Source organism: Lissotriton helveticus, chromosome 12 (genome assembly GCF_964261635.1).
Source record: "Lissotriton helveticus chromosome 12, aLisHel1.1, whole genome shotgun sequence".
In the NCBI taxonomy this organism is placed as follows: Eukaryota; Metazoa; Chordata; class Amphibia; order Caudata; family Salamandridae; genus Lissotriton; species Lissotriton helveticus.
The window spans coordinates 319,932,466-320,076,644 of record NC_136073.1 but is presented as its reverse complement, the minus strand read 5'-3'; positions in this window follow the sequence as shown (position 1 = coordinate 320,076,644).

The window sequence follows — 144,179 nt, the reverse complement described above, 5'->3', positions numbered from 1 at the left end:
CAGGTCGTTTGGGAGCTTATCGGGCCCTGGGGCTCTTGCTGGCAAGCAGGATTTAATAGCTACAAAGGTTTCATGGTTCTCACTTCAGGGGAATCATCATCTGTGTTCTCCACTACCTCCTTAACCATAGTTAAGACTCCCTCAAGCACATCCAGATTCCTAATGACTCAATCCCACCTGATGGTTAGATTCTCCAACTCTGCTTGAACTATACTCGGAGGTTGAGCACCCTACTACCCTCCAGTGTTAGGGGTAGTGCATTAAGTTCCGTGTCTTTCCTCTCCAAGACTTCCATATCCTTTAAAAACGACCAGAGTCTCACGTTATTTAAGAAATACTCAATTCTGCTAGCAGCATGTACTACTTTATTGTAAGAAAACTGCCTCACACAATGCAGAAATGAAAAGAAGCAGGCCCAACTTTGCAAAGACTTTGTGTTTGGTTTGCATTACTCTCTTACGCAGACCTGATGCAATGTCTACTGGTGGTATTTACAGTCCAACACAAAGTGTGATCTGTGATGGATTGTAACCCAAAGTAACACAACACAGTGCAATCCAGTGCCTTGTGTCTCTTTGCGTCAAAATTGTGTTCCATGGGTGGTGCATGGGCATTCCCATGAGACCACCCATGGAGTTTGATGCAAATTCTGATCTACAAAGATTTGTGTATAGGCGATTTGAGCCAAAATCATGGACCTCCCTGAGGCATGTGTAACAAGGAGAAATGTTTTAATTTCTCCTCATTTGTTTCTCTTTGCATGTATGCTACAGTTTACAGCACACATACAAACAGGAAAATGCCCAAAAAGTTTTTGTTCAGGAAAAGACCCCTTCCTGCGGACCACAATGCAGACACCCTTGCGCCATGGCACAAGGGTGCCTGCATTGGCTCATGGCTGCCAAAAGTGCACCAGTACAGGGACAGAGCAGAACTATGCCACATCTTAGGGGATACTCTACCTGCTGTGCTGCGTTGTGTGAACTCTTTGTAAATTTGGTCCTAAATACTTATGGAGCAAGTAGAGCCAACAGACAACAAATAATCTACCATCACAATTTGAAGCAGATAGCTTTTAATTAAGTAAACATCCATGCCGCTACGGGGAAACGTCACAGCAAGTCGTAAAGGCTCAAGCTGACTGAACCTTTATATATGGTCAGGAAGAGGAAGTGACACGACTTCCCTGGCAAAAAAAACATTACAACATCGGAATCGTCAGATACAAGTGGGGGAGGTTACACTGCCCCCCACACCAGACTTATTGAGGAGTTACTTTACCTAATGAAAAGAAACGCTAGCTCTGAACCAACATTTGAAGGACCCTAACTACGTTTCCGGTGTATTTAATTTATTCGCCCTGAAGAAACTCCTTGGAAGGGAGTGAAACGAGTTGGCTGATCTTTTTTACAAAGTGCTTGGTGATCTGTATTTTAAAAAGGATGGATAAAATAAATAAAGAACTTTTCTATATACACAAGCAACTATCTCATTGGACTTCTTTTTGGTGCGCCCCCATAAAAAATCGAGTAAAGTATCATTTATTTAATTGTTCATTAAAATTGAATATTAGTTTTCTAGAGCTTATGAATCTGATGGACACCCCTCAGCAAAAGCAAGAGATCCAAACTGTACAGGTTTAAATAACTACAGTGTTTCAATGCATTAGCTTTCTTAGCTACAGCTTCCCTGAGTGGTATGTTATATTCAGTTAGAACAATAAGAGCTGTGAAAACCTGAAGTGTTAGTGTTTTTAGACTGAACTACCCTATAAATTACCGTTTCTTGCTTACAAATTGATGGGGACAGCAGCAGAGCCCAACACTGGGCTGGCCATTAGGGCATTCTAGTAGTTCCCCCTGTGGGCTGCTTGATAGGTGACTGCCTTAAGGTATAGGTGGGCTGCCATGATCCAGACCTGGAAATTCTGCCTTAATATATCTGGAAAACTATGCTTTGGTTAAATCGCTTAGACCCATTTTTTCTAAAAACAATATTTGTGTGAGAACATGCCCTACACACTCGACCCAAAAAGTCCAGCTTACACGCAATGCTCACTCACATGATGCAACATGGGGTTGGATTAAACACATTTGCAAGGGCTGTTTTTGGTTCATAGTCAGCCAAATGCTTGTAGCAGATACTCTAAAAGGAATTTTCGAAGTATAAACAAGGGTCTATACTCTTCGGAGCATGTATATGACATTGACCTTGGAGAAAAGTTGTTCTTGTTGACCGCTGCACAATTATCTTACTTTCAAGAACATGGGTGTGTGGATTCAAGGCTTAGCCAAGGCACAGACTTGCTCTGGCTAGACTTCAAAGCTCGGAAATACACAGCCCACCCATTCCAGACCTGCTATCACATCTACTGTCACTTCGGGCACCAGAGGCACAGACGTTTTTCTTTAAGTGTTAATCCCTATATCTACTATTCAAATATATCTTCTTTTTTACCACCACTTTTCTTATTTTTCATATCAATCTTTGTGAAAACACAAATTTGTCTGCTCTATAGGTTTAGAATATATTCAAAATTCAAATTCGTATCAGAAGCTCATCCAAAAATATAACTTTCTCCCTCCATCTGTCACTCTCAATGTAAAGCTTGATGAAACTTAGAGCCATTCTGTCACCTTAAAGACCAAGCAGTTACAATGGTGATGAACTAGAAGTGAGGAATGTTGTGAAAAGCAGTGAAGCAAAATGCATTGATTCAGGCTGCAGAGATATCTGCGCGTTGTGTCCTGTTCACCATTAGGAAAGCATGATATGTTTACGGTTTAAAATGTTATGTTATAGGGTTTTTGCATAGTGTAGTCTTTATCATTTTCATATCTCTGACTCTTTTTAGTGTCCTGGCTTGGAAGGCTGGCTGATACATTTCCCAAGGTAGTTGGTTCTAGGAGGATAGCCAGCTGTAGTTACTTTGCATAAAACAGTATGCATGGTCAATAGATCTTGTGTCTCAGTTTCTGCATGTGTATCAGGATCTCCCAATCCACATACGTATGTAGGTCAAATCTTCCTCTGCTCCAGTGGCAATGAGTTCAACTTCTCATGTTGGTGATTCCAACTGCCCTTGTCTGTGTGTTTTATTCCCATGTGTTAGTATATTCTATTTCTCTTAGTCAGTTTGCAACAATGTTTTGCAGTACTCATTTTCCCACACAGAGTGCCTCATTCAGAGGTATTTTATTTATTTATTTATAAAGTTTTATATAGCGCAAACATGATCCTGAAGGATAGCAGAGCGCTTATCAATTTGAGGGAGAGGAAGGAAAAAGTTGCTGTACAATCATCAAAGGGATAACAACCCAAAATAAATCAAATATGCACAACAAACATGAAGGTTACAATCGAAGCGACAACAAGGGTAAGATAATGATTGGAACATAGTGAACTGGGAGGGGAGCAAGTGAATAGTAGAGCAGAATATTATCAAACTTAGGGTGAAGGTCCAAAGCATTGGAGCAGATGATCTAAAAACTTTTAAGGTAGGTACTTGTTCATGAGGAATCTTTTGGCTTTCAATTTGAAGTTAGTCTTGGAGGAGATTCTGCATATTTCCGGTGGTAGAGAGTTCCAGATCTTCGGTGCAGAGCCAGAGAAGGCTCGGTGACACGTTCTCTTTTTGCGAAAGATCTGTGGTTTCAGGATGAGAGAGTTAGCACTCCGAGAAGGTCGAACCCCTCCAGCCTTTGCTCTAGATTACTGGGGGTTTTGAAAGGGAGGGCTTTGTGAGACATACACATTTAGCTGAATTCTTGCTTCATAGGGCAGCCAAAATAGGGGTTTTAAGACTGGGGAGATGTGCTCTTTTCTTTTGGTACCTGTAACCAATCTAGCCGCCGCATTCAGTGGTGCCCTTAGTGGGGCCAAGGTATATTTGGGGACGGCACAGAGCATAGCACTGCCACAGTCTATCCTTGGTAGAACAAGCGCTTGGACCACTTGCTTCAAGTCAGCTTGTTGGAGGAAAGGTTTGAGATTCCAGAGTATCCTCATTAGGCAATTAGCGCCCTTGCACACATTGCTGATATGATTGTTCATGTTCAGATGCTTGTCTAGGGTGATTCCGAGAGATTTGGCTGAGTCAACAATGAGGGGGGACCAGTTGAAGGCAGTGGGGTGGTTCATCCAAAGGTCAAACTTGGGGATGTGATTTGGGGGAAATAAGAGCAGGAATTCTGTTTAGGAAGTGTTGAGCAGGAGGTGGTTCTCAGTTAACCAGCTTTGAGTATTTATTATGGTAGAGTTGAGTGAAATGAAGTTATTTGGAGAGGAGATTTTTAGATAGAGTTGCGTATCATCTGCATACATATGAAAGAGAAAAACAGGGGAATTTAGTTCATTAGCTAAAGGTTCCAAGAACAGATTGAAGAGTATGAGGGCTAGCGCGACCCTTGGGGACTGCCATGGATACTGGTGAAGGTTGGGTGAGAGAGTAGTTCCCCTTAACTCTTTGGGATCTGTGGTATGTGTTTATGGGTCATTGCCAAAATTTGGCATATGCTTTGTCCATTCACCTTACAGTTCACACGCCTCTTTTAGAGGTAGGGAACCATTTTTTTCCGATAGGGAGTGGCCACCAGCTTTGGTGTAAAAGAGCATTAGAGGAGGAGCAGTTGCCACAGAACAGTTAAGCCAAAAGCACTTCAAGGGATGACTTATTTAGAGAGTGGCTTTCAACAGGTTTTTTTCAGTTTGGGGCCACCAGATGCAGCGTGGTGGTTCCCACTTAGAAAAAGCATAAATGGCTCTCAGGCACTGGGAGAGACCCTAAGTTTGTCAAGAATGTTGATTTTCTTGTTTTCTAAAAAATACCCTAATTTGCTAGATTGTGCTTGAACTCCACAAACGTGCTGTTCGGACTGCCATGCCACCATGACTTGGCAGGCCAGACACCAGTGAGCATTTTTACCAAAGTGCTCTACTATGTTGCTAAAGCGCTTTAACAGAAAATTCCCTAAAGGCACTGTGGGACTGATTTACAAATGTTTGGCGCAACACAAATGCTTGCTGTGCAATGTCAAATTGAGAGACCAGGAATGCTCCATAGCTACTAAGATATGGTGCATTCCTGCTCTCCCTCTGTGCTGGCACACTTGTGGCTGCAACACCCCAACACTGGCACCCTTGCACTGTTGTGCAAGGGTCCCTGCATTACAGACAGGATTATTTTTGTGCACGAAAACCTCATGCACAATAACAATCCTTTGAGGCATTTCCTCTTTTTATGGCTGCTGCAGCACACTTAGAAAGAAGAGCTATATTCATATTTCTCCTAGTTACGCCCCTGCCCTTGGGAAGGAATACAATGTTGATGCATTCCCAGGTTTACTGGTGTTAATAAATCTCGGAATGTGGCAAAAAGCACTTCCTAGGGCAGAGTAAAGCAAGACAGCTATTAGCGCTGCCTTGCGTTTCTCCATATTTACTATGCCATGTAGAACCACACAAGGTGGCAACTGCATGCCATGGCAAATCAAACTTAAGGGTTTCCGTTGCCTTTGTGTCACCTTGTGTGACACAAGGACAATGCAAGCCCTTGATAAATTTAGTCTTGTGGATGTGTAGTCCCTTTGCTGTGTATGAATCTCCTCTGCTCTTGTGTGTCTCCCTGTCCCAATGTCCATATATCTTTGTGCCTAGTGCAAAGATGTCTACATTTAAGTACATTTATTTGTTAATATGCCGAGTGCAAAGATGTCTACATTTAAGTACATTGATTTGTTAATAGTGTCCAATAGTCATATCCCTCTGTATTCCCTGTCATGTTGTGTGCTGTTGTGAGTGTGGCTGGGTCTGTGGATGCTTTCTTGAGCTTGGGAATGTGGCCTAGCTGATGGAGGCAATGTGGATGGGTGTTAATGCTTCACAAATCATTATGAGTTCTTTGGTGAAGCTGTAGTTGGAGCAAGGGTAAGATGGGGCCCCCAAGTGGATAGCCTTCATGGTAATGGTGGTTTTGATGGTGGTGACAGCAGGCCACAAGGTCATGGTTCATTCTTTGGCCACGATCGATCGCAAGTTGAGTTGTGACTATGATGGGGTTTAGTTGAGGGTGAAAGTTGTTGTATATGGAGGTAACTTTGTTGCAGAATGTAGGAAGCTGGCTCTGTATATAATATACCAAAATGAGGTATAGTGTGCACAGAGTCCAGTGGAACCCCAAAGGTAGGCAGAGGTAAAAGTAGATAGCACCTCACTCTCTATTTGTGGTAGTATGGGCTAGCAGTAAGGCGTTATCAGAGGGTAGTGTTAAGCATTTGTTGTACACACTCAGGTAGCAAATGATGTCACACACTCAGAGGCTGAAGTCAGACAATTTGTTTTGTATAAAACATATTTAGTTATATTTATTTTCTAGAACCAAGCAAGTCTGGCACAGGTAAGTGTCAATGGTACTTTTCAAGGCAAGTTGAACAGTACAAGCAAGCTGAATGAAAATGTATTTGTTACAGGGCTGTAAATCTTTTCAATATAGTGGAAAATACTGTTATATTACTTTTGATTATTTACAGATTACTTTATGGATTACTTTTTCTAATCAGTGTGATATGCCTAGATATCACACTTGGACATTTCCTAGAGAAAAGGTAAGTATTGCAGTTTTTAGTTATTTACAGTTTTTCAAGTTCTCATACAAAACCAACTCCACACAACAATTTTCAAGGACAAAGAGTCAGTGTATTCCTATGGAGAAAATGTGGTTATCGGTTAACAGGTAAGTACTTGGTTGTGAGAGTTGATAATCTGGGATTAGAACCAGGGTTCCCCCGCGGGTCAAGGATGCACTCTTGAAACACCCTCAGCGGCACTAGGGTGGCTGGGTGCAGAGTGCTGAGGCCTCAGGTTCTCTTCTCCAAGGCACAGGATGGCAGGCTGCAGGGGTGTCTTTTGAGGTTGGATTTCACCAATCGTGCCACTTGAGGTTAGGGGGGTATCACTGCAGATGCTGCAGGTGACGTCGGGGAGTCCTGGAAGGGTCAACCCATGGTGGACTCAGACTCTGGAGCACTGGGAGACCTCGATGGGACCTGTGGGCCAATAGGACAAGGGCCGTACGTGATGGGTGCAGTGGTGGTTCCAGGCATCGCGTTTCCTTGTCCTCAGCAGGATCTGAGTCTTTCTTGGCTGTTTCTTTTTAACAGATCTGCTGTTCACAGGAGATCCGCTCTTTGCGGAAGGCAGTCAGTCCTCCCAGGGGTTCTGGAGGTTGCTGGCTGCAGGACAAGGCGACTTTGGGTGCAGGATCTCTGGATACTGCAGATGGGTCGGGAGGGCTGGGCCAAGTCAGTTCTCCTCTGCAGTCTCCTCTGCTGGACATCTTCTTTTGTCCTTCTCCTTCGTAGATTGCGGGAATCTGTCTTCTTGGCTCCAGGCTGCCCCCTAATTACTGTATTTAGGGGCATTTTAGGGGTCTTGCGGTCAGTAGCCAATGAGGTACTGACCTTAGGGTGTCTACACTCTTGGTGTGCTCACCCACATGGGGGACTGAGTGCAATCCCTAATCCTGATTGGAGAGTGCCTGCTATCTTTAAGATAGCGGGCACTGAAGAATGGGCTTAACCTCGCCTCCCCCAACTGAGGGGTGGGGTTGGCAGAGATGGGCACACCTTCAGGGCTGTGCTAATTTTTCCCACCTGTCTTCCTGCCAAAAAGGAGGGGAGACTGGAAGGGGGGCTGCTCCTGATAGCAGAAGAGGCTGGGGGTCACATTACAAAGGTGGCAAGGCCTTTGAAGCTCCCCTGACACAGCCGGCTCTTTCTGGCCTGGGGGATGTGTGACCACTTCCACCCAGGAAATGCTCTGTTTCTGGGCTCAGGGAGCAAAGTCTTCCACCCCAGGGGTCCAGAAACATGTTTTGCGGTGGCAGGTTCGTGTGCACCAGTCAGGAAACCCACCAGGAGCTGGTCATTTGTCAGGGGGCATCTTTAAGATGCCCTCTGCGTGCATTTGTTATTGAATCCCACACTGGCATCAGTGTGGGTTTAATGTGCTCAGAGGTTTGATACCAAACTTCCCAGTTTTTAGTAAAGCCATTATTGTGTTGTGGAGTTCATAATGACAAACTCCCAGCACCTTATACTCTTACTGGCATTACTGCACTTACAATGTTCAAGAATTGGTCTAGGAACTGTAGGGATGCAGCGTTCCTGCACCTGTACCCTCACCACTAATATAGTGCACCCAACTAGAGGGGTGGCTGACCTATGCCATGGCTGTGGGTTGTAGGTATGACACACAGGGATGTGTGCCATGTTGACTCTTCACTTTGTTCTGCAGCAAAACATGCAGCCTGCAATGGCAGTGGGTGTGTGTAAAGGTGCAGGGTGTCTAAAGGTGGCACAATAAGTGCAGCAGCCCTTGAAGGCCTTCTCTGGCCCCAGTGCCCTTAGTTCCCATGGTACCTTTTACAAGGAACTGACATGTGGCCAGAGAGGTGCCAATTGGGGGTGCAAGGTAACGTTTGGGGAAAGAACACAGGCCCTGGGAACCTGATTGGTAGGGACCCATGGCACATCAAGTCAAAGTGCATCAGTAGTCTGGCAAAAAGTAGGGGGGGTTACTGCAACAGAAACCCAGCTTCCTACACAGAAGCATTCTGAGAGCTGTAAGAGGGTGCTATTGTTAAAAGTGGCAGGAGACTCAGTGAAATCTTAGACGATGGAGAAGATTTTGTGGCTGCTGTTGGTGCCACCATATGGTCCTCAAAATCTGTGCGCCTGGTATTCCGGACCTGCTGGTGGTAGCACATTAGGGTGGATTTAAAGCTGTTTTGAGGAAAAAATCAGGTGCAGTAGGTGGTCAGAGGTGTGGGTGGGTTCAGTAATGTGCAGGGTGTGGGTTCTGAGGTTTTCTAGATAGGGTGTAGCATTAACGTTTGGATCTGTGCCATCTTCTAGGTGAAATTTATAGAAAGGTGCTGATACTGATGATGAAGGGTGCAAACAAGTTTGTGATGTGGCCTCCAAAACTGGTGCGGGGTGTTGGTGCACTGTACATGAGTGTTTCCCCAAGGGAGAAGTTAGCTGTGATGCGCATCTTGAATGTGAGGTGTTTCAAGTAGCTGGTGGAGGTGGAGGTGGTGCAGCTAAAGGTGCCTTTGAATATGATGGCAACTCAGCCTCCGGGCTTGTGCTAATGATCTTGTCAGGTGATCATATAGCTGGCAGGGATGGCTGCAGCAATGTCTGGTGCTGAGGCTGGGTTTAGCTACGTTTCCATGGGGAAAAGTAGTGTTGTAGTGCATTAGCTCCTTGTTGGACTTGGCCTTTTTGGCTTAAGTTCACTTAAAGTTTTTGCTTTTCCCCTAGACCGTTTTCCTAGCAGAGAGCTGTGAAGTTAGATGCTGTAGGTACTTGCCACTGCTAATCAGTGTGAAAGTACAGATGTTCCCTGTATAACTTGTAGTGGTGTTTGGTTGTCTCTGATTGGTATATTTGCCTTAGTAGCAAGATCCCTAAGTGATGTGCAGTGTGTGTGCCAGAACTAGTACTAAAGAAATGTGCAGAGAGGGAACTCAGGTCTTCAGTGTAGAGCCTGTGCGCATTATGCAAAATTAGCGTGTTGTCCTGACAAGTGCTACCACTTGTCAGACCTTACTTTACCTTTTGCATATACATGGGGCACCCCTGTAGGACGTCCCGGGTAACCCCTAGGCAGTGTAGGTAAAAAGGCAGGACCGGGCTGGCAGTGGAAAACACTCCATTTCATTTTCCCTGGGAAAGACCATCCTGCCCATAGGACAGAATGGGGGAGGCTGGGTGTAGTATTGTTAGCATAGTTTCCCAAGAATTGGAAATGGAACAGTAAAGTTTGATATGTCTCAACTCACAGCACCATAACGCATCTTTTTGGGTAGATGGTTTTGTCGCTGTGTGTCCAGAAACCGCTATTTGAGAAAATGGCTGAGTTTGTGCTTTAGACCTTTTTGTGTGTCTCAGCAGAATGTGAATTGCCTGCCTTGATCTGGGAGAGGTGGGAAAGGCTGAGCGAGGTCATGCCCCAGGGGAGGGGTGGAGACGGCGCCATGTTTCCCTGCACCAGGAGCGGGGAGAAGGAGAGGCTTTGTGTGGTGAAGAGGCCTGGTTCAGAGCCATAAAACAATAGGCCCATCTCCGTCTGGGTGATTAAAGATCCAGTCCCCCAGTATCAAAGAGAGGACGGTGACACTGGGGGGGAAGATACGCAAGACTGATTTAAGGGGGGTCAGGAACCCCTTAGCACAAGGAAACGTCAAAGGCAATGAGGGATATAACTGGAAGAGCTCTAACCCCATGACTTTGGTTATGTTGATGATGTCATCAAGAATGATCTCGGTATCGTTCAGAGAAGTGCTGGGAGCGCTTTTAAGACACCGTAGACTGGTCAAGTCTCTGCCGGCTTTGACCTGTCTGCGATCGGGAAGAGAACCTTTGCCTCAGGAAGAGTTGCTGAATAGGCTGCGGGAGACACTTGACCCTTGCTTCGTGATCTGGGGCTTGTGGGCAGTTTGTAGCTCTTGACCGAGGAGAGACTGAAGGGACGCTGCAGTGGGTCGTGTCCCCCCTACTTCCTGAGCAGGACTTTGCTATGTGTTGCGTCCTGTACCCCAAGGGCCCGAGGTATGCTGGCTCCCTGTTTGGAAACACCAGAACATTACATTTTCCAGGAAGTCTTAAGTGGAGCGCTGGTGGGACCATGTCGTGACAGCCTGAGACCTCTGACGGGGTGCCTAAGGTAATTATGAGCACACAAAGCGAATCAAGATTCTGATGCGCAGAGTGCGTGTCTTGGTGCGGCTACAGGTGTTGGAGATTCTGTGGATTGTGGGCATCATGGAAGAGAGCAGAGATTTGGGATGCGCAGGGGGTGCGTGTCGCAGTGCAGTCCAGGCACTAGTGAAGAGTGCCGGGACATCGTGGGCACTAAGAAGGAGTGAGTCTCCGACATGCGGGTCGGCGTGTGGTGGTGCAGCCAGGGCGTTAGTGGAGAGCACCTGGTACTTTTTGTGCACCAGGAGGAGAGGTGAGACTCAGACGCGCAGTGTGAGTGTCGTGGTGCGTTAGTGGAGAGCACCTGAAGACCCTGGGCACCAGGAGACGGAGTGAGTCTCAGATGAGTTGGGGTGCGTGTCAAAGGTGCTACCGGATGTGCTGGTGAGGAGTACCGGGGAGCAGTGAGCACAAGGGAGCGAAGAAGTCCTAACAGCCCTGGAGAGGAGGGTCAAGTGATCCGGCCCTCAAAGGCAACGTGAGGTAGCACCAGCGTTGTGTGGAAGGCTTTGTGGAAGGAGTTTGTGCTGAACGTTGTCGGCCTGGACCAGCAGGCCCACAGGAGCTGAACTACAGGCCCAAGCGCGCTTTGCCAGTGGTAACAAGGTTCTGGAGTGAGGCCAAGGCGCTGCGGCAGGGGAGGAGAGTGGGGTTATGCCCCACCAGGTAAAGTGGATCGTCGCCTGGGTCTGGGTGTGGGTCCGGAGGGACACTGTCTTGGCCTCTCACTGCTGGCAGCGGTGTGCGCCTGATGCTTTGGGCCAGATCTCGGTCCGTGCAGGTCTCGTACAGGGCAGTACAGGGGCCAGGGCCCGGAGTGGAACTTGGGTGTCATTGTTGATCTGTGTTGGGAGCAACCGGTCGCACAACTTCTAAAAACAGTTGCACAACACTTTGCATATTTGCTGCTAAAAAACTATCAAACTATTGGACAAAGTCTGACACTAGAGGTGCTTAACGAACTCAGGGGTTAGTGCGCTATACACTACGTTATGTTTCTCTTGCAGGATACAGGATCATAGCGTAGTGCACTGCATTGGTTGTTTACTGCACTTTACTGAATTGCACTGTGAAGCATTACCTTATTCCGTTCTTGCACAGGGCATGCTGGTGGTGATACGCATTGCATTGTTTTTCTATTGCACTGTACGTAATTGCAGCGTGACGCATTGCTGTATTCCTTCCTTGAACAGGGCATGCTCGTAGCGAACCAAGTTGCATTATCTTGCATTGGTCAGTACATGATCTTGATGCTGCGCATTGCATTGTTTCACTGTGGCACTGTACAGGAACCCATGGTTAAGTAGTGCAGTATTCCTTGTATTTTGCAACGTGTGTGAATCTAAAAATACGACGTACCTAACCTGTTGAGAACGGTTAAAAATCAGCGTAACTGTTGGTTAGAAGTGGTGGTTTGGGGATTAGGACCGCCCAACCCACAGCAAATAATAATACCCAATGTATATATGTGGGAGTTGTATCGTGTTGTAATTTTGTATATCTTTTTATATAAAGTATAGTCGTTTTGTACAAACTCGTGTGGAGTCCATTTGTGGTGACATCATTGGAATTGCTGTGGGCGTGGTTGCACATACTGAACACTCGTGCGTTAGAGATAAGCCTGGCTGCTCGTGTCAAGCGTCAAAAGAAAGGAGAGGGACCCCTTAATTTAATCAAGGGAATTAGAGTACTACTACCCAAGCAAGAAATGATTCCCTTGATCTAAGTTCAGTAACACCACAATTATTATTACAAACAATTGTTAGAAGCCGGCGTTCCCCCGCGCACCGTTGTTGTCAAGTGCTCGAGCCGGAACCCGCGCTCACACGTTAGGCCTAGAAAGGACAATGTCCGAGACAGCCCTGCTCACCCCCTTAGTAGCTTGACACGAGCAAAAGCAAGAAATGATTCCCTTGATCTAAGTTCAGAAACACCACAATTATTATTACAAACAAATAAAAAACTTCTATTAGATAAATGATCGTTCGTTTATTAAAAACCTCAATAACGTTCATTTCATAATAAAAAACATAATTTAAAAACAAGTGGAACACTTGTTACCCTATACAAATACAATATCTCCTAAAAGATATATTGCCTTTTCTATAAAACACAATTAGTGTATTCCAACAAAAAACCTATTTATGACCAGCATAAAAAGGAGAGACAAAACAAAAGTTAAGACATAACCCCTTGTCTAATAACCATACATATCCAAAGGAATTAAAGGACACACAGTTGATGTCTTGAGCCAATCGACAATTAGCTATTTGGTGTCCTTCCTTAGATTATGTTCTTAATTGCGTCGACGCGTTTCGATGGTTTTCTGAATTATAATACCATCTTTGTCAAGACACCCAATGTATTGTCTCCTATTCTCATGTTCCAACTGCTTAAACGTTATTCCTACACAAAAAAAAACATACAATCAATATTTGCATTGCTCTGTGTACTATTTAACTATTTTCAAAGACATATTATCTCATTAATTCTACATAAAATGGACACTTTTGATAGATAGCCCCATTGCTCTATGTGCTTCTTTCAATAACATGCTCTAAACACATAAGACTTCTGAATTTCATTAGGTACTACCAATATGTTTATCTTCACCAGGTCATAAAACATTCCATGATTTTTTTTAAACTAAAACTAGCAAACAAGATTGAATCATTTCTTGCACCTTTTACACACTTTGTGTCTCACTTAGATGCTATCCCCCCACCCCATCTGTAGCTTTACATGCACCAACTGGGCGGTAGAGGGGCAGTGTATAATCATTGTTCACACTCTTCAATTACCCATTACCTTGTGCTGTTCATACATAAGGCAGGCGCCTGTCACCCCTATTGACACTACATATTGTAATGGAAGCCACGCTCTCTACGATTTATTCTCGCTGAAATGATTTTTTGTGTGTGAGAGACTCCTCAGGCTGGTTTTCTTAGTTCAAATTAAAACTTTTCACGCCAGCCTCCTCGCTATTCTGGGCATGCCCCTTCACCTTCATTCAAAGAATGTTTTCTCCTTTCATATCATTATAAATGTATCCTGTTCTCACCTTTAATATACGTCTATTTACGGAGAGACACAAGGAAGGGTAATGTTTATCAGGACTGCATCAATAATTGCTTCCTTTTGCACTTTTCTTGGATAAATGCATACACAAAACCTTTCATTAAACTGTTCATTTGGGATAATACACACCAAAAGTAACTAATAACCTTACTCTATTACCTTCTTTGGTTGTACGTGTCCTTTAAAATATTCTTGTGATGCCCGTAATTTTCGTGGTGGAATGTTCCTATTGTGCGGACATATTCATCTTTCAACTGATTGCAAAGGAAAGACGAAATTAAACATTATCCGGATATTAGAACCCATCTGAAAGGCCTCATGAGAATTCTCCCCTCGTTATCATTCTAATGTAATTACCTTTTACTAATAACGTGGGCTTTATTTCCGTCCGGTCTCCGCCCAAATTCTTATAGTTAAAAACTGTGCAGGCTTAAACTTATGCTCCGTCAACAGATCTACAAACTGAAATGATATAAGAGTCGCTGTAAGGCCAATACGAATACCTCCGTTTCTTTCCGACCAACAAAACTCCCCAGAACTTGTTACGGATGGCGTACCTTAACTGGTGCTCAACTGCGTTCTTCCGGGATTTCGTGAGAACTCTATGGTTAAAAACTGCGCGGGCTTTCACTTGTGCTCCGTCAGCAGATCTACGAGCTAAAGTAATATAAAAAAATTCACTAAGTGGCTAATCCAATTCCCTCCTTTCTTTACAGCAATCAAACTCCACAAGACTTATCGCACATGACGTACTTTAACTGGCGCTCGGCTACGTTCCTCCGGGATTCTTTAAGCGGCAAACGGCATCAACCCGTCCGCATTAAGACTCTCTCTATTTAAGCCGTGACTCGCTCTGCCTCATTGGTTACATAAAACATGTGGCTCCACTAATACAAGTTCGCCCAAGATTACTTTTCTCATTTTTGATCCTTTTTTTTAACTTTAATCCTACTGTGTATTAATGCTACCTAAACACATGTTCGATTCCTGATTATAACGGGGGCTGGACATACTGCTTCAGCTCAAATCTGGTCTATAATTTTACTGAGAGTTAAACGTGTATCTATATTCAACATATGCTCTCTGAACCAGTTATAACCTATAGCTTCATTTGACGGGACGTATTTATCCCGTTCTCAACGTCACTCCGAACTATTGAAAGCTGTGTGATTATCACAATTTTTACGAGACTAACCCCTATAATGACCATCTTCGACTGTTTCATTATATAAATACTCTTGCTACGAGGATATAAATAATTATAATATTATCATGATTTTTCAGATATAATATTCCCTTTTTCATCTTCTAATCTTAACCAAAACATACACGTGACCCCATCCAGTATGTCTGTGGTCTTTGTCTATCCCTTGAGTAAAGGTTGCAAACTTGTCACAAGATCTCCTATTCTCATCTCTTGGGGTAGTTGCAATTAACTCATATTCTTACAGTTAAAGTTACAGTTGGTGGTACCCAGGGTGACCCAATTTTGGTCACCCTGGATATTGAAGCCCTGTACACCAACATCCCCCAGGATGACACTATTGAGGTAAACTCAAAAATATTAGATAGGGAAGATCTTAAAGGAGGCAATAGATTTCATCATGTCCTGTGTCAAAATGGTTTTGAAAAATAACATGTTCCTTTTTAAAGAATAATTATATCTGCAGACGAAGAGGACCAGCATGGGGGCCACTTGAGCCCCCAGTCTGGCCTGTTTATATGTAAGCAAATTTGAAGAACAGCATATATTCAACGAAATTGCTCCATATTTTGAAAATGCCTCCTGCTGGCACAGGTTCATAGACAATATCATCTTTATTTGGACCGGTGCAAACTCAGATTTGGATGAGTTTTTGGAGTGGATTACTTTGGGGGATCCCAACCTTAGATTCACTGCCAATTTTAGCAACACTAGTGTTGAATTTTTAGACATATTAATTAAAAATGTGAAGAGGGAGAGGAGTTGGCCTAACGGCTAGGGTGCTCGATCTCGGACCTGGGGATCTGGGTTCGAGTCTCGGTAACGACGGCAGAAAACCTCCTGTGATTCTGGGCAAATCACTTAATCTCCCCGTGCCTAAAATGAATGTGTGTCCGTCCTCATGTAACGTAACTGGTGCTATGTAAAGCGCTCTGATACCTGATTCGGTTCGGGTCTAGTTCGCGCTATATAAAACTCTGTATAAAAAAATAAAATAATAATCAATTAGGTTGTGGAACTTTATATAAAACCTATGGCCAAGAACACCCTTTTACAATATTGGAGTAATCACCCCCATGCACAAAAAGATAATATTCCTTTTGGGGAATTTTTAAGACTACGCAGAAATTGCACAGCTGTAACTGACTTTTATCATCATGCAGAAGGCCTTAAAAATAGACTAAAATCGAGAGGCTACCCTAACCAACTGATCAAAAACTCACTGAAGAGAGCAAGATTTTATGATAGGGACAGCCTCCTGAATTCAAATAAAGAAAAAAAGAATAATGTTGCAGGCAGAGTAGTTTTTGTTACCCAATACTCACATATAAACAATCAAATCAAGAACATTGTTAACAGGCATTGGAAAATTCTCAATTATGGCAGTGAATCCGTTCTGCAGAAACCTCTCTTCTCTTTCAGGCGGAATAGAACTATCCGTAATGTTTCAGTGAAAACATATAAGAGAACAGAAGAAAAGCAAAATAATATGAGAGGGGAAAAGGCCACAGGGAACAACAAATGTGGATCGTGTTCTATATGTGGACAATGTATAGTAAGCAAAAGTATTACCTTTGCAGGCAAAAAATGGACTACTTCAACCTTCAACAATTGTCGGAGCAAAAATTTGATTTATTTGTTGATTTGCCCCAGCAATTTAGGTTATGTGGGGGAGACTAGCAGAGAACTCAGGGTCTGGCTGTTAGAACATAAATCCTCAATAAGAACGAACAAAGAGAATGCGCCTCTTACAGATCATTTCAGGTCTAAAGGACATGAGTGTAACAAGTTTACATGGTTTATTCTTGAAAATATCATGATAAATAGAAGAGGAGGAGACTTAGAGCAAAGGAGGAAAAAAAGAGAGCAGTGGTTCATGTGCTTTTTAAACACAGTAGAAGAGGGATTAAATTCCAGAGAAGATTGGGCAAAGATATTACTAATGTAGACAGATTCATAGAAGATCAGGGGTACCACCAACTGTTATCCTTTTAAAGACACATAGTAACTTTAACTGTAAGAATATGAGTTACTTGCAACTACCCCAAGAGATGAGAATAGGGGATCTTGTGACAAGTTTGCAACCTTTACTCAAGGGATAGAAAAAGACCACAGACATACAGGATGGGGTCACGTGTATGTTTTGGTTAAGATTAGAAAAGAAGATGAAAGAGAGAATATTATATGTGAAAAATCATGATAATAATATAACTAATTATATCCTCATAGCAAGAGTATTTATATACTGAAACAGTCAAAGATGGTCATTATAGGGGTTAGTCTCGTAAATTGGGATAATCACACAGCTTTCAATAGTTCGGAGTGACGTTGAGAATGGGATAAATACGTCCCGTCAAATGAAGCTATAGGTTATAACTGGTTCAGAGAGCATATATTGAATATAGATACACGTTTAACTCTAAGTAAAATTATAGACCAGATTTGAGCTGAGGCAGTATGCCCAGCCCCCGTTATAATTAGGAATCGAACATGTGCTCAGGTAGCATTAATACACAGTAGGATTAAAGTTAAAAAAAGGGATCAAAAATGATCATCATGAGTCATGTGTAGAAAACAGACGAATGAGAAAAGTCATCTTGGGCGAACTTGTATTAGTGGCCAATGAGGCAGAGCGGGTATCGGCTTAAATAGAGAGAGTCTTAATGCGGACGGGTTGATGCCATTTGCTGCTTAAAGAATCCAGAGGAACGTAGCCGAGCGCAAGTTAAGATACACCATGTGCGATAAGTCTTGTCGATTTTGATTGCTGTAAAGAAAGGAGGGAATTGGATTAGCCACATAGTACATTTTTTTATATTACTTTACCTCGTAGATCTGCTGACGGAGCACAAGTGAGAGCCCGCGCAGTTTTTAACCACAGAGTTCTCACGGAATCCCGGAGGAACGCAGTTAAGCACCAGTTAAGGTACGCCATCCTTAACAAGTTCTGGGGAGTTTTGTTGGTCGGAAAGAAAGGGAGGTATTTGTATTGGCCTTACAGCGAATCTTATATCATTTCAGTTTGTAGATCTGTTGACTGAGCATAAGTTTAAGCCCACACAGTTTTTAACTATAAGAATTTGCACGGAGACCGGACGGAAATCAAGCCTACGTTATTAGTAAAGGTAATTACATTAGAATGATAACAGGGGGAGAATTCTCATGAGGCCTTTCAGATGGGTTCTAATACCCGGATAATGTTTAATTTCGTCTTTCCTTTGCAATCAGTAGAAAGACGAATATGTCTGCACAATAGGAACATTCCACCACGAAAATTCCGGGCATCACAAGAATATTTTAAAGGACACGTACAACCAAAGAAAGTAATAGAGTAAGGTTATTAGTTACTTTTGGTGTGTATTATCCCAAATGAACAATTTAATGAAAAGTTTTGTATATGCATTTCTCCTAGCAAAGTACAAAAGGAAGCAATTATTGATGCAGTCCTGATAAACATTACCCTTCCTTGTGTCTCTCCATAAATAGACGTATATTAAAGGTGAGAACAGGATACATTTATAACGATATGAAAGGAGAAAACATTCTTTGAATGAAGGTGAAGGGGCATGCCCAGAATAGCGAGGAGGCTGGGGTGAAAAGTTTTAATTAGAACTAAGAAAACCAGCCTGAGGAGTCTCTCACACACAAAAAATCATTTCAGCGAGAATAAATTGTAGAGAGCGTGGCTTCCATTACAATATGTAGTGTCAATAGTGGTGACAGGCGCCTGCCTAATGTATGAACAGCACAAGGTAATGGGTAATTGAAGAGTGTGAACAATGATTATACACTGCCCCTCTACTGCCCAGTTGGTGCATGTAAAGCTCCAGATTGGGGGGGATAGCATCTAAGTGAGACACAAAGTGTGTAAACGGTGCAAGAAATGATTCAACCTTGTTTGTTAGTTTTATATTTAGTTTAAAAAAAATCATGGAATGTTTTATGACCTTGTGAAGATAAAAGTATTGGTAGTACCTAATACAATTCAGAAGTCTTATGTGTTTAGAGTATGTTATTGAAAGAAGCACATAGAGCAATGGAGCTATCTCTCAAAAGTGTCCATTTTATGTAGAATTCATGAGATAATATGTTTTTGAAAATAGTTAAATAGTACACAGAGCAATGCAAATATTGATTGTATGTTTTTTGTGTAGGAATAACGTTTAAGCAGTTGGAACACAAGAATAAGAGACAATACATTGGGTGTCTTGACAAAGATGGTATCATAATTCAGAAAACCATCGAAACGTGTCGACGCAATTAAGAACATAATCTAATGAAGGACACCAAATAGCTAATTGTCGATTGGATCAAGACATAAACTGTGTGTCCTTTAATTCCTTTGGATATGTATGGTTATTAGACAAGGGGTTATGTCTTAACTTTTGTTTTGCCTCTCCTTTTTATGCTGGTCATAAATAGGTTTGTTGTTGGAATACACTAATTGTGTTTTATAGAAAAGGCAATATATCTTTTAGGAGATATTGTATTTGTATAGGGTAACAAGTGTTCCACTTGTTTTTTAATTATGTTTTTTATTATGAAATAAACAATGTTATTGATTTTTTAATAAACAGCGAATGATCATTTATCTAATAGAAGTTTTTTATTTGTTTGTAATAATAATTGTGGTGTTACTGAACTTAGATCAAGGGAATCATTTCTTGCTTGTGCTCGTGTCAAGCTACTAAGGGGGTGAGCAGGGCTGTCTCGGACATTGTCCTTTCTAGGCCTAACTTGTGAGCGCGGATTCCGGGTCGAGCACTTGACAACAACGGTGCGCGGGGGAACGCCGGCTGCTAACAATTGGCAGCAGAGCGGCGGAATACGATCCTAACGTTATTAAAACGTGTATGTGCAAAACCACTCACAGTAATTGATGCGCAACGCAAATTGACTGCAGACCATGATACAACCACATATTGTATTTGTTTATCGGTTCTATCTTTGGAGTGACCCTGTTATCCACACATCATGTCTCAGGAGGGGAGTCTGATAGCCAGAGGGGCGATGGATGTAGAATGTGAGTTTGACATTGAGGCTTTGTTATCTTTTAAGTTGAACAATTGAGGAGGTTCTGCAGACGAATGTGAGTTTGACATTGAGGCTTTGTTATTTTATAAGGTTGAACAATTGAGGAGGTTCTGCAGAGCCTTGGGATGTCCCATGAGGGGTAGCACCAAGAAGGAGGAGCTACAGATGGCCTTGAGGGCTTGGTGAGAAGCCCAGGAGACTCCGGGGAAGGGTGATGGTGAGGTGGATGAGGAGGACCCCAGGAATGGATTTGGTCCACAGGATTTGCCAGTTGAGGGGCCTGCCAGTGGGGCTGGCAGTGGCCATTCTAGGAGGAATTTTTTACCAGAGGAGTTGGAGGAAAACCAAAGTGTCAGGCTGCATGAGTTGGAGGTGTTAAAACTGAAGGCTCACACGGAGGAAAGCAAGGGAGCTCTTGCGTTGGAGGAGAAGAAGATTCTCCTCGTTCATGAGATAAGCATGAGGAAACTGGACATGAAGGGTAGACAACTGGAGCCCAGTTCGGATGGTGGCAGTGCACCACCAATGCCAAGTTTGGAGAAGTACAGGAGGGCACTGGAAGATTGTGTGGTGATAAGCATGGTAAATGATATGGAGGGGTTGTCTTATATGTCCCCAGGGGAGCCTCTGCTCAGGCATTATTTTCCAGGTTTATGTTACCCAGGGTTGGGGAGCGGACTCTTTGATTCCCGGGAGCCTGCTCAAGAGCCGGACCCCTGATCACGGGTCCAGGGGCCTGCAAAGGTCCCAGAGAGGGAAGGAGGGACAGGAGATGCAAAAAGACCATAGAGTAGTGAGGAAAAGTGGTATGCAAACCCCTTGTCTCCAAGGAGGGGTAGGAAGACTAAGCAGTATCCCAGGGATCAGTAGTGCCACCCGGCGAACTGGGGGGTGGTGTGGGAAAGCCCCTGTGTGGAGGCCTTGTGCCTGTTTGCTACCAGTGTGGGGGAGAACACCTAGCGTCAAGAGGGCCTAAAGCGTCTGTAATCAGGGCCCCTGCAGTCCTGAAGTTTGTAGGTGCCATTCCTAAGAGGCAGGCCCAGAAAAACAAGTGGAAGGTTAAAAGATGGTGGTGCTCCCCGGAGAGAACACTGGAGGGACAGTGTCCAGCCCCTTGGGCTGGGTCCCATGGAGGTGACCAAGGTAGGCCCCCTTTTAATCTGTCGGGCAGGATTACTTGTAGCAGTGTCCTGTCCGAAGGATCATCCCAGCGTACCGCTCCAGGTGGGGGTGGGCATCAGATCAGCACCCCTGGAGGGGTCCCCCGGCTGGTAGGGATCCATGGAACAGCATAAGCAACTCAGGAGGTAGTGATCACAAGGATCACCTGGGGTCAGGAAGGCGAGGAACAGGAGACTGTACCTGTGGTAGAAGGCCTGCGTCCTTCTTCTATCGCGCTGAGCAGGCGAGTCCATCATGGGAATGATTGGTCTACCCTGGCTTTTGGCTGGGAGGGGGTTGTGTTAGACTTGGCCTTGTAGGCTAAAGTTCACTCCAACTTTTTGCTTTTCCCCTAGACTGTTTTCCTGACAGAGAGCTGTGAAGTTAGGTGCTGTAGGTATTTGCCACTGCTAATCAGTGTGCAAGTACAGATGTTCCCTGTATAAATTGTAGTGGTGTTTGGTTGTCTCTGATGGGTATATTTGCCTTACTAGCAAGATCCCTAAGTTATGTGCACTGTGTGTGCCAGAGCTAGTACTAAAGAAATGGCAGAGAGGGAACACAGGTCTTCAGTGTAGGGCCTGCGCTCATTCTGCTAAATTAGCATGTTGTCCTGACAAGTGCTACCACTTGTCAGGCCTTACTTTCCCTTTTGCATACACATGGGGCACCCCTGTAGGACATCCTGGGTGACCCCTAGGCATGGTGCAGTCTAGATAAAAGGTAGGACCGGTGCCAGTGTGGGTTGCTTGGCCCTGACAGTGGAAAATACTCCATTTCATTTTCCTTGGTGAAAGACCATGTTATATGTAATGTTTTAAGAGCTTGTAGCGCGCACAAATACTCTGGAGTGTCCTGGCATGGGAGTGAGCTGGGGTGGAGCAAGCAAGAGCCATTTAGAAGAGCTGGCTGAACAGATGCATCTTTAAGCGTTTTTTTAAAAGTCGGAATTCTTGAATGTGCTGTAGATCTGAGGGGAGAGTATTCCAGGCCCCTGCTGTTTTTACAGAAAGAGACTGGCCTCCCAAGCGTGATCTGCGGAATCGCGAAATGATCATCCGACGTAGAGAGGCAGACCGCAGAGATCAATTGGGCACATACAGAGCGAAGCGCCTCCTGAGATACACAGGACCTTGGCCATGAAGGGCCCTGTGTGAAAGGATAAGGGCTTTAAATTGCACCCGCTGCGCCACAGGCAGCCAGTGTAGATCCCACAAATGGTGCTGAACACTAGATCTCCTAGAGATGTTGAACAAGAGTCTGGCTACGGCATTCTGAATAGTTAGCAGTTTTTTCAGCAAAAACCCAGGAATACCAATGAACAGAGCATTGGCATAGTCGAGGCGGAAGAGAATCAAGGCACGGGCTACCGTCTCTTTGGCCTCTCTGGGGAACAAAGGAAAGAACCTTCTTAAGGCCTTGAGAGTGCCAAAGCAGACACGGTAAGCTTTTTACCATGATCAGCAAACCGGAGATCCTCGCTGAACCACACCCCTAGATTTTTTGCCGGGCCTCCCTCAGAGTTGGGACAAGGAAAATCTGGAGGCCACAAAGATTGTCTGAAGGCCGGAGGGAATTGGCCATACAAGAGGTCCTCCGACTTGGCCTCATTGCACTTCAGAGAGGCCTGTACAAGCCAGCGAAATACAGACGCTAGGCACGTCTGGGCAAATAGGACAGAATGGGGGAGGGTGGGTGTAGTATTGTTAGCCTAGCTTCCCAAGAATTGGAATTGGAACAGTGAAGTTTGATGTGTCTGAACTCACAGCATCTTAACGCATCTTTTTGGGTAGATGGTTTTGTCGCTGTGTGTCAAGAAACCGCTGTTTGAGAAAATGGCCGAGTTTGTGCTTTAGACCTTTTTGTGTGTCTCAGCAAAATGTGAATCGCCTGCCTGGATCTGGGAGAGGTGAGAAAGACTGAGGGAAGTTGTGTCCCAGGGAAGGGGTGTAGACGGCGCCAGGCTGCTCTGGACCTGGAGCGGGGAGAAGAAAAGGCTTTGTGAGGTGAAGAGGCCTGGTTCAGAGCCATAAAATAATAGACCCATCTCCCTCTGAGTGATGAAAGATCCAGGCCCCCAGTATCAAAGAGAGGACAGTGACACATGGGGGGAGATATGCAAGACTGATTTAGGTAGGGGTCGGCGACCCCTGAGCACAAGGAAACTTCAATGACAATGATGGGTATAACTGGAAGAACTGTAACCCCAAGATTTTGGTTATGTTGATGATGTCGTCAAGAACGGTCTCGGTATCATTCAGAGAAGTGCTGGGAGTGCTTTGAAGACGCTGTGGACTAATCGAGTCTCTGGCGGCTTTGACCTGTCCACGATCGGGAAGAAAACCTCCACCTCAGGAAGAGTTGCTGAATAGCCTGCGGGAGACACTTGACCCTTGCTTCATAATCCGGGGCTTATGAGCAGTGGGTCGTCTCCCTCCTTATTCCTGAGCAGGACTTTGCAGTGTGCTTCGTTCTGTACCCCATGGGCCCGAGGTGAGCTGGCTCCCTGTTCGGAAACACAGGAACATAAAAGTTTCCAGGAAGTCTCAAGTGGCACAGTGGTGGGACCGTGTCGTGGCAGCCTGAGACCTCCGAAGGGGTGCATAAGGTTATCGTGGGCACCCGGAGCGAATCAAGACTCTGACGTGCAGGGTGCGTGTCTTGGTGCGGCTACAGGTGTTGGAGCGCCTGTCTATTGTGGGCATCGTGGAAGAGAGCTGAGTTTCGGGACGCGCAGGGGGTGTGTGTCGCAGTGCAGTCCAGGCACTAGTGAAGAGTGCAGGGACATCGTGGGCACTAAGAAGGAGTGAGTCTCCGACATGCGGGTTGGCGTGTGGTGGTGCAGCCAGGGTGTTAGTGGAGAGGGCCTGGTACTTCGTGTGCATCAGGAGGAGAGGCGAGACTCAGACACGCAGCGTGCGTTTCGTGGTGCGACCCGGACATTAGTGGAGAGCGCCTAGAGAACGTGTGCACCAGGAGATGGAGTGATTCTTGGACGCGCCGGGGGTGCGTGTCAAGGTGCCACCGGAGGTGCTGGTGAGGAGTACTGGGGAGCGCTGAGTACCAGGGAACGAAGAAGTGTTAATGGCGCTGGAGAGAAGGGCCAAGTGATCGGGCCCTCCAAGGCAACGTGAGGTAGCACCAGCGTTGTGTGGAAGGCTTCGTGGAAGGAGTTTGTGCTGAAAGATGGTGGCCCGCCTGGCCGCCCTGCAGGAGCTGAACTACCAGCCTGAGCGCACCTTGCCCATGGTGACAAGGTTCTGGAGTGAGGCCAAGCTGCTGCGGTAGGAGAGGAGAGTGGGGTCGTGCCCCCCCCCCCCAAGGTAAAGTGGATCATCGCCTGGGGCGGGGTGCAGGCCCAGAGGGACACTCTCTCAGCCTCTCGCTGCTGGCAGCTGTGTGCACCTGTTGCTTCGGCCTAGATCTAGGTCCGTGCTGGTGTCGGACAGGGCAGTACAGGGGCCAGGGCCCAGAGTGGAACTTGGGTGTCATCGTTAATCCGTGTTGTGGGCAGCCGGTCGCACAACGTCTAAAAACAGTCGTATAACACTTTGCATATTTGCTGCTAACAAATTATCAAACTATTGGACAATGTCTGACACTAGTGGTGCTTAACGAACTCAGGGATTAGTGCGCTACGCACTTCCTTATGTTTCTCTTGCAGGATGCAGGATCATAGCATAGCGCACTGCATTGGTTGTTTACTGCACTGTACTGAATTGCACTGTGACGCATTACCTTATTCCTTCCTTGCACAGGGCATGCTGGTGGTGATACACAGTGCATTGTTTTGCTATCACATTGGACGAAATTGCAGCGTGACACATTGCTGTATTCCTTCCTTGAACAGGGCATGCAGCTAGCGAACTGAGTTGCATTATCTTGTGTTGACTCAGTACATGATCTTGATGCTACGCATTGCATTGTTTCACTGTGACACTGTACAGGAACCCATTGTTAAGCAGTGCAGTATTCCTTGTATTTTGCAACGTGTGTGAATCTAGTGATACGACGTGCCGAACCTGTTGAGAACGGTTTAAAGTCAGCGTAACTGTTGGTTATAAGCAGTGGTTGGGGATTGGGAATGCCCTACCCACCAGAAACACTATTTCCCAGTGTATATATGTGGGAGTTGTATTGTGTGGTCATTTCGTACATCTTTTAATATAAAGTATACTCATTTTGTACAAACTTGTGTGGAGTCCATTTGTGGTGACACCATTGGGATTGCTGTGGGCGTGGTTGCACATACTGAACACTCGTGCTTTGGAGATAAGCCTGGCTGCTCATGTCAAGCTACTAAGTGGGTGAGCAGGGCTGTTTCGGATGGTGTCCGTTCTTGGCCTAACATGAGTGCGGGGGGCGCCGGCTTGCGCATTTGACAAGAACGGTGCACGCGGGAACACCGGCTTCTAACACTCCTATATCACTGTGTCATGTTGGGTGAGTGAGTGGGTGTTGAGGAGGACGTATCAACTGTGCTGTGTTGCATGGGTGGTGGTTGATCTGCGTGGGTGTGAGCGGGTGGCTGGATTGTGCGGGTGTGAGTGAATGGGAATCTAGGTGGTCTTGGTGCAGGAGTGAGGAGTGCAGGTTGCGGCAAAATGTATAAAAACTTGCAGGAGGTGCATGTGAATGCTCCCTTCTTGTCGTGTGGTATGGCAGCAGTGAAGTAAGCGGTGGTCAGAGTTAGGATCAAGGAGGAGCGCGGCATGGTAGCAGTAGGTAGCAGTAGGAACAGGATTCCTCCTACTGGCCATGGTACGGGCACAGACTGGCACAGACGGGCTTGCCTATGACATTCCTCTCATGTAACAGTGGCACTACTGCACTGAGGCTGCCATTATGTCAGTTCTGGGAAAGAATGAGCACAAGGGGTGGTGAGAAGTGTCCATATTGATGATGGAAATGAAGTCCTCTTGCTAAATGTTATAATTTTAACGAGGCAATGACCTCCATATAACCACTATTTCACAAGGCCCCTTTCTTGTATGATAGCTCTTTTGGTTATTATAACTGCTACATAGAACTGTGTGTAACCTGCAAGCCCCAGGATGTGGTATCGGTAGATGTTCGTGTGGATTATTGACCTGCTACAGATGTTGCTGTGTGATCATTAGGTCAGCCTATTGTGGGACTGAAACTGAAAGTGTTACATTTTTTGTAGCATTCTAGCTGTGCCATCATTGAGTAAATTAAAGCCCATCAGTTCTGAACTGTTATTTAGATATTATTGTGTTCCCAGACTGAAAAATATTGTAACATATGTTAACATTGTGTTTTTGTTAGTAAAGTGTTCATTTTACTGGTCCCAGATAAAAAAAAATTAGTGAAAATAGTTACATTGTTTTCTTTAATGTACATAGACATGTCAATGCCCTCAAGTTTCTGAAAGGTTTAGTAGATTATAACTAGACAAGTCTTAATATGCTCATAACTGCTTGTGCGCTCGTCATTGCATGATTATTAGCTGGGGTGTAACACTTTGCAAATTAGAGTTAATGTCAAGGACAGGTATGTGATTCTGCTTTTGAAGCAGGCCTTCTCATTGACACTGGCACTTTTCACAAATAGGGGTACCAGAGGGGCAGGATCAGTTTAAGCAGCTTTTCCACTGGTGGGCAGCGTGCTTACCTCATTTTAATAGAAACATGTCAAGGTACATTCTGGAAGCTCCAGCAGCCTTCTGCCATCTTAGAAAATACCTTGAACTGCGTGTTTGCTCTTTGTTTAGCCATGTCAGGAAACATGGTTAAAAATTTAAAGAGACCCATTGTTAGAGCTTTCAAATGATAGTTTCAAAGCTACCCCCCTCAACCACTGCTGGGTTATCACTATATTGTTGGGCTCCCACGACCTGGAAATCAGAACTCTGCTCGACTTGGAGAAGACAAGAAGAACGCAGCCGTGGCCCGTGGAGGGACTTCCGGTGGGGCAGAAAGGCGGGGTGGGGGAGGGGCAGGGTGGGGGGTGCTGAAAACCTGAATATGGATAATTGGAGGTAAGTAAACAATTTAATTAATAAAAATGAATTTCGTAACGTGTGCTGCATTGCATTTTGTGATGCACGGCACGCTACGAAATTTGTCCGCCATCCTAATAGAACCCTTAGTGTTAATGTATACATTAGAACACATGCTGTTTTACAATTTGTAATACCTTTGAGAGAAGAAAAGCCTTTAAACAAAAATGTAGCTATATGTTACTGCTGAATTGGTAAATTCAGACTTTTGCGTGACAGAGCGAAATGAGCGAATATATTCTAGCATATTTTGCAAATATATGTATATATTTTTGCATGTTTCTACAGTGTATATTGTAGGCGTATGCACGTTGTATTAACTCTCTATAGCACTCTGCTAATAAAAGGTTGCTGATATATCGCTGAGAGAAATGTGCACAAACAACAACTGGGATCATAAATGCACAACTGAATAAAAAGATGGCAACATGCTCTTAGCATAGTCCATTCATTTTGTTGTTGCATAAACATATTCAAGCCAAAGCCTTCTAGAATGTAACAGTGTTAATTATACCCCACTTGAAAACCCTACTCTATGAACTGGAAGTAAACATGACACAATTAGTCCAAATTTCTATATGTCAGCCTGTTCCACTTATGAGCATGCAGTCATGAGGAGAAAGTCGTGAAATGTTCCAGCACTTCAAGACTTGGCACCCAGAAGTAGTCCTGCAGAAGGCCCCATGGCCAAAATGTCACTCTGATTGAGATTTCTTTTTCTAAGGGATATTTAACTAACATGGTTTCTTTGTTCTTCAGCCTCGGTACATGCTGAGGCAGCACCTGATCTGTGTCTGACATCCATCTCTCTGTCCCTTCCACTGATGTTTGAACTCGTGGCATTCAAGAGGACACACGACAACTGAGAGGTTTGTTGCAGTTGTTAAAAACAGAAAGTCCTCTAGCTGTCTGTGGGAGAAGGGGGCAAGTCAATTGTGATATTACACTGTTCATACTCATCTGCTTCTCCATCCATTGCGGAGTGAAGGGGTACTTACCGAGCTTTAAATGTAATCGCTGCGCAAAGCAGACTTTATTACTGTGAATGTGTATTTCAAATGAACTATGCAGGGTGAAAAGGGCATGTTTACTAAAGTCTATAAAGTGAAAAATTCAGAACGGAAATTTCCAAAAAGCACATTTATTTCTCTAGCAATGTGAGAGCCATAAACATAAGTTTACATTCAAAATTCAATGCAAATTACAGGCTTTGCACAAGTCACTGCTTTTGTAATGTGCACATTTACTTGCAAGGGCGATTTATTTATAGTGAACAACGGATTTACACATTCAGGAACACTTCACAGTCTTGCACCAAAACCTAGCTAGTACAATGTCCGCACGCAGGGGAGTAACACAAAATGATGCGTCCCCTCTGGAGAATGGGATGAGAGGTCCCTTAGGAGCCCTTATCTCACACTATTCAGTGCCCTAGGGCTGAATCGAGTCGCCCTGAAAATGTTGGGGGCCCATTTACTGGTTGCCCCGCCTCCGCGTCGCAGAAGCTGCCATGACCTGTGTTACACCCCTGTACACTCTCCCGCATTGAACACAGGTACATTAGCAGACAGTGGCGACAGCACTGGGACGTTTCTGAACTACAGGCAGAAATGACGGTACTCAAACGAGAGGTGTGAGGCACTTTTAATGTAGCCTCATGTAGAATGAACTAGTACTCCACGAGCACATATTGACATCACTTAACAGTATAAAAATGCTCTGTAAATTTATTGGCTAAACGACACCACACACGATAAATAAATTACGTCATATTGCTTACTTATCAATTGTCAATATCAAAGAAGCCGTACACTTTGGGGCGCAAGGCACTGAATGGACACTGCCATCTCTAGGAAGCTTTATTCCAGTTTATCTTGCTCCCTAGAAGTATGTGCATATACAATAGGCTCAGGCAGGCACTTAAAAAATAAAATAAATCCAAACGTGCCCTGTACAACATTCGCAATCTCGAAGCAATCCAAGACTCCAAGAACGGAAATCTGTTAATCTGTCCACATCAAGAGAGGCGTGGTGGCATCTGCAGTAACTAATGCGGCATTAGGGAGAGGCCGAAATCAAACTCTCCCTAGGCACGTCAGTTTAATATAGAAAGGAGGGCCAGATGCTTTGCTAGCTGCAACTCAGTGACTAACCCCAAAAAGATGAATGCCGCCTGATACCGCTTGTGTTGTCGTCTACAGTGGCCTGATATTTCCGGCTGTACTGCCGCTATAGGAGTACGACCATTGCTGATGGCATGTGGCTTTTCTATTTTCGGACTGACAGCGTGGAGAAAGGAAATGACGAGCTATATATAATGCGTCATGAGTAGTTACCCGTGGCTAAGATTAATTCAAGCATTCCACTCGGTACCTTTTTTTTATATTACTGTGACGGAGTAAATGTAATATGTATATGCTGGAGTGGGTCATCTGCTAGTTGTAACACTGGTTTCAGCACCTCACTGATGAAGCCTTTAGGGTTGAAACAGGTAAGGTTTCTCGTGCTCCCATCCAGAAGGGACCTGGCCTGAAACGTCAGTCTGGACTGTTTCTATTGAAGCGTGACCAAGTCTAATTTGTGTATTCATTGTAACTGTAAATTATATTTATATAGCCCTTACTACCCCTGACGAGGCGTTGAAGCACTTTGTGGCGAGTAGCTCGCTGCTCCAGAATCCAAGATTAGAGGTTAATAGTTAGTAGATTTGCAATAGTTTTTTTTTGTTTTTTTGCATTAGTTGTGTTAGGTTTCTGCTTTTGATTTCGTGTGTGTTTAGTAGACATTAGAAATGGATAGGATGATGGGAATGGATTTCAGAGGGGAAGTAGTAAGTTGTTTTTGTAAGTAGTTCTTGTGTCTGCCTGTTAGTTGGGTGACATGGCTAGAAAATGAGGGTGAAGTTTGAGAAGGATGTTTGGGGGTTCATAGTACCCAGAAAGGTTTGGAATGAGTCAGAGAGGAGAGGTGAAACAAAGGTTTAAAGGATGAGTTTTTTAATAGCAAAACTGAAATTGTGTTATGCTTATATATGTGCAGAACGACACTAGGTAGGTGTTAGTAGCTGAAAAAAAACCCTCTATATAAATACCCATATGTGCATAGAAGCAACAATACTTACATGGCCAGATGTGCACATTATATCCTGTGGTGAAGTATGCATCTTTTTTCATGCCATTTCTTACAGTTTTTGTTAGCAGGCATAAACCACTCTATATATGCACCTATATGTACATCGAAGCAGCAATTATGACATTTACTTACATACACATGTATCTTGTCTTGTTGTGGAGTATATATGTTTCCACTTCTGTAATTGTATCTGCTTATAACAGGAACCATAGTTCAATGTAATACGACATATATATAACAACAACTATATCTATGCCGTGAGAAGCATAGTTTGTAATGTCCGTGAATACTGTTTGATACACTGATGTATTGTGAGTATAGTTGTCATATGAGGAAGAGCCAGTTCTTGGCTAATCTTCAGAAGTTAAGGTGGTTGCCCGTGAATCTTATGTGTGTGCCTAGTGAATTAAATAGTTTGGTTTCTTGAACAGAGAAAGATATTCCATCCAAGGTTGTTTTCTTGTATTTAGGCATGCTGAGGTGGGCAGACATTATTGAGTGTAGATTCCTTTGTTCTATGCTTTTGTTGATTTTCCTCCTGATGAAGAAAGGTCCTGTGTCATGTATTGCTTTGTGTGTGGTACAGAGCAGCTTGAAGGTGGATCATCTGGCAACTGGTCATCAGTCGAGGACCCTCAAGTCAAGGGAGATGTGTACTTGTGGCTTTACATGCAGGAGGAGTCTAGAGGTAGCATTCTGAATTCGCTGTAATCTTCTCGTTAACAAAGGTGAGTCATGATACAGACCATTAGCCTAATCTATTTTAGATAGGACAAGAGAGAAGGTAGCTTGAGCCTTGTGAGGGAATCCTAGGAGCCGGAAGGTGTTTTGCAGTGTTTTCATTGTGAGAAAGCTTGATCTGGTTACCTTATACACTTGATTATTTACTAATATCTTAGCATCCCTGGTAATTCAGAGGTTTCTTACCTCCTTAGTTATTTTTGGCAGTGCTCTTAGACCACCAGGCCAAAGGCAGAGAGGGCCATAGGCTTTCTAGTTGCCCCAGTTGAGTGTTTTGGTTTTGAAGTATTTCCGTTTGAGATGGCTCCATGTCATTCAATGGTCAATAGCCCAGAGGCAACTGAAGATTTTCGATGTTCCAATGATGGATTTTCCAGTCTCAGAAGTATCTGCATGTCATCTGCATATTTATGGCAGTTGAAGCCAAAGCCATTGATCAGACATGGTAATGATTTCATATAGATGTTGAAAAGCATCAGTGACATGATAGAGCCTTTAGGGGCCCCTGTTCACTGCGGTATGGTTAAGAATAGAATAGAGGAGTATTTATAATATTTGTTCTACTTTGTAGGTATGATGTAATCCAAGCGAGAGTTGTGTCCTCTATTCTGGCTTCCTTAAGTCTTTGGATTAGTGTGTCATGAACCACTGTGTCAAATGCTTCCGAAAGGTATGAGAGAAGAAGGGCAGCAACGCCATTCTGGTCTACTGTGATTTTCAGGTCATCCCAGATAGTTGTTATATCTGATTCTGTGCTTCTACCTGCATGGAATCCAGTTTGAAAGCCAGAAAGTATGGAGTTATCGTGAATGAACAGAGGCATCTGGACTATAGTGGTGTATGGCGTTTTAGGAACCGAGTGAAATTTCCCGATTCATGCACTTATATCGGTACAATTCACAGTGCCCTAATATAGGCATAGAAATCATTCCCTTATTTAGACATAGCTCATGCAGACCAAATACAGGCATGGCTACTTCCACCCATATCAAAATGTCACAACGATTACTTGGATAATCGGCTTAAGCAGTCAGGGACCTTCCCTTGCTTGACTATTGATTTGTCCACGTACTCATGTACTTTACAAAGAACTACTATTCTCTTGGGGTTCTTTCCTGACGTTATTATGCCCGACTTTACGTCAAACTAGACACCTTCAAGGTATAAATATACCTTCACTTGCTCTAGCAAGACATGGTGGTGCGGAGCAGTTCGACTATCTACTTGCCCGACGCAGCTCGCTACAGCAAGTGCCGATGGAAGCCGACCCTCCAGCTGACGCACTGATCGAGAGGCTGCATTTCTCTCGGCGAGAATCCAGCTCCGGTGTTTCCAAGCTCCCCTTGCGGGGTGTTGGGAAATCGACTCACGAGACTGAGATACCAGACCTCCTTCATTCTAAAATAAAGGTATGGAGCTGATTAGAACCTAGAGAAATCTTGGATAGATTATTGGCAAAGAAAAACTAAACCTATGCTACACCACACTTACTCCTTCCCGCGTACTCGACTTAGGTTAGGTACATTGGGGTAGGCGTATTTTAGAAGCACCAGTTGAGTACTTTTATCCCTTGTTATTTATGTATGTATTTATATATGGTTTAGAACCATACAATGCTCTTACTGTATTGTTTTATAATATTGTTCCCGCTGTACGCATTATACTTTGCAGTCTGCATTACGATTGTAGCACTTCACTTTACTTGCATAAGAAAGAAGACTGTTCAATAAAACCTTTTTATTGAAAATGCCAGTCTCTCTACTTCTCTGCACCTCTGTAGAAACGAAGCATGCACGAGTGACTGAGTGAAATACTTATCTATCGTTTCCACGACTCTAGAGATACTTTTCTTATTCTTGGGAAACAAAGTTGTCATGTTTATGCGGTTGTCAGAAACTAATCCCTTCTTGTGAATTCAAGAATGTTTCTAGTGACCTCTGAGCTATCTGGCATTCACTATTAAGTTTAATATATTCAATAGAGACCTAGTCGACCTCATTCCTACGTCTAATCTATAGGAAAAATATTCCAATGAGCAGAGCCTATTGGGAATATAGGAACTACACTACATGGTGCCCATTTGGTAAGGCACTATTTTAACTCTAGATACCAAAGTAACTCAGTTGTGCTTTTCTCAGATCCCTTTTTCCCGTAAAATACTTCAATAGACGTATGGAGTGGGTAAAAGGATAACATATCCGTCATAACTGAGTAGGACGAAAATCCAATGTATTCGTTTTTGGTTTGTTCACCACTGAAGGATACAGTGTACCAAAATATTGTGCACCTTATCTTTGTTTCCTTGAAACTTGCTCTGCAACTTTCATTCAACAAAATGCCGGGCGGCGACAACAACGTAACCGGTGGAGCTACAGCAGCTGCAGCCCTACCCGGTTTAGAAGTTACAGGTTTCCAACAAGATGGCTTGGATGCTATAATCATCCCAGAAAATTTAAGGAAAGCCATCACTATAAAACTTATAACAAATGGCCTATCATCAAGAGGTGGTAGGGTAATTTTTGTGATAGAGGCACACAAATATCGGCAAACAGACTTATTCTATTCATGGATTATCTTCCCTGTAGCAAATTCAATAGCACATGTGTTTCACTACTACAAAGTAGGGGAACATCCAACGGAATATGTTCCTTTTGAGGATATTGAAATTATATTAACTTACCAAGAGCATGCGCTCTGGTTTAAAGGCACCCTACAACATCAAAATGACATTAGCATGCTCGGTCCACTAGGTAGACCAGGAGCAACATGGCCGGTACTAGCACAATATCACCACATCCTGACATTGAAGAAATGTCAGGGGAAGACAATTGGTTCAAAATGTCATGCGGACTCTAACAGTCCAACCTCCTAAAAGGATTCCACAACACACCCTTTACCAGGGAAACACAAATAAAATCACACCACAGACTATACAATCAGTCATTGGTAAATTACTTGCAAAACGGTAACAAATTCCATTCTGGATAGCTCAAAAAATCACTCAAATCGAGGCAGTATTTCCTGACACAACCCCTCATGAGAAACACAGGATTTTAACAATTTGTTTACCAATGGGGATTGCACCACACCTGGAAGACTGCAACACTTGGGGTACAGTCTTTGCTGCAATTTACACAAAAACACATGGTGTTCCGTCTATGGCGGTAATACCAGACGTCCTAAAACAGATTCAAAATGAATACGAGGCAGAGCCTGCTTTAAATCTAGGTAGGAAATTACTGAAAGATTTCAAACAGGTGTCAACAATAATATTAACTAATATTAAAGGTGAAGCAGTATCCGTGGTGATCCGCCTAAAGTTAAGATAACTTGATGTTACCGAGCAACCTCAAGAACTAGCCAGAATAGTCAAAAAATCCTATGAAGAACTGGGTAGAGACAGCTTGGGTGGTAAACCAGTAAAACCCCAGTTGACAGAAAGTCCTGAAAAGGTCTTTATTAAAAACACTCTCACTGTTCCTAAAAAGAAGTGGGAGAATACTAAACAAACTTCTAAAGAGATGCGTTCTCAATCCCGATTCAGGTCTCCTCAAAAGGAGCCCTCTGAAAGGAGGCATAACCTCAGGAATAGGGATAATTTGAAAAAACCTGATAGATATCAAGATACCGATACACGTTCTTCTCGTACCTTTCAGACTTCATCACAGAAATCAGAAAGAAGAGGAGGATCAGAACAAAAGGATGAAGGCGTGAAGGCCAAAGACGATCAACACGTTCCAAAAAATAAGAAAACTAAATTCACCAAAAAGAAGGTAGCAGGTCTAAAAATCAGACATGCCGAGGATCTTGAGGACACAACTCAAGAACGGGAAGTGGGCTCAGCCAATGTTAGACAGCACAGCAGAAGTCACCGCAGCTCGCAAGATCTTGAAGGATCATATGGAGACAGTGGACTTGAATGTGTACATCCAAGTTGAAACTGCTGATACCAGGGTTAGTGTCCCGCACAAGTTATATGAAGTAACACTCCGGATGGAGGGGGACATTACTAGAAAAATAAGAGCTTTTGGGAGAAGCTCTCTAAGGGTTATGACATTCTTCTAGCTGAACAAGATTGGCCATCTGCATTTTTCAGGGAGTGCCCTCATGGCGAAGACATCATTATGCCAGCCTTCTCCAACCATATTCCAATTCATAGAAAATACACACATGCCAGGAAATGGGCAGTGGCCCAGGCACCTGCATTATATAAAAATCATGTGGGATGGGACAAGGATTCTCCTCAACATAAAATCCAGAGAAAAACTCAACCAACTGCACAAAGGTAGTACCCAGTTAAAAACAAGTCAGGGAGATCTTAGATCAACTTGAATACCAAGGATTGATTGATATATGCACCTCGTCAATGAACAATCCTTTGTTTCCTGAATCCAAACCAGACAATACATAGCGTCTAGTTTTAGATTACAGACATCTAAACTCTTGTTGCAAAACATTTGCAGTTCAAAATGCACACAGTGCAGCACTATTGAATAACATTGTGCGTAAAAAATATAAAACAACATTAGATATTTCTAACGGTTTCTTCTGCCAAAATATTGCACCAGAAAGCAGGTATTTGACTGCTTTCTCAATCATGGGGACACAGTGTCAGTTCTGTCGTCTCCCCGAGAGATTCAAGAATAGTCCAGGGTAATTTTCAGCCAGAGTAACAGAGCTACTACAAATGTATGATGATGAAGCATTATCGTATGTCCATGACATCTACTTAACAGACGATGACTTGGACAGACACTTGAACAGGGTGAACACCATAATACTTGGCTTTGCCTCTGAAGGGTACAAATTTAATTTTAAAAAATCACGAATTGCCCACCTCAACGTCCTTTTCCTAGGATATGAATTATCAAGTGAAGGCAAAAGCCTGGCAGCAAACTTTCTAGAGAAATGTGAGCTGCTCCAACCTCCAAAAACGCTGAAAAACTTACAGTCAATTCTAGGTTTCCTAAATTTCGGAATAACTTACATTCTAAACTACGCAGAAAGGGTTAAACCTCGCTACAAATTAATCAAACCAGATTTCAAACAAACTAATTGGACTCAAAAACACACAGGAATTTTACGTTCAGTGCAAACAACATGTTAGCAACCACACATTTACAAACACGCGTAAATATACTCAACTTAGTAATCCAAATCATTACGGGAAAATGCGGATTCACGTACTTAACCTTTAGTGAAGAGAAAAAAGTACCAATTGCTTAGAAATCACACATGTACACACACGCAGAAATGAAATTCACTTCTACAGAAAAAAGTCTGACAGCGGTACAAACTGCAGTAGCAAAAAGGAGAGCCCTCGCACAGGGAAAACTCATAATGGTCGTTACTCCTGTACCTGCTTTAGAAGCAGTGACAAAAGCAAGCATTCCAAATGCAAAGTCTTTACATCCATGATGGATACAATGGGTTAATTCTCTTGCTGCAACAGACGTTGAATACGTTTTTGACCCCTATTTGAAAGCACAAGAACTTTTACAATATGAACAAGAATGTCCTCCGCCCACTGAGATTTTGCCTCTAGAACAGTACGGATGTATAATTTATACAGACAGATCATCACAACCTGCAATTAGGGGTAAACAAGCTTATAGTGCTGCGTGTGCGATCGTTAAAGGTCGCAGGCACAATGGTAAAATCTGACCTATGGTCACAAAAACATAATCTCTCGGAGATTGTATAGCTCAGCGAGCTGAACTACAGGCTTTCAAGATGGCTCTCGAAAATACTGATCGTGAATTCCCCACACTCATAGTGTGCGATTCATATTATTGCGTTCAATCTTATAACGAATACTTGCAGAACTGGATTGAAAACTGTTTCAAAGATGCTAAAGGTGGCACAATCAAGCATAAATTGCTTAGGGAACAAGCAGCCGCGGCCCGTGGAGGGAGTTACGGTGGCGCAAGAAGGCGGGGAGGGGGAGGGGCAGGGTTGAGGGTGCTAATAACCGGCATATGGATAATTGCAGGTAAGTAATCAATTTAATTAATAAAACGAATTTCGTAGCGCGCACTGCATTGCATTTTGCGATGCAAGGCGTGCTACGAAATTCGTTTTATTAATTAAATTGTTTACTTACCTGCAATTATCCATATGCCGGTTTTTAGCACCCTCCACCCTGCCCCTCCCCCTCCCCGCCTTCCTGCCCCACCGTAACTCCCACCACGGGCCGCGGCTGGGAACAAGTAGTTCAGTTACGAAAAGAACTACAAAAAGTTCACGTGATCCATACACTGAGTCATCAACGTGATGGCATTCACATTGCAGGGAATTCATTGGCTGATGAAGCTGCGAAGGCATCTGTGCAAACGGCTTCTGTAGCTGCAATCACCCGTTCAAAAACAAAAATAGACAGAGAAATAATGCGAGCTGTCAATGCTTCAAGCAAAGACAGTGGTAAAACATTACCAAAAGGCCTCCCACTCAAATACTTGTATATAACTGATGCAAATAATCTTCCATTTGCTCAAATCCCTGGAGTGGGGGATAGAGTAATTCCAAACATGGAACATAGATTATGACTAATCTTAGCAGCACATGAAGGGCTTGCCTCTGCACACGCGGATGTTTCTGCTACAGTATCATTATTAAAGCAGCGATACTGGTGGCCGCGCATGAGGAAACAGACCAAAAACTATGTTTTGGAATGTGAAATCTGCCAAAAGATGATAGTCTCTACAGTGAAACCCTGGCGCAGATGCCCCTGTTAATTTCAGATAAACCATTAGCTTGCGTTTACTTGGATCACTGCTGTCCCTTACAGAGGGATGGTAACTATACATTTATCATGGTCGTAGTTGATTCATGCTCGAGATTCATTTGGATGTGGCTCCAGCGCTCGGCTGAGGCACGAACTGAAATAAAAGATTTGCGAGTCTTTATCGTCACATACGCACGCTACATTCTGACCAGGGTCCTGCGTTTAGCTCAAAAGCTTACAAGGAGGCCATGGCCAATCTGGGCGTTGCATTGTGGTATTCTAGTCCATTCCATCCTGACGGAAATTCAGTTGTGGAGAGAAAAAAACGGGACATAAAGCAATCTATAACAGCTAGGGTACTAGGCTTTTGTGACGGCTGGGTCAAACATCTAATAAGTGTCCAACGTAGTCTTAACAATCTGCCAAGAAGTTCTCTAGGGGGAATCACTCCATATGAAATCCATTTTGGAACTAGAATGATTGTCCAGGACATTGATCGTCACACTTCAGTGGTAGAACAAAAACCTTTTGATATCAAAGACCGTTTGGTTGTTTTGCAGGACTTAAATGAAACAAGAAAAAGTCAAAGCAACGCATTCCTGAAGCCAACGACCACTGAAGAGAAACCACCCGCCCCAGCACGGCCTACCTGGATTCCAAAGAAGGAATTTGTGCCTTCTTACAGACAACCAGTACCTGTTTTAGAAATTCACTGATCAAGAACAGTACTTCTGCCGCCCCTTGCTGGAAGAAAGGAGAACAGGTTAGTATCCATCGGCCTGGTAAAACCACATCATGTAGTAGGCCAAGTAGACTCCGAAGATGTAGCAGAAGCCCAAATCTGGCTACAATACAAGAGGTTCAGACTGAGAGACTGATAACGTTTGAAGACTCTGCAGCACAGAAGAAAGGACTATGTAACAAAGTCATGGAACCTGTGCCTCTTGAGGCACAAATAACAGTTCGTCAAGAAACACCTGTCTACAATGATATAGCATCCGAGTATACTAATATGACAAGTGATCAAGTGATTCCAGCAATTTCATCGAATCCGGAAGCAGTCCCTACAATTGACAGAGCTGCCTCTGGCTACTTCATTAATTTTGATACGTTTTCCGAGGATCCAAGTGAAAATGAAACGTCGACAGCTGAAAAAACTTTAAAAAAACAAATAACAGATCTCTTGCAACAAGTGGAAAAATATATCTGGTTTTACCATGGGTTGAAGTATGGATTATCTTAGGTGTACTTTTTCTTCTGCTTTGGTTTACTCTGGTATTTACCTTGGGAATGCTGATCAATGGAAAAGATAGTACAAAGGACACAGTAAAAAAGAACATCAACTTACTCCTCAAGCCACACAAATCATTCCATTGTGAACAAAGAGACTTGTCAGCAGTAAACATCACAGCCGTTCCTATACCAGGTGGTATAGCTTGGGACAGAACTGAATATGACAATCTTGGTCCGGCGGAGCTGTTGAAGATTCCACACCAATTTAAGGTTTCCTTGAGTGACCAGCACCTTTTCTGATGATTGGGACTTTGAGACTGTTAATAATATGATGTCAGACTTAGAAATGTCTGCAAAATTAAAAAATCAGGAATACTTAGAAGGTTCATCAGATTATGAACAAATGTACCATTATAATCACTATGGTCATCATTTCTTACATAGATCTGCACACCCTAGAAATGTTTTTACTTATAATCAATGGGAACATTGCCCGATGCCACCAAAAGGTAGCTCAAAAACATTTAATGACAAAATTCCGTACTTTTCAGGCTTTAATATTTCCAATCCAGAATAATTTTACTTTAAAAATTTTATTAGGACAGGAATGAAAAGTATGTTGACAAATACAAAGCAAATTTATTCTGCTGCCTATTATGCTCAGCTGTCTATATTAGGTTTTGACTTTTGGAAAGACACCATTGAGACAAAAACTGTCACAAAAGACTGGCAGGTGCAGGGCTTAAAAGCTTTATTTAGAGCCTGCATTATTCCCGGACAAATAATGTTTTTGAATGACACTGTTCAACAGACATCTTGTCTTGGATTGGCTAAGATAAAAGATTTAAATAAACCGTCAGTACCTACACCTACACCTGAAAGAAGTAACACTTCAGAGGGGGTGGTTCACGTAAAAACTATTTTACTTAACAGCAGAACAGATCCTGATTGGAAAAAATGGTTAATCTGGCCCACAGACACAAACAACTGTCAAGATAGATTCCTGAACAAAACACAAGGGTTCACATTCACTAGGCCAGATCCAAGATATGTCCAGAGACAACATCCAGGGATAGTAACATCATACAGTGTGGGAAAACTGTGCCTTGAGTGGCTACAAAAATCTACACTGAAGGAAGTAAAACAACACTTATCTTTACATAACGATGGCGTTGATTTAAGGCTCTTCTTACGAGGACCTGCGAAACCACATCATAAACGTTTTATATACGCCGGTATCTATGCCATGTATAATGAAGCATGGAAAACAATGCAAGCAGAGAATGCAGAACGGATATAAGAAATTGATCGTATTAATTTAGAGAAATCTCGCTCTTTAGTTGACAATGGGTTAACTACTCTGTCATCCAGAATATATTCTTTGGACATCATAGAATCCTCTGCCATTGACATAATGGAACAGGACTTGGTAATGTTACAGCATGGTCAGTCACAATTGCGCTCTATAATGCTTTTGGGCTGGACGTTGCAAAATCTTCATTCTGGATATGTGCCATGGCGTCTAATCAACACCACCTCATGTTTTTCTGAGTTTAACCTTACAGATAAACAAATCACTTTGGCATAGAGAGGGCAGACTATACTGTGCTGAGCATGTAAAAACTGGAAAGATTACCATTAACTGTTTCTGAGAAACCAGCGACACACTGGATAATACATGGTACAATCACTCTGCATGTGACGATTTTCCATTTTCAGTATTGTTTAAAACATATGCCAGCAGGCGTATATGAAAGGTTGGGTAAAGAATACATCAAGAAATCCTGGGATTTACCTTATACACACAAATGTTGGAGTGGGGGAAAAGAAGTGTTTCTTAGTGGTACGAATTGTGAAAACACACTAAGTGGTTCACTCTTATGTCTGGGTATTAATTTACACGGGGCCTACAATGGTTCCGCAAAAAACTTATCCAGCCACCTGCAAGGTTCTCCAGCTGCAGTGATAGATCCAATTATTAGACAGCTTTCTAATGGAAGTTACATTATGTTGAATGATCACAGCTGTTGTGGCATGTTACCAGGAACCCCCTATCTGGTTACTGTTTCAGCCAGGGTCACTTGCTGTATGCAAGTATTGTTTCCTAAAACTAAGTCAGACGGGGAGTCACCATTATGGCCTTCACTGAACATCTCTTCTGTTCGGATTGATACTTTAAGCAGACTGAAAGCCATTCTTTTATAAAAAACTGTGCCACTGACCTCGGCCAAAGAGACATATGATCTGCAGGTTGCAAGGACTTCGGCAGAGATACATGCCCTTTTATCGACAAACTGCCCTGTACATTTCTCAGAAATGTTAGATCATATCTTAAACATGTCTGATATGAGTGGTATTGTACATGTACTTAAGACAATTTTTTCGGGACTGTTAGCACCCTTTGAAGCAGTCTTAGGCATATTTCCAAACTTCGTGCACTCTGTGTTTGGCGGCCTGCCTCTCGTTTTGGGTCTCGTAGCAGGAATACTATTTTTATTCATTCTGCTCCGGTATGGCAAGCCAAGTCACCATCGATACCCAGATCACCTTGGAGAACTCCCTCCTGACAATGAAGTGTTGTGAGCGCATGATACAAATTCTGAGCTTGGCTTGTTTAAGAGATCTAAATACCATGTGGTTTCTATCATTCTGACCAATCTGGCAAGATTGGATCTAACCTGTTCTGCAATGCCTGCTATGTGGAGAAGAATGCATGGTAGACATCTGTTTGACACTCCCATCAGTCCTGCCAACGGAAGTTTATACTTTGCTTGAACCAGTAACGGCTCATGCACTGTGTTGTCCCCAGCGGCTACCAATCCTGATGACAGCATTCGTTGAGATCTCACAGACACAAACTGCAGACGGTGAGATACACGGAGCAACAGGCACACAGGTACCATCTACTTCGAACATTGCTAATGCGGCTGACACTGACGGTGATGCTTTATCATCTATATGCAATTGATCTGCTTAATGAGGTAGTACAACTTTCACCTACAGTAGTAGACAAATTCTTTACCAGCTTAGAGGATTTGATGTTTTCTCCAAACAATGATACTGACTTTTGAAGTTAGCACACAGTGTTCTCTGAATTCGACCTTCACTTTTCAAAAACAAACTTCTAACTTTGGAACTCTATTTTTCTATGATTTGACTTTTTTTCCAAATTTGAACTTTTTTTGGCACAAAGTAATCTGCTTCAAGTAGAACTATTCCTAGAGAACAAGAAATATTTGAATACTTCTGAGAGACAATATTTGACCTTGTCCACAACCAAACAATTTATATATTCTGTCATGGAATGGTCTCGTCCTTTTCTTCTGCATTTAAGAGCCATTTCATAAATGTATTTTCATGATTCATTTGGATAGCGTTTTTATAAATGTCATCTATATGCTTCGAATGAAACATTGATTTTAAATGCGTACAGCACAAATACTCTTTTTGTGTACAACCATTTTGAATGCATTTTTATGTATTTTGGGTGGGGTTTTTAACACATCATGTTTAGATATGTTTTATGTGTTTTAGAACTTAGTAATGTCGTACATAATACAGGGGAGTGGGTGTTGAATGGGGTTTTAGGATCCAAGTGAATTTTCCCGATTCATGCCCTTATATAGGTACAATTCACACTGCCCTAATATAGGCATAGAAATCATTCCCTTATTTAGACACAGCTCATGCAGACCAAATACAGGCATGGCTACTTCCACCCGTATCAAAACGTCCCAACGATTTCTTGGAAAATCAGCTTAAGCAGTCAGGGACATTCCCTTGCTTGAATATTGATTTGTTGAAGAACTCATGTACTTTACAAAGAACTACTATTCCCTTGGGGATCTTTCCTGACGTTATTATGCCCGACTTTACGTCAAACTAGACACCTTCAAGGTATAAATATGCCTTCACTTGCTCTAGCAAGACACGTACTCCTTCCCGCATACTAGGCTTAGATTAGGTACATTGGGGTAGGCGTATTTTAGAAGTACCAGTGGAGTACTTTTAGCCCTTGTTTGTTATGTATGTATTTATATATGGTTTAGAAACCATACAATGCTCTTACAGTATTATTTTATAATATTGTTCTCGCTTTACGCATTATAATTTGCAGTCTGCATTACGATTGTAGCACTTCACTTTACTTGCATGAGAAAGAAGACTGTTCAATAAAACCTTTTTATTGAAAACGCCCATCTCTCTACTTCTCTGCACCTCTGTAGAAACGAAGCATGCACGAGTGACTGAGTGAAATACTTATCTATTGTTTCCACGACTCAAGAGATACTTTTCTTATTCTTGGGAAACAAAGTTGTCATGTTTATGCGGTTGTCAGAAACTAATCCCTTCTTGTGAATTTGAGAAAGATTCTAGTGACCTCTGAGCTAGCTGGCATTCACTATTATGACACAAACAACCTCAGAGATTCCACCTGAGTAGGTGACGGAGAGGACTGGTACTGAATGTGGGGTAAGAACGAGCAGGGAAACCAAATTAAGTGTGACTAATGAGCGAGCTGCCTGCATGACAGAGGGGTCCCAGATGGTTTTGAGGGGTGAATCAGGTAAAAGCCCCGTAGGGGTTAAGTTGGGGGCCCAAAGTAGATATCCACTGAAAAGTGGAAGTTTGAACCTGTTCACTCTGGACAAAACAGTGATAGTACACGAAAACAAGAGGCTCAAGCAGTGAAAAGGCGTATTAAAATATCACCTCTTCAAAATAAGTCAACTACTGGGGACTGGGTAACGCGTAAAAATAGAAAGTCACATAAGAAAAAAATGTTCTCCCAGAACCAACATAATCCTAAACTTACCCCCTCATTGAGAAGTTACTTTAAAGTTGCTCCCAGCACCTTAACACTAAAACCAACAGGCGCTAAGTCCATTAGCAACACCAGAAAAATACCTGATTTTTCAGAAGATATACGAAGTCCAAACAGGTTCCAACTGCTCGCAGACAAGCCGGGATCACAAAAATGAGGGACGCAAGGGATTTGGTAATGGCCGATGAGGCAGATAAAGTCGCAGAAATGACTGAACAGAGAGACTTGGTTACTCTCGGCGAGTCACTGATGGTTCAGTCGGAGGAAACTGTTTCCCAGGCAGCCGTAGGCAAGAACCAGGTGGGTCAATCTGGGGAAACTTCTTTTGAGTCTGAGACAGCGGCAGCACAAAGAAGGGACACAGTAGATCACTCTCCAACTTGATCAGTTTTTGATTTACTGCAAACGCTGGCAATAGAAGTAAGAGATAGGTTTGTGGTCTCAGAAAGCAATCAAGCCGATATTAAAGTATCATGCAAAAAATTGGAAGTCAAACTGGATTCCTAGCAGCTAGGACCACAGCACTGGAGCTCACTGTAGTGGAGCTAGCTTCCCAGTCGGAGGAAAATGCAGGAAACGTAACGTTATTAAAAGAGAGAGAAATGGGCTTTCCAGGCAAGCTAGAGTCTCTTGGGAATTCCCAGAGGAGGAGCAACATTTGTTTGCTTAAAATACCGGCAGGGCCTGAGGGGAGCAATCTTAAAGAATATGTAGCAAAATTAAATAAACAAGTTACCCACGTTGAATCCTCAGAGGAAGCTCTCATGGCTGACATACAGAGGGTGCATAGGGACCCTTTTAGGCTGAATTCTAACAAAACCAGACCTAGAAAAATCCTAGTCCATTTTTTAACATACAATGTGAAACAGGAAATCCTCAATAAAACCCTTAAGTTGAATTCATTAAATGCAGAAGGTATAGCCTTCTAAATATGATCTGATGTCTCAGCAATTACAGCAACTAGGCAGTGGGAGTTGGGGAAGCTATTTGAACCCCTTAGAAAGCATGCGCAACAGCACATCTTAAATTTCCTGCCATACTTAAAGTTATGCACAACAATAGAATGCATTCATTTAGACGAGCTGAGGTAGCTGAACATTTTTTGCAGTCTATTTCAGGGTGTACAGAGGAAATGGGAATTTAAGGAGGAGCTCGGCACAATACGAAGTCCTTTCCGTTACTGCCAACTAAAAAGTGTCAGCCAAAGTCGATAGAGTAAAGTTTGCCAGAAAAAAAAGAGAAATTTTCCCAGGATAATATTTATTTACTACCTGGTGTTTATGCTCCTGACTCAAAGAGGGGAGCCTCAAAGGCAAGGGTAGGGGCCATAGAAGATGAAAGTGGGTGTTCTCCAGGACAGGGGTGATGAGGGGAGGGAGAGGGGGAGCAAAGGATGGGGTGCAGTGGAAAAAAATCACAAAAAATATGTCCAATTCGCCTTAATCGAGTGCTCAAATTAAAAAAGCAAATAGAGAGATAGCCAAGCCAATAGAAGACCAACATATTTGTTTAAGGGTATTGTCTTGGAATTTGAATGGCTTAAGAGCAAAGTACAGGATGGAGAAGAATTTTCAGTATTTGAGAGATGTCCCGGAGCAGATTTTCATTCTGTAAGAGACTCATTTAACAGAGAGCGAGCTAAAAACTTTGTGCAAAGCGCGAAAGTGGATTCAGGAAGTGGGCTGTATCACCCAACAAACTCCAACAAAGGGCGTGGCTATTGTTATGAAGAGAAATCCAGCTACCTCTTTAGAGTTTAGCACTGTGGACAAAATGAGGAGATGGGCCATAGCTAAAATTAAGTGTTATCCCTATAAGTTTACAGTGGCAGGATACTGTGGTCCAAACACAGACGACCCCGCTCCCTTCAGGGATCTACTTTCTGAACATATAAACTATGCAGACAAGCTAGTGTTGGCTGGTGACTTTAATGTAGTCCTGGACCCTGTGCTGGATAGATCACTGAAAAGTAGAGCAATCCAAAAATTTTAAATGAGAGCCATGATTAAAAGTGGTATGAAGCAATTAGCATGGTTTATGTTTGGAGAAATAAAATGGAGAACAGGAGAGGGTATACCTTCCATAACACGAAATATGGGCACAAGTCCAGGTTAGACCTTTTTCTGTTGAGTCTGGATTTGAAAGGATGGGTGCAGGATATAAAGCACTTGGGAGAACATCTCTCAGACCACTCAGCAGTAACATTATCTCTCAAGGTCCCAGTAAAATTGATCCACAGAAGATGGACCCTCGATCGTGCTATTCTTTTGGAGGAAGATGTAATTGAGAACCTAATTCTTGAGACAGAAGCTTTTTTTTTTTAACAAATATAGATACCGCCCCGCAGAAATTGAATGGGATACTTATAAAGCTTTTTTAAGAGGACTCATAACATCCTTCTAAATTGCCAGACAGAAAAAGTACAGAGCTGAAATGGAAGGGAGAGAGAAGGGAGAGCAATACCTTATTACTCATGAGAGTAATCCCTCGGATAAAAATATCTTAACAAACCTCTAGTCTCTTAATTCAGATCTGACCGGGGTGATTGATTGTAGCCTGAAAAAGAGGTGGCAAGCTAGTAAACTAGCTTAATTCGAGTATGGGGAAGATTGTGGAAAGCTCCTGGCATGGAAGACCAAACAAGATCTTGCCAGAGAAAACATCAATTAAGTAAACTCTGATAATAATAATAATAATAATACAGCCATTTATAGAGCGCGAACAGCTACCTCCAAGGAGGTGTCCCGGTGCTATAGCATCAGGTGACACAGGAAATCCTGAACGGACCGGAACCCAGGAGATTAATTTAGGATAAAAAGCCATTGTTTTGCTGCTTTCCTGAAATGCGATTCACAGCCAATCTGGCGCAAGGCATTAGGCAGGGAATTCCATACCATGGACGCCCCGAACATGAAAGGTCTGCCACCTAACCAAGCTTTCTTTACTCGGGGGGTGCAAAACAGATTCTGAGAATTAGACCTCAGTGACCGAGTCTGCTTATACCCACCTAATCTCTGCTTCAGATAGCTGGGGCATGAACCATGGACTGCCTGAAAATTTGATTCTATTGGCTTCAGGTAACCAATGTAGTTATTTGATGTTCGAAGAGATATGCTGCTGAAATGGGACACGTCTGATTAATCTCGCAACCGCATTTTGAACCATTTGTAGTTTCTTAACCTGGTAAGCCAGTAGACCCAGATAGAGGGCGTTTGCGTAGTCCAGGCATCAACTACTACCCGATGGCAGTTCTCTGGCGGTAGCTATATGAACTTTCGCAGGATTCTCAACCTGCCAAAACAGGCAGCTGTCACCTGCTGTATTTGGGCAGAGAAGGATAGATCAGTTTGCCACTTTACTCCCAGATTATTGGAGCTGCCAGCCAGAACTGGTAGGGAACCCATTTCTTCCGGCCACCAGAGATCTGCCGCAGGGGGCTGGTCTTTGCCAAAAAACATCACTTGCATTTTGGCGGTATTCAGCTTAAGTTTGTTAATATTCATCCAGTGAGCAATGTCGCTCAGACAGCCATTAAAGCTCCTGAAAGAATCTTCTGACTGATCATTAAAGGGAAATACCAACTGGGTGTCCTCAGTTTAGGAAATCACTTTCACACCCCAGTTGATTATCAGAGAAAATAAAGGGGCCAAATATATGTTGAACAGCAACGGGCTTAAGGCCTACTACTGTGGTACCCTGCACTATAGGTGTTTATGGTCAGACTGATACGGTTGTAGAGCCACCCTTTGTGTGCGCTTAAGAAGAAGAAATTACTTCAGCTAAGGCAGGGCTGTATCCTCAACCCCAATGTCCAGAAGACGTTGAGCCAATATTGAGTGGTCTACCGTATCAAATGCCACTGATAGATCCAGGAGCACCAGCATAGCTGATGCCCCTGAATCCAGCGCCAATCTTACTGAGTCCGCAACCTCTAATATTGATGTCTCTGTACTGAAACCAGCACTACCTTTACTAGCATTTTTGCTTTGGCTGGCAGCAGGGAAATGGCCCTGTAATTGCTCAATTCCCCTGAATCAATATTGGGTTTCTTCTTAAGGGGATGTAGAGTGGCGTGTTTCCATAGGTCAGGGAAGATACCGGAGGAAAGGGACAGGTTCCATATTTTAGACAGCACATAAATGGAGGAACGTGCCAATTTCTTCCATTGTTTAGGAGGACACGGGGCCTCCGTGGAGCCAGAATTGCATCCCTTGATTGCTGCCAGGGCCTCCTCATTGGATAGGGGCGAATTCAGAAAAGAACTTTCCTTATCATCTTATCTGATTTGACGTTTCAGTTGCTGCTGAAAACGAGCTGTACCCTGTATGAATTTTATAATCAAAGAAGTCTGAAATTTTCTCACACAGTGCCACAAAGGGCTGGGCGTCAGTCATCAGTTCATGAGGCTTAAGGAAAGAATTGACCACCTTGAAGATTACTTTGCCAGGTTTGTCAGTGTTATCAATATGCTTGGCTATATAATCTCACCTAGCCACCCTCATCAGTTTGTACATTTCTTTCAGGGATTTATTGTATAGCGTTTTAGCATTAGTATCAAAGTCTACCCTCCATTGGCGCTCTAGGCGTTTACACCTTCTTTTCTATGTCCTGAGCGCCTCTGAGAACCATGGGGCTGAGGGTGATTTTCTCATAGATTTGGTGACTCTGGCTGGAGCAGTGGACTCCTCTGCGTTGGCAATCCAATTATGTAAGGACTGAGTGTCTGCATTAGGGTCCATAGATAAAAAAGGTTGGCTGGCTGCCAACACTGGGCCTAGAAACTCGACCGTCAGCATCTTCCAATTTCTCTCTACAAAGTATCGAGAACTTTCAGGCAGATTGGGTTTTGCCAAGCTAATGTAAAAAGGAATTAAGCAATGGTCAGACCAATTCAGCTTGCTTGGTGCTTCCGTCTTCAAAGACGGTATGTTGGAAATGATCAGATCAAGGGTATGCCCTGCTTTATGGGTGGGAAGTTTAACATGTTAGGGCAAATTAGCATTGTCAGGAGAGAAAACAACCTGCATAGCCTGAACACAGGTAGGGTCATTTACACGTAGATTGAAGTCCCTTAGTGCTGTAAAATTAGAGCACAATAGGGATTTCTGCCCAATGTAATTACAAAAATCTAAGTGTATGTTTGGTAGGCAGTCTGGAGGTCTCTATACCAACAGCCCTGCAAAGGAGGTTGCCGGGTTAGTCTTACTGTAAAAATTAAGGCCCTGATAGTTCAGGGAGTTTACTTAAGACCCCAGCAGAAATTGAAGAGGCTTTTAAAAAAAAATGTGAAGTGGCCTATCGAGACGACTTGATTGTCCAGGAGAAAGTAATCAGGGACCGGCTGGGTCAAGATTTCCCAAATAAAATCACTGAGGATCAATCCCATAATATGAATATGCCGATAACAAGTAATGAGATTAAGAAAGCGCTAGTAGCTGAAAAATATGGGAAGGCTGCAGGACCAGATGGTCTGCCTTTAGAATTATATAACGTGCTAATGGAAGTACTTATCCCTGTTATGGCGAAGTTATTTTCCCATATTGGCGCAGTGGCTCAGTGGTTAGAGGCGGCAGACCCGGTAGCTGAGATTGACCGTGGACCAGGGTTCGATTCCCCGCGTCGGCTGGTCTCGGGCTCTAAAAATTCCACGGACTCGATAATTCTCGCTCCGGTGCCTACTCGACTCATGGGGTCACACTCTGCGACTCTGGGCAATAGCTTGCTTAATCTCCACTACGGCCCCTCGCGGCGGGATGCCTGGCTTTCACCTTGTGGATACCCTGCCGGGGTATCTCACAGGGGAATACCAGGACGGGTTCCCTAAGCAAGCGCTTAGATACCGTGTCGGTGATTTGCGCTATATAAATACATGTACATTTACATTACATTTACATTTACATAATTAAGCTACAGTAGCATTGATTCTTAAACCCTCAAAGCCACCATTTTCATGTGATTCATATCGTCCAATCTCGCTGCTAAATATTGATTACAAGATCTTTGCAAAGATTTTGGCAGAGAGTTTGAATGGAGTGATAGATTGATTTTTGCATGGGGATCAAAAAGGCTTCGATCGAGGGAGAGGAATTCAGGAGATTACTTATAACTTGATTGGAGCAATTGATCTAGCAACCCACAATAAAACACCACTTGCGATTATAACGTTAGAGGCCACAAAGGCTTTTGACAGTTAACTGGGCCTACTTAAAGTATATACTGAGAGTATGACATTCTTAAAAAGATAGCGATTACTATCAAATCAGGGTCACCTAGGGATCCAGGGACCCCAACAATGCTTAGAGGGAGTTTGGACATATTAGAGCTCTTCATTAGACATCTTATCAGCATGTCTTTTAGCTCAGGAGTGGTTCCTAACAGATGGAAGGAGGCAGTGGTGCTTCCTTTGCAAAAGAAGCCCCATATTAACATGGAGCAATTAGACAACTTGTGACCCATCTCTCTGCTTCCCTATTTTGCTAAGGTAGCAGAGAAGATTGTGAACTTACAGCTGACAGCGCACATTTGTAAGAACCATCTCTTCCACCCCTCTCAGTCTGGCTTTCGCGCCCTCCATTCCACCGAGTCAGCATTACTGTATTCCACTGAGATCATTCGGAAGCACGTGGACGACGGACAAACAGCAGCACTAATTTTATTAGTTTCAAGTGCCGCATTTGACACTGTCGCCCACCATACCTTGCTGCAGGCTTTAAAGAGAAGTGGTGTTATTGATGGGACTCTGAAATGGATGGAGTCTTTTCTGACCAAGCGTAGCTTTCAAGTTATGCAAGGGGCCCACTATTCCAGGAACATCAAGTTGTTGCAGGGAGTGCCTCAGGGCTCAACCCTTAGTACGACCTTGTTCAATCTTTATGTCGCCCCCCTGGCAAAAATAGTGAATACGTTTGGGATTAACGCCCTGTCCTATGCTGATGACACTCAGCTGGTGGTCTCCCTGACTCAGGCTCGGTCCGATGCTGCCTCTAACTTCATGTCATGCCTTCAAGAACTGGCTGAGTGGATGGCAAGTAATTGTCTTAAGCTAAATGGTACCAAGACCGAGGTACTGGTAATAGGGAAGGCTCCGTCAGTCTGGTCATCGGCATGGTGGCCTCAGACTTTGGGCTATACCCCGACACCATCTGAACAAGCAAAGAACCTTGGCGTATGGGTGGACAATGAGCTTTCTTTTGATTACCACACCAGGCGGGTGACAGGCACCTGTTTTGGCATCCTACGAGGTCTATGGACGACCCTGGACACCCTTCCCATTGCATTTAGAAAGATCATGGTGCATGTCCTGGGGACTTCGCGCCTGGATTACTGCAATCTCCTGTATTTGGGTGCAACTGACAAGTGCATACGGGGATTGCAGGGTATCCAGAATGCAGCTGCAAGACTTGTTCTTATGTTACCAATTAGAGCGTCCTGAAAGAAAGTGCTTGTCTCCCTGCACTGGCTTCCCATTAGGGAGAGAGTGAAGTTCAAGGCCATGTGTGTAAGCCACCAGATTTTACAGAAGAAGGGCCCTGTGTATTTGCACAACCTTCTTACTTCCTATGCACCTACTAGACTGCTTAGATCAAGTGGGAGAGGAATGGTGCATATCCCTAAGATTAGGAGATCTAGGATGGGTGGCCGCTCATTTCGATATGTGGCGGCCCAGCTGTGGAATACCCTCCCTCAGAATCTCCTGGTGGAGGAATCTGAATCCATCTTTCGCAAAGGTCTGAAGACCTATTTGTTTCCTGTAGGTTAATCTAATATGTCATCTGGCTATTTTAGATATGGCTTTTGGGTTCTATGGCTGTTACCTTATCTCGGGGACACACTGGGTCAGTGTAACCAGGCGCTCTGCAAATTCAAATAACATAACTTAACATAACATGTAATTTAGGGAAAAAAATTGTAGGACAGTTTCTCTGATATATCAAGCTCCTATAGCCAGAATCCTAGTGAACGGGAACCTATCTGCCCCAGTCAAAATCTGTAGAGGCACAAGGCAGGGTTGCCCGTTATCTCTGTTGCTTTTTAATTTGTATATTGAGCCCCAAGCTGAAAAGATTAGACAACATCCCAGAATACTAACTTTTAAATGTAAGAACTGTGAAAGGAAGGTGGCGCTATACACCGATGATTTGATGGTATTCACATCAGATTTAAATACTGCAATCCCAATAATCTATAAGGAAGCACAACAGTTGAGTCACCTTTCTGGGTACGAAATCAATGCAGCAAAGACTGAGTGTATGGCTTATACACCAATACACCAATACCTATCCAATGGAAAAAGTGATAAGGTATCTGGGCATAATGATCAAGCATAATATTGAAGAAATTATTGATACAAAGTTCTATAAAATCAATAAAGAAATACACAATTCCTTAACGAGCTGGGCCTATCTACCTCTGACATTAATTGGCAGGGTTAATTTAGTAAAAATTATGGTTCTGCCTAAACTGATTTTTTTTACTACAAAGCATCCTTCTGGCATTTAATGAAGGAGGCCTGAAAAAACTCCAGGCAAAAATAAATAGTTTTATATGGGCCTCGAAAGGTGTTAGAATATCATGGAAGAAGTTATGCAGAAAGAAAAACAAGGGAGGGCCATGCCTGCCAGACTTAGTTTCTTATGCAAGGGTATTTCTAATAGGGGCCGGGAAAATGCTAATGGATGTACCAGATAGTTTGAACATAGGCATAATGTTTCCGGAGATTTAGTTAGATCTTGAGGGAGGAAAGCAGGGCGTTTTACACAAGTATGGTGACACAAGATTTTAAAAAAAGTTTGCTTAAGGAGCTTAAATGGTTCAGCCTCTACATGGTCTAAGGTTAAAAAAACTATTACAGATCAGCTATTAAAGTGCATTGGTACCCATTTGGGATGCTCCAGGTTCGCCGGAATGGACTAAGGACTCTCTGGTAACCCCTTTGAAAATAGCTGGAATTTTGTGTTGGGCACAACTTGTACCAGAGGGTTGTCCGCTTTCTTGGGATGCTCTGAGTACACTTACAGATAATGGACTATCTAAATTTAAGTATTGGCAAATCAAGAGCTGCCATCAAGCTGTTGGAATGACAGTTGGCGTGACCAATGAACTGGAAAAGACACTGAGGAGAAAAATCGTGAAAAATAAAGAGGTGGTGATCCTATATTGGCTCTTGCTAGACCTGGCAGAGGGTGAATTTAAACTTCCATCGGAGCTGTGGGGAGAGCACTTGCCTGCTGCCTATCCAGAAGATTTATGGCAAGTATCTTATGACCATTGTATAACACAGTTCAAGCTGCAAACTTAAGAAGAAACCATATTTTTGTCTCCACAGGATGTACTGGTTTCCCTTAATACTATCTAAATTCATGAAGAGTTCTACGCCAAAATGTCCAAAATGTTTCCAGGCCAATGAAGATGATGTCCATATGTTTTTAACCTGTCCAATGTTGCATCATTTTTGGACCGCTGTAAGTAGTTATGTTTGGATTAAGTATCCAGGTGAGCATAAATGCTGTATTTTTTGGGCTGTCTCCATACTATGAGTCAATGTTCCTGGAAGAAAATAAGTTATTTTTCGATCTTATTTTACTTGCACTGAGAGGATCTGTAAATTATGGGTTAAAAGTACATCTCCTATGCTTCTAGAGTGGCTACTTTCTATTAAATATACGATAAAGCTTGATAGAGCCATATTAGAAAAAAAGAGCGAGAAAAGATTTTTGGGCTACACTGATCTACTTCATCCCTCTGGTCGTTCTGCGAGATGCCCAGAGAGATACAGAACAGACCATCAGAGAGGTTCTGTGTAAAGTGCATCCATTTAGATACAGAGCTCTCCAGTTGGTGCCAATTAAGTGGGGGGTCGCGGAGAATTCGAACTGCTCTGGGTTTATCTAACGGCGAATGAGGACAAATAAAAAATAAAAATAAAAAAACATGTGTTTGAGCTGCCACTGCAGAGCCTGTGTGTACAGATTTACTGGTAACCCAAGTTGTTTTTAAAACTCCTTGCCCAGCCTTAAATACTCGTTATCCTGCATATATGTCACTCCTAAGGTATGGTGTACGTAGGCCATAGTTTGAATGCTGCCACTTATAGACTTCTTTATTCCATTATAAATTAACGTTACAAGTTGCAGAATTCATAGTAAAAAGACTAGGGCGGAACAGTACATCACGACTTAACATGTGAAATTTGCCAGCTATGTATTAGATACTCTTTATGACGGTCGTAGGTATGTCTCAGGGCAGGCTTGAATGTGCTTAGATAGTAAGACATGGTGTTTTAAGTCATACTGAGTCACATGTGTGCTTAGATACCTGTCTGCATAGTTAAATATGCACTGTTTCACCTATACTACAAGTTATATACAGAAGTAGAAAACCATCTATGTTCTTCTAGTGCTATGCAGATATTTAGTGTCATGACTATACAACACTCATGTATGCAGCACTAACATATATATGTAACAACTAACACAACCTAGTCACCCATTCAGACAAGGAGTCCTTTAAACATGGGTCAGCCTATTACTGCAGAGTCTGCCTATACACTTTTACAGTCAGCTCGACTTGGCATGAAAAAGACTTTCGAGAAGTCTTCAAGCCATCTTTTATTGCACATAACTCACCTCTGAGATAGGCTGTAGGCATGCCATAAAGCACTATGTTTTGTGCTTAAAGGGTAAAAGAGGTCCTTTTGAGTTTCACCAAGCTATTCATGCACTTGTAGATCCCTATGCCAAGTACTGCAAAGAGTATGAAACTCATAATGCAACCGACATACATGTTCTCAAAAGCATAGATTCTTTCTCGCTCAGAGAGCACACAGGCAGTTATACATAAACTCACATGCTCCAACACTAGTTATGATTCAAGCACTATCAAAGGCAGTTGCAGACACACTTACATACCGCTATATTCACCAACACAGGCAATGAGCTATTTGTTTAGCCGCTTACACACAGAACACGTAACTCCCCTGTGAAATAGGCTGTAGGTATGCCATAATGCATGGAAGTTTGTGTTTAAATGGTACAAAACACCCTTTTTAGTTTCACAAAGTTATTTGTGACTCCTATGCCAACTACTACATAGATTATACCAGCCATAATGAAACTGAATTACGTTTTCAAAAGAATAAATCCTCTTTCTCACCCAGTCAGACAATGACAGAGGGACTTATATATTCACTCACATACTCAGAAACTAGTAATGTATCCAGTAGTATCAAAGCCAAGTGATAAACGCACCTTTTAGTACACATAACACACCTCTGAAAAAGGCTGGAAATATGCCATAAAGCACAGTAGGTTGTGCTTAAAAGGTAAGAGATGTCCTTTTTAGCTTCATCAAATTATTCATGTAGTTGGAGACCCTATGTCAAATACTACATAGAGTATACCACCCACAGTGCAATTTACATACATATTCTCAAAAGCTTAGATAATCTCTCACCCAGTGAGACATCGCAGAAGCACCCATGCATTCACTAACATGCTCAGAAACTAGTTATGCATCTAGCACTATCAAAGGCAGTTGTAAATACACTTACATACCCCTGTATTCACCGACATAGGTGCTGAGCTATTTGTTCAGCCACTTTCATACACATTTAGTGAGTCATAGAGTTAGTTAAAGGGGCAGTCATATTATAATATACTTACTTAAACATCTGATGGCACTTGTTCAGGTGTACTCCTGCACTTATTAACATATGCAGCCAAGTACTGGCGCAATCTAGTCACCCATCCAGTCAACCGGTCCTTTAAACATGGGTCAGTCCTAGTACTGCAGAGGGTATCTTTGCATTTTTACGTGATGCCTACTACCGCAAGGGTTATCTGTGCACTTTTAGTGGCAACTTGACTTGCCATAAAACAGCCATTCACCAAGTCTTAAACACGCCTTTTGGTAAACATAACTCACCCCGACATAGGCTCTAGGTATGCCATAATGCACTGTGGTTTCTGTTTAAACGATAAGCAAAGTCCTTTTCAGTTTAATTAAGTTAATTGTGCACTTGCAGATCCCTATGCTAGCTACTACATAGAGTATACCACCAATAATGCAACTAAAATACATATTTTAAAAAGGATAGAGCCTCTGTCTCACCCAGTCAGACAGCGACAGAGGGACTTATGCATTCATTCATATACTCAGAAACTAGTTATGTATCCTGTAGTATCAAAGGCAGTTGCAGACACATTTACATACCCCTCTATTCACCAACACAGGCACTGTTTAGACACTAACATACACATTTAGAGAGACATAGACTTACTAAAACAGACAGTAATGTGCAGCACCTTTAATCAATTCAGAATGTTAGCTGTACACCATTCAAATATGTGAATTTTAGTTAGGGGGGTTTACTATGTCAATACGTCTGCGCTATGTTTAGGAGAAGTGAATAGAGCTGCATAGTACAGTAGCAGAGGTAGAAATAGTGTGTGATGATGTTCAGTTTTTTTTTTTTGATCCTGCATTGGAGTGTAGGGAAAATGAGGACATGATATCTGCCGGTGCAGAGGAACAGGACACAGGTATTATTGTTGATTACTTTCTAGAAGAGATTGCAAAGTGTAATAGTTTGTTCAGAGAAACTGACCTGTGTTTGTATATGTTGTTGACACACTCACTACAAAAGTCAAACTTGTTCTGTTGTTGTGTCTTCAAAAACTAAAGAAGGGAACAGAGGTAAGTGGCACAAATTTGCAGATAATATATTTATAGAGGACGTTTTGATTGTTCCACACAACAAATTATATGTAAGTACTGTTATGATAAGTTGGAGAACAATAAAGTCCAGCTCGAGCAGTCCACAAGATAGAATTAGTTCCTATCCTACTAGAACTTCAACATTTAAATATTTATGAATACATTCTAATATAGTGTATAATATAGTGTATACATCCATTCCAAGCTATAGTTCATATGGAGCAGAAGACATGAAAGTTACCTCCAACAGAGTTACAGAACGGACTTAAAGATAGAGTTGCATACTTGCCATTAGATTTCAAGCAGAATATTAAAACTGTAGGGGTGAAAAGAGATTTTGAAGAAAAACGTATTATTCTAGTCAATGGTGTCCCTACCAAGAGCAAAACAATATGGCAACAGTTAGTGGAACTAAGTGAACTAAAAAAAGCAACATTATATCTGGTTCAAAATAAAGATGGTCAGGTGAAAAAGTGGGTCGATCCAGATAAGAAAAAATTCATGAACACTACACTATTCATCCTCTGCATTATAAAGAGATTATTGGCGATGCTATTGATCTCTTTCAAATGAAAGAAGCAAAATGATCTCTAGACTATATTCAGAGACTCCTAGATTTCACCGGAGTATTCCATAAATATTTCATCATTTATTTTTTAATTTATTTTTTTATTTATTGTGCAGCTTGTAACAGTGAAATTATACAACCCCAGTATGGGGCACAACAGTTCGCTAGGTCATATATGCAGTACAAGCAATTTTTCATGAATTTAACACAAAATATTCAGCAAACAAAACACACCCCTCTACCACCCCCCCCCCAACCCTGGCACTTGAATGTATCTATGGAACCCCTTGAGACAGATAAAGGTAGACATAAACACTGACCATTAGGTCGACCCCCCTCCCACTGCTTCAAGTATTCAGTAAAGTAGTGCTGTTCCTTACTGTAAATCTGGCTTGCCTAAAAGGTACCCGTTAGTGGGGCCCAGAAATCCTTAGGGCGTGAAGCTTCCGGCAAGTCCTCTGCATAGATCCCAAGTTGGTCCCTGCAATACAGTAGGTCTCGGATCTACCTTTTTACTGTTGGTAAAGCCTTGGCCCCCCAGCATTGTTCAATCGCCCGTTTGGCAAACAACGTGGAGATTGCCACCAGAGATTTATTGCATGGCTTGAGATTTTTCACCCACCTCAAGATGGAGACATCAGGCGTACACACCACAGACTCCAGCACCACTTCCATGAGCACATTCACAATCTTAACCCAGAAGGCCGGAATACCAGCACACCCCCATGCAAGATGCAAGAAATCGGCATCCTCCTGTTCACGCCGCACGCAATTAACACTGTCTCGCAGCCCAAATCTGCACAGCTGAACGGGGGTATAATAGATCTGATGTAAATATTGAAAGTGTATGATGCAGAGGTTACAGTTCGCAGTCAGGCATCCCGTTAGATTGCAGCAAAATGTCCAAGCATACAGGGAGAGGGTGTCCCCTAGCGCTGTGTTCCATTTATTATAGTAGGTATTGTCTAGGGGGTCTTGCTGACTCTGAGAAGCATTATATAGTCTGGTAATCAAACCACTTTGGGGGTCGCTGGCTAGCAATGCCTGTAGTGCCATTAACATTTTGGGTGCAGCTGGATAAGCAGGATATACTACACAGACAGCCTGTCTCATACGCACATTAGTGAATCCTAACATCAGATCCAGACCCGCCCCTCATGTATAGTGGTAAGAGATATGAACTGGCTGTGTCTATGCAAGGCACCTAATTTTGCATTTCCTATGCCTGCCAGTTTGTGTAGAGCCGCCTGTTCCTGGACAGCAGAGATGTGTGGATGTGCCGCAATCGGTAGCTTCGGGGCATAGAGGTAGCTCAGCTGCGCCCAGTTAGCCAGGGCCTGCCAGGCCCACGCTGTGCAAAGTACTGGCTTGATCTCCGTCCGCTGTCCTCCGTGTCTGCCAATCAAGGTTGCCACTACCAGCAGCACAGGGAGGATTGAGTCTGCTTCCACCGCTATATGTGGCTGAAACCACTGCAGATAAAACCAAAAAGGTACAAATTGAGCCTGAGCGCACAAATAGTAAAGCGGCAGATCAGGGGCTTCGAATCCTCCCCTCTCAAATGGCTGTACCAGCACTTCCCAACTGCAGCGGGGTTTCTTATTGCCCCATACAAAGGAGAGCCAGGCTGATTGAACCGTGTTAAAAAGTGCAATGTTGAGGAGAAGCAGAATATTAATAAACAAATATAGAAGCTTTGGCAGTTTCGTCATCTTGACGACTGCTATTCGACTGCCCAAAGAAAGCGGCAGTGCTGCTCACCGTGCCACCCAATCAGTGATTTTAGTGATGGCGCAGCCATAGTTCACGGCAACTACAGTTTCGGGATCTCGATCCAGCCACCACCCAGGTACCAAACCAGGTCAGTAGACCACGCAAGGGGGAAGTCCAAATTCACCTCACATGTTCCACCGTCAATGGGAACACCCTTGAATTTGCCCAGTTGATACCCAGGCCCAAGTACCATTCAAACTTTACATACTCTCGCAGCAATGCAGATAAGTATGTGTCCTGCTCTCAGACATATAACAACATGTCGTCCACATGCAACGAGACCACCAGCGGACGTTGATGGAACTGCAGTGCTGCCTAAGCCTGCAGCTGACGCAAATTACAGGCCAGAGGCTCAAGTGCGAGCGGGAAAAGGATTGGCGACAGAGGGCAGCCCTGTCGCATGCCCCTGTAGATCGGGAAGGCATCAGACACCCAGCCATTCACTCGTATTCGGGCCTGTGGCTCAGAGAATAACAGGTGAACCCACGTAAGGAAAAATGGTGGCAGACCCATGCGCATTAGGACGGTAAACATATATTCACATTGCAGGAAATCAAATGCCTTCGCGGCATCAAGTAGGACCGCCGCAGCCTGGAAGAATGAATCAAAGTAGTGCAGGGTAGCAAACACAGTACGAAGGTTGTGCATGGTTGATCTAGCAGGGACAAACCCCGACTGGTCGGGCAGGACCAAATTAGGAACTAAGGGCTGGAGCCTACTGGCAATTATTTTCACCAGAATTTTGGCATCAATGTTGATCATGGAGAGTGCCCTGTAGGAGTTACTGGCATTGGCCGCCTTGTCCTATTTCAAAAGTGTCACTATAAGTGCCTCCCTAAGAGTGGGCGGGAGTTTACCCGAGTCATATGCCTCCGCAAAGACATCTAGTAGTCTAGGGGATAGATCTTCCGCATAGGCCTTGTAAAACTCACTCGGGAGCCAATCAAGGCGAGCAGCATTACATGTTGGTAGTGACATGATGGCTAGTTTGACGTCGTCAAAATCAAATGGCTACGTGAGGTATTCACGCAGGTTTAACGACAGCCAGCGTAGCGCAATATCAAGATAGGAGTTAATATCTGCTGCCGAAACATGCGGTCGCCTGACATAAAGTCCAGAGTAATAGGCCAGCACCACCTTGCTTATCTCTGGTGTGGTATAGTGCACCTTGCCCTCCTCATCGTGTATTTTAGTAGTGTAGTCTTGGCTTTGAGGCGCCGCAGGTTTTTGCACAAGAGAGCGGCTAAGTCTTCTCCCCTCGATGTAAAAGTGCGCCGTACTACGACGCCACCTATGGGCCATTTCCTAGTCCACAGTGTCATTGTGCTCGGTGACCAGGTCCTGTATCGCAGCCAGCTTTTCTGGAACTGGTTGTCTGTCATAGTCACATTTCAGAATGGATATTTCCGCCGCTAGTCGATCTATTCTACGATGCAGGTCCTTCAAGACCCCAGCCTGGGCACCAATACACACGCCACGTATTGTGACTTTAAATGCTTCCCAAAGTGTGGTATATAAATAAATAATACCAGATCTAGGTTTTACTGGACATAGTAATAACAGATAGCTCAATAAATAAGAGTCAGGATTCGAGGTAGTAGGAGTTTGCAGGTTTAATACAGCATAAAGGACAGGAACAGGACAACCTGCACAGGAATGGGATGGCAGAGCCCTGCAGGGGGGACAGGGAATGAGCTGGCGTGGCCCGGCAGCTGCCGGGGCTGGATCTGGGATGAGCGCGCTAACTTTAATAACAATACACAAGCATATATACTAAAACAGTTGCAATTGCAATACATACAATAGGCGGAGCAGTGGGTGTGGTCAATAGCAGTCGCGAAAGATAAGGGTGAAAGTAGGTGTAACAGGAGGCGTGTACATAGACATGTGATGTAAACGTAACAGAATATGTCATAAATGGGGCGGAAACATGGAGGGGGCTACCTAAGGAGCCGGGACCTCTAACCTAATGGTGCGCGCAAACTGACAATGACGTGTTACTAGGAGAAGCTGGGGGCTATGACTTCTGCGCTAGGAGCAGAGACTGAAGTCTGGAGAGTCAGGGCAACATGTACCTAAACAATATCTAGTATCTGATGTTTAGAGAACATGTTGATATAAACTAAGAGTCAGGAGGGGAGAGGCTAACAGACTCTAAGACTGGAGCATGCATTATTCTACATGTAGTACGTGATGAGGAATATTAAATGACCATAAATACAGTATTTCTCTTATATGGAGACGTAAAGGCTAGACGATGACGGAAACTATTGATGCGGTTCAGTAGCTTAGGAATGCAGAGAAGGAGGGCTGGACTGATAACTAGAATCATAACATACTCTTGGCAGACTCAGAGGCAGAGCCAGGCCGAGCCGGGCACTGTGAGGCAGGAAGTAAGTGAAGGGTCAGGGATACAGGTGGGGGCTGTATCGCTCCTCAGCGAGGGCTCAGGAGACAGGAGCTGAATCTGGTGTCCGGGCCCTTTTGAGGCCTAGAAACGGGGACTTTACAATGAAATAACGTGCACACTGAGAAACATGGCAACGTAACTTTACATAGGCCTGATATTCGTAGTATTCACGAGAACTGGGAACTGGTATACTAGGAATGGACACAACTGTAATTGCGTCTTTAATCAAACATGGGGAATACATATGCATATTAATCATGCACATACAACATAGGATGGGGAACACGTAGGGACACAGAACATGGCAAAATTTACTTTTCCACATTCCCTCCTTGTCACTACGTTTCCATCAGGAAACATCAATATTCATGATACCATCTATCATTTCATACAGTATCATTTGCTCGTCTCGAATCTTCTTGGAACGGGATTTAGAACGGGACTTGGGACTAGGAATACAAGAGGTAGCACAAATGCCACAAATCGCAGGGCCACATTGTATACAGAGGCAGCAACTGAATATGATCGCTACTGCAATACCTAGAAAAGACAAGACTTTCCATCCCCAGGCGGAAATTATATTCCAGAACCAACCGGACCATGTCCAGGTGCCTGGATCTTGGTGTAACATATGGGCAATTTTATGGAGTCTGGTTATAGCTGAATAAACAGACGGCGCGTTATTTGGAATGAAAATGCAGCAACTAGATCCGATGACTCTACAAGCCCCGCCCCTATCGGCCAGTATGACGTCAAGGACGAGACGATTCTGGAGCACGACAATTCTCATAAAGGATTGTTCTTCGGTTAAGTTACTTAGAGCAGAAGTAGTCTCAATCACTACTGCTTCAAGAGTTCTGGTTAATCTACGTATCAGTTTACTATTTACAACAGTACCTAAATAAGGGAAGACACCTTTATTAATATCTATGTATTGGTCTAGAGCAGTTTCAGTATAATCGACAATCGGGAGGTTTCTCTTGTGTCTAGTATGTACTAGGTGGGAATTCCTATGATAGTCAGGTGGGGCTAGGAAAACTGGTGGCAGTAGGAAGGCAATGTAACAGGTTCCCTCCCAATCGAGGGGCAGACGAACATATGCGGTCTGACCACAAACAAAATAAGAATGACGTGAAGCTTTAAAAATAGATTTCCTACTGTCACTATACTTGACAATAGTAGTACAATCACTATGTCCTACATGTACGGAACCATTCTTTCGGACACATAATTCGCCTTTAACTGGTAGTACTGACATAGCAGGTAAGTCTGGAGTAGTATCAGACTGAACATTCAGGACCATGAAATTCGAAGAATAATTACCTAAATTATAAACTTCATTTTCTAGATCTAACCCTGTTCTGTGGGGAAGACCTTGCTTGTCTGGAAAACATGTACTGTTAAGAAAAGACATATCTGCTGAGGATGACGTTAACGTGGACCATGCTCCACACGAACCATTATGGGAAAATGGATAAGGAAAGAGTGGCAGAACTCCCTTCGGTGTCTGGAAAGGGGGGAGTCGACCACACACCCAACAATTAGTGGCATTGCTGGTCTGGTGTGAATAATGTAACATGCGGATAAAGGAATTATTACGCATAGCAAGACGATAAGATAGTTCATGAGAAGGTAGATCACTAAACGTATGCTCTACTGTAGCATTAGAAGACTTATTTACATGAGAAACTGGAAAACACAAATAAAATGCATAACCTGTGCAGGTAATCATGAGGCTGAAAAACAATATGAAACTTAGAAAAACGATACATCGGATTGAGTTTTGACTAACTCTCTCACTATGGGGGTCTATTTTATACATGTCAGAAACCGGTCTAACCGTTTCACCTAGGGGAGGACTTAGACAATCAAACTGGCTGACTTATTTTACTAGACCTTAACTTTTGCTTATACTCCTGTTGCGGAGTTTTCTCTAACAGGGAGGGTTCAGTATCATTGTCTTTTGCGGGACAGTCCTTGAGAACAGTACTTTGGCAGTCTTTCAAATCTTCAGGAATGTTCTTGGACACAGTCTTTAAACCATAAAATTTTTTCACATGAGACAGGTGGACCCAGCCCTTCCTGCCTTCCAGCTTGACGGCAGCACGGGTGGCCAAGAGGACCTGTCGTGGCTCTTTCCAACGAGGCTCCAGCGGACTTGAACGATCAAAATTCCTCACAAGGACCAGATTTCCGGGAACGATTTCATGCGGTGCCACCTCGGTATTGTCTGGAAATGCGGCGGCAACCTGTGAACGACAAGAATGTAGGGCAGACATCAAGGAAGCTAGGTAATCTGTCAGCATATTACTTGAAACATCTGTAATACTTCGGGGTCTAGGTGTACCCCACATGTTAGGGGGGCGGCCGAATACGACCTCATACGGGGACAGACCTGATCTGGAATGTGCGACCATGCGCATATAAAACAAAGCGACTGGCAGAGCTAGAAAAATGAGGCTTCGGAATCAATGGCTGTCAATAGGGAAGAAATATCTGGGACAACTGGATACTGGGGAATAATACATTTATTGAGCTCTCGTAGGTCAATCACTAATCGATATACTGGGGGTGCATTTGGATCAGTACGTTTCATGACTGGAATGATCGGAGAATTACATACATTGGAGTCAGTTTCTACAACTACTCCTTGAGCCATGAGCTCGTCAATAATTTTGGATAAGGCTGCTACAGCCTCAGGTGGCAATCTGTACTGTCTGATTCGTGGTAACACTACACCTGGTTTGAGAGTCACACGATGGGGTGTGATTTGCATGAAGCCAACATCAGTTGGACCTTGCGCCCATAGATGCGGCGGGACATTAGACAATCTCGGATCAAAATCTCGTAATACATAGTGACCCTTGAAGTCACGTAGGAACAATCGTATTCCCTCTGGGGAGCAGCAAATAACTGCACCTAATTCTTTCAGTGTCTTAATGCCTAACAAATTTTCTGGACATGACTTCGTAAGTAACAGATCAGTAGTGCGGGACAATGGACCTACTTCTAGAGTAACTGGCTTAGATATCTCGTTTACAATAGGCTTTCCTGAAAATCCAAGGGAAACATTTCTTGAGCCTGAGAGCGGAGCCCCTGGAACTTCGGCGTGACTAATGGTCGTCCTACTTGCCCCTGTATCAATCAGAAACTTTCTGTCTTTCCCTAGTACTTGACTATGAACATAGGGACCTTCTTGATCTACAGGAATCTCGATGAGAGGCAAGCCTACCTCCCTCTCTAGGCTGTTTCATGAATACTGTTGGTACTCTGGATACTCGGACTGTGCATACTGGTACATCTGCTGTGTAACATGCTGTGTTGCAGCAATAGGCTGCGGTGCTGTAACTGTCTGTTGTGCATTCTGTGGCTGAGAAGTCTGTGAAACTTGTTCTTGTCTAGGCGGACGTGGTCTTTCTTTAGTCTTACCAGTAGCTATATTATGTTTCAGAACTGCACACTCGTTTATAAAATGACCTGGCTGTTTACAATAATTGCATGTCCCTTTAACGGGAGCTGCAGGATGACTGGCTTGAGTCGGACCCCTCTTCTGACTGTCTTGTGGAACAGATTGTGCAACTAGTACTTTCATTTTCGTGTCTTTCATACGTTTTCTCTCGTGTTCTTGCTCTTCTCTGATTCTATTCTGGTGGTACTGGAGCATCTGTAACATCTGGGACGGGGTACTAGCTTGCCATGTACTTTCGACTTTCAAAACTCGATTCTTAACTTGTGGACTAGAATTCTCGACTAACTTAGTAACAAAAAGATGAGGGTATGACTCGCTACTCATCTTCAAGCCACTGTTTATAATAAAGCATTTCTCAAATCTAGAATAAAAATCACTAGTGTCTTCATCTTGTTTCTGTTTACAGGCTGAGATTGCATCCCAGTCTTCCTTTTTAGTGGCTAATAATCTGGGCAAAACTTGTATTAACAATTCAGGTAATTCTTTACATTTCTCTCCAAGACCGGTACCTGGTACTCGTATCTTATCTTCAGCTTCTAGAACTGCCCAATCGATCTTTTTCTCTCCCACCTCCCAATCTTTTTCCTTGAGTTTCTCGTATACCCCTGCGGGCAACAGGACCTTTAACATTTTAATAATATCTGGATACGTGTATTCTCCCATACGGAGCATGTCTTTTAATTCTCGGTGGAACCCTGCTGGATCTTTGTCGTGACAAGGAATTAATTTCTTCATCTCTAAGAGTTCCATCTTTGTAATCGGGGTGTAAACAAATACTCTTTGCATTTCACCATCTGTTGTCCTGACTGGGTGTACTTCTCGTAACGGATTCTGTCTATCTATGTAAAACGGTTTACTTTCTGGGGGTGAGACATGAACAAAATGCGGGTTCAAAAACGTACTATATTTGTGACGCTGTTCTAGAATGACACTAATTAAATCGGTACCTAAACCTTTCCATCTATACTGGAGTAAATCGTTCAGGACATCATGTAACGGACCTGGATCGGAATGTTGACCCTCATACAATGTGATGAGGTGCTGAACCATATACATACCCACCAGTCGCTGCTCGGCTGGGGGCAGTTTCAGAAACATTTGTGCCACTATTTCGTCTGGAAAAGTGGTAGAATCAGTAATCCATCGGACTGCTGATCGGGCTAGTTCTTGTTCATGCATAGTACTTAACTCACTATAACCGATTCGTGATTTCAGAATATGATCGGTAGCTTGAAATACTTGTTCTAGAGAACCTTGTTCTGGTGCTGGATGATGAAAAACTGACTTGTGTTCTAGGCGTAAATGGCGGTCTGGAAATCTAGATTTTCCTACATACGCTATTCTGGCGGGATTCTCGTCGTCTACCTCTTCAGTAGAAGAGTCATTCTCTTTCTCGCTTACTTGTGCTGCTTTACGTTGTTCGTGTAACTTTATTATTTCCTTACGAATTCTCTTGTACATACTCTCTATACTACTGATAGTTCTGTGTTTACCCTCGGCTATATTATCACTCCACCTTGTCAGGATTCTCATTTCGGCCGGATCTTTGGTCGGATAATCTTGTTCCCTTATTAAACAATTAATCAGAAACTTTAATAACATGAGCTGGATCTCAGCTTTCCTTTGAGACATGGCTTCGCCAATACTTTCTGGATCATTCCCTGTACGGATGAAACGATATATTCTGTCTAGATCTTCTTTCATGTCTGGTAGGGTGTCCAAATACCCGGTCACCCGTCTTACACGTATGGAATATATGACTGTACTATCATCACCTGCGACTGGATCATAGCGGCATTCAGTAAGAGCTCGTCGGATATCTGCAACGGACTTATATTTGGGCGTACGCTGTAACGCACATTCATGTAACTCGACTAGCGTTAAACGTTGGTGTGGTGGCGGGGTACCAGGAGGACCTCCTCCTGCGGCCCCTAAACTGGAATCGTCGACTGATACTCTTCGTGCTGGCAGAGTGGCGGGCAATTGTAATGTAGGCTGGACCGGGGGTACCGTGGCAGGTACTCCGGTGTCTGGAGGAGCAGGAATTGCATTATTTACAGGGACTGGCGGAACAGGATTTGCATATTCTGGAACCGTGTCGTCCAAGTAGGACGAGATGAAAATATCAGCTGCGGTCGGTTTGTGACGTAGCTTGGTCGGAACTAATGGTGGCGGAAAATTACTGGATGCCTCCGGGGTCGCTTTTGGCAAGCCCTCGGCAAGAAGAGGATACATACCCTTAATGAGGGCATGCCTCTGTCTGTCTGACTGTTCGGTTTTAACTCGTTCACCTATCTCGATTAATTCCCTTTCTTGGGCTCGTTCTAAGGATTCTCTACTTAATTCTGACTTTCTGATTTCTTTTTCGGTTCTTTTATGAGATTCTTTGCGCCATAACTCGATGGCATCTTTCTGTGACTGTCTGGCTTTCTTTTTCCATAATGCTTCTTCTACTCGCATGATGCACTCGGCATCCCATGTACCCGATACGGGCCATCTATACTTTTCTTCTAACTGTTTGGTATACTCTACCCATAAATCTAGATATAATATGGCACTTATGCCATGCTTCTGATACATAAAATGACCTGGACTGTCCCTAGGCGGGACAGGAACTGCTGCTTCTAGCAGACCTTTTCTGGTTTTTAACTGACGTAGTTTAGAAAATAAGGGCATGACTGAACTGTAACCTAGACACAATACATAATTACAATACACAATGAACACGATAATTACTCCACATTCATACCACGACATTAAAATACATGAAGAACATTTAGAATAACAGTTCGAACAGAATACTACCTGGAATACGGAAAACAGAATACATGAATTTTCTCGAAAACAGAACTGACTAGAACAGAAACTAGATGCACTGCTGAAACAGTACGAGACTCACCGGTCTCATAAAGAGACACGTCAGGACCCGCATCCACCGAAGTGGACACTTCGTTTTGGGATCTGTGTACCACCAAACCCCACGGACCAGAGACAATTAGATTGACCCTGTCTAGATACTACCCCAGCAACGGTACTCACCGGGCAGCAAGAAAGGAAGGCCTCGGACTGGACTGGACTGCTTCGACGCCGGACGGACGAACTTCGGACTTCTGTTACGGGTGGGCCTCCGGATACCTCGGACCTTGGACTCTCGGCTTGGGCTCTGGTCGGGACTCGCCGCGTTCCTCCACCGCCTCGTCTGGATGCTGGACCGCAACCTCCGTCTCCTCCGTAGGCCTGAGGGATACTTGAAGCAGAAATATCTGCACGTGCACGGTATGGTTCCGTCACGGCTGCAGAGGATCAGGGGGCATACGTGGCTTCACCGGCGCGTGGGGAAAGGGCAAGTACCTATTCGGGCGCCATTATGTGGTATATAAATAAATAATACCGGATCTAGGTTTTACTGGACATAGTAATAACAGATAGCTCAATAAATAAGAGTCAGGATTCGAGGTAGTAGGAGTTTGCAGGTTTAATACAGCATAAAGGACAGGAACAGGACAACCTGCACAGGAATGGGATGGCAGAGCCCTGCAGGGGGGACAGGGAATGAGCTGGCGTGGCCCGGCAGCTGCCGGGGCTGGATCTGGGATGAGCGCGCTAACTTTAATAACAATACACAAGCATATATACTAAAACAGTTGCAATTGCAATACATACAATAGGCGGAGCAGTGGGTGTGGTCAATAGCAGTCGCGAAAGATAAGGGTGAAAGTAGGTGTAACAGGAGGCGTGTACATAGACATGTGATGTAAACGTAACAGAATATGTCATAAATGGGGCGGAAACATGGAGGGGGCTACCTAAGGAGCCGGGACCTCTAACCTAATGGTGCGCGCAAACTGACAATGACGTGTTACTAGGAGAAGCTGGGGGCTATGACTTCTGCGCTAGGAGCAGAGACTGAAGTCTGGAGAGTCAGGGCAACATGTACCTAAACAATATCTAGTATCTGATGTTTAGAGAACATGTTGATATAAACTAAGAGTCAGGAGGGGAGAGGCTAACAGACTCTAAGACTGGAGCATGCATTATTCTACATGTAGTACGTGATGAGGAATATTAAATGACCATAAATACAGTATTTCTCTTATATGGAGACGTAAAGGCTAGACGATGACGGAAACTATTGATGCGGTTCAGTAGCTTAGGAATGCAGAGAAGGAGGGCTGGACTGATAACTAGAATCATAACATACTCTTGGCAGACTCAGAGGCAGAGCCAGGCCGAGCCGGGCACTGTGAGGCAGGAAGTAAGTGAAGGGTCAGGGATACAGGTGGGGGCTGTATCGCTCCTCAGCGAGGGCTCAGGAGACAGGAGCTGAATCTGGTGTCCGGGCCCTTTTGAGGCCTAGAAACGGGGACTTTACAATGAAATAACGTGCACACTGAGAAACATGGCAACGTAACTTTACATAGGCCTGATATTCGTAGTATTCACAGGAACTGGGAACTGGTATACTAGGAATGGACACAACTGTAATTGCGTCTTTAATCAAACATGGGGAATACATATGCATATTAATCATGCACATACAACATAGGATGGGGAACACGTAGGGACACAGAACATGGCAAAATTTACTTTTCCACAAAAGCACGCCTGCTCTATCTACAGTGCCCTCATTTTCCTTATAAAAATTGCGAATCGCCTCTCCCTCATCTCTCTTGAATACCGGATCAGACAATGAAGATTTCTGCAGCCTCCATATGAACGCAGGCCTTTCACACGCAGTTCGAGTAATACTGGAGAGTGATCTGATAATGTCTTCGCCAAGTGCCAAACGTCAGTAACCCACTTGCAGATGACCTTGGACACAAGCCAATAGTCCAAGCGGGACCAGTTATCATGGACTGTGGATACAAAGGTGCTCTCCTGTGCCCTAGGATGTCGCAGCCGCCATAAGTTGTGTATGTTCCCAGCCTCTAATAGCCCTAGCAGAGCATCTGTCTCGAGTCTATGTCCGGGGACTCCACCACCCTACCTGTCCACCTGCACATCTAGACAAGTATTAAAGTCACCCCCATAGAACCGCGACAGGATGAAAGCTGGAAATACGGCAGCACACATCAGCAAAGAAGGAGTGGTCATCAACATTTGGTCTATACACATGAAGGAGCAAGGATTCGCACGTAAAGCGACTTGCTTGTACTCATGAACCTCGAATAATGTTAATAATGTAACCAACATGTTCGTTTTACTAATTTTGCATATTTTCCCTTTACACGGGGTATCCGAGTGAAGCTTGCTTATGTCTTTACTAATATTAAATACGCTTGCAATCTAAAATGGCCATTGCTATGCGGGAATTTAGACTGCGCATGCGTCGGTCATACCCATGTGATGTGACGTATTCGTTGTCTTGGTGGGAAACTGTTTGCACTTGCGCAGTAGAGCTAAGATGGCTGCTTTGTGTTCTCACATGCGAGAAGCTTGCATTGCTGCTTTTGCCAAGCTGTTTGTTCTGCTTAATCTTAATGCTATAGTCTATTATAAAGTAATGGGAGTAGTGTAGAGACTCATTGTATACAGTGAAATCATTTATTCTGTGTTTTAAGACTGTTTCCTTTTACCTTTCATGTATCGTAAACTTTGGGCCTGAGAGACGGGAATACTCCCTTTTGAAAGTCCTTTGCACACGGCACGCTATAAGAGGAGGTCTGAATTCTCTTGTCATTGAAACCCTGCCAGATGGCAGCAACAGCCAAGATGCGCCTGGGAAGACGAACCCTAACCCAGCCCGAAGAAGCTGAACTGTACTGAAATTATTACATTGTATACAATGTTAAATTCACAATTGTTATGTGTAAAGTATATGTCATGAGAACCTGAAAAGTAATGGGCGTATACAAAATTTAAATAAGGAGACTGGGAAAGTTCAAAATTTAGGTGTCCTCCTCCTTTGTCCAATCAAAATTGGGGATCCTTACAGTTGCAACATTGGGGGGTGGTACACTGACCTGGAAATTAGTATAACTAGCCTAGGTTTAGCTAGAGAAATTGTCCGACTTGTCCGAATAGCTGACCTGTCACTGACCCAACGCACTCAATTGCTGATCGAGAACAGAGGTGCTGCGAAGCACTCTGTCAGAAGACTCGCTGACCCAATCGGGGTTCTGGGACCTGAAGTGCTGGAAAAGCACTTTGCTGGGGAATTCGATAACCCAATCGGGGTTCTGACTGATAGCTGCAGAGAGGGTGTAGTGCAGGAATTGCAACTGAACTGCGGGTGCTGGTGTCAACTTTGATGGTCCGGTTCTGATCCAAATCTGGTTTTACTGTCCTGTCTCTGACCTGCACTTGCTGGCCTACTGGCGTTTGCAAAGTTCGCGGTTTCCGTCTTTAACTGACCCGTGGCCAGGGTTGGTCTTCACACCGTTCTAGGTAAATATATATCTGTGAGGGAAACACATTTCGTCCTTTTCTTACACTTCCCTTAATCTTGCTGAAGTTATACTTGCATATGTTCCTTTTCTTTCCCCTTCCTTTGTGAAAGAGCACTAAGTCGTGAATTTGCCTTTATTAGCATGTTCCACTTTTCCCCTTCCTTTGAATCGTATGTTAAGAACTGTTTTTGAATAAATAGATGATCCTTTCTTTACCATCCCTTTAAGGAAAACTGAAGTGGTTATCCTGAATTATTAGCGTGTTCCATTTTCTTACCTTCCCTATAGTTACATGGTAAATTCAGATACGTCATTATAATTTGTGTTCCCTCTTTTACCCACCCTCTTGAAACGATTAAACTGTGACATTCTAAGCATGTTCCTTGTCTTCCCCGTCCTTTGGAAAATACCATTTCAAGTCTGATTTCTATAGGTTCATTTTCAGTATGTTCCTTATTCTTACCTTCCCTTTAGACTTCTAAATGGTTGGCATTATATATCTTTTGCATAGTTAGACACTTTTCATGATTTTGATTATTGATAGTTTGCTTGCTGTAAACCTTTGGCTCATGACTTTTGATGAAGATTAGATAAAGGTTTTCAAAACTTCCCGAGTCTGTGGTCATTACATGAGTGCAAATGTTATTTGGGTTATTTACTGCCTTTCTTTACAACTAACTCCCTGATCCATTGTGATCATAGGTACCAGTGACAAGGATTGGTAAGTCAATGGTATAGGACCTAGGAAGTACAATATCTGGTAGTAGTGCCCAGGTTGCCCGTTCTGAATAAATAAGTAGTTACATTGGATATGGGCCTAGGTGAGTATCTGGTAAAATTATAGACGGGTGACCTGCGCGCTCTATCACACTTTCACTAGCAACACTTCCGCACCGCCAAGCCTGCCATGCACTAGCGCGAGCTTGCCTTGATCGTCAATTTCCAAGCCTAGTATAGTGAAGGGGACCCCTTTCTTGATTAGAATGAGCACTTGAGTATGAAGAGTATGAGGATGCAATACAGATTCCCACCCAGTGCGTCTAATATTATTATCAGTGTGTGATGTAAGATGCGTCTCTTATAGAAATGCTACATGGACACCTAACCTGTTCAGATGGGCTAGAACAGAGTACATTTTCTTGGGGCTATTTAAGCCATGCATATTCCATGTAAGGAATGTTATGTTACAACCCATTTCCTGTGGTGGAGGACGTAGTTAGAAGAGTGTAATGTCGAGTTACTGTAATGTGCCTCCAGGGTTCAACAACCTTGCCAGTCAAAAGTGCAATCAAACCTCCCCCCTCATTCCCCCCGCCTCCCCACCCACTTCAGCGGCCCCAACGTGCTGAAGCCATCCCTCCCCAAAGCAAACAAACCTCAACAATATGATCTAACAGCTCAAAACAAGTGGGGTACTCCCATGTGGAGAACGCCAGAGAGCTACTTGCCTCCCATGAGGTAGGAGGTGGCTGATAAGGACTCTATTCCTGTGCTAAATGAAAATTGACATAAAAAAAAAAGTACAGAGTGCATCAGTTGCAACCGCCTTGTGGGATCAGTGCCCCTGCTGCAGGCCTATAAGAAAGAACATTCAATGTTTGCAGCATAGTGAGAACAGCCCATAAACCAACATATAGGCCAGCAGACAGAAGCCCAGTCCACCACCATGGGATCAATTACAGCTCCTCCTCATCATGATCAACTTGGGCCTCTCATCAACGTTGTCTCAGTTACTTAGCATACTCCATCTCGCCATGGGGGTGGAGAAGATTTTTGACTCTCCCACCTGGCCTATACGTAGGTGATCGAAATACAGCATGACTTAAGAAATACCCTCACACTGGAGAAATTTTGTATCAAGAACCTTTACCTCCAGAGGACCAGCGTCACAATAGTTAATCTGCTTTGGGGGGGTTGTAAAGGGCCGCACATAAGTTTGTGCCCTCCCGCGTGTGGGATAGGTAGCCAAGAAATACAGGCTATCACCACTCCGCTAGCAGTCACCTACTTGAGAAATAAAATGACACAAGTATAGCATGATATAACGTAACCCACAGGGCCAATCAATCCAAGCTATTGTGACGACCCCCTGAACAAAGTTAGATGATATCTAGCATAAGCCCAGGGCCAGAAGTGCTAATATGGTAGGGAGCAATAATCTAACTTAGCGTCAAGATGTGACCCATGATGCAAGGCCCTAACATCGACATAGTACATGACCACTCAGGCGGTTACTGCTCCTCCTCGTCCGATTCAGCCGGGGGTCTCACAGCACTGTCTCTTCTGCTTTTTAACGTGCTCCATCGCTGCCTTGGGGGTAGTGAAAATTTAGAAATTTCCCTCTTGTCCAATCCGTAAGTGGGCAGGGTACAGCATGGCATAAGGAATGCCCTTGGACTGCAGAAGTCTCTTCACAACACCAAACTCCCGCAGGGCCGCCTGTACCACGACGGTAAAGTCAGGGAAGAAAGACAGCGAATTCCCCTGGTGGGTGATGGTACCCTTGTCCCTGTCTAGTCACAGTGTAGCGTCCCGGTCCAGGTAGTTTAATAGTCAAGCAATTACAGGGTAAGTTGGGGCGCCGGTACCAGATCACCACCAGGGAGCGGTGGGCTTGCTTAACTATAAACATTCTGAACAAGTTCTCAGGGCTGAAGATATCCTTGATCAGCGCCTTGATGAAGGTCTCCATCCTGCCTGTATTTGTGGACTCCGGCAGGCCTGTAATTCTTATGTTATTGCGACCGGGCCGAGCCTCCAAATCTTCATTTGGTGCTTTTCTAAGCGCCAGTACCTTGTCCATGCCCTTTGCCCTTGTCCAGGACCACGCAGAGGTCATACTCTTTAGTGGAGACCCTCTGCTCTATCACCTCCATTCTCGCATTCTGCTTTTCCAGTTGGGAGGACATATGGTCAAGTCTGTGATTAATTGGCGACATGTTCCCCTCTATAGCCTGAAAACTCTTCTGCATGGCTATCAGCGTCGTCTCCAGTGTGGAGGGGCAATCGTCCTGAGAGTCTGCCTCCGAGTCAGAGGTTGCTTTGTGCTGCGTTTTGGTAGTTTTGCGCACCTCAAATGTGAGGCGGGATTGTGACTTGTCTGTTTTTCCCATTTTGCCTAGTAGGCTGGGCAAGATTTGAAAGCAGCAGGTTGTTTTGCAGCTTGGCATTGGTGTGAAGAACTCGGGCCCCTGTGCTATTAATAGGTTCCCGCAAGCAAGTGGCAACATGTCACCTAAGTTCTATGCAGCAATCACAATGGGTTCCTGGCCCAGTATAGGGCTATAAGTGCTAGTCTGTAGTGTGGTGAATACCTCCGCGCTACCTGTGCTCAATAGTGTCAGTGTCTCTTAAGTGTCAGCAGTTGGGTGCAGAGATCCACCACCTGAAGGGTGACCAGTATGGAAGTACCGGTCTTCACGAGAGAGGAGCTCCAGTATTTCAGCCACACCACCTTGTGCACGCAGGACCCATGACCCCGCCGACCGCTGCATGTCTGTCGCGGCACAAGAGTAATGCAGGTATTTGTGCCAGTATACAGATGCAATGCAGTGCAGCCCTCTCCACCTCCCGCTCTGCAGACAGGCAGCTTTCAGAGCATGGCCTAGTGCCTAGGCTCACACCCGCAGCCGCAGGCCTAGGCAAGGCCACACCCCCACTCACCACCACATGCTGCAAGCACCGGAAACCTCCAGGGTGACGATCAGGCCTTTCCAGGGGCCCAGTGGCCGAGGAGCTTCAACCAGCCTCCCTCTAGTCGTCAGGGCCAATAAATCAACGATGTGTCCCGAGTCACAGAAGCTCTCCACAGGGCCTGACAGCCCCCGCCGACGCAGCAGAGGCACGGGTCTAGCAGCGCGGGCAGTCTCAAAGCCCCGCCACCAGAAGTAATCCCGCAGAGGCTCACAGCCAGACACGCACACCAGTGTCCAGTTCTCACGATGCAACTTTGCTCAGCTGCGGCTACTCGTCTCCAGCTCTCCGCATTCCAGCCAGTGGACCAGCTCAGTCCCAGATGCTGTTGGCCGCCATGTTGTTTGCCGCCAGGGGGTCCAATCTTCGCCTATACCAGCCACTAGAGAGTGTCACCGGACCCCCAGCCGGAGGCATGGGTGTTGTGCTGTTCAGGGTGACCCTTTTTAGGAATGTGATGCGTTATATTGGCACGGATAGTGGTCGGATTGAAGATCAGCTGGGCAGAGTGGCACTAAGGTACGGCCATCTTGCCTGGAACCCTCATCTATTATTTTAGGTTGACTTGTCAGGACTATCTTATGCAGTAGACCACATTCTCAAAACAGTAATGAATCTGCAAAATCTCACAGTAAGGGAATTCAGAGACAAAGTTCAAGGAAGAGGTTAAAACCTGGAATAAAACGTAATTAATATCATGGCATGCCAATGTGGACCCAGCGACTTTTGGTATTATTGCCATGGTGAGCTGAAATCCATGTTGAGAAACCTAGGAGCACCTACTTTGTTTATAACACTCAGTTGTCCTGCGTATGCATGGGATGACTTGCTTGAATTCTTGCGAGAAGCAAACTCAAACATAAAGGACATCAAAGTGAGGGCCACTGGAGAACTTTATTCATTAGACCCTGCAAATGTTTGCAGATATTTTAACCACAGGTATAAAGCCATGATGTCTTTTATCTGCAACGAAAAAGTAATCCTCCTGCGGGTGAAGCAACTGATTTGTTTTGTGGTAAAGAGTACCAAGCAAGAGGTGCTCCGCATATTCACTTGTTGTTATAGGTAAAACAGGCACTCAAATTTGGAACACACAGTAGAGTCTCTCTTGACTTTCATAGAACAGTATGTGACATGCACCATCCCAGAACACGGTGTTTAAAAGAGCTTGAGACAACAAGTTCTACGATTTCAAACTCACTAATGTGGGAAGTCCTGTCATTGAAAATACAGATGCAAAGGAAAAGTTTACACCGGATGTCACTGTTAGGCCTGACATCCATGGCGTTGGTTTCCCCAATCTTTTGCTTCTGCATTTTTGACGGTGTGCTAAAGTACAAGTGCTCCATGTGTAAATTGTGATTATGTTTGGTTATCCATGATTGGCATAATTGATTTACTAGTTAGTTCCTAGTAAATTGCATTGTGCATGCCTGTAAATCAAAAGCTAATAGTGGGCCTGCAGCACCGATTGTGCCACCCACATGAGTAGTCCTGCAAACTCATCTCAAGCCTGCCACTGCAGAGTCAGCAAGGACAGTTTTTAAATGCCATGTCGATCTGGCAAGTGCACCCACTGCCAGACCCAAACCTTTGCATGTAATGCATCCCTAAGGTAGGCCCATGGTAGCCCCTATGGGTAGGGTGCAGTGTATGTGAATTTAAGGACATATACTGGGGGTGTTTTACATGTCCTGATAGTGAAATACTGAGAGATGAGTTTTGCATTACTGCAAGGACTGTGTTTACCATAGGTTTGCATTGGAGCTGCCCTGTTATACCTTACAAGTATAACTTGGAATGAGATGGAGATTTAGAGTTTGGGTTCCCTGAACTCAGAAATCTAAAAATACATCTTTTTGTTGAGGCAGTTTTGTGTGTTTGGAAATGCCACTTTTAGAACGTAAGCATTTTCTTGCTTTACAATCCTGTGCCTCTGTCTTTCTGTGGAACCCACGGCCGGTTTAAACTAACAGTTGGGTTGTTTGTGCATTCATTCTAGACAGTCTCACAAAGGGAGCTGAGGTGTGCCCTGCATATCCTGATTGCCCATCGCCAGGCTGATGGGGTTTCCTGAGCTAGAGTGGTGGGAGTAGTTGACACTGACACCAGAATAGGGCTATGCCTGTCCTCTCACAATGCTGATATCACCCCTTGTAGTGTGTCTGGAGTCAGGACAGGTCAAGGCAGGATCTGTGCACTACAGACTATCCTTTGTAGTATGCACGAATACAGTATCACTTCTGGACTGAGGACTTTGCAAAGAAGAAGAGCTGAAGAGCTGTCAAGAGTCCTGCCCCTTTGCCAGGAGTATTGCACCTTTGCTGTGTTGCTTTGATGTGTTGGCCTGCAGTTGATGCTTCTGTTTGTGAGCAGTGAAAAAACTGGACTTGCCTTTCTGGAATCCCACTTCCCAAGTACTCCAAGAACTTGTGTGTGCTTATCTCCTGTTGGAAGTCTCAGGGCCATTGAATACTTCATCTGCAGCTCTCCTGATCTCCTCCGCTGGGAGATCTGGCCTGCCAAGTGGTGCCAACTCCACTTCTGGGATCTTGGATGTGGTTTTGCTGTTTCAAAAGCTGTAAATCCATGCATTTCCCTTCAGTGCTGTTTTTCCCACTACAAGCTTGCTGTGCAGTTGAAAACCCAACACATTGCCTTAGTGCACCATGTGTTCGATGTCAGATACTTCAGCTCCAACTTCGGCGCAGTCCCTGCTGTACGGCTTAAGGAATCGACGTATCAACTGTGGCTGGAAGAATCGATGCAGAACCTGTTTCGCCTCTGCATCGACCCATTGCGCCCGGATTTTCCACGCATCGTGTCTGCGCACCTACTTTCCAGCGCATCGCCCCTCAGTAAAGAGCCACATTCAGAATTCGATGCATCACTTCTCTTTGCAGTAATGAATCGATGCAACACTACTTTTGCATGCAGCAAAACTGACGCCTCCATTCCCCTGGGACTCAAGAATCAACACATTGCTATTGTTTTCTAACACTACCTTCCTTTGCAACTGTTTATTATCTGGCATTTTAACACCTTCACTGCGGCGGCTATTCCGCCGCAGTGCTAACTGTTTGGGGCGGCCGCGCGGTGGCCGCATGCTCGAGACGGAGCGGCTCCGTCACGGCCCGCCCCGCTCAATAGAACGCTCAGCGCAGGCGCGGAATTCGCGCCGCGCATGAGCGTTCTATCGAGCTGGGCGGGCCGTGACGGAACCGCTCCATCATCAGCACAGCTCAACCGACGCTGATGACGGAGCGGTTCCGTCATCAGCGCCAAAGGGGTTAATGCACCAAAGATACTTTGTGCTAAAATCAACACATCCATAGAGTTCCATGGACTGAATAGCGTAAGCCTTTAAAAAGTGATATCTTGACTTGTGTATGTGGGATTTGTGTCGTTTTGGTCTTATTCGGTTTAGATAAAGATTGGTTATCTTTCTAAACAGATGTGGTGTACATTTGTAGTGTTTTCATTGTGTTACTGTGTATTTTATGTACACATGTTTTACACCTTGCCTCTGAGATAAGCCTGACTGCTAGTGCCAAGCTACCAAAGGGGTGAGCAGGGTTTTTCTTGGATGTGTAACTCCCTTACCCTGGCTAGAAGGACGAGTCCATACTTGGACAGGGTGCATCCCACTGCCAACTAGAGACCGCCATTTCTAACATTGGTGGCCGGCAGTGAGGATAGGGCCTGTGTACCTACCATACAGTGATTGGTATACACTACTTCATAGTGCAGACCATTACTCTACCCCATACTGCTTTTTGATTTTTCCTATTTTTGACAACCCTTGAGTGTTGGATCCGCAATCATGTCTCAGCTTGGTGAGCCAGAAGTTGAATTTGCAGAGGTTGTGTTTGAGATAGAGAGGCTGAAGTCTTAATGGCGCCTCAACTTAAAAATATCTGCAAGGATCTCAATTTCTCAGTTAAATTTTCCACTAGGAAAGAGGAACTATAAAAGGTGCTGCGGTCCTGGTGGGCAGCAAGGGAAGCTGGGGAGACTGAAAATGAGGATGTGGTGGTACAAAGGCAGCACAGACATTTTGGAGCTCAGGATCTGCCTTTTGGGGAGCACTTTTCAGGACTGGCAGCAGTGTGTGATCTAGGAATCTGTCCCCAGAGGATCCGGAGAACAGGCAACAGGCTAGGGAGCCTGAGCGGGAGCTTGAGAAGCTGAAGTGGGAAATGGAAAATAAAAAGTTGGAACTGGGAAGCAAAACGTTTGAAATGGAGCACAAGCAACAAGAAAAGGAAAAGGAGAAAACCCTTGCTATAGAGGAAAATAAATTGCTTTTGGCTCATGAGTTGAGCTGGACATCAAGGCCAAGCAGGCAAAGTCCAGCACAAATGGTGGCAGAGAAAGGCAAGTGCAATCTGGGGGGAGGGTGTACATTCCCACAGATATAGAAAGGATTACAGAAGGGAGGATGACATACACAGTTGACTTTAGGGTATGAGTCAGCTCTCCCCATGTATCAGTTCCCTGACATACACTGGGGGGGGCTTTGGAAGCACTTTGAGGTAGAGGGGTGGGACACTTTGACAGCCCTAGGGCCAGCACAGAATATCACCTACTCTTTCATGGAGGATGCCCTGATGGTCCCACCCCAGAGCAGTGCAAGGTAAAGTTTAGGACATAGAAGAAGTCTGATTCCCTAACTTGGCTTGAATGTGTAGGTCATTTTTGTAGAGCACTGGATTGATTGGGTGAAGTGCAGTCAGGTAACAGACTATAAGGGGCTGTATAATTTAGTTGCATGGGTGCACTTGTATGGTCTTTGTTTTACAGATCTGCACCAGCAACTGATTGACAGCAAACTGACTGACTCCAGAAAGCTTGCTCAGAAGGCGGTCCAATAGATGATTACCAAGGTCCACCGGAGGTATAAGAGAGACTCAGTCAAGGGCAGGCTGGGTCTTCAGCAGATGAGTGGAGGGGAAGAGGGGAACAGAGGGAGTTCTCAAAAGGGCTTCAATCTAGTTTCCAGGGTAAGATTTCCCAACCCCAGGTGATAAGAAACCTTGGATATCTACAGGGAAGCCTGCAGAGAGGGGTCCCCACAGGTGTTATGCATGTGATCAGGAGGGTCACATGAAGGGGGATCCCAAGTGTCCCAATAGGGCACTGTCATCCACTGGTGGGCAGTCACAGGGGTTGGCCAGTGTAGCACTTGGGGAGGAGTTGTTTCTAGGAGAAGGGTGGGAGCTAGCTGAGATGACCCTTGTCTCACTAGGGGACAGTGAGATGGTCCAGGGACCCTCGTGCCTGAAAACACTAGAAAGTACAGGCAGTGGATGACCATCAATGGACAGAGGATGGAGGCTCTGAGAAACACAGGAGCCAGTGTGACTACTGTCAGGTGTCACCTTGTGTCTGAAGAGCAGGTGGTCACTAATATGTTTCACCAAGTAGTTGCAGCGGACAACTCTGAGCGCCGTTACAAGGTCACACATGTTCCCTTTGAATGGGGGTCTCAGGTTGCTTGAGGGTAGATGTGAGTTTAACCATGCCTGTTGGTTGTCTGCTGGGTAATGACCTAGAGGATTCCCCTTGGGGTGAGGTGGAACACTAGTCACACATGGAGATTTAGGGTTGCCTGAATGGGCATGCATGATCACTCGGTCTATAGCAGTGGTAAGGTTGATCAGAAGGACCTGGAGCCTGAAAGAATGGCCCAGATGCCTGTCAGACAGAGGAGGGGCAGGGGGCATGGGAAACCCACCCCGGAAGTTTCCATGGTCCAAGAAAAGGCTGATCTTGAGTGTGATATCCCGGCACCTACAGGGGACCAAGTGGCCTAACTGGGTGAATTACCTGAGCTGACCCATTGGCAGCAAAAATGGGGTCCCACCAGGGAGGAACTCTGCAAGGAGCAGCATCAATGTCCTATTTTTGTGGGTTTGCTCCAGCAGGTTGCAGACCAGACAGCTGGCAAGGAGTCTGGATCACACTGGATTTATGGGAGAATGTTCTCCTGTATAGTTAGCCTAAGGTTGCTGAGCATGGGGCAACCCATGTGCTGGTGGTACCCCAGCACTTTAGAGCCTTCCTACTGGGTCTGGCTCATGATGTGACTTTGGCAGGATATTTGGGGAAGAACAAGACCTTTGAAAGACTTGCCACCCACTTCTTTTGGCCCTTAATACAAAAGCACTCTGATATTCATTGTAGGACTTGCCAGGCAAGTGGCATGATGGAGGGAGTTGAAAGACTCCACTCCAGCATTTCACTGTCAAGAGCACCCCTTTTGAGTGGGTCTACATCGACATTGTGGGACCTCTGGACACCAAGACAGCCATGGGCAACAGGTTCATCCTGGTTTTGGTGGCCCATGCCACCTAGTTCCCTGAGGCTATACCTCTGAGGACAGTGACTGCCATGTGGGAGGTGTGTCGAGGGAGCTACAAAGGCACAACAGCTTACCACCCCCAAGGTAATGGGTTGATTGAAAGTTTCAATTGAACCCTGAAGGGCATGATTGTGGGTCTATCAGACTCCATGAGGCATAAGTGGGAAATCCTCTTGCCATGTCTTCTCTTTGTTTACAGGGAGGTACCTCAGAAAAGGATTGGCTATAGCCACTTTGAGCTGCTGTATGGGCACCCTGAGAGGGGACTTCTTAGTCTGATGAAGGAAGCCTGGGAACAAGCTCCCAGGAAGCTTTTGCATGCTGGCATTCAGAAACCAGACTGCGTGCTTCAGGAATGTCACTCAGATCAACCTAGAAGCAAGCCAGGAGGACCAGAAACACAGGTATGACCAGAATGCCACTATGGTTGAGTTTCAGCCTGGCCAGAAAGTGTTGTTCATGGCCCCAGTGGATTTCTGTGCTCTACAGAACAAGTGGTTCAGGCCTTTTGAGGTAAAGTAATGCAAGAGTGATATCTCCTACCTGGTGGACATGCAGACTCCCAGGAACGCTTTAAAGGTCCTACATGTGAACTGCTCAAACCACACTTCGAGTGGTCTGAATTGACCGTGATCTTTGCAACTGATGATGGGGTGGAGGAAGAGAGTAAGCCTTTTCCTTACCTCCTGCCTGTCAAGAGCAGGATGGGTCTGTGGAGGGTGTGAAGTTCTCCCTAACACTGATCCTGGGACAGCAACACGACTGTCTCCAGTTGCTGGGACAGTTTGCATCTCTATTTTTGGTTTTACCCCGGGAGTCAACCAATAGCATTCCCATAATATGGATACTGGGGATAGTCCACCTGTGAAGCACACCATTTACAGGTTGACTGACAAGGTCAAAGCAAGCTTTCCAAGATGCTAGTGTTTGGCGTGAAAAAGCCCTCCAACAGTCCTTTGGCCAGCACAGTGGTCTTGGTCCCAAACGCTGCTGCACCCTGTGCCACACCTTAACTGCAGTTCTGTGTGGACCACTGTGGGCTCAATGCCGTCATGAAGACTGACGAGCACCCCATCTGCAGAGCTGATTAGCTCATAGATTGGCTAGGAACTGCCAAGTTCCTCAGTACGATTGACTTGACATCTGAGTAGAACTGATGGGGCAGCGATCTCAGTGCCAGAGGGGCACTTCCAGTTCTGTGTCATGACCTTTGGGTTGAAGAACGCCTCTGCAACCTTTCAGACATTGGTCAACCAGGTTTCAGTAGAGCTGGATCATTTCAGCGCCGCCTACCTGGATGACAATGCAGTGTTCAGTTCCGGCTGGGAGAATCACTTGCATCACCTCTGGGAAGTATTGAAGGCCCTACAGAACGCAGGCCTCACTATCAAGGCAGGTAAATGCTAGATATGGCAGGGGTCTGTGGTGTACTTGGGACATACTATTATCAACAAATATGTAGTTAGCAAAGCCCAGGTAGTCTATAGTTTATTTGGCGACTTTTCTACAGCTTTTGATAAGGTGGATAGGCCTTCCTTGTGGAGGACCTATTGAATTGAGGTGTCTCAGCAACCTTATTAAGGCTAATAGTAGCTCTTCGTACATCTACATGGTGTAAAGTGCAGATGGGAGGAGACAAGGGTCTAACCTAAGAGATTCTCACACAGAATGGCTTCAAGCAGGGATGTTTACTTGCTCCCCTCCTCTTCTCACTATTCCTTAGCGACTAGCAGGATTATTTTCTGGAGGTAAATAACCCCATCCCCCAATTAGCAACTCAAAAAATAATTTTTTTAATGTACGCTGACAATGTGGTCATCTTTAACTCCAATTGGTCTGCAGCTTAACATGGAGGCACTTTTTAATTACACAGAAATATTTTTTAAGACTAAACATCTCGAAAACAAAATAGTACTGTTTAGGGGTAGGAAAAGGCTAACCCTTTCACCTGGAAGTTATGGGTAATTCCAGTAGAAGTAGTGTCTACTTATACCTATTTGGCAAGAGTTTGTACTGGAACTGCTTCGCATTTTCAACAAACAGAATAAAAAATAGTAGCCCATCTTAGTGCAATAAAAAAAGGGCTCTCATCTCCTGGGAGGTGACATTTCTCAGCCCTGCTAGAAATCTATCAAACAAAGATTACCCCATATTAATTTATGTTTTAGAATATATTCCTATAAAAAGATGGGGCTTTTTAAATCTCAAAGAGGGAAAACTCTTACGTATGCTTACTACTACGAGTCAAGCTACACCTATACCTGCAGTCCAACTGGAATAGTAGTGAGTGAATTTACAGGAGCTCAGGCAAATCTTGTCAGATGGGTATTTACCTTACCGCATGCACCTGAAGGTACATTGAGAGTGCTTTTATATAATGAAACTTTTAAGGTTAACTCAGGGAAAAATACTTTTAAAGAAAATCTAGAGATTGATTTGGAACACTTCCAATATACTTCGAAACTTTTACAAATTTGGTCTCCACTACTCCTGAATTTCTTTTTGAAAAAAACTACTCTGTGATTGAGCTTTGAAATGGGTAATCTCTATTGTCAACAGCTATCCCACTATAAGCTTTCATTAGCCTGTGTGGAGTATAAAGTGACCCCAAAATACCTGAGATTTACACTAGGCCATAAGGTTAGGTGTTGCATTTTGATGCTAAGACTGGGGATTTTACCACTAAAAGATATAACAAAACACTGTAGGGGTATATTTGATCAATCCGGCCACTGTGATCTGTGTAGTGGAGGCATCTTAGATTTGGTACATGTCCTATTTGTTTGTCCCAATAATTGCTTGGTTGATGCATGCACCCGAATTTTAAAACCTATTTGCGCTAAATATAATATTTCCAGAACTATGGATTTGATTGACCTAATAAGAGCTCAACCAGATGAATTGGTATGTTATAAAGTTTTTTTTTTATTATTTCAGAGCATTTCTTCCGCTGTTTTAGAGATGTTTAAACTAGGAATAATATTCTCTTCTGTATACATTGTATTTGTATATCGTGTTATTATGGATCTGAATTATTTGCATATATTATTTTATCAAATTGTGGATCTCTAAAGAGGTCTATATCAGTAAAAAATTTTAGAGTTTGGGACACCAGGTAGGAAACGGCCCAGGGGCACCCCTACAACCCAAGATTGACACCATTCTTGCTTGGGAGCCCCCAAGACCTGGACAGAGTTGAAAGCCATTTTAGGCCTCACCGGTTAGTACAGGAAATTTATCAAGGCCTATGGCACCATGTTGCCCCCTTGACTGAGCTCACTTTCAGGAAGGAGCTCAGTAAAGTGATCTTGACTGAGACGTGTCAGACCGTGTTTGATGCCCTGACGGTAGCTATGTGCATGGCCCTCGTAATTAAAGTACCCGATATCTCCAAGGAATTTGTTTTGCAGACAGACGCTTCAGAGGATGGTGTGGGGGTGGTACTCGTCCAGCTAAATGAAGAGGACCTGTAGCCTTCATTAGCAGGAGGTTAATTCCCAGGACCAGAGGTGGAGTGCAACTGAAAGAGAAGCTTTTGCTGTGGTCTGGGCACTGAAGAAACTAAGGCCCTACTTGTTTGGATCTTACTTTCGGGTTCAGACAGACCACAGACCCCTCCTCTGGTTAATGCAGATGAAGGGTGAGACCCAATGCTGTTGCAGTGGTCCATCTCCCGACAGGGAATGGACTTTACAGTGTAAAACCGCCTGGTACATAACATGCCAGTGCTGATGGTCTGTCCATATTCTTCCGCCTTAGTGATGCGAACTCCCAGGAGGTTGGGTAGTTCTCCCTACTTTAAGCTGGAGGGCACACGTGTTGGACCTGGCATCCTTGGCATCCTCCTCTCCTTGGTGGTATCTGCCCTGGGGACCCTGACCTCTGGGGCAAGATACAAGACAGCTTCTCTGTGAGACCACTCCTGGGACACTGTTGTTCGGTGCCTGGGAGAATGCAGCCATACCTTGCCTGCATCTCCAGGGTGGGGAACTACTCTTTGCTTCCAGCCAGAGGGAGCAGTAAAAAATGCTGCTCCTGCTGGCAGGAGCAAAGAAAAGGTGTTGGTTCCCGCCTGCACCCAGTATTGTGCTGGCTGAGGAGGCAGTTGGGGTCATGGGCCCTTAGAACTCTGCCTGCTGCCCTAACTAAGGGGCCGATTAGGATGGCGGTGAATCCGCATCCTCTGGGCCGGCGGAAGCCACCGCCGGCCTGGAGGATGCTGATTCACCACCGCGGCCCCAGAAAACACCCACCGCCATCCTAATCGGTGGGACCAGCGGCGGACGGCACGTTCGTCCGCCGCTGATCCGCGGGGTGTGGAGGGCTATTTGGTGGCGGTGGCGGCAAGACACCGTCAGCTAAATTACGATGTGCATTGAAACATGCTTTTCTACGGCGGCTTTTCTGACGTGGAAAAGCATGTGGTCTTTGGTGTTTGGGGGCCCGTTGCGGGCCCCCAGGGTGTCAGGGGTGGGGGGTGCACATGGGGGGTACCTATGGTACCCCCCAGCGTTTACATGCACAAAGCGGCAGGCACCCCGCGGTGCCTGCCGCTTTGTGCATGTAAATGTAAAACATGCATTTTTATCCTTACGGCGGGTGCTGCTTCAAGCAGCACCCGCCGCAAGGTTAAAGATATGGGATGTGACCACCAGGGTGGCGGTCACATCCTAATTGCACCAGAGGGATTGCCGCTGCCCCTGCGGACGGTCCCTCCGCCTCGGGGGTGGCGGATGGACGCAGGTCCGTCCGCCATCCTAATAGGCCCCTTAGTTGTTTATGAGTACCCCGTGTGGGCACTGGGCCACCCACGAGAGAACAAGTGAGATAGGTTCCTGGGGCCGTAAATGCTTTGGTGGGGGGGGGGGCTGCACAAGCCCTCCCCTTATTTAAATAAAGAAGGCCCCAGGGGATGGGGTTGCCAAGACCACTCGTGGCTCATGGAGGGAATCACATGCCCCCCTTTCATTCCTAAAAAATATAGCTTCTGGGAATGGGGTCCCTGGGCCTGGATAGGCTGGCAAGTGGGGCCACATGCCTCCCTTCCCTTATAAAGATATCATTATGGTGTCCCTAGTAAGCACTGGGACACCCATAGTAAATATTTTTTTTTAAGTGAATAATAAATGCGTGACAGGAGCCATTCATTTATTATGCAGTAAGCTCTCAATAATGCCCTTCAAGGGCTTTATTTTTTATATTTCTTTAGCTTGGGGATACCCCTAGAATAGGGAGGGGCACCACCAAACCTTTCTTTAATATTGTTGGGGGCTGCAGGGAGCCCAGCCCCCCCCCCCCATTACAAAAAAATACATTACCATACTTGTTAAAGCACCCGTAGGCGGAGCTCTATTGTCTTGTGATTGTTTTATGATTGCGTTTTCTGGGCCAAAAAATGTTAACAGAGAGACATGTTCGTTTTATCATTTATTTAAAAAATATATGTCTCTGACTATTTATTTTGACAGTTTCCACCTAGAAAATGCAATATTAAAAACTACTGTTCTAAGATCTGTTGCAGCTTACTAATGGGCAGGCACGCTGCGCATGGCAAGCAGCACACATTTTTTCAGTACAGTATAATTTCAAAAAATGGAGGTCATTTAAAGCTAATTTTATTTTATATAATCTAAACAAACTACTAATGTATCCCCCAATGAGCCTCACAACCTGAAATAAAAAAAATAATGCACAGTTAAACATTTAAGCATCTAAACCAACAAATAACAATTTTAAAGATAAAACAATCAATGTAGTAAGCAAGTAATTAATATATAATTTAAAAACAAATACTATCCATGCGATCCCCTATAAACCTAATAACCCAAATAAAATATATCACTGTTAAATTTTTTTTTTTAAATAACGACATTTGAAAATAAGAGATAAAACACAATATTAAAAATGTCATTAAAGTAAACACATTTTTGATAGCATAATAAAGTAGTAAAAAACAATATACGTACCTTCACTGCTTTGGTCCACAATATTTTCAAAGTAACAATATTTTGGCTAGGATATTCTGGTCAGACAATAGTTTTGACTCTGTCTTTATAATGTGTGACCAGGTCCTAGGTTTTATCATTTTTTACTAAAGACATTCCAAAATTGTGTCTTCTGTATGCTTTATATTGCTCTGCAAAGCTGCAAACTGGTGACAAAATATTTTTCTCTCTGGGACACCTTAAATATTAAACCTTGGACATCATTTGATATACTGGATCCATTTGTGTAGCATATGCAAGTTATTTTACAAATGTGTATGATGGAAATCGTAATGCACTTCCGTAGTGAGGGTATTTGTCTTTTTGTTATGTATTTTATCCTCTTATTCTGATGTCGAATTGAGATTTATTTATCATCAGGAAAGATATAAAACCAGCATCCTACACCACATCACTAGAAAACTACTGCATCTAATCGAATACCCCATTTAGTCCTCCAGGATTTTTTGCTTTTGACTACCTGTTTTAACCTACTTTTACTGTGAGTGAGTCTCACTTCAGGAGACTCATTCATGGTTAATTCACAGTAATTGTACTGCGCATGCTACACACAAATGTCAGCCTTTAAGGAAAGGCTACTGCTGTGCAGCTAGGGTAAGAGGCTCTGGGCTGGATACACATGAACATATGTGCATATGCTTGTGTACATGTATGAGGGCAGCATATGTGAACCAACTATCTTGAGCAGTCTGGTATCTGTTGTGTGTTTATCTGCACACAAGTAGCCTGTTGCAAATGCGACTCTTAAGGGATTGGTGCTGACCTAAAGTAGGTCTTACATATGAGTGGGCATTCATAGTGTTGGTATACACTGCTTACTGAAGGTCTGTAATGCTTATACTGTACACAATATAGGCACAATCGACCCTAAAACTGAATTTTGCACTCTTTGGTCCTATAGAGTCCAGTGATGTTCTAATCACCCTGAGTGTGATATAGGGTCCAGTGAGGTTCTAAGTACCCTGAGTGTGATTTTAAAGTCCTAATATTCAACATACACACCTTGTGGCACTTTAAGATTTGTCATATTTTTCTGGCTCAGCTACTAATCAGATTCTAGGCCTTGGTACTCCATACTGAGCCACGTTCATTTTTCTGCTCCCCAGAAGAGGAATCAAAAGCTCTGCAAACAATAGAGCCTTTAACAGTGATTCACACAGCTCCTGACCAAGGAAGGGGTAGGGAGGAAATTGGATTATGGAAATTAGTTTGTCACACTGCACCTAACCTGGGACAGCTAAAGCCCCATAGACAAAGAGGTAGGGCAAGACCACTGGAACACAGCAGGAGCTAGTTATTAAAGGGATCAGGGAGCAGTGTTAGCTAGGGACAGAGCTGAGGCTCTCTGGGAAGCCCTTCCACAGACAACTTATAGTCACCATATTGGATTGTCCCAGTGTGCCATACAGGAGGGTTTGTACATAGGAGGAGTGATAATATGGCATCCTAGATTGATCAGGTGTGCCTGGTTTCTCGAAATTCCTACCCCACTTAAAATCACCGGCAAGGGGAAGAGAGAGATGAGAAGGCACTGGAGAGATCACATGATGCCCTGCAATGGTAGACTGAAGTACTTTAACTCTAGCCCACCCAGGACTAGGATGGGGTTCTCCAAGGCGAGTGGTGCAGGCCTACTTATGCCTCCTGAGGAACCGTTGAGGGAATTAACCTCCTGAGGGATCCTGGATGGTACCACTAGAGTCTTCTGGTCCTGGATGCCGCAGGTGCCTTTCAAGAATTCAGGAGGCTCTGGGACTTGAGGAGGTCATCAGAAAGGGTGTTTTTCTACTTGTCTACAAAGGGACCGAGTAAGAGTCCCCTACCAGTGGGAGAGAGGAGTGCCAGGAGACTAGCAGAGGCCAGGTTTGGTCCAGAGAGCCCTTACAAATCTACCTCCACTCAAAAGACCCTTTAGAGAATAAAGGATAGGAGGTCTGAAGAGAAGAAAACACAACCAACTATGCTAAAGGTGGCCAAACAGTGCCAGACAAATTGGCCAGACCACCCCCCAAGGGTAAAAGAAATGAAAGATAACAGGCACATAGTGCTCCAATTGAATTTCTCCATGGGGTGGGCCAGGGCCCAGGGGTCAGCATACCACGCAATGTACTCTTTGCTGCTGAAAGATGTGTGCATGGGACTCCCTCCATTGAATCCTTATTGCCGCTGGTTGCCATCAAATGCTTGGGTGCTAGCGCATCTGCAGCAGGTCCCAGGGACCCCATCCTCTTGGACCTCAATATGCTAAAACCTTGCAGGGACTCCCCCCTGTTTCTGTGTATGTGAAGGCAGGCACCCAAGCCTTGTGTTCTCCTGTCTGTGTTCCTCACATGGAGAGGAGTATGCCTTGATCCCACCACAGTTGGAAGCTAAGAGGAAAGACTGCTCCTGTTTGGAAGGGGCACAGAGAGAGGTTTTGAGCGCCCACACATCACCCGAGGAGGGGAATGACTCCCGGGCACGGCTTAACCAATAAAGTAAAAATTGCTGAGGCCACACTACACACTTTAGGATTTTTTAAGATTGCAAATATTTTTTAACACACTAACCTTGGTTTCTGAGGGTCTGTGTGTGTGTCGGGAGTGCACTGTGGTAATCCTGGTGCCCTCTCACTAAAATACCATTTAAGGCAGACATTGTACCCACAATAAACTCAGAGACAGAAGTCTGGTAGGATAAAAGCAGAATCCTTCAGCAACCAGACAAAAGTTAGAGAACCAAAGCAAATTAGTCTCCAGGTACAACAGTCAGGGAAAAGGTAACTTTTAAAAGTTACTTTTCCTCAATATTTATTAAAATCAGACTTCACCATTGAAGTGGATTTGTAATAACTATTAAAATAGCTGTTTAATTATTTTTTAAGCTGGCTTCATTGTTGAGGTTTAGTATTAGTATTTTGATCTGTACACTAGTTTTCTATAAAGGGCAAATCGGCCTGCCACTTTGAAAATAGCTTCTTGGTTCTAGCGATATGATGAAAATAAATTGTATAATAAGGATATATTATTATTAAATTTCAACATGGACTACTTTTAAATACCATGCGCCTTACCTTGTGTGCTAGAAGGCCTATATTGGGGCTTCTTATTGCTATATAAAAGGGAAATTTTCATCTTTTAATAGATTTCTTTTGACATTTTTGACAGTGTGTGTCACAACTATACACCACTTCCAAGAAAAGTGGGAAAAAGGAAAAGTAAGCCTTTCTTTATTTTCAACCCTCACTCACTCCAGTAGTGACATGCTTCATCATCGGGTTCACCCTGACTTCTAAAGGTCAGGGTGGGCTTGACCGAATTCCAGGGAGCTCTTTGTATAAGAGTAGTCAAGGAGCTAACATGAAAATCTCCTCATCCACTTCCACGGTGTCCCTTTATGAGTTGGTTGAATGGGAACATTTAAGTAGATAATGTTATGGGGCAATTGTAATTTAATGGTGCTATGACCCTTGTGGTGCCAACATGTTTCTGCCTACTCTACTGGCCGACTACAGTCTGAGGCATTCATCAGGGCAGGTTTGCTTTGCTAATGCTCCCTGTCGACGTATTATTTAAAACGTTAAATCAGACATGCACTATACTATAATTAGGCATGCAGCAAGCATTGTACACTTGCACAATCAGAGGTACCCCGGGGGGTTCAAATATAGGCCCCACAGGGAGGAATTCTCTATGTTTTGATTCACATTACTCCAGGAGAATGTATTCCCCCATTTCCTTTGTTTTACAGAAAGGTCTCCTGACCATTCTGGTGAACAGGTCTTGTGGCCTGTACACCCTAGTGTAAAAGAGCCATGTGCTCACTCCCACTGTAATGGCCTGCACAATAGGTGCTGCAGTCCACTAGTGGCATTTAGCTTCCAGGACCTCGGTACACTTTCTACTCATATATTGGGGGCCTATAGACAAGTTTAGTATGCCAATTAGAAGTATGCTAATACAACTATGTTTAAAGGGGGTGCTCAAGCACTTTACTACTGGTTAGCAGGGGTATAGTGCACATAGTTCTAAAGCCAGCACAAATAATAGGTCTAGCAAAAAGTGAAAAAATCTGGAGTTACCATGCAGAAAAGCCAGATTTCCTGTAGCGTTGTTGTTGCGTATCAGCAAGCTGGGGGTTACTAGTCCACACCACCTTTCTTGAATAGGCCTTGGACTGCTCTGCTTCTCTACACTGACAGAATCAACAGGGTACTTGGTTCTCAGTAAAAAGAGAATTTTGGATTTGCTACTTGTGAAGAATTCACAATTTTCGCAGCTATTAACCCAATTTCTAACAACTACATTTTATTTTGGCACAGATGATCATAAGATATCGTTATTCGCTGATGACATGCTCCTCCCGGTGATGGATCCCATCCATACAGTCTGAGCTGAAATCGTTGGCAGGTTTTAAGGTTAACCTGACAAAGTCCATCCTACTGAACCTGACAATACCCAAAGACGAACGGCGGAGGATCGAAGAGATGTCACCTTTTCATTGAACCACAGGCTAATTTATCTCGCCTCCTGCGTCAACTAAAGAGTGATTTGGGCAAATGGAGCGCAGCTTACATCACCTGGCTAGGCAGGATTAATGTAATTTAGATGAATGTTCTCCCCGTCTACTTTATCTTTTCCAGGGGTTTCCTATTTCAGTTGAACAAGGTCTATTTTGGGAACTGCAAATCATTCTGACCAAATTTATCTGGCTGGGGAAGTGGGCTAGACTTCCATATAAATTGCTCATTAGACCATGCAAGGAGGGCGCCCTAGCACTACCGGACTTTCAATCATACTACAGAGCAGCACAAATGGGTGAGAGCTCGGAGTGGTCATTGAGGATCTTGGAGAAGCATTGGCTTCACATAGATAGACAGATAACTGGGCGCACAATTTAAGATCTCCTCTGGAAACCTAAGCGAGATAGGCCACTAAATGCTCATATTAGCACTCCTACCTCCACCACATTCAAGGTATGGGACACTCTCACCTCCAAACTTCAGCTTATGACCTTTCCATCACCTCACGTGCCTATACACTTTAACGCTGCGTTCCCCCTGCTTTACAGGATGGTCCCTTTGAGGCTTGGCGGAGGGGGGGTTGCCTCATGATTTCACACTTGTTTGATAAGGAAGAACTTCTCACATTCCAGGAATGCAAGGCACAGTTTGCATTAACTAATAAAGAAGAATACCACTACTTACAGCTGAAACACTGGGTGAAGCAGCCCCTGGTGCCGCATGCCTGCTACCAGGGAGTTGCTCCCTAATGAGAGGTTCACGCATTCGGGGTCCTCTTCCAAGGGGTGTATCTCCTTGTATGCTCTTTTCCAAGCGCTGAGCCCCAGGACAATGGCGTGCTTCAAACTTTTTTGGAACAATTTGATGCATGCCCCTTTGGAAGACAAGCACTGGGAACACTTGGGTAGGTATATAGCGAAATTCAATCGTTCCATGTATATCAGGGAGGCACACTACAAAATTATGTACAACTGGTACTTGTACCCTCAGAAACTTCATACGATGTTTCCGGGAACCTCTGATAGGTGCTGGAGGGGTTGTGGGTTCTTAGGCGATTTCAGACATATTTAGTGGGACTGCCCTGTCATCAAACCTTTTTGGAAGGAGATTTTGTCCCAAATAAAACTTATCTTAGGCTACCCCATTTCCAACTCTATGGAACAGGTCTTGCTGGGGGTTCGGGACCCACTCCTGAGAAGACAGACACCGAGTGACAAATCCATACTATGGCTCTGCTTGGGGCACGCGAAAATGGCAGTAGCCGCGGCTTGGAAGAAGCAGAAGGCCCATCCCTAACCAAGTGGCATGCAAGATTGTGGCGGGCTATGGCTCTGGAGGACACCAGGAAAGGTTTTGATTAAATTTGGTCCCCATTGGTCAGATATCTATCAGAGGGGCTCCCATTGACAGCTTGTAATCCAAGGCTTAAGGACCTCCACCTATTCCTAATCTAATTACCCACCAACGAAGAGAGCTAGGTCTGCTTCGCCGAACATCGAGGTGAAGACTTCGATTCCCCAACTCTCGATCCCATTTCTCTTCTCTTTACATTTGCACAATTATATCTTAGTTCCTTTTTTTTTCTCTTAGGTATAATTAAGTTTTCTTTTCATGTTACTCTCATGTGAGGGTAGATGGTTATCAGCTCACATTATGGGGTTTGCTACGTCCTGGTGAAACTATGTCATATATTAAACTTCATTCATTTGGACATAGGGGGTAAACTGAAGCTCTTAAGAATGAATGTATACCTGGGCGGTTGACATTTCTGACAATTGTCGCATATGTAATGCTTGAATAGCACTCTCTGATGAAACATTTCAATAAAACATTTTGAAACAACTACATTTATTCACAGTATGACTTTGCTTGGTGTATTGCAGATGAAAATATGTAATGCACATAATGTCTTTAAAGAACATTGTCAAATATGTTTGGCTTTAGCAGGTTTCAAAGAAGTAGGAAAATATGTGTAAGACATTGGATTTAAAATTTAAAGACATTTCTGTGCATTTTTATCTATTATCATACTCGAATTAATTCTAAACCCATTGAAGGATAGGACTTTTCTCTATTTTTGGAACTGTTCAATGCTATGACAATGTCACAATTTGAGGGGGCTTCACATATGCAAATGTGCATGAAGCAGTATTTCTTTAATACTTTTTAAATCTGCTTTTTATAGATGTGCATGAGTATGTAATATTTGGAAAGATATTTGCCTGCAAAATAAAAGTAACTTTACTTGACCTAGATTAATTTGAAATTCATACTGTACTGACAATGTGTTCTGTTTTTGCCATAGGCAGACTGACTGCCTAGTAGTATGCTGCAAGGGCCATTGCCTTGGGAGCGCGGTCAACTGTTTTGTCTCTGTATGAGTAGAGGTGGGCAATGTGGAGAGCTAATAGTGTAACATGGAAGACACTTATATTTCTGAGTTGTAGGTATTGTCCTTAAGCATCGTGATGTATTATGCAGCATACTAACATTTGCCATGTCACAACAAATTTTGCCCGTTCTGTTAAGGAAGTATCATATGCTTGAAACCTTGATTTCTTTTCTACCATGGTATGTCAAACCACACCATCATTAATTTCTTTGTATTCAATATAGAAAAGGATGAGAAATTGACGAGTGCAGGTGGCTCAAAAATTGCTTAAATGCTAAATAAAGGTGAATATCACGTCAATCAAATTAGCGAGATGAAGGTGGTTAAACAGACAATTTCTGTCATAAAGGTAGTGGTGATCACGAGAGGATCACCTTGTTGAGATGGATATGTTCGCGCCGTAGAGGCACCTATTGCCTTTCAGCAAAAAGTATATTTACTTCAGTGCCAAAAAGTGAGATGCATTTAAAAATACATTTCAGAATCTAAGTACTTTTCACTGCAGATTTAACTGGTTTACCCTCAAACCAAAAATATCCCAACAGGACAGTTAGTTAAAAAAAAATCTGTTTAAAATCATAAGGCACAAAAAAGTACTATATTTACCGCAACAACAGGCAACAAAGTGGGAAATATGTTTATTGACAATCTCAACAAAATACAACACAAAACAATAACATAACAGAACCTTAAAGCAAGTCGCAATATTGAGGACCACATTTATCATAGTTTTGCATCACACAAGGCAATGCAGTGTGACGAAAAACCTAGATTCAGATTTACCAGGCCACACAATACCACCCTGCGTAGCCTTGCGTGGCCCGATAAATCTCATTGAACGCAAGGCAGAGCAGGTTACTGTCATGGGTTGCACTTTGCGGTGGGGGTGTTGCATGGTTGGAGCTTGGGTGTTCCCACGCATCCACCCATGCATTCTTACGCATTGCCAAATTTACCAGTTCACTGACAGAATATCGACCTCAAAAATATCGATGTAAAAAATATTGAAGGAAAAACATAGGATACAAAAATATTGACTGCCAATAGTTAAAAAGGTAAGTACAAAAATATTAAAAACAAATATTGTTTGCAAAAATATGCTTGTATTAAATGTAGTTTTTTATCATTTAAAATATTAAAATAAATATAAATTAAATACAAACATTAATTTAGAAAAAGAAAAACGAATATTGTAAATATTAATATAGTTAAAAAAAAATAAAAAATATAATATTACCAAAATTATATAACCAGAAACAAAAGAGCCCAAATGTAGCACAAATATCACCCAGATGTAGCCCAAGTATAGCCCAATGACAGAATGTCCCAGAGTGTTCTAAAGAACAACTAGAGCGCTAACAGTCTTACTTATGACAAAAGTATGGCACACCTGAAGCCATCTTGATTGGAATAAAGTGGTAACACTTAAAACATTTAATTTGCAAAGGAAAAACATGAGGGGGTTCATTTTGCCATAGAAATTCTGATTAGTGCTGCAGAAAGAAAAATTAGGGCACATTTTGACTTCTCAAATCCTCTTCTATTTCATTAAAAAATCCTGACATGCAGACTGAAACATGCACTTTGAATACCAGCAGCAGACTTCCCTGGTGAGCAGTAGATTTACTACAGTGATCTAATGAGCAACTAGTATGCTAACATTCACAAATTATAGCAAATGTGTGACACATCTGAATGTCTTCATGATGGAACCAAAGTAAAAAACTGAAAGTATTTCCTACTGAGGAGACTGCAGTAAACGAGGACATTACAAAACTTCATAACCAATAAGTCTCCCAAGATGGCCACCAGAGACAAAAGAGCCCAAATGTAGCACAAATATCATCCAGATGTAGCCCACGTATAGCTCAATGACAGAATGTCCCAGAGTGTTCTTAAGAACAACTAGAGTGCTTACTATCTTACTTATGACAAAATTATGGCACACCTGAAGACATATTGATTGGAATAAACTGGTAACGCTTAAAACATTTAATTTAAAAAGGAACACAATGAGGGTGTTTATTTTGCCATAGAAACTATGATTAGTGCTGAAGAAAGAAAAATTAGGGCACATTTTGAGTGACTTCTCAAATCCTCTTCTATTTCCTTAAAAAATTCTGACATGCAGACTGAAACATGCACTTTTAATACCAGCAGCAGACTTCTGTGGTGAGCAGTAGCTTTACTACAGTGATCTAATGAGCAACTAGAGTGCTAACATTCAGAATTTCTGGCAAATGTGTGACATATTTGAATACCTTCTTGAGGGAATCAAAGTAAAAAACTGAAAGCATTTCCTACTGAGGAGACTGCAGTAAATGCGGAAATTACAAAACTTCATAACAAATACATCTCTCAAGATGGCCACCACAGACAAAAGAGTCCAAATGTAGCACAAATATCACCCAGATGTAACCCACATATACCCCAATGACAGAATGTGCAAAACATGTCTTATTTTTTTGTGTTTTTGCAGTTTTATATAGTGCAGACTTGTCAGGTATTGGAGTGCTTTACATGAGCATTGGTTACACCACACAAGAATAAATTCATTTTGGTTGTAGACATGGAGAGATTAAGTGATTTGACCAGAATCACAGAATGTCGAGCTGAAGCAGAAACTCTAACCTGGTTCCCCAGTTGCAAAGTCTGCAGCTCTGGAAGTAACACCACATCCTTTCCCCTAAGTGCTACATTTAATCAAGTGGTCAACTGGATAAAAAAACATGAAGATAACAAATAATTTAAAAGTGCTTTGTCGCTATTTGAAAACTCAGAAAAAATGTCCTCATTTTAGTTTTTTAGAGCACTAACCATAATTTTGACGCAAATAAGACCCTCTCATATATGTAATTTCTAAAGGAAATGCTCTAGCTATTACAGTTTTGATTACATCAAGATGACGTCAGGCATTCCAGACTTTTGTAATAAATATGGAATGATTGCAATTTAGTTGTTCATTAGGATACTGCTGAGAGGCAGAGGCCAGGGGCATGGACTCTGAAAATTGAAGACAGGTAGGGGGTGCAGTGGCAACAATTTGACCACCCTGGGCAGGCAGGAAGGGCAGTGGCAGCACAACATACCATGGAGGACAGTTGAAAGGGGACAGGTGCAACAAACCAACAATACAGGACTGGCAAGAGAGGCTATAGAAATATAATAGACCATTGTGGGCAGAAGGAAGAGGCAGTGGTAGTAAAACCATACATGCCAACAGACCCGATTCAGCCAGGAAATGTCCAGTGTTTTTAAGCCAAAATGGGCTTTATTTGATCTGTCTCCTGTCTGCAATCTCCTCTTTTTCAATGTAAGTCAAAGGGAAAAATGAATACCCTTTTTTCTTTTCAAAATCTCCCTCTTACCAAGTTCAAAATATTAGCAAGTATGGTACATTAGATCATGGAAGGCAGGAGGAATTGGGGTAGGTACATGGACTCGCATAACTGAGGACAGGAGGGACATGGAGAGGTGCACCAAACTGACCCTACAGTGCAGGCATCAGGGTTTGCAGCAGCACAATACACCACACAGGGCATGCGGGACGGGAGTGCAGCACAACAATCCATAGAAAGCAATAGAGAGGGAACAGGACCATGCACATGGACAACAGAGAACAGAGGGGAAAGAGGCAGTGGTAGCTAGCTGACCATAATGTACAGACAGGAGAGAAAGCTACAGCATAATGGACCATAAAGGGTGGAAGGGACGGATCAGGGGCATTACAATGGAACAGACAAGCCAGGAGGGATGGAATAGGGGTCTGCACATGGAAACAGAGGGCTGGGGACAAGGGGGAAGGGCAGGAGCAGCAAGATGACCATGGAGGTCAGGCAGGATGGGCACTAGAAGCAAGGCACACCATGGAGAGCAACAATGAGACTATAATTACATACACACTGACCATGGAAGGAAGGTGGGAAGGGCCAATGGCAGCATAGAAGACCAGGCATGGCAAGCGGGAGGGTTAGTGTTAGCACAATGGCTATGATGGGCAAGAAGGAGGGTGCAGGGGCATGCACAAAGGACCATGGAGGATAGAAGGGAGGGTCAGGACCTGGGCACAGACAAAAGAGTTCAGGGGAAGGGGCCTCACAACAGACCACCCAGGGCAGGCAGGAGGAGCAGTTGCAGCACAACAGACCAGAAAGGGCAGAAGGGTGTGGCAGTAAAATGGACCATGGAGGACAGGAGGAAGGGGATAGGGGCATTGAATGTGGGCAGGCAGGGTGGAGTTGGCAGGGACAGGTTTCAGTCATCTGACAATGCTAGGCAGGTGGGAGAGAAGTGGCAGCTCAACAGAACACTCAGAGTAGATAGGAGTGGCAGGTCCATGGAACATGGTGTGCAAAAAGAATGGAGCAGCGGCATGCACACAGACATTGGAGGGCAGGGGGAAGGAGAATAGGGGCAGAAAGCTAAGCACAGAGGCTAAGCAGGAGGTTAATGATGGGGCATAGAATTGGGCAATGGAAGGCAGGAGGAGTGGACTGGTACATCATGCTAAATGGAGGGAAGTGGCAGCACATCGGACCATGCATGGCAGGCGGGAGGAGGCTAGTCCATGGAATCAGACAACAGAGGATAGGGAGGAGGTGGATGGGGCAGCAAACTAACTGTTCAGAGAAGACGGGAAGGCCAGTGGCAGAACAACGACCACACAGGGCTGTAATAAGGGAGCAGGGACATGGACTTGGACAATGGATGGCTAGGAGGAGGGAAGGCAGGAGCAGCAAGCTTGGGTGGGGGCAGCGCAATGCCAGGCCCTGCTTCCAACCCCCCACCATCCATTGTGATATGCATCTTACTTAACGTTAAGAAAAACCTAGAAATTTGCTGAAAAAAACAAAGATTACAGGGACGGTATAGTTAGATTCAGATTTCACTCATACACAACCAGTGAAATTCAGCAGTTATAGTTACCTGAGCTAACTATAACTTACGCCCCCGCAATGTACTGCTAATGACCTCAGACATTACATCATTCATGACATGGTCAGTTACATCACTCATGATATCACTCAAGACCCCCCAGGATATAGCGGCATGGATTAGCAAATTTAGCGGCACAGAAATGGAAATTTACCGGCACAAATATGGAAATTTAGCGGCAATTTTGCGGCATTTTATCTGCCTATTTTTCCTACAACAAACACAGATATCTTAGTTTTTTAGTTATTTAACAACATGAAGCTATGTATATTTGGTTTATTTACAATGTAGACACATTGTTTCCCTCGAAAAGCAAAAGACTGCCCATCACCAGCCCAGGGCAACAAAACAGTGTTACTGGCGTCCCGCATTTTTTAGCGCGATGTCAGCGCCTCCCCAATGCAGCAGCTGTGCCCAATTCAGTGGTGGTGCACCCTGGGACCACGAGTCCCACCAGGGCGATGCGGCCAGAGCAGCAGGTTCCCTCGAAATGCAAAAGACTGCCCATCAGCAGCCCAAGGCAGCAAAACAGCGTTACAGGCGTATTTAATATGCCATTGTAAATCTACGCATCTACACATATTTAATTACCTTGTCAATATAGTGATAGTATTCTTTAGTCAATATTGATGCAGCTCGATAGTAAAAAAACAAACTATACTGAGGTACCACACTAGGGGCCAGATGTAGGTAGGGTTTTACCGGTCGGTAACGGCCGAATTCGGCCGTTACCGACCGGTATTTGGCATTTGATATGTAGGGGCAGGTAAACAGGGAAAATCGGTAATTTTACCGATTCGGTAAATATACCGGTCGGTAAATTTACCGACCGGTATATTTACCGAATCGGTAAAATTGATATGTAGGTGGGACTCTTCTGAGTCCCACAAGGCCTACAAAATCGGTATTTTACCATCAAATTGTATTTGATGTTAAAATACCGATTCAGGTGTGCATGCACATGTGTGCATGCACACCTGTGCCATATGACAGGCAGACCTGCCCTTAGGGCAGGTATGCCTGCCATATGGCCCCCGAACCTTTTGTGGGGGTGCTAGAGGGTGTCAAAGTGACACCCCCTGCACCCTTGTCAAAATCGGTATTTACCGAATCGGTAAATACCGACCGGTAATGCCCCATTCATTCCTATGGGCTTCAAAGCCCATAGGAATGAATGGAGCATTACCGGTCGGTATTTACCGAATCGGTAAATACCGATTCTTAACGATTCGGTAAATGGAACATCTGGATGTTCCTACATACCCCCACTTCTTATTTACCGATTCTTAATTACCGAATCGGTAAAATTCGGTAATTAAGAATCTGTAAATACGTTTTACCTACATCTGGCCCCAGGTCATATATACTCACCTTGATATAGTGGTAGTAGATATTTTTCAGTCAATACTGCTGCAGTTCGATACTAAGAAACCCAACATTGTTCTACAACACCAAGACAGACATGCACTCTGACTAGGCTAGTCAGTGAGTACCTGTCTGTCTTGGTGCTAGTCTAGGGTACGTTGCTGAGAAGACTCCAATGTTCGCCCCCGCCTCCCACCTGCTCGTCGGGAAACTAGCAGTCCGAGCTCTGAAGTGTCAAGGATGGCTCATAAAGCTAAAAAAACACACACACACAAACTGATAAATACATTTTATGATAAAATAACCCGGGATGTTCACATTTATGCAGTGTACAACTCTACAGATTTAAAAAATAAATAGAAAAATGCACAACAACATATTTAACTTTAGAGCTTGCATGTCTTGTTTTTTTGTTACCGCGCTTGACCGCATTTTCTTCCTATCTGGTGTAGCGTTTCTCATGGCGCCTGAGGTCCTTATCATAAAATATCAAAAGAAGAGCTGGCTAGATTTCTTCAACATTCCTTCTGTCCCCGGCTGATGCACCAGCACCCGGTGAATACGGTGAGAGGTGCTGTCACACACCTGTACTATGATCAGTGGCCGCGAGCACATCTGAGGAGAGCCACTCTTACGTTCTCGTGATCTATAGCAAATGCATTGTAGCCTCTAGAAGTCTTACGGTAAGAGTATTTATATAGCTCCTTTGGAAACATTATGCGGCGTTCTTGTGCACAGAAGACGGGAATATCCCACCAGCCACAGTTAGAAACTTTTTGGGCGGCTGCAGCTTGGAGACAAATGTGAGTGATCCCTTATCCGCTGCAATGGGACATCCACCAGACTTGTGTTACGGTCCTGGTGTGTCAGGCATGTCAATCAGGCCCTCGTCTCGCCTTGAACTCTGGCCTCACTCTTGGCTCAGGAGGAGCAGCCTCCAGCTAGCCACATGGGTGGCAGAGTCGGCTCACTGGCCCACTTTTGCTGCAGACTCGCCCTCGGCCCCAGCCGGGACTCACTATGCTACATCCTCATTTCCTTCCTGGGGTTAATCTCTGGCAGCACTTGATTTGACAAGCACTTTATTGAGGGCAGTGGTGGGATCTGATCGCTATCAGTGATGCCCTTGGGCGGTGGCAGAATGGGAGGGGCAGGGAGAGATACCAGTGGGTAATGAATGATGTTTGGAAGCCGATATGGAGGCCTGTCACTAACGCGGCATCCCCCCTTTCTTGCTCAGCGTTTAGCAGCATACCAACATCTCAGACCCCCAGGATATATCGGCATAGAATAGCTTTTGTAAAAATGCCACGATTTCTACAAAAGTGCCGATTTCGCAGACACTTTTGTAAAAATCGCTGCATTTTTACAAAAGGGCCGATTTCGCAGCAAACCACGAAATCGCTAAATTCTGGAGGGTCTGGTTAATATAATAAATAAAATTAAGTAAGCACACTTTAAACCAGCATTGTCATGGAAGAGAAGGGAACTATTTTAGGTGGCTGTGTACAATGTGCACAGGAACTGTGTGGTCATGCAAAGTGAAGTGAGCCAATGAGTAAAGTAGGTTGACCCATGACCCCATGTGGTACACTGTGGTGGAAGTAAAATGTGAATGAGAATTTAAAAGATCAATAGATGAAGCCTGCTGACCAAAAGCCCCTTTTATGAATGTATTTCATTTTAATTGTTTATTGAATCAGTAATGATCAAGCCATACACCCCTTTGATAAGCAATGGGTACACTATGCCAAATACATAAAAGTGTTTAAGTCGCAAAAAGAAAGGGAGAGGGGATTGCAAGAGAAAAAAAGGGAAACAGTACATTCCCATTTGGTAATTTATTACCTTGTTAAGGGCTGGACTCTCACCTGAACCATGCCCCCATTCTGTCGAGCCGCCTGAGCCAGCTCTAGATCATATATCTGCGCCATCATTGCCCACCAATCAATAGCCCCTGGGACAATTACTGAAACTCAAGACCTGGCTATGCAAAGCCTGGCAGATACAATAAGTACAGAAAACAATTTCCTCAACCAACGTCAAACTCAATTATATATCCTAATATCACTTCCGTAGCTCCTATCCTAACCCTGCCGAGGCTATCTGTGCCACTTCCTCCCAATATACATTTAAAACTGGGCAGGTATATAGCATGTGTAAGATAGCAGAAGATTGGCATCTACACTTAAGGCATCTGATTTTATCCGAATTTACATTTGCACCCCACCTCATTAATCGGTCCGGTGTACAATCAGACCCCCATGATATAGTGGCATGGATTAGCTTTCACTAAAGTGGCGCGATTTCTACATAAGTGCCGATTTCGCGGGCACTTTGGTAAAAATCGCAGCATTTTTTTAAAAGTGCTGATTTCGCGGCAAACCGTGAAATCACGACATCCTGGAGGGTCTAACTCATGACATCTCAAATGAGCTGTGAATCAAATGGGATGGGTATCCTCAGACGTGAGTCCCATGCTCTCCACACCACTGGAGTCAAGCCATCCTGGCTGATGACGGCTGATATTCTCATAAACAAAAAGAATCCAACTAAAGGTCAGTGGGAAGTGTTCACCACAGTGGTGTGGGAGCACTTAGTGTTTTGTAAAATACCCCTCACACACCAAAAGGCCCCTTAGTGTCATGCTTCATCATCGGGGTCTTCGCACCCCTCTAACGGAATGCGGCATGCTATGACTACGACTACGCGGGAGCACATTTTTGTTTTTTGACAATATGTGGTGCATGTGTTTGGGGGTATTTATATGTGAGTGGTGGGACGTGGTGAAAGGTTAAAAAGTACCTGGCTCGTGTATAATCGGAAAAAAATTATTCCTAACCCCGGCTGGTACTATTAAAAGGAAGTGCAGTGCGAGGTAAGTTCTGTCGTGTTAATGGACAGTACCTCATGTGTGCGTCGACATGTTTCGGAGACAAGGCTCCTTCTTCAGGACAAGGGCACAACTTCCCCACCTTACTCACGTTTCATTAATATTACCAAAAAATGTATTAATGTTGATAACAAAAAGTGAAAATAGTTAAAAGTCTATGTATATAGTACTTAAGGCTATGGTGTGCCTACAGCGGTATTTTACAAGTTCAATGCGATTTGCATGACCTGTGAGGAGAAAAAGAACAAATATGTAATGGTTACCCATGTACCGGGTAGTTCAGACAGGTGCAATAATCTGGAACCATACCATGTGCTTTAATAAGCCCTGTAAAGAAAAGAATACTGACAAAACATATAACATAGAAACATGAAGTACTAGGAATATAATAGAAGCTTAGGTCATACTTGTAAAGTTTGCTTGCTTGCTTCATGAGCATTGGGAACATCTGGGGGTTGTTTGCTAATATGCAATCTGGAGTAAGAAGTAATGCAGGTATAAGTATTCATTCTCACTTACTTAGTTGGTCTTGGAAATGCTTGTTTTTTACTCCATACTCTCAAACTCGGGATGAGTTGTCCTCCGTCTTACCCCACACGCTGCTCCGCTGAAGTGAGGAGAGCTCAGGGCGATCGCTATTTATACCCTGTGTGTTGTTAATTGTTTGCCTCGTTAGCGAGAAACCGGAAGTGGGAAGATGTTCAAAAAAGGGTATTCTGCCACTTATTGAGTCCAGCTGGTGTTTAATTGTGTAATTATAAGCCCTTGTATGGGACGTCCGGTAGTGCTTGGTAAGTATCACAGCTCCGTATGGTCAAGGGAGCTGTCCATTGCTTCGCGCATGCTCAAAGCGCGTGTTACTGTGTTGCGCATGCGCGAGGTGTTCCTGTTATCACCCGCGCATGCGTAGTAGACGGAGACTGGTTCTTTACATTAGCCGAAAAGGTCTGATTCTTACATTGGCCGAAAAAAGGGTTTGAGCAGTTAAAGACCTGCCACAAATTGGGCAGTAATACTTCATTGTAAAAGGCGGTCGATTGTATACATTTTTAAACGTTTTTAAACCCCATACCATAGTGTTGAATATTGTGATGCCCCAGATCATGGGGTAAGATTGCAGATCGATTTACAGTCATTACAAGGGTGTGGGGGCAATACTTTGTACCACCTATGGGTTGTGTGAACGGAAGGTGCAGAAATGTTTAGTGGGACAATTGTCCCCAAGGAACTTCATCGTTCAAACCTGTAATATGGGTACCTAGACGGAACACCCATCTTTGTTCTTTCTGAAAGAGACCCACATCAGATGGCAATTGTTCAATCACTGTCCACCTTAAGTAATTCACGCAGAGTTGAGCATTGAGGTAGTGTGTTGCCATTTTTGTTGTGCTCTTTTTGCAACGTACATTGCTTTTGTGCTCGTTCATGCGTGTTTTTATGGCCCTAAAGGTCATGCCCACATATTCTAAGCCACAGGGACATGTGATAAGATAAACCATGTTTTTGGTATTGCAGTTTGTCATCTTACGCTGCTCCCAAGTAGTGCCATTCCTGAAAGTTAATGTGGTGTTCTTTTGTGTAAGATGGCAACTGCTGCAATTGCCGCACGGGAAATGACCTTGTACTCCTATGGTAGGTTGTCTGGTTTCAAGGGCAGGCTTTGGTCGTGTATGCACTAGTATGTCTTTAAGGTTCTGTCCTCTACGATGTGCGAACATTGGTTTTTCCAGATTAAGGTTGCCACATGTTAAAATACCCCAATGTTTGTTGATGATCTTGGAGACTTCATTGGACATGGTATTATAAGTCGTCACGCATATTGGTCGTTTGACTTCTGTGGGTGCCTTCTGTCTATCCTCCAGTAGAGCCTCTCTGTGGTTATTCTTTGCCCGCTTCATAGCTTTGTTGATGATTTTTACAGGATACTGTCGTAATTTTAGTTTCTCTTTCAGATCACAAGCCTGTGTTCTGAATTCCAAAACCTCAGTGCAGTTACGCCGTAGGCGTAAAAATTGGCCATATGGTAAGTTCTCTCTGAAGTGTCTCAGATGGAAGCTATCGAACCGTAGCAGACAATTCCTTGCTGTCGGTTTGAAGTGGGTCGTCGTTTTTAGCCTACCACCCTCCGCATAGATGTTTAAGTCCAGAAAGACCAGTGTTTGGTTAGAGACTGAACTTGTAAATTTCAGAAAAGCATTCTGATTGTTTAGCCAAATGAGGAAATTGTTTACAGATAGCCAGAAACCGGTCCTAGGATGCTTGATTCCGGTCCAGGAAAGACAGGGCCTGGCAGTTTGGGCTGGACTGTTCCCATGAGGCACAGGGTCAAGGCTGATTTGCATATGGCCTTGTCTGAACTGGGGTGGTGTGGAGTGCAAAAAAACGATGGATTAAGGCCCAGATCTCTGTACTGGGGTGAATGTATGACATTCTACTGCATTCTGTCCATCAACTGTTGTTTTTGCATTTGTCACCCCGAGTGGGATGGGTATGCTCAGACGTGAGTCCCATGCTCTCCACACCACTGGAGTCAAGCTATCCTGGCTGATGACGGCTGATAGCCAGAAACCGGTCAGGATGCTTGATTCCGGTCAAGGAAAGACGTGGCTTGGCAGTTCGGGCTGGACTGTTCTCATGAGGCACAGGGTCAAGGCTGATTTGCATATGGCCATGTCTGAACTGGGGTGGTGTGGAGTGCAAAAAAACGATGGATTAAGGCCCAGATCTCTGTACTGGGGTGAATGTATGACATTGTTCTGCATTCTGTCCATCAACTGTTGTTTTTGCATTTGTCACCCCGAGTGGGATGGGTATGCTCAGACGTGAGTCCCATGCTCTCCACACCACTGGAGTCAAGCTATCCTGGCTGATGACGGCTGATAACCAGAAACCGGTCCTAGGATGCTTGATTCCGGTCCAAGAAAAAAATGGCTTGGCAGTTCGGGCTGGACTGTTCCCATGAGGCACAGGGTCAAGGCTGATTTGCATATGGGCATGTCTGAACTGGGGTGGTGTGGAGTGCAAAAAAACGATGGATTAAGGCCCAGATCTCTGTACTGGGGTGAATGTATGACATTGTTCTGCATTCTGTCCATCAACTGTTGTTTTCGGAATGGAACTAAAATCACTAGAACTTTATTTAGGGATAGTGTGTTTATATTAACACCCCTATTTTTTCTTTTCTTTCGTGGAAGAACCATTATAATATGCAACGTGCCCAGATTAATATGGCCGATAGCCTTGCACTTTAAAGTAATGTGTAGTCCATTGTTTATGTTGATGTTTGCAATCTTAAGTATGTTTATTATGACTAAGTCACGTTGACGAACATTCAGGTATGGGTGTCACAGGGCAAGATATGCTAAAATTACATTGTGTGCATATTTACACTTGTTTTCTTTTCTTTATTGAATCAATTCCTGAATTGTCACATTGTGACCAGGACTATATGACCGCCAGCTTTTTGGGTTAAAGTAATATGTAGTACTTTGTTAATGTTGGCAACTGGAGGCATTTGTACATTTAAATAAGGATGCTACAATGACGTCTTGTATCGTTATCAAGGTTCGGACGCGCCGAAATGCGTGGATCACATCCTTTGCAGATTAAATACTTCCAAACTACAACCTGAGTGCTGATTCCTTCCTTGAGAGGAGAATAAATACATATATATATAATTCACTGAAAAAAACACAAGTTTCAGGGACATTATAGTTAGAAATTAGCATTAAAAAAACCTCAGAAATTCACTGAAAAAAACACAGGTTTCATGGACATCATAGTTAGTTGGACATTTCACTCGTACAAAACAAGAGAAATTCGGCTTTTATAGTTAGTTGTAAATTCAGCACACACTTTCTTTGCAACACTGTAATTATTCCAGTTATTAGTCGTATACTTAAGGAATGGCATAGTCACTAACAAAAGTGCAGGTAGAATATTTTGTACACTATGCATGCACACCTCTAACCAGCTACAAACTATTGATACACTCTTCTAAATACCCAGTTAGAACCTATGCAGTGTAGGAATTCTCCTGTCTGTCCCGTGCATTTCTCCAATCACCCAACCAGCACTATCTACTCATCCTATTACTCCACCAATACCTAAGCACTTATAAATTCACTATACACTCTGTTTGTAATACTGTAATTATTTGAGTTACTAGTCATGAACTTATGGAATGGCCTAGCTACTAACACAAGTACAGCTATAATATTTTGTGCACTATCCAAGCTGACCTCTAACTAGCTACATACTATTGATACACTCTTCTAAATACCCAGTTAGTACTCATGCAGTGTAGGAATCGTCCAATCTATCCCATGCACTTCTTTAATCACTTAGCTACCACTATTTACTTATCCTATCACTCCACCAATACCTAAGCACTTATAAATTAAGTGTTCACTCTGTTTGCAGCACTGTCATCATTCCAGTTACTAGTGGTATTCTTATAAAATGACCTAGGCACCAACACAAGTACACATAAAATATTCTGTACATAGTACCTACAAATCTCTAAGCAGATACATACTATTGGTCTACTCCATTAAATACTAAAGTAGTACCCATGCAGCGTAGGATACCTCCTGTCAGTCTCATGCAATTCTTCAATCAGCCATCCAGCACTATGTTCTTAATGTATCAGTCTGCCAATACCTAAGCACTTATCGGGCAGATCTACAATCACCCTGCGCCACAAGTACGTCACTTTTTGTAACATAGTGATGGCGCTAGGCACTCCTTCATATTTACAAGGAGAGGAAAAGCCACACTGCGTGGTTTTTCCTCTCCATGTAAATACGACCCCTTCATACACAGAACACTGCGTTGAAGGGGCGTTCCATAGGTGTTACTGTGGGTGTTCCCACGCAACACCCATAGAACAAGACACATCTCCAGATTTATGAGAAATCGTAAATCTGGAGATGTGTGTGAATGCTGCGCCATCCTAGATTTGGTTTAGCAAGGCACAACGAGGAGAATTGTTATAATTTCTCTTCATTTTTTCCTCGTTCAATGCATTCTGCATTCCACAGCATACATTAAAAGGGGAAAATGCCTTTACTGATTGTTTTGTGCAGGAAAGTGTCCCTTCCAGCACAAAAACAATCTCCACACGACACAGACATCCTTGCTCAATGGTGCAAGGGTGCCTATGTCACCGCATGGCCGCAGTTTGTGCAGCAGTGCAGAGAGTAGCACAGAGTTGCAACATATTCATGTACATATGTCACATCCCTGTGCTTCGGAAGTGCCACAGTGCAGTGCAGCTAAACAGCTTGCAGTGTCACGCTGCAGTACTTCCTCATAAATATTCACCTATAAATTCACCATACACTACTAATGCATTCTTTCAGTCAATCATGCTGTATACATATATTTAACCAAACTTTCACACATTACCTTGCAATTGTAGTTCTTTCTTTAACCAGATAAGATAGTTCTGATAAGAACTTTTTTTTCTTCTTTTTTCTTTTGTATTTTTTTTTTTCGAACAATCTTGTATTTTTTGGGGTGTTTTTTCAAAAAATGAACAAAGAAAAGAAGAAATAAAACAGGAAACCTTTGGATTTACGTATCATTTAAAAAACAAACAAAAAAAAATTAACAACAATAGTTGTGTTGAGCAGCACAAACTGCATCCACCGACTGCTCACCGAAGCATATGTTTGTTACACTTCATGCAGTGTTGCTCGAGAAAGGCGAATTCTGGCCTAATATCCATTGCAGGTGTTCGTGAGGACACTCCAGACATACTTGCCACAGCAGGTGAGGGGTTCAAAGCAGCTCGCCTCATTTCCTCCCGAGCATGATTGAAAGGATGTGTGGTCCGGAGATGCTTGTACATAGAAGCGGTGCCACAAGAGTACTTTTTTTCAATGCCTCTTGACAGGACTCGGTCACAAATTTTGCACATCACCTTTCTCGCATCTACTTTCTTATCTTCAGGTGGAAAAGTGAAGAATTTCCACACAACAGATTCCGGCCTCTGTGGGCGTGGTGCCTCCTGCAAGAATTCTTCTTCAGAAGATACTTCCTCTTGCTGCTGCTGCTGTCCAGATGCCATTTTGTTTAATATTTTTTGAAAAACAGCAAAAAAAACAAGCAAAATGGGTTCTTGTAGGAAAAGAGATGTCTCTCTAAAGATGCTCCAACAAGAATGATTAAAATGGATGGGTCCTTCAATAGTTACAGTGGGAAATGTTATGAACCAATGAAATCTTTTTTTTTAGGTCACATGGGATCCGCGCACTCTGCGCTCACGAAGCACGCACCCGACGCGCCTTTGCGAAAATCTGTTATATAATATACGTTTTTATAAGTACAAATATATTATTTTTATGAATATCTTAGATAATCTCTTGTCCTAATATGTATATTAAAGAAACATACATATCACTTTAGAACATAATTTTTTTTGTGGGAGTCGCGCACCCAGCGCGCCCCAGCACGTATATGATGTCACGCGGGACCCGTCACCGCGCAAGCGTCGCGTACCATAATGCGCATGTGTCATGAATGCGCGGGAGCAGGGGTCGCAGACTGGTCACATACCAACATACCAATCGAGCACATCTCGTAATATTAAATGCATATGATATAACTGAAAAACACGAAGCTGACGCACACCGTACGTAGATCCTTCATGATTTTTCTAAAATGGCAGCTAGAATCCTCGCACCCACCGTGATGTGTACACTTTGGGTGCGTGACTCCGAAAAAAAATTGGTAACATATTAAAAAAAAAATAATAATATAAATATATTAAAATTAAAAAATTAAGCAAAAAAATGAAACAATATTTCAGTTTGAATTTAAAACCTTTTTTTGCGATTTTCTGAAAAAATATAATGTTATTTAATGAATAAAATATTAATAAATAAACAGTTAAAAAACTGTAGAAAATCAGTACAAAAAATATGTATAACTACTATTACACTTAAAAAATAGCATTTAAAAAACCTTTGCAATTTACTGAAAAAACCATAGGTTTCAGAGAAGTTTTAGTTAGAAATTAGCATTTAAAAAAGCTTTGAATTTCACTGTAAAAAACATAGGTTTCAGAGACGTTATAGTTAGAAATTAGCATTTAAAAAACCTTAGAAATTCACAGAAAAAAACATAGGTTTTAAGGGTGTTATAGTTAGCTGGACATTTCACTCGTAAAAAAACCATAGAAATTCCCCCGTTATAGTTAGTACTGATAACTATAACTTGCGCGCCCGCAATGCACTGCTGATGATGTCACATATTACATCATTCATGACATGGTCAGTGACATCACTGATGACATCTCAAATGACATCACTGATGACACCATCCACGTGACAATCTGATACACCTCATCATACACTATTATAACCTTTCATCACTCACTGTAACATACAGAGTACCATATATGAAACCATTGGCACACCAATACCAGTTACTACATACCCACTCACTGATTCCTAAGTCAACACACACAACTACCCATTCAAAAACAGAATCACTTACACATGCAGTCACTAATTAATAGAACACTAGCAAATGCACTTATACACATATACAGACATTGACACATCAACAGTCATCTTAGTCGGTTATACAGTCATCCTACTCACTCATGAAATAAATTAATCACACTTACATTCACTCACACAAATATATACACAACACCTCATTTATTCAAACACATAGTAACTCATAGTTAATATGTTAAAAAATCACCATTACAATTATACACTCATTTATATAGTTACTCTCACAATCACTGACTCTTACATATACTTATTATGTATAACCCAAGTCTCACATGCAATGCCTTTTATTTTTTTACCTTGTTGAAGATGTACAACTAAAACATATATTCAATCACCAACACACAAATAAATAGACTCAGTCACCCAAACAACTGTTTCCACATGCACTCCTAAACCTATACACCTAGTCAATCACCCATTCACACATCTATGCATAGAGTTACACACACCCCATCCAAACACACACAAACTCAATGTCCCATACAAATACTCACCCAACTAATCAATAACTAATATACACACTCATGTAGTTAGTGACCAACTGATGCAACATGTTATACAACAACAGAGACAGTGATGCACACATTCACATAGTTTAGTTACTAATCCATGTATTGAGTGAGATACTTTTAATTACTCACTTAAACAGACAGTCAGACAGCTACTAAATCCTCCATCCATACAGTTATATAGCCACTCAATCTTCAATACAGATTGGTATATATATATATATATATATATATATATATATATATATATATATATATTACCTACTGGCGGTCGCCAGTAGGTATATATAGTTAGGATTTTTTCTCTATGGGATTTTTGAAAATTCTATGTCTAATAACTTTGGCGTTTGTGGACGGAATTGGCTGAAATTTTCAGGAAAATGGAACATTTTGTTTCTGAGCAGCAACTGAAAATTTGGGGGGGTTTGTCAGGTACCTATAAACGTTTATTTTGGGAGAGTGTGAGACAGCTAACGCAGTACAGAAAGAGTGTGGCACAATGCGTCAAGTGGCAAGTGATTGGACACTGAATGAAACCTGGTGATTCAAATGCCCACTAGGGCTCTATCTGAGTAGTTATTCACGACGTGAGCAGTAGGATCTGACATGATCCACCTCGAGTGAGTCAACTTTGAGTATATCAAATTGAGATACATGAACTATGCAATGGACAGAATTGCAATGTAGTGCGCTAGCCCACTGGGGCTAAATAACACGTAATCGCATGAAATAACATTATGCCACCAGTCCTCGGGTAACAGAGGCGAAATAACGTATTGGGTGTGATCTCTCGAGTGAGTCAACTTGGAGTATGCCAATTGGTACATGAATCATGCAATGAACGGAACCGCAAGATATCATTTCAGCCCACGGGGGCTAAAAATGAATTAGGACAACTCACTGTTGTGGCTAAAAATATAATGCCAATATGTAATTTATTTTAAATTATTTTCCTTTGTCGCAATTGATTGACGCAGAAATATAAATTCAATTAAGTGAATGAGAATGTACAATGTGCCACGTCCCACTGATTAAGCATACGAGTCTGTCTTCACAGCTCCAGAGAACTAATGAAATGGGAGTCTGTTCACTATGTTTATATTGTTTCTGATCACATGTCAAACCTTAAAACACTGGGTGTAAACAGACACGATCACTCGTGAGCAAGGGAAGTGGTTCCCGAAACGTTGAGTGGGCTGTGAAATAAACACCGGTTTTTGAAACTAAGCTGGCCTGGACGTCGTTCTTGAGAGTGGAGGACGTGTGCTTTGAAAACATAGGGAGTGGCGCTCCCGTCCTGGCCCGCCGCTGCAAGTGGCCACTTATGCTTCGCGCCAAACACAGGAGTTGGATATATATATATATATATATATACATTCACTGAAAAAACCATAGGTTATAGACCATATATAGTTAGGAATTAGCATTTAAAAAACCTTATTTTACTCACACAAAACCATTGAAATTCCATATATAGTTAGTTGCACTAACTATATATTGCGCACCCGCAATCCACTGCTGATCATGTCACATATTACATCATTCATGACATGGTCAGTGACATCACTGATGACATCACTGATGACATCTCAAATGACATCACTGATGACATCACTGATGACAACATCCAGTGACTGTATGTTTCTGTAAAGTTAAAATATGTCTTACATATTGAAGAATGAGTGGATGTATAAGTGTCTGGATGAAGGATTTAGTAGGTGCGTGACTGACTGTATGAGTGAGTGATTAAATGTGTCTCACTGAATGCATGGGTTAGTGACTAAACTGTCTTAATTTGTGCATCATTATGTCTGTTGTTCTGTAAACTGCTGCATGTGTTGATCATTAGCTATACGAGAGGCTATATGTGTTATTAATTGGTTGCCCAAGTATTTCTATGGGAGATTGAGTTTGTGTGGGGGTGGCTGGAAGGTGTGTGACTCTATGCATAGATGTGTGAGCAGTTTATTCACTAGGTGTATGAGTTCAAGAGTGCATGTGGAAACAGCTACATGGGCAGTTGACTGTGTGCATGAGTGTATTGATGAGTGAATGGATATCTCAATGCTACATGTCATAGTAAGTACATATGTAAAACACAGTACATGTGAGAGTTGGCATATATAAATAACTGTGCATGAGAGCCACTGAATGAGTGAGTGGTTGTATCGATCATTGTGAACTTGTATCAGGGATTGCATAAGAGAGTAAATATGTGTTAGTATATGTTTCAATAAGTAAGGTGTGTTTAACTGTATAGTTGAAGAAATGGAGGTGAGATTGTTTCTTTGCATGACTGACTGGGTGTGTGAGTAACTCCATGGATGAGTGGCAGTGTGTGAGTGTCTGTATACACTGAGTATATCTAAGGTTATATTAGAGTCTGAAGAGGTTTATCGTATTAGCACAAGAATGATGTCAAATGAGATGTCATCAGTGATGTCATCAGTGATGTCATTTGAGATGTCATCAGTGATGTCATCAGTGATGTCACTGACCATGTCATGAATGATGTAATATGTGACATGATCAGCAGTGGATTGCGGGTGCGCAATATATAGTTAGTGCAACTAACTATATATGGAATTTCAATGGTTTTGTGTGAGTAAAATAAGGTTTTTTAAATGCTAATTCCTAACTATATGTGGTCTATAACCTATGGTTTTTTCAGTGAATTTTCAAGGTTTTGTAAATGCTAATTCCTAACTATATATGGTCTATAACCTATGGTTTTTTCAGTGAATTTCAATGGTTTTTTAATAGCAAACATCATAAGCTGTCGAATGTCAAGTACGTGGTAAGTGAAAACATTTTCGTGTTTATGCACACTGATCTGCTTTGAATGGTGCCCCCCCCCCCTCATTTCTATTAGGAGTACTCTCTCTTTGCAGATAGTGAAAGGTAGTTAACGCAGGCCTTTGCCCCCGTTGTAATCCGTCGTGCCTGCTTCTCTCTCCATTTGATTGATTGTTATCCAAGTATTTACTGTTTTAGAATTAGTTCTCTTTGGTTCATTCTCTATTTACAAACAAACACAGAGTCGCAATACTCTGTTTAGTCTTTGCAGATAACGAAAAATCGTGTAAAAAAAAAGAAAAGGAATCGAGCAAAATCAGTAGGCCACTAATGGGATCTCTTTTTGACCTCGCTAAAATAGAAACATTAGGAACAACCCCTCATGACAAATACAAAACTAGTGAGATGAACTGAACTCCACACAATGATGGCTGCAAAACAGCTCGGCTCCGCCACCCACCCCGCCCAAAATAACGATAAAGAACGGCTGCCATGATTGGTTGCGGAATGACCACGACGGAGCTACGAAATGGTGCTGCTCTCATGCTAACCCCAGCTTCAGTCTGAAACATCCAGAAACACTGTAGACTACCAATTCGATCAGTTCCGGTAGCGCCCCAATGTAACCCGGTAGAGAAGAAATAGCCCTCCCCTCTTTGACTGATGGTTCTTGTTGCCTGTCCCTTCTGTTGTCATTTAACAGAACTATTTAGCCTGCTGAAAGGGGTTGTGTTCCGACCGCTGGTTGGTGGAGACATTTTGACTATATTCTGGACCTGCGTTGTCGCGTAATGCGTCATATGACGCGCCGCGTTAGCGCATCCGGAAGTCATCCGGGGCGCGCAGCGCGTAACGTAAGCATAACAAGTCATGTGACTTGTTAATAAAACTTTTCATTGGTTCATTTTACTTTTCTTATTGTAATGATGAAAGGCTTGGTCATATGACCTAAAAATTACGCTTTTCATTACTTCCGAACATTATTTTTTCTTAAATATATGTTATAATGTTCCAGGCTAATGTACTTTCCTGGAAATTTTACAACTGTCCTGCAAGTAAAATATATTCTTTTTTCGAGAAAAAGAGCGTTTCTTCGTCCCATGACGGAGCCGTTGAGCAAAAGAGGGTCGACCTGCTGTCTTAGTCGCCGATACGCCTGAATATGAGATTCTTATCGATCACTTTATGTTGCAGGAATAGAAAACACAACAGCCCTTGACCATTTATCTTTACTGCGTTCCTTCGTATTATACCTTTTACCCTTCATGTAATTGGTCTGCTTTATTTCACTTGCCTTTTAATGATTCTAAAACAGTCACTATTATTAAAAACTTTACCAATGTATATACTACTACCATGTTTTCTTTTAAAAACCTTTATTGTGAAAATTTCATTATACAAATACGAGCCTATAACCACGTGGGCCTGCCACAGAGCAAACTGTAATCGTATATGATGAATAGACATTTACACTGTAGAGGAACGTAACGGGCGGGCCATTAGGTTGCAAGAACTAAGGTGTCTAACAGTTACGGAATCGGTGGACGTACATTTTATAATTAAAATACGACAGGGCCAGTTACAATAAAATTATCTAGATATACATTTGCGGGCAAGTACCATGGGTGACGTTAATTCGAACTTTCAACAGTACAGTAATCAATAACACATCAGAACTTAATATCAATAGGGATGTCGAAATAGTCAATCAATTCTCGTCCCCGCCCGCCATGTGCTTCAAAACTGCATACGTATCTCGTGATTTCAAGGTTCTGCAACCAGTACACAACAAGGAGTTACGAGTCCCATTTATTCCGGCGCCATTTTGGGCGAGGACGGGCAGGTCCAGGATATAGTCAAAATGTCTCTACCAACCATCGACTATGATGATGTTTATATGCTGTATTTATTAGAGTAACACTCATCTGTCCACATGAAATTAATTTGCCACAATCTAAACATGTCATTTTAATCTTTCCAAAGTTCTTCTAAATATTTGGGACCGTTTCCCTTGCCTCTGAAGCTCTCAGTGCCACTTCTTTGATGAATGTACTAGCAGGTCAGGGGTTCTCCTCCAAATCTCTCTTTTATGCAGCACTATAATTAATTGGTGCCACCTCTCCATATGACGATGCATGGTATAGTTACCACAACTATATTTTTTTTCGGTTCCTCTGGAGAGTTCATCGTGGCAGATGAAGCGTGTAACGTACCGGGCATTTACCTTTTTTTGCATGTACAGGAAAGGAAAAAAAAATCGAGCGTCCGAGTTCTAAGGTGTCCCAGGGCCATTTTAGTGGACCAGGCCCAAATCCAAAGAACAGGCTGCCATTTTGAGAGTCCTCTTGCAGCCGCCTGTCGCTGTAGCATCAAGAGCAGCCGAAACTCAGCTGAATGGCAACTGAAACGGTAAAGGGGCCCCCTACTACAGCAGACGAGCCTCCACCTAGGAAGGCCCATTCACGCCGGCTCCCCCCCCCTTCGGGCACCCCACGCCGTTATTCGGAGCAGTATTGTAGGATGGCCACACCAGTGCGGCAACTTGCTAGACATCACCTCGGTGGTAACCGAATCTCAACGCCTTGTGGTGTCTTCTATTCAAAAAACATTGTTATGCTGCCTTCGACCTATTCGCCGCAAGTGCGCACACAACTCAACTGCATAGCTTGCTAGACACCACCTCGGTGCCATCCGGATCTTGGAATCTTAGCACCTTTTGGTGTCTTCTCTTCAGAAAATATTGTTGCGCTGCCTTTGGCCCCATTCGCACATCAGTCCGCTACTGACGCCATCTCACAGGCTAATGGGGCGCCCCACGCCGACTTTCAGCATTGTAGAATGACCACACCAGTACAGCAACTTGCTAGACATCACCTCGGTGCCATCCGGATCTCGGCGCCCCACTGCAGATGAAGTGCCTCTCAACTATGAAACCACCACGGTGACATCCGGATCTTGGCGCGTTGTGCTGCCTTCGGCCTATTCGCACATCGGTCAGCTACTGACGCCATCTCACAGGCTAATGGGGCGACCCACGCCGAGTTTCAGCATTGTAGGATGACCACACCAGTACAGCAACTTGCTAGACATCACCTCGGTGCCATCCGAATCTTGGCATCTCAACGCCTAGTGGTATCTTCCATACAAAAAATATTGTTACGCTGCCTTTGGCCCCATTCGCACATCAGTCCGCAACTTAGACATCACCTCGGTGCCATCCGGATCTTGGCATCTCAGCGCCTTGTGGTGTCAGTCAGAAAATATTGTTGCGCTGCCTTTGGCCCCATTCGCACATCGGTCCGCTACTGACGCCATCTCACAGGCCAACGGGGCGCCCCACGCCGACTTTCAACATTGTAGGATGGCCACAGAAGTGCGACAACTTACTAGACACCACCTCGGTGCCATCCGGATCTTGGCGCGTTGTGCTGCCTTCGGCCTATTCGCACATCGGTCCGCTACTGACGCAAACTCACAGGCCAACGGGGCGCCCCACGCCGACTTTCAGCATTGTAGGATGGCCACACCAGTGCTGCAACTTGCTGGACACCACCTCGGTGCCATCCGGATCTTGGCGCGTTGTATTGCCTTCGGCCTATTCGCACATCGGTCCGCTACTGACGCCGCCTCACGTGCCAACGTATTTTCTCCGCATTTTATACCCTATGCCGCATAACAGGTCATGTGACTTGTTTATAAAACTTTTCAGTGGTTCATTTTACTTTTGGTTTCCTAATGATGGAAGGCTTGATCATATGACCTAAAAACAACACTTTTCATTGGATGAAAACTTTTTTTTTTTCCCAAACGATGAAAGCCCCACCTTGTTTCTGGATGTTTCAGACTAAACTGGCGTCAGCATGAGAGCACCACCATCTCGTAGCTCCGTCGTGGTCATTCCGCGAGCAATCATGGCAGCTGCTCCCCACCAGAAGCCTGCAGGAGTCGGGCCCCCAAAACTTTTGATGAATTCTCAAGGCGGAGGGGACGCTTTCGAGAATGGGGTCCAAGACCTAGCAGACAAGCGTCCGATTTCCAAGGTGTCCCAGGGCCATTTCAGTGGACCAGGCCCAAAAAGGAAAGAGCCTGCCGCCATTTTGAGAGTCCTGTGACAGCCGCCTATCGCTGCACCGCAAGAGTGGGCGCAACTCAGCTGAATTGCGGCTTTTGACACAGTGGACCAAAAACGAACGGAATGGCAACTGAAACGGTAAAGGGGCGCCCCACTACAACAGATGACACTCCACCTGGAGAGGCCCGTTCACGCCGCCTCCCCCGGGGCGCCCCACGCCGTTATTCGGAGCAGCATTGTAGGATACCAAAACCAGTGCGGCAACTTACTGGACATCACCTTGGTGCCATCGTTCTGCTGCCTTGGAACTATTCGCACAACAGTTTGCTACTGATGACCCACCCCCCGCGACGCCCCACGCCGTTATTTGCTGGGTGGCAACTTACTAGACATCACTTTCGTGTCATCTAGATTTCGGCGCGTTCTGCTGCCTTGGAACTATTCGCACAACAGTTTGCTACTGATGACCCACCCCCCGCGACGCCCCACGCCGGAAATCTGGACGTTGTGCTGCATTGGGACTATTCGCACAGCCGACCGCTACTTCGTTGTTTTTCCCTAAAAATGTTTATATGTTATTACTATTTTTGTTTTCTTGTATATATTTATAAATTATTAAAGTTTTATAATCTTACTACTTTGTCGGAGTGCTATATATTTTTAATGTGACACATAATTGTAAAAACTTTGATGTACAAAGAGTCATCCCTGGAATCTTCCGCTTCACGCTCGGTCCCCTCCCCAATCACAATACAGGATGGTTTTCAGATAATAGCAACGCTTCTGCTGTGACGGATCTCATCGAGTGTGGGCCTTGATCTACTATAACTCCTTTGAAGAGGGGTGATTCTTTACAGCTGTGGCCATAAACTACATCTGCAGGGCTAGCTGATAGCCTAGGACCGGCCTGGACAATCGGACACAGAGGAAAAGGAGTGTCAGAGGGTGCGGTAGTGAATAGGGCGAAAGGGAGGTGTCGGGCGGGCACAGGGTGTGATTCTCAGGGAAGAGCAGCGCAGATGGGGGGAGGTTTATTACCCATGCATAAGACAGAGAGCGGGGGTGACCACTGCCTGGGTGAGATGCTTGCGAGGGTGGGGAGCCATGCTAAGGATCGACAGCGTGCACAGAGTGGGTCTGGTCAAGGCATCTAAAATGGCTGCCGTGCACGACAAAAGTGTGGCATTTGAAAAAAGACAAGATGGCGCAGACAATGTTTTTCAACACTTCCTGATTTCCTTCGAATCGAACGTTAACAGACGTTGGGGCATATTACCAAAGTTAAGCGATATTTATCCCTAACGATGCATTGCAAAGATTTAGGTAATTACCTACTGGCGGTCGCCAGTAGGTATATATAGTTAGGATTTTTTCTCTATGGGATTTTTGAAAATTCTATGTCTAATAACTTTGGCGTTTGTGGACGGAATTGGCTGAAATTTTCAGGAAAATGGAACATTTTGTTTCTGAGCAGCAACTGAAAATTTGGGGGGGTTTGTCAAGGGGGGGCTGAGAAAAAAGGGGGGTCCCAAAACGTGTTTTTCCCATGTTAATTTCCATAGGGCGGTTGGCCTCACTTTTAGCCCGAACGGGTGAATGGATTTCCACGAAACTTGGCAAAATTGTAGATATTGTTTGCCCGATGTGCCTTTGCTAGGTCTCAAGATATGTGCTCCTGTGAATTTTGAGTAAATTAGGTTTAAAAAAAGATATATATCTAGGGCCGCGCCCCGGTGCGCGTACCTGGGAGCGCTCCGGACGCGCCACGCGACTTGCGCACGCCAAGCTGATTGGTTCTAGGGTGTCTGTAAACATTCGAAACAGTCCGCAGCGGCCGCCATCTTGTGTCTCGGTAGGATTGAGACACAAGAGGTGGCAAAAATCAAAGGGGGAAATGAGCAAAAGGGGGCAGGGTACACCCCCCTGACCCCCTAGTTTTGATGTGGGGGCCATAAAAGGGTCCCGCGGGTAAAAAAATAAATAAAAAAAAAATAGATTTTCGCGGGGGGAGCGCCAGGTACGCGCACCGGGGAGCGAACGGGGGAGCGTACCATGGAGATAAAAAATGACACTTTTAAAAAAAAAAAAGAGCATTTTTTTATAAATTGGAGGTAGTTCTGAAAAGAACATTTTTTTTGTTTTTGTTGTTTTATATTTTTTTAGACTTTTTAAAACGATTTTATATTTTTTTGGGATTTTTGTCAGGGGAAAAACAAAAACAGGGATTCCAAAACTGCTCAACAGGAGCAAAAAAATTAGAAAATTTAGGGACTGGCAGGGCAGCGATGTTGCTGTTTCTTCATGGCAATGAGTTCAACACTCTGCTCCCCATAGCAGAGCAGTTTGTCACACTCTGTGCACAGAAATTTGATTCCTGCAAACACCGGCTGAATGTTAGGGACCATTCTTCCACGGGGTGGTCCCGAAGGTGTTGCTCCACCAGTGGAGGTGCTGCCGCCATCTGTGGGTAAATTCCGTGCCAGCTCTCTGACACTCTCCCTGGCAAAGTTGTTAGGGTGTCTTCTTTTCACATGCCTGATTAAATTAGCATTTCCAAAACTATATTTTTTCAGAGGATTGCCTCTGGATAAAGTACTACCACATATTTTGCAGGTTACTTTTGGAGCGCTGACTTTTTTTGATGAAATGTTTTTTTTTCTTCTGCTGAGGAGGGTCCTCATCTAAAAATCCGTCGGAATCACTGCTGGATGACTCTCTTGCAGCCATTGCTGTAGATCAGAAAAGTAGGAGATGAACACAGTACACAGAACAGCTCTTGCTCTCTCCAAGTACAAAGCAATAGTGAGAGAAATGGGTGGGTTTCACACAATTTGAAAAAAAAAAAGTTATGAACCAATGAAAAGTGTTATTTTAAAGTCACATGGTTTGACGCGCTTACGCTATGCGCCCCGGGGCGCGTCCCGGGGCGTGTTTCGTAAGCGCATTAGGGCGTTTACATTGCGCGATCGTATGCGCTTCCGGGTGCGCTTACGCGGTGCGTCATAAGACGCATCTCGCGGCTACGCGATACGCGCTTATGACGCAAGGCGTGGCGGCTACGCAATACGTCACGATGTTGTTTTCGTTCGCGGCATTAGCGCTATCGGGACGCTCATCAGTACGCGCCCCGGGGCACGCCGCAAGATTGCGCTTACCCGTGCGTTCACTGGTCCGCGCCCCGGGAGCGCACCAAAAAACAAACAAAAAAAAAATTAACATAATTATACAATATAAAATTCGATTTAAAATGTATTCTTTTTAAAAACTATAAAAATTTGCTATTAAAAAACCCAAGAAATTCACTGAAAAAACCATAGGTTATAGACCATATATAGTTAGGAATTAGCATTTACAAAACCTTGAACATTCACTGAAAAAACCATAGGTTATAGACCATATATAGTTAGGAATTAGCATTTACAAAACCTTATTTTACTCACACAAAACCATTGAAATTCCATATATAGTTAGTTGCACTAACTATATATCGCGCACCCGCAATCCACTGCTGATGATGTCACATATTACATCATTCATGACATGGTCAGTGACATCACTGATGACATCACTGATGACATCTCAAATGACATCACTGATGACATCACTGATGACAACATCCAGTGACTGTATGTTTCTGTAAAGTTAAAATATGTCTTACATATTGAAGAATGAGTGGATGTATAAGTGTCTGGATGAAGGATTTAGTAGGTGCATGACTGACTGTATAAGTGAGTGATTAAATGTGTCTCACTGAGTGCATGGGTTAGTGAGTAAACTGTTTTAAATTGTGCATCGTTGTGTCTGTTGTTCTGTAATCTGATGCATGTGTTGATCATTAGCTATATGACTAACTATATGGGTTATTGATTGGTTGCCCAAGTATTTGTATGGGAGACTGAGTGTGTGTGTGGGTGTCTGGGAGGTGTATGACTCTGTGCATAGATGTGTGAGCAGTTGATTCACTAGATGTATGGGTGCAAAAGTGAATGTGGAAACAGCTGTATGGGCGGTTGACTGTGTGCATGAGTGTATTGGTGAGTGAATGGATATCTCAGTGCTACATGTCAAAGTAAGTACATATGTAAAACACAGTACATGTGAGAGTTGACATATATAAATAACTGTGCATAAGAGCCAGTGAATGTGTGAGTGGCTGTATGGATCATTGTGAACTTGTATCAGGGATTGTATAACAGAGTAAATATGTGTTATTATATGTTTCAATAAGTAAGGTGTGTATAACTATATAGTTGATGAAATGGAGGTGTGATTGATTCTTTGCATGACTGACTAGGTGTGTGAGTAACTCCATGGATGAGTGACAGTCTGTGAGTGTCTGTTTACACTGAGTGTATCTAAGGTTATATTAGAGTCTGAAGAGGTTCATCGTATCATCACATGAATGATGTTATCAGTGATGTGATCAGTAATGTCAAATGAGATGTCATCAGTGATGTCATCAGTGATGTCATTTGAGATGTCATCAGTGATGTCATCAGTGATGTCACTGACCATGTCATGAATGATGTAATATGTGACATCATCAGCAGTGGATTGGGTGCGCGATATATAGTTAGTGCAACTAACTATATATGGAATTTCAATGGTTTTGTGTGAGTAAAATAAGGTTTTGTAAATGCTAATTCCTAACTATATATGGTCTATAACCTATGGTTTTTTCAGTGAATTTTCAAGGTTTTGTAAATGCTAATTCCTAACTATATATGGTCTATAACCTATGGTTTTTTCAGTGAATATATATATATATATATATATATATTTACATATCAAACTAAACCACATTCACTGGATGATGTCATCAGTGATGTCATCAGTGATGTCATTTGAGATGTCATCAGTGATGTCATCAGTGATGTCACTGACCATGTCATGAATGATGTAATATGTGACATCATCAGCAGTGCATTGCGGGTGCGCGACTTATAGTTAGCAGAACTAACTATAACAAAAGAATTTCTATGGTTTTGTACGATTGAAATGTCCAGCTAACGATAACACTCCTGAAACCTGTTTTTTCTGTGAATTTCCAAGGTTTTTTAAATGCTAATTTCTAACTATAATGTCTCTGAAACCTATGGATTTTTCAGTGAATTATATATATATGAAACCAAATGCAGTCTCCCACATCACCGCAACCGTGAATGCAGAGACCACGCAAATCCAGCGTATTTCTTTGGCACAAAGATTTTATTCGAATAGAGCCACTAAATCCGACGCGTTTCGGGCATCCGCCCTTGCTCACAGATCGTCAGTTAATGCTTTTGTCACCATTTAAATACATTTTCTTTCCTCCAACTTCTTTTTTTCTTTCCAACCCATTTTTTTCATACACCCCATGTGATCATAGAAATGAAGGACATACTACAAGTTACAGACCTATCAGTCTTCTTTCATTCCGTTTTAACCCTCCTGTTTTTTAGTCAAGATTCTAAAAACTTAATACATGATATAATCCTTGCAAAACATATAAAGGCCTATTTCACATAGAATTTAGTTAATATATCCAAGTAAACTGTATAAATACAGTTTATTAAAGAGACGAGGTTTAAAAAATACCTGCTTAAATGCAATAACCCAAGAAAAACCATTGAAACTATTATCTGTTTCAAAGAAAGATAACAGTTTTCAAAGTTTGCCATATGGCAAAATATAGTGACATCTGATATGGTCCAGATTGTCCATCACTATGTTGGCACCGTAAAGTGTAAAGTATCACAAATAACATGTGCAAATAGCATGTCTATCTAGATGTGCAAATTACGCAAACAAAAGTGCATGGTATTGATGTGCAAATTACGCAATAAAGTGCTGGAGTATACATAAACAATTCATGTGCAAATAATCACAATCAAAAACCTTTTGTTTTATAAACAATACCACTCATATAATTATATTGATACTAACACTATCTCTGCATCAGATCTGTGCATAAATGCATATAGGGATAACGTCCCCAAAAATGAGATATAAGATATATTTAGGCATGGAATATGTATAACATATAGACAAGAGGGTAACATAGAAACAAGTGGGCAATGTCAGTGCTAAATTGTCTATGTCCAAAGATAAAAAGTGCACATGTAATAGCTACTATCAAAAAGTGGAAAAGGAGAAAAATAAAAAATGAAAACAATGAAAATAGGTTAATAGCTAATGTTGTTTTCAGGAATTCAATATCATTGAGGCAGCGGGACAGAAGACTCCATCCTGAAACTGCAAAAAGGGACCAAAAACAAATCAAAGAAAAACGTGCAGATCCTCTGTAGTATTCAACCCGTTAGGGAATTTACTGTCCAATTCTAAAATCATTTGAGACTCAAGTCTCCTAAGCATTCTATCTCTGTCACCACCCCTGCGCGGTTTCGGAACCGAAGCGATGACATAGTAGTTAAGGCACTGCAAGTTGTTGTTATGTATGGCTTTAAAGTGCCCAGCCACAGGGTACGCTCCATCATTATTAACGATGGCTCGTACATGCAGGAGAATTCTGACATGCACCTGCAGCTTAGTACTGCCTACATATCTAAGGCCACAGGTGCATGTCAGAACGTAAACTGCATATTCTGTTTTGCAGTTAAATGAACCCCTGATGTTAGACATATTTGGGTTGAAAGGAGTGGAGTATTGGGTAGTATTTACCCCAAATTTACAGGCTCTGCAACTGGAGCAGCGTGTAAATCCCAGCCGGGATTTTAACCATATTTCTTTTTTACCAAGCTCTGGAAAGTCTCGACTTATCTGGGTTCTAAAAGAGGGTCCCTTCCGATAAGTAATAATAGGGCCATCTGGCAATCTGGGCGACAGAACCAAATCAGTTTTCAAAATGGACCAACTTTGTTTAATAATAGACCTGATCTTTCTCTCCTGTCGGTTAAAGGTGGTAATTAGCCTAGGAGCTTGGTCATTAAGGTTGGCATCCATTTCCAAAGAACCATTGTCAGTGGGTGCCAAAAGTGATTCACGGGATCTTGCATTAGTTTTGTGGACGGCCTGTTTGAGTATTGATTCCTTGTATCCCCTTTGTCTAAATCTGTCTAAGGCTTCAGCTGTAGTTGAGGCCAGATCTTTCTCTGTGCTACAGATACGTTTGAGTCTGAGGTGCTCACCAAAGGGAATATTATAAATCACATGCCTGGGATGAGCACTGCTGGCGTGAAGAGTGTTATTGCCAGCAGTGCTCTTTCTATGGAGTTTGGTGGCCAAGTGCCCTTCATAGATAAATACTTTTACATCAAGGAATTCTGCTTCCAACTTATTGATCAATATAAATGGGGAGTTTACCTAAGCCTCTATTATGAATTAAACAATGAATGTTTCTTGAGGATAAACTTTTTTATTGGTCTATCCTGGCATTAAATTCTGCCCATTTATTTCAAATGAATTTTTTGATTTTTTATGTATACGTAGACTAGACAAAAGCCGTCATCAACTTCATGTGTTACCATATACCAACATTTTGCACAAGTAAAAAATTAAGGATATTTACAATGAAATAACCACATTAGTGAACATATAGTACAATGGACAATTCCAATGTGCTGACAATTTCAATAAAACATGGAACTGTTATTCATTATTGGAATCTCAGTACTCAATACTAAACCAACAGTTAGAGAAAATCTTACACAGTGTATTAACCAGATACAATATCAATCCGCTTATGTGCAAGTTGTTCAAACATTTAAAAGCAGGGACTATTCCTTGGGGCCTTCAGGTCAAGAACATTCCGGTCATCTTTGTCGAAGATACTGAATATAAGAAAGGATTTAGTCAAATAAACACTAAGTGCAGCAGAATATTGTACGAAAACCAATCTGCAGCTTTATGTCGATTGACTCTAAATGGAACACAAATACATAGCTGATATCCTGAAAATGTAGCATTGATCTCGACCTCCCAGGCCTCCGTTGGACAATCCTGCAGTAAACGATTCCCCCGTGAACCCTACAACACAAATACTCATGGATAATGGTCGTATCGGAGAATGCCAGTTCTGGAATGCACAACTTTATCACTATCGGTATATTAGTACAAATCCTCACAGTGCCACCTAGAGACTTCTGCCTAACCGGGAGAGGAGGCGGGAGTACATTTATGGGCAGCTGTGGGTAGAGCCGGCGTGATAAAGGATGGGGGGGTGCTAACTGCCCTGCGAACCCGTCTCTAGTGAATAATGGAAACAAATTATACATCCTACCGGCATATCAAGTACTACAAACTAGTCTTCAACTACTAAATACTGTGAATTTATGCGTGTGTGTGTTTATATATGTATTAAAAATATATAATATATTATTAAACTGCTTAACTCTGAGTATATGTAAATTGATGATTCTTCAAGTTGGTAGGTGTGGCATTAGGAATAGCAAACCTCTACTTCTTTTCACAAGATTTAAGTAGTTGATATTTCTTTCTTTGCTATGCTGACATACAACCCTCTAAAAGCGCAGGAACTGCCGAGCTGGCAGTTTGAAGGGCTTTGTGGACCCTCACCTAAGCACAGCCATGTGAGCTTCACTCCAAGCTGAACACACGATCTGTGGCTGAGGTTTGCTTGGACAGGTTTCGTAATAATGAGCATGAAGTCTGCTCCCCGTGTAGCACATTGACTTGGCGCTGCAGACCACTAGCTATTTCTGTAGTTTTATGAATTCAAATACCAAGTGTCTTCATTCACCCGCAGCATATGCCATATGGAAGCCGAGTGAAACAAGTCCTGACCTCGGGGTCCTCGTGGGCACAGTTTTGCCACCCCCAGGTAAATATACCACCTTCCATATTTACCTCCCCGCAAGCCCGCACCGTGCACAGTGAACAGCTGGAAAGGTTCTTTGGCCCGCCATGTATGCTTAGCTGATAGTAATTTCTAGCAGTCAGTCCACTGGGGTTTGTTTTGGCATCACTCATTGTCTCCACGGCCAACGGTCATAGGTATGAAGAGACCTGCAGTGCTTGGAAACTCGGGGAAGGATTATAGTGAGCAGAAGCAGCAGCTACTGGTGCCCCCTTCCCCCCACTTGTGGAGAGAGGTCAGCCGGCTCCCTCGGCACCTGCCTCCCTTCTCTCTGCCAGCCCTAACCTGGTTGTTTGTCTCAAGCTCCTTGCTTTGTAGTCCTGTACTGTTCATGAAAGCAGTAGTGCTGTGTGCAAAGGGAGGGTGTAAGCAAGGGTCATGGCACATGCCTCGCTTTGCACATGCAGACACAAGTATACATCCCCTTTGGTGTGTGAATATCACTTCTTTGTTGGTAAACGAGGAACCACGATGCACTCTGCGCTTCTCACCGCTATACTGAGATTCCACCTCTCTTACCTTTCGCAGGCGACAACAGTGTGCTGAGCTTGTTTTGGGCCAAATGAGAAATTAAGTGCGGATAAGTAAACTGAGCTGCCAGATGGTGAAAAGATTTTGAATGAATTGCTTTTAGATTAAACAAATTAAGGAAACAAGGGAAGACAATCTGCTTCTCGCATTATTAGATGCGATTGGAGTCCAGGGAACAGGGCTAATAGAGGCCTCAGGAGGGGGGCCACGCAGCCCCCTTCCCGTTTATATATTTTTTTAAAGGGTCAGGCCCTGGGGGATGGGGTCCCCAGGGCTCAAAAAAAAGGAAAGAGAAGGGAGACACACAACCCACCTTCTTACATTTTTTTTTAAACCTGCATCGCTGCTAGGCCCCGCCCCCTCCCTGCAGCACTAAGCAAATGCACCTCCTGGCATGTTGTAAGTTGGGGAATTAATTCCCCTTGAATACTGAGGGTCCTTGGGGGCCAATTAGCCCACCAGGTATCTCCAGTATGCGCCAGGGAGCTGCGTTGCAGAGAGGTGTTCAGAGGCCACGCCCCTTTTTACACCTCTCTGCAACACAGCTCTGAGGTGCTTACTGGAGGTAGCAGGTGGGCTAGTTGGCCCCAAGGGACCCTCAGGACTCAAGGGGATTGAATCCCCAATTTACAACGCTCCAGGGGGTGCGTTTGCACAGTGGTGCAGGGAGGGGGCGGGGCCTGATGTGACAAGTGTGCAAATGCGCCCTGTAGCGCCCTGTGGTGCGCTTTAAGTTGGAGGATGAATCCTGAGGGTCCCTGGGGGCCAACTAGCCTACCATGTACCTCCAGTAAGCACCGGGGAGCTGTGTTGAAGAGAGGTGGTCCAAGGCCACCATCCCTTTTTACACCACTCTGCAATGCAGCTCTGTGGTGCTTACTGGAGGTAGATGATGGGCTACTATACATAAAGCATCATCACAACATAAGGGGGTATCATTTTAAATAAAGCAGGCATATTGGCTTTGTCAAGGTGTCATCATTTCAATTTAAAAGAGATATGCCTTTTGGCTTTGTCACAGGATCATCACATTAATATATAAGGCAAGTCTAGGGGTCATCACATCAATATATCATGCCAGCCCATTAACATTGTCACAGGGTCTCCACTTCACAGTAAGCACATCTGTATATGTAAACACATTTGTCACTAAATAAAATAAACATTGCATCATTCAATAGTCATTGTTAGCAAGGTGTTTTATACAAAGCATTTGAATCCAAAAAGTGCTTTAGGCCATATTATGGTGTTATAGGGCCAACCACTAGAAGTCACAATACTCTTGAACTGTGGACCAAAAGCTTCAGCTCTGGGAATACTCTGAAACAAACAGCCCCTTTCCTGGAGGGTTTTAAATCCATTTGCCTTGAAACAGGGTGACTTTAGTAAGCCAACAGTGAAGGGATTGCTGCCCTCCTCCTGCGTCCAAACCATTTCAAGATATAAGTTGGTGGTACCCCTGCCTGTTTTGGGGCACCACGGAAAATAAACAAATATTCAAATAAGCCCATACGCAGCATTATGGGCATCTCCTTGGTCCATTCTATGCATGTATGATGAGCAACTTATGTTGCTTTATTTTACAATGCGGCCCAGCACAGCTTTAGGCAGGAAAATGGTAACTTTTTAAAATGTCTAGTTGCTTAATAGTCAGACAAAATTCAATGTTACCATTAAAACAGATATTGAATAACTATAAAAATGAGTCCTAGAATATATCTCTTGCAATCCGAATTTAGCATTTATTAAATGTAACAATGTAGTACAATGGTTCCCTATCAAAGCAGCCAGACTTGCTACAGTGAAAACAGCTTTTTGAGGATATTCCCACTGTGAGGACATGTTCAACGGTAACTTTTACATGTCCTACTTTCAAATACCATGTACTCATAATTAATATGAAGGTTTGGGCATATCGAAATAGGTTATTTTGAAAGGTTGAATTTGCATTTTACAACAGCCACAGGCAAGTTACCTGTGCATAATGGTAGTCTCTGGCATGCAGCCTGCACATGTGTTCACATGGGTGTCCACACATGTTCACATGTAACCAGGCAAGTAATCATTACCATAGCTGCGTCAAAACAGCCTTATCTTAATAGGCAGAAACTAGTGGTAACCCTGCTCAGTTCAATTACAATTAATTTATATTGGGTGAGTGTTAAGTACTGCAGCTCACCAATAGTAAAGGTTCAAAAACCAGGTGATCAAAAGCAAAAAAATCCTGTTGGAATAAATCGGTGGAAGTCATTTGCTACATTTACAAATTATTAAGGAGTTTTGAGGATTGCTGTTTTTTGTTTTTCAAATACTTTAGAATGCTGGTAAAGGGGGGGAAGCAGTATATTGAGAGAAAAGGAAAGTTGGAATGCAGTCAGAAAGATAACTAAATGTGTCTGATATTCTTTGATTGTGAAACCTGATCTGTGTGAGTTCAGTTGAAGCCACCATTGAATAGTTCAATTTTCTAATTTTTCCTAAACCGCATATAGCTCTGACCTTAAATTGGGATTAAGTGCATTTGAGAGTGTAGGGTCTTGTACATCCAGTGACTGAGTCCATGTTTCATTCTCTTGAAGGATTGCTAGTTAATCAGACGTTTCACCTTAGTGAAGACATATCTAGGTGGGACGCAGTGTGGTTTCAGTTTCTAAAGGCTTGCAGGACCTTTGCCTCAGTGTGCTCATGGATAGTGCATAGGACCTTGCATTTGATCCTAGGATCTACTGGGAGCCGCTGGAGTGTTTTAAAATGTGCAATACAAAAGTGAGCAGCTTTAGTGGTATATTGTACCTTACAGCATTTCATTACTATCATTCTCAAAGTAATTGTTGACCACCTCCGCGTGCCATCTGTCCACTGCACCAAATAGAGAGAATTGATGCGATAATGGGGATGTAAAACCAAATCAATTAACATATAGGTTTGAGTTCCAGAATTTCACAGTATCAGACAGACATAATCCATATCAAAGGGACAAAGGCAGTGCGATATTTGAATTTGAATTGAAATTTGCTGCAAAGCAATCATGTGTGCAGTTTGCGTTGTCTCCTAAGTGTGCGCGGTCAGACGGGCTCCTTCAGAACTGATTCATATTTGGACTCTATACACTGTGGCAGGGTATTTTAGTGCCCATTCATATAGGAAAGAAACACGTTGGATGTTTTTGTATTCTAAGAAGAGTTATCAATATTGAAACATTTTGGATTTTGATTTTGTGTTCAAATACCGGGCTTCTTTTGTCTCTTTGATATGGACTATACTTGTCTAATATTGTGAAATTATAGAACTCATAACCATATGTATCATCGTGTAATTGCACTGACCAAAGTGTTCTGTCATTAATATTCTCACTCCTCAAGGTGCTGACAATAATTGTTAAAGTGTACACTTTTTAAGATACATTTTTAATATTATATGCTTTTATCTTTTCAAACATGGCTAAATTCGTGCACTGTGCTGTTGATCTTCTTTTTATGTATTTTAAACTTGCACCTGGCACTTTGATGGACTTTATTGTCTAAGTAAAGTATTTATCTCTCTCTATGGTAACCATATTTTATTTGATTTTGTGTTGTATCTCGATTATCGTATCAAATCTGATTTAAATTGTATTTTAAGTGATCCAGTTCTCAGAGGCTAAGGCACAGTCTGGCTAATCCTCGGTAGCTGACAATGACATTACTTTAGAGACTAGAATACATGGTATTACAGTTGTTGAGACATGCCAGAGTGAGGGCTCTCATCAGATTAACACTCTATTCAGTGTCTGTACGTTTTCAGTGAGCTATGTGTGGCATATTGCACTTATAATTCTCTCCATTACGCCCAGGACCATCACTCTATCATATACCAACCAATAGCACCCTGGTTCTAAGCTGATGCCACAATCACTTTCAGTGTTATCTTGCGATCTGTCATCTTGACATATCCTCTCTTGGGCTCAGCTATTGGTAATGCTGAAGGCAACTCAGTGGTGTGTGGATTTCTTACCTCGTAACTGCAGATAGTACAAGGCGTTTTGCTGCCTGCTGGACAAGATTCTGTCATGTGATGTACCTGCTATCATACATATAAAATAACAGGCTTCCTTTCTTCAAACATACTGGCATAAGATAAATATGATGAAAGTTATTTGCAGCACACTCTTTCCGTTCTTAAGTTTCATAGCAGTGCTGGTTCCTTCACTATGGCGGAGGAGTGTCGCCCCACTGCTTTTAAGCGGTGGGAAGATGAAACATAACTTTGCGTTATTTTCATTTTAGTCTGCGTCCTGGTGCTTTGTGGGTGGGTGAGAGGGCAGGGCTGCTCTGCTCTTGAAGCAGGGCAGCAAAAGAATGGTTTTCCCACTCCTAAGTGCGCAGTGACTGTTTGGTCGGCGCTCTCGGGCCGCCCAAACCAGTCATTCGCACTTTCCCCGTTCCCCATGCAGGCAGCATTACAACCTGCATGCAGAACATGCACAGGCCCCATTCCTTGGTTGAGCGTCGAACCAGGATGCTCAAAACCCATCACAAAGCTGCATTGCAGCTTGTGATTGGCCAGGGGAGCATGGGTATTTACCAATCACAAAGTGGGGCCTGTTTCCTGTTCCTCCATGTGGGGAGAGCAGGAGCAGAGACACGGGACCCGGTCAGTGGCAAGGTTAATACATTTTTGTAAATTCGTTTTTTCAAAGTAAATGCACCATGTGCGACTCCCCTCGCGTGACCCCTCCATGTGATCCCCGTCCGGCCCCGTGAGCCATGCCCGCCTCCCTTGTTTCAAAGTTGCACTTTCTCCTTCCAGTCTGCTTGGTAAGAGCAGTTTAGTGTGTGATTGTGTCAACCTCTGGAGAAGTGAATTGTCATATTCACCACATGGGTTAAAGCTACGATTCACAGATAGCCTTACCAATACGAGGGCCACAGTGATCTCATCGCATGTCATAATTGCTCCAATTCACAGTGTTGGGATAGAATATTTTGAGTCAAACATATGCAATTTGAAATGCATCTCAAAATGCCCAAAGTAGTATGGTTTCTTTCGAAAGCAAAGGCATATAGACACCATTCATTGTAGAACAACAAGTTAGGTACTATTGTCATATATATATATTTTTCGTAGTTTTATTTAGCACAAACTTGATCCGAAGGTATCAGCGCTTTACTTGAGCACCAGTTACATTACACAAGGGTACATTTATTTTTATTAGGCATGCGGAGATTAAGTGATTTGCCCAGAATCAGAATCAGGATGTTGAAAGTCATTACCGAGGCTCGAAACCAGTTCCTCCAGATTTGAGATCAACCACCTTAGCCGTTAGGCTACATCCTCTCTCCAATATGCGTGACTTATGAAGATCCTGACCTCATTGTAATTGAAGTTGCTGTTAAAATTAGAGTATGAGGGTCCCAATGACTTAAAATTGTAATGCATAGCCATATTTAATATAAGATCACTCCTTTTGATGCTTGCTAGGCAGTATGCCATGCTGCCTAACTTGACTTTAAATATGCCCTTAACTGTGTGTATACCAGTGACCCTCACTGGAAATGGCAGTCTTACGGAAGCTATTGGTCTTTCAACTGAAAGATAAACCCCGATAATCACTGTATAGTGGATGTTCTATGCAGATTTGAAGGATAAAATGATAGTTGTTGATGCTAATGGACGTGGAATATAAGAGGGTATATACTCAAAGCAATATATATGTTGGGTGCTACACAGATGGGATCCAGCTGATATTATGATTTCACTTGACCATTACTTCACCCACGGGCATTACTTGAACCTACGTATGGAACTAGATCGAGAATGTGTAGGACTGGATTGGGAACAGTAAAAGTGACCACTGCAACGGCAGGTCGAAGTCACGACCGTCCTCTTTCTACTGCTCATCACTGAAGTAATTGTGTTAGTGGTCAGTCAAACAAATGGCTGTTAAAATTATTATATACATCCACACATATTCCCCTGATATGGTGTGGATGGTAGAAGGTATTAGTTGTTCAATGACCATTGCACAGAACCCCTTCCCTACACTTTCCCTGTAAGTGAATGTACAATTCAACTGTTTCACAGGATTTGACATGGAGACATGGAGTCCTCCTATTTTTATGGTTGCAAAATGAGGCAGAAAGTGGACACACAATGAGCGGGACCCTTTTCCAATCCACTCATGCTATTGCTGTTCCCTGATATGAAGTGCTGCTTGTCTTCCACTCTGAATCACCCAGAGACTAGTGGAAATACCCTTCTTTATGTGGTTACTTTTGTGAGGTTACTTTTTCAATCCATGTCAGCACCACTCTGATATCTTACCTTGTCTATTCAGTGGCAACTACATTATCCTAAATAGTCAAGGGCTTATTTACAAGCCCCTTGCGCGCCGGTGCGCCACTTTTTGTGAATCACTGGCAGCACATTTTGTTGTCCCATATTTACAAGGAAAGGAAATGCCACCCTGCATGGCTTTTCCTGTCCTTGTAAATACAGCCCCTTTGCACGCAGCACTCTGCGTGAAAGTGGAGTTCCATGGGTTTTGCTGTGGGTGTTCCCACGCAACACCCATGGAACCTGACACATTTCCAGATTTACTAGAAATCGTAAACCTAGAAATTCGTCTGAATGCTACTCCCCAGAGGAGGAGTAAGGAGGCTCAACAAAGAGAAATGTTTTCATTTCTCCTAGTGTTTTTACTCTTTCAATGCTTGCTGCATTCTGCAGCAGACATAGAACAAGCAATTCACCTTACATGATTTTTTATGTGCAGGGAGGTGTCCCTTCCTGCACATAAATAATAATTTCAAGAAATGATATTTTGAAATTTCTATGTGTGCTAATGGACCAAACATAGAAGTTGAAAAACGCAATTTCAGATTGTTTATGTGAAGGAAGGGACATCTTCCTGCACATAAACAATAATCCCCGTGACGCAGGCATCCTTGCACCATGGTGCAAGGGTGCCTGGGTCAGCTCATGGCAGCCAATTGTGCGCCAGCGCAGGTGAAAGCACTGTGATGCAACAATTTATTGTAAATATTTGGCATCCCTGTGCTTTGAAAGTGCTGCAGTGTGGCTCAGTCAAATGGCTTGCAGTGCTGCACTGCAGCCCTTTCTTGTAAATGAGGCCCTCAGTTCAACTAAAGGTTGGAGGTGCCGTCGTTTTTTATTCAGGCCCTTTTATAAATGATGCTCCATTTCCCTGACTACTGCATTTGATGGTATTTGACCATCAGCTGTATTAAGGGTCTTCTGTGTTGTGACTGGGCACAAAAATGCCTGTTAGGTCAGTCACGTGCAACTAACTTGTAGATTTTTCTGTGACTTTTCACATTGATATAGGGGTTTCACCAAGGTATTTGACATTCTTTACGAAAGTACTAATATCTGCTCTTGTATCTGCTTACTTCTCTTTAAGTCAACTTTTCTATACGATTTATCAGATTTTACATTCGTGAAAACACCAAATCCTATTTTTCTGAATTGGAATGTGGAATTCATGAAGGAAAAATCAATGTCTGTGAATAATGGCATCACTGCCGGAATATTCCATAATTGGCACCAGTATGTATAACCTGCGTGATATCCTCACCATATTCCAAGAAACAGTTCATATGCACATGCAGTAATTTACTTTGCCTGATATAAAGCACTTGCTTTGTAATTGATTAATGAGGTACAATATCTTTAATTCTATTAATAAATAAACGTATTCGTTATTTGCTGAAGTCATACCTACCAAAAAGCTGCCTGTCTGTACTGTATAATTAGGATTTAAACGAATACATCTCTTTTTCAAGCTGTATATTGTTTTGTGATTCTTTTAATGGCAAAATATAGAGAGGTGCGCATGGTTGCCAGTTGCACTGCCATTACATTGTCAATGCAAAGTAAGTTAATCTCAAGCATCCTTGCCAAAGAAGTCGAGGCTGCCTACCTTGACCTGAAAAACAAGCCGTACTTTTTCTGCAATTGAGTGTCAATGCAGAAGGATGCGTGACAATGCACCAGATGTAATGATTTAGTGAAAGTCAGAGAAACTTTGTTTCTTAAAATACAGTATGAGTAAAAAAAAAAGTTGAGGGGGGGGGCCTTGGGGGTTAAGGAAGATCTTCAAACATGTTTTGCAATTTTTTGACTGGTATGTAAGGTAACAGACTAACATAAAAACAACGGGCCTATTTATGACCCGGTTTGCGTTGTTTTTGCAACGTGGTGCAAGAGCAAAACAAGCCTTGCATGTGATTTATGAAGCCACACAAAGCCACTTTGCTTAGCCCTGAGTGGCCCCATAAATCTGGAGTAAGGCAACGCAGTGCAGAGCACATTGCTGATTTGCCTTGCTCTACCGTGGGAAGGCATTCCAAGGACGTTGCATGGGTGGTTCCACGCAACTCCCATGGTTTTTGATGCATTCCCAGGTTTACCAGAACTTGTAGACCTGGGAATGTGCCAAAAAGATACGCCTTCTAAGGTGAGGTGCAACGGGGAAAAATATCTTTCTTTTTCCTCGTTACTTCCTCTTTCTTAGTGTGCTGCATTCTGCAGCAGCCATAGAAAGAGGAATATGCCTCTCAGGATTGTTTTTTGCACAAAAACAATTCTACATGCACTGCATGCACCTTTGCACCACTGTGCAAGTGTGCCTGTATTGGCGCTAGGCTGCCAAAAGGGTGCTAGACAGTGCTTAATTTGAGCCAGGAGTTGCCGGTGGGGTCCACCTGCACTAATTTTTGGCATCCAGCACATTTTGTTTGCTTCTCAGACAATTCCCAAGAGCAATAAGGGGAAAAACAAACAAAAGAGAAAGATGGAAAAACCATCCCCAAGGCAGAATACTGGGAACTGCAAGAGTAAGATAAAGGGGCATAGAGTGTCTGGCAGAGGATTAACAAGGCCTGAAGTGGATTCAGGACTGCACACCTTGGGTATTCAGCACACTAAATGTTATAGCAACACTTCTGAGCAGCGTTTTGGGCATTGGCACTCAGTATTTTACAAATAAAGCAGTGGAGAGCAGGGGAAACGGCAGGAATGTGCCATATTGCCTTAAATACAGCGTGTTCCTGCCTTTACCTGTCACACAGTGTAGAGCCGCAAGGGGACTTGCTGTGCTGCCCTGCATGACAGGTTCGTAAATAGGCCCCAACATGGTCAATTAACGTGTCCAAATGAAGACAGACTTGTGCACTTTTGTTTTGCTCAGATTTAAAGAAGCTTGTTTAAGGTAGTTAAGTCCCCGAGTTCAATCTAAACACGTTCGAAGTACTGTTCAGCGCGTCTCACTTAATATTCTACTCAGCGCGGGAAAATTGATATGCATTTTATGCAATGAAACCTTTAGCGTTTCCCTTTAGAGCACTGAATATATGCTGTTTAGGCATTATTATTACATTTTTCTACAACCATAATTCATAAACGAAACAAAAGCTTATCTCTCATCTCCAAAGAGAATCAGCAGTGTTAACAGGTATAAGCACTTCTCATGTAACAGACGTTGTCACTCTCCGACCCTCTGCTAACATCAGACTGTGACCTTAATTACCTATAGCTGCTTAGGGATTCTATTAAATTAAATTTCGTTCAGTTTTGAAGCTGAGGTACACCCAACCTTTCCTGCATTATGTTCATTATGGACCCGTGTTCCATGTAAGGTTGGATGGAAATTGTTGCTATGAATTACATTGAGGAGACTGCCATCAACCCTGCACAAGTCTCAAATATATATACTTTTTTTAGTTGTATCTGACGAGTTTTGATTTCTTTTATATATACTTGCTATTTTTTTCTTTTTTAGTGTTATTCTGATATTATTTCCCTCTATGAGCAGGCCATATCTGCCCATAGTATTGTTCAACATGAACTTTATCTTTTTTTAGCCCCTTTATCTGAAGACTGCACAAATGCATTGTTACAAACACAAAAAAGGTGATAGGAGGAGGCTTGCAATACGTCTAACCACTGGCAATCGCTCAGGGTAGTATTCCAACCCATCGTTCTTTTTCCACAATGCCACCTCAGATTAGACCGAGCCATAGGCAAAACAGTCCTGACCTTGCTCCAATAGGAACAGTCCAGCCCGAACTGCCAAGCTAGCTCTTCTCTGAAACAGAACAGAAGCAACTCACGACTGGTTTCACCCTTATTATTATTACTAGCAGCCCGTCCCGACCTTGTCCGGGAGCAATCAAGCTTCCCCGACCCCCGCCCACCCCGACATTGTCCAGCAGCCCGGGACCCCGCCTGCCCCGACCCCCGCCCACCCCGACATTATCAGCAGCCCGGGCCCCCACTCGCCCCGTCCCCCGCCTGCCCCGACATTGTCCGTGGGTCCCCCGGAGCCTTACCTGAGCCGCCGCTCCTCCCCCGCACTCCTCAGTTCACCGCTCCGCCGCTCCTCGCCGCTCGTCACCGCTCCTCCCGCCTGTCCGCCGCTCCTCACCGCCTGTACGCCGCTCGTCACCGCTCCTCCCCCGCGCCATGTCCGCCGCTCCTGGACGCCGCTCCTCCCCGCGCTCCTGACGTCAGCATGCAGGTCGCTGCCGGCGCTACTTCGAAGGGACTACTTTTTTTTTAAGGCACATTTTTTAAATAACGCATATTTTTATAGTTTATATAGCCTATGTTCATCTGCACACCCTGACGATTACAATGATGTATCGGGTGTGTGGATTGGCGCTGTGGTTCCTGAGTTTACCCGCCTCAAAGGTTCAAAGTTCTTGCTTTATAATAGTAGTATAGATTATTTGAGAGTTTTATATAGCGCTGGCTAGAGCCGGAGGTATCAGAGCACTTTCCATAAGGTTCCACAGAACTTACGAAATTACATCAGTTACACGTTACATCAGTTACTAGAAAAACATTTCAAGAGAGTAGAAGACTAAATAAATGGAGCTTAGAAGGGTAAGGGGGTGGGGTAAAGGGGTAGGAGGTAGATAGGATGGAGAGACGAAGAAGAGTCTGCCCAAAGTCCGGCTAAGTAGGTGACGGCCGAGGGGAAAGTCCGCAGCCCATCTCCTATTTAGCTATTGGGTAGCTCCACCGGGCATCAGCCAAACAGCTAGGTCTCAATGGGAAACCACTATAAAAGAGCAAAGGGGAGGGATAAATGGAGCGTAAAGGAGAAAGGGGGTGGAGTAAAGGGGTAGGTGGTAGAATACAATGGAGAGACGAAGTAAGTTTTGTTCAAAGACCGGCTGGGTAGGTGACGGCTGAAGGGGTGGTAGTCCACAGCCCATCTCCTCTTTAGCTATCATTTAGCTCCACCGGGCATCAGTCAAAAAGTTAGGTCTCCACGGTCAGAGGTAGGTTAACAGATTTCGTATCCTGATGGGATGGGATTAGGGGCAGCCATTTTGGGCTCAGGCGCAGAGTGATGGTCATGCCCCTTGTTGTTGGAGATGAGCCAGTTCCCAGGATTGGGTTTGTGAGCAATCATGGGCTTCCCTGGTGGTAAAGGAAGTGGAACAGCTGTTGGAATGGGCCACCACTGTCCCTCCTGTAATTGCAGCAGCATGGGTGCCATGTTGGAGTCAGGCGCAGCGGGGATCATTAAGTCATCACTAATACTGCAGACTGGGTCCCTATGCTCCTTAGGAGCTGTGCACTGCAAGGCGCTAATGGCAGAGTGAGCAAGAGACCCATATCTGGGCATAACCCATGGCCACTTAAAGCAGTATATCAAGCACACAAAAGGTGATGGGAGGATGCTTGCATTAAGTCTAACCTCCGGCAATCACTCTGGGTAGCATTCCAACCATTGTTCTTTTGCCCACCATGCCACTTCAAGTTAGACCTAGCGGTATGAAAATCAGCTGACCCTGCTCCAATAGGAACGGTGCAGCTCTGAACCAGGACACAAGCAAAGCAAGACCAGTTTCACCCTGACTTGGGCCCTTCAGTTTGCTGTAGCTTTGTTCCAGTGGTACTGTGAGCAAGGGACCCACGTCTGGGCGTACCCTTGGCCACTTAGGCCGGTATATTAAGCACACAAAAGGTGACTTCTAACCATTTTGTACATTTTAGTATGTCGCTCTAAGTGGGAGTGTATGCCCAGACGTGGGTCTCATGCACACTGTGTCACTGGAATCAAGCTATACTCAGCTGATGAGCCCATAACAAGAGCAAAACTGTTCCTGGGTTGTGTGTTTTTGGTTCAGGAAGGACCTGGCTTGGCAGTTCGGGCATGACTGTTTCCACTAGAGAAGGGCCAAGACCAATTTGCATATAGCTGGTCCAAACTGAGGTGGCACGGTGTGCTAAATAACGATGGATTGGAATGCAGCGTTGAATAATCACCAGTGGCTTACATTAATTCAAGCATGCCAGCCATCACTTTTTGTATACGTTAGTGTGTCACCATAAGTGGGACGGGCCTGTCCAGAAGTGGGGCCTGTGCACACTGTGTCACCGGAAATAAGCTACATCCAGCTGATGTCCTGAGTTGCTTGTGTTCCGGTTCAGGGAGGAACTGGCCTGGCAGTTCGGGCTGGACTGTTCCCATTAGAGCAGGGTCAAGGATAATATGCATCCAGATTGCCTAAAATGAGGTGGCATGGTGTGCTAAATAACGATGGATTGGGATGCAGCCTCGAGTAATCACCAGTGGCTGACATTTAGTCAAGAATCCCATCCATCAGATTGCCATTTATTGTTGCAGCAACTTTTTCCTTTTGAGCTATCTTTAGAAGTCTCATTGGAATAGTTCTCCCTCCAATGAATTACATTCTGTGCTGTGCGGAAAGGTGTGTTACCAATATATTGAGTTATAAATATTGATCTGGACATATATTGACTCCACAATCAATCAATCAATCAATCATAGCATTTATATAGCGCACTACTCACCCGGCGGGTCTCAAGGCGCTGGGGGGGGGGGGTCTGCTACTGCTCGAACAGCCAGGTCTTGAGCTGCTTCCTGAAGGCGAGGTGGTCCTGGGTCAGGCGGAGGTGGGTCGGAAGGGAGTTCCACGTCTTGGCGGCCAGGTGGGAGAAGGACCTTCCTCCTGCGGGGGACGGCGGCGAGGGCGCGGTTGGTCGATCGAAGCTGGCGTTTGGGAACATAGAAGTTGAGGCGGCTGTTGAGGTATTCTGGGCCTTGGTTGTGTAGGGCTTTGTGTGCGTGGGTGAGGAGCCGGAAGGTGATTCTCTTGTTGACCGGGAGCCAGTGCAGGTCTCTCAGGTGCCCGGAGATGTGGCTGCGGCGGGGGATGTCCAGGATGAGTCGTGCTGAGGTGTTCTGGATCCGCTGGAGTCTCTTCTGGAGTTTGGCGGTGGTTCCGGCGTAGAGGGAGTTGCCGTAGTCCAGACGGCTGGTGACGAGGGCCTGGGTGACCGTCTTCCTGGTCTCGGTGGGGATCCATCGGAAGATCTTACGTAGCATGCGCAGGATGTTGAAGCACGACGAGGAGACGGCGTTGACTTGTCTGGTCATGGAGAGGGAGGAGTCCAGGATGAAGCCCAGGTTGCGTGCGTGGTCTGTGGGTTTGGGTGCGCTGCCCAGGGCGGGGGGCCACCAGGAGTCGTCCCAGGCGGGAGGGTGAAGATCCCAGGATGAGGACTTCCGTCTTGTCCGAGTTCAGTTTCAGGCGGCTGTTCATCATCCACTTGGCAACGTCTGTCACCCCTCGTGTAGGTTGGCTCTGGCGGTGGCGGGGTCGTTGGTGAGGGAGAGGATCAGCTGGGTGTCGTCGGCGTATGAGATGATGTTGAGGTTGTGCCTGGCGTGCGATGGTTGCGAGGGGGCTCATGTAGACGTTGAAGAGTGTTGGGCTGAGCGAGGAGCCCTGAGGGACGCCGCAGATGACTTCGGTGGCCTCCGATCTGAACGGGGGGAGGCGGACTCTCTGTGTCCTTCCGGCGAGGAAGGAGATGATCCACTCCAGTGCCTTCTCCTGGATTTCGACGTTGCTGAGGCGCTGTACTAGGGTACGGTGGCAGACAGTGTCGAAGGCCGCGGATAGGTCCAGGAGGATGAGGGCCGCTGTTTCCCCGTTGTCGAGCAGGGCTCGGATGTCATCGGTGGCTGCGATCAGGGCGGTCTCGGTGCTGTGATTGGCTTGCAGTATGTCATCAAGGTATCAGAGATGGAGATAGGATAGAAAACCTGCACTTTCCTATGATATAAAGGTTGTCGATATAGTGGTAGTAAATATTTGGAGTCCTTAGATATGTAGGTTGATATTTATATTCTTGATATTTTTACATTTAGGAGACCAAGAAGATTTAATGTGCTAGAAACAAGCTTCAGAGGCTCTTCAGGCACCAATTACCACCCAATGTGATGACTTGGATGATTTCAAGTGTTCAGTCTGTAAAATGTGCTGACCCAACAGCGGAATGTTTACAGCTCAAGCAGATTCCCAACTAAGGAGCATAGGGCACCTTTCATAACTCTCTCTCACTGGCGCAGACAGATATGTGGGTGCTGTTATGGGTGTCTTCCTTACTTTCGGCATTTTCCTGGCTGTCTAGAGCTTTTTGTTCCCAGTCATTGGGACTCTATCTTTGACTAACCCTGCCTAGTGCCTATTATCTTGGGACGTACCAACCACAATTGCCACTTTTAGAGTTACATAGATCATTGCCTTAGATGAACTCTGCAAGCAAACCTTCCACTTGGCAGATGCTCCTAACCATTCTAAGGTCAGTACAGCCTAAGAAAACGTCTGTTCGGGCACTAGAGCCACAACATTGTAGCAAATTCACCACTGTAACGCTAGCCTAGCCTAGAAAATCTAATCTCTATCAAGGTTTGACAAATCGCTGGAAGTAACTCCTATAGGTCGTATAACAAGGACTAATTCTAATACTTCTATGTGTTTTCGAGTTTCCAGAGCACTATTTCTGATTATGTGTCCCTTGGATCTGAGAACCTACAATATACTCAAGCATTTCAGCTCTCACTAGGACTTGCAATTTATTTTCCTGTCAATGGGCTATATTGAAACAATTCCCAGGGACATTTTAAGGATTTTGGGGGCCCTGGGCCGAATGAATGTTCCAGGCCCGGTTCGAACAGCTTTGAATGAATGATCCAATATTAGCTCTTTCATGCCCTCTTTGGCCAGGTAACTGACAGTGCACAGGCACACTTGTCAAAATACTAAATGCGTTTACATCTAATAATCAGTTCAGGCATAATGATGTGGTCTCAATATTGTAACACGGCAGTAGCTCGCTTATAATACTGCAAATATTCACTGTAACACCCTTTGATCGATTTTTTTATGGATTTTGCGTGAAACATAAACACAACATTTCTTGCAAAATATCTATAATACACTCTCAGACATAACCCAAAATAAAAATAAATGAAAGGAAAATGGTATATAAAACAATTTGTTTAAAAGTTATTCAAGGTCTTCAGGGTGGGACTTTCTACAGATCAGAGCTGACTCTATCAGGGGGGGGGGCTGAAAGGTTGAGGCCCTGGACCAGCACTCACTTTGCACATGCCTTAAAACTTCTCTAAGGAAACCTCTCATTTTCCATCACAGTAGTTTTATTTTCTAAGTAACCAGGTTATGTGAGAACTTGGATTTGACTTTCCACATGGGACTGCTTTTGGTTGTCCTAAAGTAGTTTCTACAGAACGCACAGCACTTTCATGTGAGTGATTAGGCTGACATACCTTATAGTTAGGGAGGCTTGCTGTCAATCGAAGGTGATAGGGGCCCAATTGGTCTTTTACCTCTGCTGTCCTGGTACCTTAATATACCATATCCTCAAACTAAAGACCAACCAATTGTTTTAGCACTTGACAGTGAGGCAATGCAGTTTAAGTATGATTCAGGAAGGTGTTGTGGGCTAGGAACTCGGAGTTCAGCAATGCACAAAATGTCAAACAGCAAATCATTGTCCAGTGAATATTTTTTCCTTAAAAGTGAAAGGTAACTTAATGGATAAACAACTATGCACAAAATCCAAAATATTTTCAAGATAGTTGGTGGAATTACAGTTTTGAACTTCTAGAGGGACTTCACAAAATAGACAAAATTCAAAGCAAGTGCCCTAAGGAAAGGTCAGAGTCGAGACTCGAACCCAGCTCCCCATATTTGAGATCGATTGCCCTAACCGTTAGGACAACTCCTCTCCCCTATACGTGCTGCCCCTGTCTCTGGGTAACCATGCTTTAATGTGCAAAGTTTCCTTTCAGTGACTGGGTAAAGGGCTCACTGTTGCTTCATTGTGGCTGCCTCACTCAAGGTTCCATTTTCTTTATTCTTTTGTTAAGCCCCGGCTGGTTTTTCGGTTCATGTGACTCACAATAGTAAAATCTTTACTGAGCAGGCACCCCACTCCTGCCTTCATATGACATCTGTACAGCTTTGCCCTGGGGCGCCTCGGCGGAACCATAGCAGGTACATGAATGCGACTTCCGGGAACCTGGCACTCTGCTTCTGGTAACTGTGAGTAAATCTGTCTTCATCCACTGGTGCCAGATTTCTGTGGCCAATGAATGTGGTTACTTGCAGGTGCTAAAGTAGCTCACTAAAATTATTTGGTGAGGTTTACGCATAGGCTCATGCAAATATTCATGTATTGCAACTATTT